This window comes from Castor canadensis, chromosome 14 (genome assembly GCF_047511655.1).
Source record: "Castor canadensis chromosome 14, mCasCan1.hap1v2, whole genome shotgun sequence".
In the NCBI taxonomy this organism is placed as follows: domain Eukaryota; kingdom Metazoa; phylum Chordata; class Mammalia; order Rodentia; family Castoridae; genus Castor; species Castor canadensis.
The window spans coordinates 62,105,981-62,250,159 of record NC_133399.1 but is presented as its reverse complement, the minus strand read 5'-3'; positions in this window follow the sequence as shown (position 1 = coordinate 62,250,159).

Sequence of the window (144,179 nt, the reverse complement as noted above, 5' to 3'; positions counted from 1 at the left end):
TTCTAATGAACCAGTATTGTGTTAAACATCCACAGCATCACCAGAATCCAGGGCTATTTAATTAAAAATACACACACAAGATAATGAGAGGGAAAAAGAGACTCTGCATGTATGTGGGCACCTAGTTCCTGAAAGTAAGCTACCTCTGTTGTATTACTGTTAACTAAATATTGCATCAAAAGTCTTGCACTGATCACAAAAGAAAAGAAGCAGTTAAACACATTATTTAATTTATGACTTCTTTGTGTGTGTGTTAACGTGCGTTAAGCTTAAATAGTTTAGGAGTTACAGCAGTGAAAATATAACACTGGAGATAGTTCAGTTCCTTGGAAAGTGATGTTGTATTGAGGAGAAAAACTTGCTTTAGGATAAGAGGAAAGAGCATGAAAAATAAAAGCTTTCTTAAAACTATGCTATGAAACTAAACTGGGAAGCTTAAATAATCACTCCTGAACAAAGGCAGCTGCATGGCAAGATGCCTGCCAGAAGTTGAGTACTCATTTAAAGGGAATTCTTAAAGGCTATATCTGCCAAGGAAAGTTAGGTTGAAAGATGACAAGTTTTCTTTTCCCTTTTATAGGCTATAATTTACACTTTGAGGGCTATTTTCTTTTTCTCTCTCTGCCACAGATTTACTAGCTTGAGTTGTTTAAGAAGTGCAATGATTTGGCAAACTGAGAGAGAAGGATGCACCTTGAGAAATTTTAGTATCCTTGGGCTCCACAGAGTTTGCTGAGCCTTTCATCTGCTCCTTGTTAGCTTGAGCTAAAAACTCCTTTTGCTCTTTTCAAAGGTCAGGGTCAGTAGATATTTTTGTAAGGGGCACATTTGAACTGAAGAAATGAGCAAGTGCACTGACAGCAAGGAGCTTCTGAAAAAAGTTGATGAGAAAGAAAGGAAAGGTCATTGTCCTGGAATCCTTCCTCAGGACAAAGGGACAGAGCCCAGGCTGAAGATGGGACAACAAGATAGCTGACACTGGCATGGGACTGTTCACTTATTTGAGCATTGTGGGGAAAGGCTATTGCTAAGGGAAAGGGGAGATGATGAAAAGAAATGTATGAGTTAGGTTTAATGATCCCTCCTTCTTTCCTATGAACAGGTGGTTATTGGCTTGTTCTTAAGGGCTCCGAAATCCTCCTTTCAAGAATGGTATTAAATATGCATTGGAAAAAGTAGCAATGACACACAGGTTTATTCAGGAAGCATGAAACATCAAAACAGTATAGGAAATGTCCTGATGTGGACTGTGCTTTCAATGTCAAACATACAAAAATCACAGCCTTTATTTCTTAACTGGTTTCTTTATCTGAAATTAAGGCACAAAGCAACCAGCCTAAGAATGCATTTCCTTGTCAGAACAGTCATGTTTTTTATGTATTGTGATAAGCAAATCAAAAGAGAACATAAGAGGGCTGGGAATGGAGCTCAGTAACAGAGTGCTTGCCTAGCATCACGAGTGAGGCATCCCTGCAAACAAATGTGAGTAGAAAGACAGAGAGAGAGAACAAGCTACTTTTGCACTTTCATTTAAACTTAAAAAAAGAAAATCTCACCTCCCCAGAGGAGATATGGAGATGACAATGTGAAAAGGCACTCCACATCATATGTCATCAGGGGGATGCAAAATAAAACAGCAATGGAATACTCTTATATGCCTATTACAGCAACCAAAATGCACAATACTGACAACACCAAATACTGGCCATGATGTAGAACAAAAGAACCTTCTATTCATTGAGAGAGGGGATGAAAATGGCACAGACACTTTAGAAGACACCTGGGAGGTTTCTTATAACATGCTCTGACCATATGACCTGGTAGTCAAGCTCCGTGATATTTACTCAAAGGTGTTGAGAAGTTATGCTTGCACAAAAATCTGCAGGAAAATGTCTATAGTAGCTTTTCATAATTGCCCAAAGATAGAAATAGCCAAGATGCCCAGAAGTAGTTAAATGGATAAACTGTGGCACATCAAAACAGTAGAATATTATTGAACATAATATTAAAATAAATGTGATATGAAACCATGATAAGACATAGAGGAACCTTAAGTACTTAAATACTGAATGAAAGAAATGACCAGAAACATATTGTATGAGTCCATTTGGAGAAGACAAAACAACAGAGATCGGTGGTTGTCAAGGGATGGGGGTTGGGGACAGAGTACAGAGCATTTTTAGGACAGTGAAAAGGCTCTGTATGACACGATAGTCATTGTGTGTAGATACACGTCAATATATATTTCTCTAAACTCATAGAATGAACACCAAGAGTGAACCTTAATATGAATTGTGGACTCTGAGTGGTCACAATGTGTCATTGTAGGGTATCAGTGCTAACAAAAGGACCACTCTGGTGGGAGCTGTTGATAAATTGAGAGATTATGCATGTGTGGAGCAGGAGATATATGGATTTCTCTCTACTTTCCTCTTAATTTTGTTGTAGGCCTAAAAGTTCTCTTTTAAATGCCTGAAATAAAAAAGAAATAAAATGAAACAGCTATCTCAAATCCTAGAAGAATATGTAACATCAATGAGTAGATTTTAAAAGACCATATTTTTAAAATAGTATAAAAGTATATTAAGCTAGGTATGGTGGCTCACAGCTATAATCCCAGTACTCAGGAGGCCCAGGCAGGAGGATTGTGAGATCTAGGGCAGCTTGGGCTGCATAGTGAGACCCTGTGGGTTTTTTTTTTTTTTTACTATATTATATTGACTATATCTACTACCTTCTTAATTATATATAAATTAGAATAAAGTTTAATCAAATGTGTTTACCTCAGAATATTAATATCTGTGTTTAATTGTTTAAATCACTATTTCATCTAATAACAACTACCTTCTTGGCTTAAACTGGCTGTAATCTTCAAATTTGCTTTGAGTCTTCTCACTGTATTTTCAGATTCTTCACTTCTTCTGCCTACTACTCAAAATCTGCTGTTTATTTCCTGTGATAATTTTTTTCTTGGCCATATTGGGATATGAACTCTGTGCTTTGCACTTGCTCTGCAGTCACTCTGCTGCTTTGAGCCACACCTCCAGCCCTTCTTGCAGGTTATTTTGGAGACAGAGTCTCACTTTATGCCCAGGCCTACCTGTACCATCATCTTCCTATGTATGCTTCATGCCAGCCTTTCTGTTGAAATAGGGTCTCACAAGGTTTTCACATGGGCTTTTTGCCTGAAACTATAATCCTTCTGAGCTAAGCCTTTGTGTAACTGGCACAACAGGTATGTACCACCGCACCTAGATATTGGTTGAGATGGGATTTCATGAATGTTTTGCCCAGGGTTGGCCTTGAAGCGTGACTCTTCCAATTTCTGCCTCCTGTGTAGCAAGGATTACAGAGGTCAGTCACAAGCATTAGGCTGTGATAGATTTTTATTGTACCTTAATCTTAACCTTAACAAGACAGGCCTGCCATACTCTAAAGTAGAAAGGATTCCACTAACTTCATTTTCTTGTTCTTTAGCATATTTTATTCCTCCAGTGAAGATATAGTGGTAAAATAAAATTACCATTGGGGAGAGCTGATTAGAGGATATTGATCTAGGTTGTTTTACTCTTTCTTCTATCAAAGAGCTTTTAAACTTTGTTTTTCCCTGAAGATACTTACTCTGCATTTATATATCTTCCTCTAAAAACTGCATATACCTCAATAATTTATAACCTGAAACCAAGGTCTTAATCTACAATGAAATTTCTTCCTTTTAAAATTACATTTATGTGCGAGGCGCTGGTGGCTCACATCTGTGTTCTCAGCCACTTGGGATTCTAAGATCAGGAGGATTGTGGTTCCAGGCCAGCCCAGGCAAATAGTTTGTGAAACTCCCCATCTCTAAAATAACCAGAGCATAATGGACTGGAGGTATGGGTCAAACAGCAGAGCTCCTTCGTTGCAAGTGCAGGGGCCTAAGTGCATTTATTCTATATCTCTTTAAAATAAGCTTTCTATGCCTTTCTTGCTTATAACAGTTTAACAAAAGAGAAATATGTAGTATTTTCTTCAAAGAGTAACATTAAGTCCTTGGAGCAATAAGTAGATTATGGTGAAATTAAAATGATCAATAAGAAGTCTGGATATCTTACAGTTGTTTATGAAGCTAAGAGAGTTTGGGCGAAGGGCAGATATTGATTGATAATAACATGATGCAGATTTATATGGACTGGTTAATTTAAGACTTAGAAAGAAGAAGTAGTTAGATTTTGTATATGAAGTCTATATGTGTTCTTTACATTAATGTTTTCTTTCATATAGAACAGATTTATTTAGTTACTGCTGCTTCTGTATTTCATGGTTATCTTGATTTCATTTTTCTTCCAGGTAAATAAATATCTCACAATAGACTCTTCTCTCTTCATCTTTCTTCCTTTTATTGATGTTTCATTTGATGAGATTTTGTCCTTATAAATTACCTTTTCTTTCCAAGTAAACAAAATGCTTGCAACCTTGCCTAAAAAAGAAAAAGCAATATACAAAACAACAACCACCATGAAAATACTGAACAAAACCAAAAATATTTTCTGCTTTCCAAAGCTATAGAACCTTAGTTCTGGAATATGTAAGGGATCCATTAATGAGAATTAGCCTTTTGGAAGAATGATTATTTTTATAGTTATCTTAATCCACTTCTTAGGTACATTCTCTTTTATCTACTTCTTTATCACAATAAATTTGTGACATTTATCTACTGGTGAATATTGATAAGCATCTGGCCAACACAGAGAAGTCTATAGCTGGACTTCTCTGGAGTTTGCAATTTCTTGGTTTGCATTTTAACTGGTTCCTATGAACTTATATTTGCTATAAATCCTTCCTTATTAACTACATAATGTTAGCTATCCAGGAGTAATCAATTTCTATCACACTAAGCCCTCAATACAGATCCTTGAATTACCATTTTACCTTTTCAGTTCTGATGAAGACCACTTGATTCCATGTCCTTTAAGCATCAAGATGATGAAGTCTATTTATACACACTGAATCTAGGAATGAATGATATTATGTAAATGCAGAGAATTATTACTTTATCCTAAATTAAGGAGCATCCAGAATCAATGCTGTGATACATTGTTGAATTTATTGTTCTAGTCCTAATGGCACACACATTATATTGTCAATTTCAAGTTACTGGGCAACTTGTTCTAAAATGCTTCCATTCATCATATTGACGATGATGTTAATCAAATTGACTATCCTTAACAAAAAGCCCTGGTTCACTTGAGTTATATTGTTTTTCTGCCTATGGGGAACATTTACACAATTAACATAAGCAGATCGAATGCTAATAAAGAAAACAAATGAAGATTTATTCATAATCCTCAAAAGAATTGTAATAATTTAATTAAGGTATATGGTACTTTTGGAAGAAAAGTGATAAGATAGGAAAAAGTCCTTTGTGAGAAAAGGAAAGGAGGGGAGAATTCTTTAGATTTTGTAGTTCTCATTGATTTAATTCAAAGAACAATAGACAGGCATCCATTGAAGATAGAAGTTAGCACTTGGGGAGAAGAAAAAAAGGGGGATCAATCAAAATCTGCAGCTTGCCAAATATTTGAGAGATATAGAGACAGCCAGGAGGGAGAACAACACTGTGTGAGGTGGTCTGAGGGAATAAAAGAAATACGTAATGAGATGAAACTAAGGAGCAAAAAAAAAAAAAAAAAATCAGACTGTTAATCAAGTAATGTTTTCTGGCAGTCACAGATTACTCATTCCTAAGCAATGCTAGGCATCCCATGGAGATGTTTTTCTTTAAAGTTTTATTTTCAGTCATTAGGAAAGAAACAAAGCCTACTAAACTGTAATGTGAATGAAACATCAATGTTTGTGAAGATTGTTGGCTCAGCTAAATGAAGAAAAGTATTTTGGGGGCAAGAATACTAATGAAGTAGTAGCATTCAAACCTCAAGTATAGTTTCAAGTTCATCACCTAATTATTAAACCAGGTACTGGAAATTACCATGAGAAGTCACAGACATTCTTTAAAGTCACCATAGGACCAATTCAGTCCTTCAAATTCATATATAATTGAGAAAGAATTATATTTACCATCATACCAGAAAAAGTATGTGTCATGGACTCATTTTATTTTTAAATAGATTAAGTTGTATACAATCTATTTGGGGCCATAAGATTGATAAGTGCAACATAGATGTATCATTAGGTTGAAATATGTAGGATTGACAAAAGGGGAAGTCAATGAATGCTGGATTCTTTACAGAAGTCATTTGTGAGTTGGACTTAGAATAATTAATAAGTTTGCATTTTTGAAAGCAGTAGGAAATTAATTATATGCAAAGGGACATCTATGGGAGGTCACTAAGGAAACAATGAATAATCTGTGATTTCACAGCATGTTTAGTTCCTAAAACATATAGATTGCTTATAAGAAGAGATATTTACATAAAAGGAACCTAAAACAATGTTTTTTCTTGGAAATAAAAAAATTTAAAACACTGTGGTGTATTTATGGGGATAACTATATATAAATGGACCAGTTTGTTCAATATGGTAAGCACCGAACTGAAACCTTTTAGACACAGATGCTAAACAATTCTATTATTATTTAGCATTAGATTTTTGGTAAGGAACTGCACTTCTCTGGACAATAGATTGGCCATTTATAATGGATGGATGGATTAATAAAACAAGTGAATAACATTTCTCCATGTTCAAGTGTTCAAGTTTCCTTTCTGCTTTGCATTTCTAAAATTCTCTCTGAAATGACGAGGAGAAAGGTGTGCAACTATACATGGACTGATAATTTTGAATGTTGGAAAGCTCATTGATTACAAGTTCAGGAAAGGGGAAAAAGGAAGTTCAAAAACCAAATCTATATTCTTTCATTACCTCATTTTTCCCTTGTCAGTCTTCCTTCCAGTGACATGTTAGGTCTCAACCTCAAATCCCGTGAAGACAAATGAAACTAGCATGAAACAGATGCAAGAATACTTAGTCACAGCCTATCCGGTGGAGTAGTTTGGGTATCAGGTTTGGAAAAAGAAGGTTTAATCAAATTGGCTTCATCCCTGAGCTAGGCAGCTTCTTCTGCTTGCTGTTCATCATTTCTGGGGGAAAAAACATCAATATTTTAGATACTGCCAGCAAGTTTCCTATTATATGCTCACAGAGGGATGCAATCCCACAAGGAAAAGTTGGGTAGAATGAGAAGATGGAGTAAGTCAAACAAAAAATGTCTGCCTTTTAGCACATGCTTCTTCTAGAGCGCTTATTGTCATTGATCTATGCTCTGCTATGATGTAAAGAAAAATGAACATACACTTAAGTTACATCATTTTATTACATTTTTATTGGGAGTAAGAAAGACTATTGTGTTACTATGTGCCTATGTTTGTGGGTATTAGGAAATTTGATGGGGTAATTTATTGCTGTACTTTGAAAATATAAATTGAGCAGAAGCTGTTAGAAAGGGCAGGACAGCCCAAATCCATGTCAAAGAAGGCTTCAGATATAAAGCCCTATGTGTTATCATGTTTGCCTTATTTTGCACAATGTTTCTGAATATCAAGATTCTTTGTTGTGGATTGTGGCACTGATTAAGGACTTACAGATGGATATATCTTATAAAAACATTTAAAAACCGAAAGGAAGTCTGGACAGATTTCATGCCAAAACTGGAAACCCGACTAGTAAGTATAATTGACTAGTTAGACAAAGCTTTATCATCCTGAATACCTCTAACTGACCCAATGACAGATTCAGGTTAGAGATGATTTTCCAAATATTTCATTACTTTGTCTTGAGAAGAGACTTAATAACAGGTAGAGAAAAATCCCTGGAATAGGTGTAAAGGGTGTTGAATCTTTTGAGTTTGCTTCTACCATTTATGAGTTAATGTGGTTCCAGGCAAGATCCTTTCACGTGTCATATGCAAATGTCTCTCCTATTACAAAGAAGTACCTATTCCTTCTTACTTATACGGAATTGTGAGATTTGTTTGAAATGATCTCTATGAAATCACAGTGATTAGATAATAATTCAGATACTGGATTCCAAGTTGTTAGCATTATCCTAAGTATTATAATTGAATTTTTTTTTTTTTTTGGCACTACTGGACTCAGGTCTTTGTGCTTGCTAGGCAGGTGCTCTACCACTTGAGCTATACCTTCAGCTCTTTATGTTCTGGTTATTTTGAAGACAGTGTCTTGCTTTTAGCCCAGGCCAACTGGGACTTGGATTTTCCTATTTTATGTTTCCCACTGTTGCTGGTATAACAGGTACACACCACCACACACATGTTCTTTCTGTTGAGATGGAATCTCACGATTTTTTTTTTTACCTGAACTGGCCTGAAACCACCATCCTCCCAATCTCAGCCTCTTATGTAGCTTTGGATGACAGGCATACACCACTGCATCCAGCCATTGGTTGAGATAAGGATATCACAGACTTCATGCTGGGGCTTGCTTCCAATCACATCTTTCCAATCTCAGCCTCCTAAGTAGCTAGGATTACAGGCATAAGCCACCAGTGCCTGGCTCAACTGAATCATTTTTTACCTTTACAAATTACCTGAAGAAATTAGTATTACCTTTTCCATTTTAAAGATGAGAAAACTGCTACTGAAAATGGCTAAAGGGACTTCTTTGAACTTATAAGATGTGGAAGAAGACTTTAAATCAGTTCTTCCTAGTTTTAAGCCTGTACTTGCTGCATTGTACTGTAGTACCCTTGCAAAACAACAGAACACCAAAGGAGAGGCTCTAAATATAAAACACTTTCCACCATGAAGTATTGTTGCTATAAGCAGATATGCATGCTAATTTTCAAATTCCTAATTAGTAATAGTTGCTTCTTTCTTGCATCAATATGACTTCAGGCACTTTTAATATAGTTTTTGTGTTTTCCCAGGCCTCCACACCAGAGCTGTTTAACATAGTAATCATTAATGTCTATTTAAATTAAAATTAATTAAAATAAATAAAATGTTGTTTCTTAGAGTCACACTAGTGACACATGGTGCTATTGGCCACTGTATTTTCAACATAGACATAGGACACTTCCAATGGCACAGAAATTTCTGTTAGCCAGAGCAGCTCTGGGGGTTGTACAGACAGCCTGTGGTAGATATGATCTATTTCCTTCTTTTGATACAAAGTTTTATTGGAGACAGCCACATCCATTATTTTCTTATGTTTTTGGTTGCTTTTTGTACAATGGAAGAATTGAATACTTCCAATTTAGTCCAAATGGCTCACTACATCAAGACAGAATATTTACTACCTGACTCTTTCATGTTTTCTCTTCTTTTCTTCTGTTTTCCTTTCTTTTTTTCTTTTCTTTGAGAAAGAGTGTCTTGCTACTACCATAGTCAGGGTGGCCTTGAACTCACATTCCTCCTTTCTCAGCTTCCTGAGTGCTGGGAGTACAGGTATGAACAACCATGTCTGAAGGACATGGCCTTTCTCAAAAATCATTTGCAGATTCCAACTCTAGATTACAAGCTGTTTGCAGTTTAAAGATCCAAACACATTTCTTATATTTTGTATCCTATCATTAGATTATATAATAAGAATTAATGTTCTTACCAAATGGTAACTGCAAGATGGTAAATGTGCACATTTGCTCAACTCTAATAACTGTTTCACTATGTATATCAAACATAATTTTGGATACTTTAAGTATACATAATTTTTTTTTTCTGGACTTTGAACTCGGGGCCTACACCTTTAGCCACTCCACCAGCCCTGTTTTGTGATGTGTGTTTTTCGAGATAGGGTCTTGTGAACTATTTGCCTGAGCTGGCTTCAAACTGAGTTCCTCTTGCTTATTGCCTCCTGAGTAGCTAGGATTATAGGCATGAGTCACTGGCGCCTGGCTACATAACCATTTTTAAAATTCCATGCCCAGGAAGTGATGAAGCTAAGATTTAAAGTAGTTCCACCTGATTAAAAAAAAAAATGTGATCATTTTGTGCCATTATGCTACCTCCTGATCTTTGGGGATTTTTAGTGCACTGTCAGAAAGAAGGGGTTACCATAAGCCAGGGCCACCAGTCAGTGCCCCTCCACTTAGGCATTGGTTTTCCAAATATGATTTCTACCTTTGGGGGTCCTCATTAGTTTCTTCCTGTTCTTTGCCTTTCTATCCCTGCCCCAGCCACAATGATCCCCCTTCCTCGTGAACCTACTGAGTCTCATGAATTTAGAACTTGGTGGTTGCTGCTCTTTCTGTCTGGCCAAACTGCTGTGTAGGGTTGTTCAGGTGTGCACCATTGCAATCACAACTGTCATGGCCTCCACACTGCCTACAGTTCCCTTCTCCATTATGCCCCATGACACTTTTCTTAATTTTCTTCCAGAATGTGCTTCATGAGGCATCCCCTGGCATTCTCAATCAATCCCCTTTACTTGGCTGGGACTTCCTTAATGATTATATTCTAACATCCTATCTAACTTATTTACTTTATTGTTAATTTACTATCTTACCCCACTAGAAAATAAGTCTCATGGGTAAAGGGTCTTTCTGTTGCTGTTGTCCATTGACATTCTCTAGTGATTTTGAGCTAAATCCTCTAATATCTTCCTCTGCATGTCTGTGTTGGTTGGCTGTCATAGCTTAAAAGGCTAGGAGTGAAGAGTATGGTTAGATTAACAATACCAAACAATAAGCACCTTTGCCCCTGACTTTAGATGAGTTTCTCTTTCTTCTCTAATATAAAAGCTCTTTGTTGTTTTAAAGTCTATATACATATTTCAGTTTACTGTATATATACATTTGAGTGGCTGAACATGTAGAATAATAGAATTTTATCTATAAATTGCGTGTGACTATATATGTGATTGAGGAAAGAGATTGAGAATGGTTGTGTTTATTGGAAAGGATGTGATATATTGGATTAAGCTAAGTATTAATGAAGTCTATATTTATTGGCCACAGCCAAATATGTGGTGGAAAATATGTTTTGAGTAAATGAATTGTCTAATACATGTACCAAGAACTATTGCCACTATTAGTCCTGTATTAGTTTGGGGAATTTCATGGAATCTGAAAGAGATTCTGTTTGTTCCTTCCTGTAAGAGTTCTTTTTCTTCCACCAGCAAAACATAGAGGTTGTCCATAAATCGAACAGAAAAGCACTAAGAAGTGGAATAAGAGAATTTGTTATCCCTCTGGATTTCCCCTACATTATTACTTTCTAAATATATTGAAAGATCAGTTCTAGTCCTTTGAATCATTTTTCTTAACTGAAGGAAACAATATCTCACTGCTATTTCAAATAGTTGATTAATTTTACATAATCTGGACAGATAAGAAAATCAGGTTCAGTGCTGAGGAGCATTAAGAAGAGTACAGTGCAGAGCGTCCCTGATGTTTAATTTCGTGCTGATGCCAATCTTTAACTGCCTTTCAAATGGGACTGAAGAGCTTTGTAATAAAGGTAATACAACAATGAAACTCAGACTTTGTAATGGCTGAAATTGGATAATTAGTTTAGGAATTTTTAACTTGTGTGGAGGGCAGGGCTGATTTTCAACAGCACAAGTTCCTAATTTAATCCATACAAATTGATCTGTATTCACTGATGCTCAGGAAATACTAAGTACTGTTATGCAGAGGTAGACCTGATCTGGATTAGGAAGAAAGAAGGAAAATATATTCAACACAAAACACCTACCCTTGAAAGACAGGAGAACAGTAAGAAGAAAATAGTACACAGTATCTCATACTAATTTAGCATTAATTTTCTGAATGTGGTTAACCACATTTTACCTTTTGTTCTTTCAGAAATATGGGTATGTCTAAAAAGAGACTTTAAAGATAATCCCCCAAACTTTGTTGTTATCTGATTATACTCCTCTTCTGGTCTTTATTTTGCTTTTTGTCCTGTCTATAATTCTTCTAGTAGTTTACCATACCATTGGTAGTAACAAATTTATATCGTCAGTGCAAAAAGATCAAAGTCTTTACTGGATAGCTTTGTTGTCCTGACCACTTTGTTCCATCATCATTAACTGCATGTTTTTGTTTGAATATAATTATTTGACAGGCTTTTGTTTATTTATTTAACATATTTTTCTTTGTAATATTACTGTTGTACTGAGGGTACAATGTAAAATTTGCAAAAGTTCTTACAGTATATCATAGCTGAATTCATGCCCTCCATCATTTCCTTTATCCCCCCACCCTCCATTCCTGGAATAGTTTCAACCTTTTCCATTTTCATACATGTATATATAATATTTTCACTACATTCAGTCTCCTTGACCCTTTCCTTATATCCTCCCCCTTCCACTGATACCAACCCTTCCTGTTCTCCGTTTTTTAAAAAAAGGCATTTTTTTTGTTAACTCAGCTCTATTTTTTACTTTGTTTTTAAAATATATTTTAAGATATTTTAATTGATGCATAATAATTATATATATTTATGGGTACAGTGTGGCATTTCAGTACATGTATGAAACTCATAATGATCAAATCATGGCAATTAGCATATCCATCACCTTAAACATTTATCATTTGCTTGTGCTGGAAACATCAAAACCCTCTCTAGTGGCTATTTTGAATTCTCATTTAAATGTTTTAACCATAGTTACTCTACTGTGCTATAGAACATTAGAAATTAGTTCTATCTAATTGTACCCCTGTGCCTTTAACCATTCTTTCCCCATGCCCTCTTTCTCTCTCCTTCCCAGTCTCTGGTAACCTCTGTTTTGCTGTTGACTTCTATGATATCAACTTTCCTAGCTTCCACATGCAAGTGAGGCATTTGTCTTTCTGTGTCTGATTTATTTCACTTACAATAATGTTCTCTACTTCTATCCATGTTGACACAAGTGATAGGATTTCATTTTATATTGTTGAACAATATTATGTATATATATATTTATAAATTTATATATATTACATTTTTTATCCATTCATCTGACAATGAACACCTAGCTGTTGGGAATGATGCAGCAATACACATGGAAGTACAGATGTCTCTTTAACATGCTGACTTCCTTTCTTTTGGATACATGCCCAGTAGTGGGATTGTTAGATTGTATAAAGCTTCTAGATCTAGGTTTTGAGGGACTACATGTTGTTTTTCCCCTATATTTGATGTACTAATTTACAATCCCACCAACAAGATAAAAGAGGTCTTCTTTCTACACATCTTACCAGCATTTGATTTCTGGTCCTTTTTATAGTAGTCATTTTAACTGGGATGGTATGATATCTTGTTTTAATTTTTATTTGTGTTTCCCTGATAGTTAGTAATGTTGATTATTCTTCTGAGAAATGTCTAGATCATTTGCCTATTTTTAAAGCAATTTTTACTAGTATATATTAAATACTCCCAGGGTTTCATTGTCATAATTCTATAGTTGTGTATAGTGCAAGTTGGAAAAATTCTCCCCTCTGTTATTTCCCCTTAGACTCCACCCTTACCTCCCCTATTCAAACTGCATTTGGATGGTTTCACTACATATCTGTATATGTGTGTGATGTACTTCAACCATTTTCCCTCCCTTAGCACTTCTCCTTTCCATCACCTCCCTCCAGCTGATCCCTCCAACAGTTCCCCTTTACACTCATATCCCATCATCATCATCATCATTATCACCACCATTATTATTTTAGATTTAGATTCCACATGTGAGCAAAAATGTGATATTTGGCTTTTTGAGCTTGGCTTGTCTCACTTAGCATGATGGCATCATGTTTCATCCATTTTCTGGCAAATAACATAATTTCATTCTTCCTTATGGCTGAATAATACTCCATTGTGTGTATAAATACTACATTTCATTTATCCATTCATCAGTTCTTGGGTATCTAGAGTGATTTCCTGGCTTGGCTATTGTGAATAGTGCCACAATAAACACGGGTGTTCAGTTTTCTCTCTTGTATGGATTTATACTCCTTTGGATAATCAAGAGTGGTACAGCAGAATCATAAAGTAGTACTATTTCTAGTTTTTTGAAGAATCTACATACTGATTTCCATATAGTTACACTAGTTTACATTTCCACCCTGTGTGAGTATTCTTTTTCCCCTGCATCCTCACCAACATGGGTTGTTTTCTGTTTTCTTGAGAATGACCATTTTGACTGGGATGAGATGGAATCTCAGTGCAGTTTTGATTTGCATTCCTTTTATAGCTAAGGTTTTTGAACATTTCTTCATGTATTTACTAGCCATTTGCACTTTAGAGAACTCTGTTCAATTCATTTGCCCATATATTAGTTGTATTATTTCTGTTTCAGTGTTTAATTTTTTTTTTGGTCTTTTTACATTCTAGATATTAATCCTTATCCATTGAATAACTGGCAAAGATTTTCTCCCATTCTGTGGATAGTCTATTCATTCTGATTATTGATGTACAGAAGTTTTTAATTTTATGAAATCCCATTTGTCAATTTTTGCTCATCTCTCTTGGGCAACTAGAGTCCTACTCAGAAAATAATTGCCTGTGCCCTTATCAGTGTTTTGTGTTTTTCTGTAGTAGTTTTAAAGTTTCAGATCTTACATTACTGATCTTTGATTTTTTTTTAACAAGGTGAGAGGCAGAGATCTAGTCTCAGTCTTCTCTATACGTAGATAACCAGTTTGTCCAGTATAATTTGTTTAAGAGGCTTTCTTTTCTTCAGCATGTTTTTGGCTCCTTTGTCAAAAATCTGATGGCTGTAGTTGTATGTACTTGTATTATTGTGCATCATTGGACTTTATGTCTGTTTGGGAGTCAGTGCCATGCTGAGTTTGTTACTGTGGCTCTGTAGTATAATTTGAAGTCTGCTATTGTGGTACCTCTTGTGTTGCTCTTTTTGCTCAGGATTACTTTTGCTATTTGTAATCTTTTATGTTTCCATATGAATTTTGCATTGACTTTTCTATTTCTGCTAATAATCTCATTGAGATTTTGATGCATTTGTCTATATTTTGTTTGGATCATCAGACATTTTTCTATTGAGTTGTTTGGGTTTCTAATATATTCTGGATTATAATCCTTTGAGGATGAAGAGTTTGCAAATGTTTCCTCTCTTTGTAGGTTATTTCTTCATTCTCTTGATTGCTTCCTTTGCTGTGCAGTTTTTTTATTTGATATAATTCCATTTGTCAGTTTTTGCTTTGTTGTTGCCTGTACTTTTATGGCTATAAAAAATTCTTTACTCAGACCAATATTCTGAAGTGTATCTCCTACGTTCTCTACTTGTTCCTTCATAGTTTCAGGTCTAATATTTAAGTTTTTGATCCATTTTTAGTTGATTTTTGTACAGTGAGAAATAGCAGTCTTTTTTCATTCTTCTGTCTATGGATACCTGATTTCTCCAGAACTATTTTATGAAAAGGCTATCCTTTCTTCAGCATATGTTTCTGTTTTTATGCCAGTTCTATGCTGTCTTGGTTCATGTTGTATCCTGAAACTTTGCTGAATTTATCAATTCTGACAGATGTTTTTGGTCTTTTCTGGATTTTCCTCTTTATTGAGACCATGTCACTGGGTGCCTTTCTTTCTGTTGCCTAATTACCCTGACTAGAACTTTTTATGTTGAATCAGAGTGGTGAAAGTAAACATCCTTTTCATGTTTCATGTCTTACAGGAAATGTCTTAAACTTTTCATCATTCAGCATGATGCCAGCTGTGGTTTTGTCAGATATGACCTCAAATGTATTGAAGCAAGTTCCTTCTATGCTTAATTTGTTGAGAGTTTTTAACCATGAAGGACTAGCAAATTTTAATGAATGATTTTTTTGCATCTATTGAGATGATCATATAATTTTTATCCTTCGTGTCTTGATATACTGCATCACATTTATCTACTTGTATATATCAAACCACCCTTGTATCCCTGGGATAATTCCCATTTGGTCATGGTGTGTAACCTTTTTTGATGTGCTGTTTGGATTGGTTTGCTAAGATTTTGAGATTCTTTTGCATCTCTTTTCATCAGGAATATTTTGCAATTTTCTTTGTATGTGTGTTCTTATCTTGTTTTAGTATTAGAGTAATGATTTTATAGAATGATTTTGGGAGAATTAACTGCCTTTTAACTTTTTGGAATAGCTTGAGAAGTATTGTTTCTTTAAAACTTCAGAAGTTACCCAGTCTTGATTTTTCTTTGTTGGGAGATACTGTGTTATTGATTCAAAAAATTCATTGCTTTTTATAGGTCTGTTTAGGTATTCATTTCTTTTTTTTAATTCATATTTGCATACAATGTTTGGGTAATTTCTCCCCCTTCCCCCCACCACCGCCATACTCCCCTGTCCCCTCTCTCTCCCCTCCACCCACTCGCTACCTGGCAGAAACTATTTTGCTCTTTCCTCTAACTTTGTTGAAGAGAGAGTATAAGCAATAACAGGAAGGACCAAGGGTTTTTGCTAGTTGAGATAAGGATAGCTATACAGGGAGTTGACTCGCATTGATTTCCTGTGCATGTGTGTTACTTTCTAGGTTAATTCTTCTTGAACTAAACTTTTCTCTAGTTCCTGGTCCCCTTCTCCTATTGGCCTCAGTTGCTTTAAGGTATCTGCTTTAGTTTCTCTGCCTTGAGGGCAACAAATGCTATCTAGTTTTTTAGGTGTCTTACCAATCCTCATACCTCCCTTGTGTGCTCTTGCTTTATCATATGATCAAAGTCCAATATCCTTGTTGTGTTTGCCCTTAATCTAATGTCCACATATGAGGGAAAACATAAGATTTTTGGTCTTTTGGGCCAAGCTAACCTCACTCAGAATGATGTTCTCCAACTCCATCCATTTACCAGCGAATGATAACATTTCATTCCTCATGGGTGCATAAAATTCCATTGTGTATAAATACCACATTTTCTTAATGCATTCGTCAGTAGTGGGACATCTTGGCTGTTTCCATAACTTGGCTATTGTGAATAGTGCCGCAATAAACATGGGTGTGCAGGTGCCTCTGGAGTAACCTGTGTTGCAGTCTTTTTGGTATATCCCCAGGAGTGGGATTGCTGGATCATATGGTAGATCAATGTTTAGCTTTTTAAGTAGCCTCCAATTTTTTTTCCAGAGTGGTTGTACTAGTTTACATTCCTACCAGGAGTGTAAGATGGTTCCTTTTTCCCTGCATCCTTGCCAACACCTGTTGTTAGTGGTGTTGCTAATGATGGCTATTCTAACAGGGGTGAGGTGGAATCTTAGTGTGGTTTTAATTTGCATTTCCTTTATTGCTAGAGATGGTGAGCATTTTTTCATGTGTTTTTTGGCCATTTGAATTTCTTCTTTTGAGAAAGTTCTGTTTAGTTCACTTGCCCATTTCTTTATTGGTTCATTAGTTTTGGAAGAATTTAGTTTTTTGAGTTCCCTATATATTCTGGTTATCAGTCCTTTGTCTGATGTGTAGCTGGCAAATATTTTCTCCCACTCTGTGGGTGTTCTCTTCAGTTTAGAGACCATTTCTTTTGTTGAGCAGAAGCTTTTTAGTTTTATGAAGTCCCATTTATCTATGCTCTCTTGGTTGCTGTGCTGCTGGGGTTCCATTGAGAAAGTTCTTGCCTATACCTATTAATTCCACAGTATTTCCTATTCTTTCCTGTACCAACTTTAGAGTTTGTGGTCTGATATTAAGATCCTTGATCCATCTTGAGTTAATGTTGGTATAGGGTGATATATATCGATCTAGTTTGAGTTTTTTCCAGACTGCTAACCAGTTTTCCCAGCAGTTTTTGAAGAGGCTGCTTTTTCTCCATCGCATATTTTTAGTGCCTTTGTCAATGACAATTTGGTTATAGTGTGTGGCTTCATATCTGGGTCCTCTATTCTGTTCCATGGTCTTCATGTCTGTTTTTGTGCCAGTACCATGCTGTTTTTATTGTTATTGCTTTGTAATATAGTTTGAATTCGGTTATCGTGATACCTCCAGCATTGTTCTTTTGACTGAGTATTGTGTTGGCTATTCGTAGCCTCTTGTGTTTACATATAAATTTAATGGGAGATTTTTCAATATCTTTAATGAATGTCATTGGAATTTTGATGGGAATTGCATTAAACATGTAGATTACTTTTGGTAGTATAGACATTTTAATATGTTGATCCTACCAATCCATGAGCATGGGAGATCTCTCCACTTTCGATAGTCTTCCTCAATTTCTGTCTTCAGAAGTTTATAGTTTTTCTTGTAGAGGTTGTTCACAACCTTTGTTAGGTTTACACCTAGGTATTTGACTTTTTTGAAGCTATTGTAACTGGAATTGTTTTCTTATAGTCTTTCTCAGTTTGTTCATTATTAGTGTATAGAAATGCTAATGATTTTTCTATGTTGATTTTATATCCTGCTACCTTGCTGTAGTTATTGATGGTGTCTAGGAGCTTTTGAGTAGAGTTTTTTGGGTCTTTGATCATGTCATCTGCAAATAGGGATATTTTGACAGTTTGTTTACCTATTTGTATTCCTTTTATTCCTTCTTCTTGCCTAATTGTTCTGGCTAGGAATTCCAGGACTATGTTGAATAGGAGTGGAGATAGTGGGCATCCTTGTCTATTTTCTGATTTTAGAGGGAATGGTTTCAGTTTTTCTCCATTAAGTATAATGCTGGCTGTAGGTTTGTCATATATAGCTTTTATAATGTTGAGGTACTTTCCTTCTATTCCTAGTTTTCTTAGAGCTTTTATCATGAAATGGTGTTGGATCTTATCAAAAGCTTTTTCTGCATCTATTGAGATGAACAAGTGGTTTTTGTTTTTGCTTCTGTTAATGTGGTTTATTACGTTTATTGATTTTCATATGTTGAACTACCCCTGCATCCCTGGGATAAAGCCTACTTGGTCATGGTGAATGATCTTTTTGATGTGTTGTTGAATTTGGTTTGCCATTATTTTACTGAGGATTTTTGCATCAATGTTCATTAAGGAGATTGGCCTGTAGTTCTCCTTTTTGGAGGTGTCTTTGCTTGGTTTTGGGGTAAGTGTAATACTGGCTTCATGAAATGTGTTAGGCAGTTTTCCTTTCCTTTCTATTTCATGGAACAGTTTAAAGAGGGTTGGTATCAGGTCTTCTTTAAAGGTCTGATAGAATTCAGCAGAAAACCCGTCAGGTCCAGGACTTTTCTTTTTGGGGAGACTCTTGATTGCTGCTTCAATTTCATTTTGTGTTATAGATCTATTCAGTTTATTAATATCCTCTTGGTTCAGTTTTGGATGATCATATGTATCTAGAAATCTGTCCATTTCTTTAAAATTTCTGAATTTATTTCAATATAGGTTCTCAAAGTAGTCACTAATGATTTCCTGGTCTTCCATGGTGTTTGTTATCTCCCCTTTTGCATTCCTGATTCTACTAATTTGGGTTTTGTCTCTCCTCATTTTAGTCAGGTTTGCCAGGGTTCTGTTGATCTTGTTTATTTTTTCAAAGAACCAACTTTTTGTTTCATTAATTCTTTGCGTGGTTTTTTTGGATTCTATTTCATTGATTTCAGCTCTTATTTGTATTATTTCTCTCCTTCTATTTGTTTTGGGATTTGCTTGTTCTTGTTTTTCTAGGAGTTTGAGATGTATCATTAGGTCATTGATTTGGGATCTTTCAGTCTTTTAAATATATGTACTCATGGCTATAAACTTTCCTCTCAGGACTGTCTTTGCTGTGTTCCATAGGTTCCGGTGGGTTGTGTTTTCATTTTCATTGACTTCCAGGACCTTTTTAATTTCCTCTTTTATTTCATCAATGACCCACTGTTCATTAAGCAATGAGTTATTCAGTTTCCAGCTGTTTGCTTGTTTTTTATCTTTACTTTGTTGTTGAGTTCTAGTTTTATTGCATTGTGATCAGACAAAATGCATGGTATAATTTCTATTTTCTTATATTTGCTGAGTCTTGCTTTGTGACCTAGGATATGATCTATTTTGGAGAAGATTCCATGGGCTGCTGAGCAGAATGTATATTGTATAGAAGTTGGTGAAATGTTCTGTAGACATCAAGTAGGTCCATTTGATCTATTGTATATTTTAGATCTAGGATTTCTTTATTGATTTTTTGTTTGGATGACCTATCTATTGATGATAATGGGGTGTTAAAGTCTCCCACAACCACTGTGTTGGCATTAATATATTCTTTTAGGTCCTTCAGGGTATGTTTGATGAAATTGGTTGCATTGACATTGGGTGCATATAGGTTGATAATTGTTATTTCCTTTTGGTCTATTTCCCCTTTTGTTAGTATGGAATGTCCTTCTTTACCTCGTATGATCAATGTAGGTTTGAAGTCTACTTTGTCAGAGATAAGTATTGCTACTCCTGCCTGTTTTTGAGGGCCATTGGTTTGGTAAATCTTCTTCCAGCATTTCATCCTAAGCCTATGCTTATTTCTGTCGGTGAGATGGGTCTCCGGTAAGCAACAAATTGTTGGATCTTCCTTTTTAATCCATTTTGTCAAATGGTGCCTTTTGATGGGGGAATTAAGTCCATTAACATTAAGTGTTAGTACTGATAGGTATGTGGTGATTCCTGTCATTTAGTTGTCTTAGTTGGTTGAAGGTTTGATTGTGTGTACCTAAGTTGAGGTTACTCTCTACTTTCTTGCTTTTTCTTTTCCTGTGGTTTGGTGCTGCCTGCCCTTTCATGGTTATGTTGGGTTTCACTTTCTGTGTACAGAATCCCTTGAAGAATCTTTTGCAGTGGTGGCTTTGTAGTCACATATTGTTTTAATTGCTGCTTATCATGGAAGACTTTTATTGTTCCACCTATTTTGAATGGTAATTTTGCTGGGTAGAGTATCCTGGGGTTGAAGTTATTTTCATTCAGTGCCCAGAAGATCTCACCCCAAGCTCTTCTTGCTTTTAACGTTTCTGCTGAGAAGTCTGCTGTGATTTTGATGGGTTTACCTTTGTATGTTATTTGTTTTTTCTCTCTTACAGCATTCAGTATTCTCTCTCGGGTCTCTGTATTTGTTGTTTTAATGATAATATGCTGTGGGGTAGATTTATTTTGATCTGGTCTGTTTGTTGTTCTGGAGGCCTCTTGCATCTGTATGGGAATAGATTTCTCTAGATTTGGGAAGTCTCCTTTATTATTTTGTTGAATATATTTTTCATTCCCTTTTCTTGTACCTTTTCTCCTTCTTCAATGCCCATGATTCTCAGGTTTGGTCTTTTGATGGAGTCAGTGAGTTCTTACATTTTCTTTTTGCACATCTTGAGTTGTTTAACTAATAGTTCTTTGGTTGTTCCTTTAATTACCATTTGATCTTTGAGTTCTTCTGTTTGTTCTATTCTGTTGGATTTGCCTTCCATTTTGTTTTGCAATTATGTTTCATTCCTTTTTGTGAGGTTTTCCATATCCTGAGTTGTTTCCTCTTTAATGTTGTCTATTTTTGTCCTGAATTCATTTATCTCTTTATTATTAATCGTGTTGTTTGTTTCACTTTGGTATTTATACAGTGCTTCTGTGGTTTCTTTCACTTCTTGTGCTTTTTCAAATTTTCTATTTTTGTTGTCTTGGAATTTCTTGAGTGTCTCCTGTACATTTTGGTTGACCACATCCAGTATCATCTCTATAAAATTCTCATTGATTACCTGTAGTATTTCTTCTTTTAGATAATTTTTGTGGGCTTCATTGGGTTCTTTGGCATAGTTTATCTTCATTTTGTTGGAGTCTGGATCTGAGCATCTGTTTTCTTCATTTCCCTCTGGTTCCTGTACTAATTTTTTGCTGTGGGGAAACTGGTTTCCCTGTTTTTTCTGTCTTCCCGTCATTGCCCTTGGTGTTGTTATTGTCCCTGTACTGTGTGCAATTAAGTATTTTCTAGCTTGTAATAATAACAATGGTGACATTTAGATTGGAAAAGTGAGAGGAGATTGAAAGCAAAGAAGTTAAAGAAAAAGGGAAAAACAAATAAACAAACAAGTAGAAAAAGCAAAACAAAGAAACAAACAAAAAATTTCAAAGATATAAACAGGGAGAGATAGTGTAGAAATCAACAGTAAGCTGAACAGGCACTAGAGAGACAGCAAGAGGATTGAAAAAAAAATATATAAGAAATAATAAATAAATAAATGAAAAAAAATCCCCATGTTCAAATGCAATAAAGTTTCAGTCTTAATAATTTTGGTGTTAGTCCCTCAGCCTCCAATCCTGGAGATGGTGTCTCAGAAGTAGTTCTGTTGTTGTATCATCAAAGGGGAAAAAATTCCAAACAAAAGAAAACAACACAACACACACACACAAAAAAAAACCACCACAAAATGTCCCAAGTTCAAATGCAATACAGTCTCAGAAAGTTTTTCAGCATGCAGGCATAGTTCAGTTGTCTCATCAATGGAAGAGAGAAAAAAAAGAGTCTGGAGACAGTTTTGTGAATGGCTATCTGTGGCTGTGGCTCACCTGCCCGCTGCTGTCAGCCTGCTGTTGTTGGAGGCTTTACTTATGCAGATCTCAAGAGTGAGGTAAACACTCACCTAGCCCCGCAGGCTTTGTTTGCTTAGAGTTCTCCTGGGCACCATCACCACTGCTACAATCTTTCCCCTTTCCAAGCACACTGGGGAAGGTGACACTGCACCTGGTTTCTCAGGCCTGCATGTTTATTTACAGTTCATGTGGGAAGTGGGCCTTCACTCTTCTCCTGTGGAGTTTTCCTCCCACTGCCATTTTTACAAGCTTTCCTACTCCTAATTGCTGGGCATGTGCCGCTGCTCCTGCCTTCTCCAGCTGGTTTGTTGTGAGGGATTTCCCCTTCCCCGCTCTTAGGCACTCATGGCACCCTGCCCTCTTTGCTATGTGTCTTTTTTGTTGTTGTTTATTCAGTTTTTTTTCTTTTTTCCCTGGGTGGGGGTTGGTCTGTCCAGGGGGCTATGCTGATCTGGCCCAGGGTTGTCTGTGGGAGTACTGCGCACCACTTAGCTCACCTTGTGGTCTGTGTCTTCCCAAGCCATCTGAGCACTGTCATCTGGTGGTGGTGCGGGAACCCTCCTGGTTTCTCCATTTAACATGAAGTGGAGATGCTATGTGCAGGCTGAAGGTGTGGAGGAGTCACAGTTTTGACTCTTCTCAGTGGTTTTTCCTGTAAGGGTATTTCCAGAGTCTCTCCAAGATTTTACTTTAGGAGGCACACTTCCTGCTTCCTCCCTCCAGCTGCCATCTTGGAATCTCTGGTATTCATTTCTATATGTTTCAGTTTTGTTAGTTTATATACATTTAGAAATTTAACCATTTCCTTTCTGCTTTCTAATTTGTTGATTATACACTAACAAATAGTTCATAATAGTCCCTGACAATTCTTTGTGTTTCTTTAGTATCAGTTATAATGTCTCCTTTTTAAAATCTTTGGAATTTATTTGGGTCATCCCTCTATTTACTTGGTTAATCTACCTAAAGGTTTATCAGTTTTATTTATATTGTCAGAAACCCGACTTTTCATTTCATTGATTCTTAATCTATTTTTTTTTAATTTCTGATTTGATCTCTGTTATCTGTTTCCTTCTACTAACTTGGAGTTTGGTTTGTTTTTCATTTTCTGTTTCTTTAAGTGTATCATTAGGTTATTTATTTGAAATTACTTTTTAAAAACTGTAATACTTACTCCTATAAGCTTCCCTCTTATAGGAGTATTCCGTATATTTTAGTATGTTGTGTTTCTATTCTTTTTGTCATTATTGTTTCAAGAAAAATTTAAACTTCCTTTTAATTTCTTTATAGATCCATTTGTTGTTCAGGAGAATGCTGTTTGATTTCCATGTATTTATGTGATTTCCATGCTTCTTATTGTTGATTTTAGTTTTATCTTCTTGTGACCAGAGTAGATACATGTCATGATTTTACTTTCTCTAATTTGAAAACATGGTCTGCCCTGGGGAATGTGCTATGTGCTGATGAGAAGAATGTGTGTGCTACAGCTTTTGTATGAAATGTTCTGTAAATGTCTGTTAGGTCCATTCAGTCTATAGCATAGTTTGACTCATAAGTTTCTTCATATATTTTCTGTGTAGATAATTTGTTCATTGATGAAGACAAGGAGGTTGAAATTCCAACAATTTCTCTGTTGGAGTCTATCACTCCTTTAGTTCTATCTAATGGTATTTGCTTTAGATATTTGGGCAGTCTGGTGTTGGGTGCTTATATATTTACAATTATTATATTCGCTTGCTGAATTGATCTTTATATCATTATGTAATGACCTTCTTGTCTCTTTTTAAGCTTTTTTTTATACTTAAAGTCTCTTTTACCTGTATGGATATAGCTGTTTCTGCTTGTTTTTTGTTATTGTTTTGTGTGGAATATATTCTGCTATCCCTTCACTTTCACTCTATGTGTATTAGAGGGAAGACATTTTTACATTGCTAGTTTGAAAGTTACAGACAGGGTCATGGGATCCAAAGCATATCACTCCAGAGATATTTTTAAGTACATAAAATCAGAGACAGTTGAGTAATATTTTCCATATAATGAATTTAGTAAACTAGTTTTGTTATTAAAGCTTACAATGAGAGATAGTAGGTCACTCCTCATCTCAGATAAATGGTACATAGCACTACAGTGATGAGATTTCAGGTAAGTGATCCTTTACTTGACCTGTCCAGTGGAACCAGTTGTTTGAGACAAATTTTGATATCATTAAGGTCAGAAAGGAAATTATTTATGCTGGAAAAGATTTTCAAAATAGAGAATATCAGCTGGACAGTTAAAAATATTTGTCAGTAAATATGTACAAAACCTACAAAATGATTTAGATTGGTTTCTAATAAAATTATCCAAACCTAAGCCTATCTAAATTTTGAGCCTTTTTTCCTTTGAAATTTCTCTTCTAGAATTACCTCAGAGTAACAAACACACTTTTCTGTTAATTATTTAAAGCTAAACAGAAAATCCTCACCTTTTTTGCCATGTAATTTCTTTTTTAGAAACAGCCCCCCAAAATTTTATCACTTCTAAAAATGTAATAATTGATCAGGATAGATAAGAAATTTAATTTAAAAAATTGATGAATATTTAGTATTGAATTGGATTTCACAAAGGCAAATTCAAAACTTTGTTTGAATTATGATTGGATTAAAGGATATTTGTGTCAGGAGTTGTAGATTTACTCCATTTTCTTCTCTTTGAAAGTTTTTTTTGTTTGTTTGTTTGTTTCTATGAGGGAAGAATCTGAGAGAAGGGAGACAGTATTACAGAGGCCATTTTTCATGTTAAACTCTTTGGCCAGTTACCTTGGGGAGCTCACCACTCACTAGGCCAGTTTAGCAACATAAGGTTTAAAGCATAACCATGGAAATTAATGTCATTTTTTCTCTGAGCTATGTCATGTTTGAGATTAAGAGCTTCCCACTAAGAAAGATTATTATTCCACTTGAAACCTTTGAGCATGTACAAATAAAAACAATGAGAAATAAAGAACTTAAATTTTACTTTTTGTCAGTGGGAGGCTGCTTCTTTGCTGACAACATATTGGTCAGTACTCTGAGTTAATATTTTTCCCATGACTTGGAAGAAGAACATATTGTCTTCATACACAATAGCTACTAGATTTAATATTAATTTGTAGGAATAAATCTAGTTTTTTCTTTAATATGATGTCTTCTTATGTAGGTTTGATTGGGAGTTAATATAACAAACTGATTTGCCTTGACAAGGAAAACATTTGTCATAAATTTGGTTCTAGACTTGGTCTCTCAAATGGGAGAGAGTAGTTTTATTTTACAGAAAAAACCAGTTTCATGGTCATGCATGGGAGCATGAAAGGCAATAGGTGGGAGAGAGATGAGAAAAAAAGAAAGAAAAGAGGGGAGAGGAGAAAAAGAAATTTAACTTTTCATTTTGGAGGTTACAAAAAATCCAATTGACCTTTTTAAAAACATCTAATTGTCATGCACCCAGGTACTTTCCGGGCTCAAACTGGCAGTAAAATATCACAAGAAAGGTTATTCATGTTATTTTAAAACCTACATGAACCAAGAAGTATTGCACATCCTTGGAGAAATTCCAATTAAGCTAATCATGGTCTTCTAATTAATTAATTAATTACTTAATGCTTGTCAAGTGTCTTGAAGATGCTAAATGGAATGTATGTTCTAATTAGTATTATTTACAAAAAAGTAAATACGACATTAATTCTTTCCATTTACACACAGGTATGTCATTTTAGCTGGCCAAGTTTTAGGAACTCAAGAAGTAGTTGCCTTTTTATAATTCTGTAAGATGCACAATACAAAGAAAATGGTGTGTAAACTCAATGGCACAACTGATATGAGCAAGATAATACATTTTTCTCTCTATCTCTTAATCTAGCCTATATACTCCAATTTTATCAGTGATAAGTTGCATGTGTAGAATAAAATAGAAGCAATGTGTAAATGTCTAGTGGTGTTTTACAGTGTTCTTTGCATTATTTAAGTAAACTTTAGAATTGTATGAGAACTTTGAATGTTGGCATGAACTTAAAAGGGGATTTAAGGTAGTCCAGAATAGGAGATTATTCTCCCATGATACTCTTCACCGAAATTTTTAATAGAGTCGCTCTTTCACTACTCTATATCTTCCATTTTTACACTATTAAAGATAAAAGGAAAGTTCAGTCTATTTGAGGTCAATTACATTCTGAATCTCACTGAGATATATAGTGCTTATTAATATAGAATCAAAGGAAAATACTGGTGTGACTTACAGCACACATATAACAGTGTAGGAAGTGAAGGTGACTGTGACAGCTAACAACTTTTTGGGTTTTCCCTAAACCATATCCCTCATTGATCACCAAATGTTTCAGCATCAAGAGGCACTAGAATATGCCAGAAGAACAGCTCAGTAGCAATTTTTGAGAACTTGAAACATGTAATCTTTGTTATCAAACCTAGCGTAGCTGCAAATCATGTTTTAAATGTAAAATTGCAGAAGGTTTTGCAACCTTTAAATCTTTTCTTGTCATTTTATGTTTCTGGTGTTAAATTTTGCTGTGTTAATGTCATCTTCACTTGGTAATATTTACAGCACCTAAATCAATGTAGAGGACATACAGTATATTGAAGGATCAACTCTACTTATTCCAAATACACTTTAATATTTTGACTGCTAGACCAGAGTTCGAGAAATAACTTCAGTAGAATGATAATAAGAAGTTTAACAGTTTTATGATGGTTGAAGCTGACTTTATGAAAGTTGATAAATTTCATCTTGTAGGTTTCAATTTCTCATTCCCTACCGAGAGATGGGGAGAATACATTGATACTGCATTTCAAATTGGCTAGATCAGAAGGAACAGCAGCTAAAATCCATTACAACCCAATTACATCCATCAGCTGAAGCTGTGTGCATTCACTCGTGAACATCAGCATTTAATCCATAAAGAGGAACTAATGAGAAATTTGAAAATGGAATCCACGCATCAGTAAGTTTGGAAAGATTTTTCTGGGATTAATGATCTGCCAGAGAATCTTCAACATGCAAGAAAGCTATTCTCTCTAGGTTTGTTTACTGACCAAGAGAAAAAAAGAAGATTTCCTTCTGTCTACTCATCACATATTTGAAAGAATTTACTCATCCTAGTCCTTGAAAATGGGATGCAGTGAGCTTTGGAAGTAAGGTATGTGTTTGCGGACACTGCTGTCATTGAATGGGAAAAATTAAATTACTAGGCGGAAAGTACCCACCTAGAGATTAGTAGCAAGTTCCTTAAATTCCTTCACCTTTGTGGATACTCAGAAAGCTGTGTCATTTTTACCTGAAACCTGGGAGCGTGTTTACACTTACATATAATATCAATAATTCAATGAAATTAAAAAACAAGATTTTTTGGTGATTGCACAGATAGAAATAATTATTTCACTTGTTGAATGACAATTACTTAAAGAAGACCAGGGTGTTTTATGGTGTGTCATAAGTTTATTCATAATTATATAACTTTATATGTAAAATTTCTGATTTAATGAATATATATTTTGTGAAAACTTAACACTGTACAAAATTTAAGAATGCCTTAGAATTTCTTTTCATCTGTGGAAAATGGTTTATGTCAAGATACAATTGAAGAATGTTATTCTATCTGAGGGCTGGATAGTCATTAGAAGAAATAATGTAAATGTTTTGTGTGTAGGAGATGACTCTTATGATGGAAAAGGATTAGGTTCAATTTGCTTGACTCTGGATGCAAGGAAAATGTATAGATTCCATTTGCAAATCACATTGGATAGTAGGATTTGTTCCTCTGTGTCTGCAGTTGCTGCAGGGTGCTCTCCAAGCAGCTGTGAGTAAGTATAGTACTTGGGATGTCAAGGGCTTTAGTGGAGGTTACAATGGTATGAAATTAGAGTTCTATTTTCTTCTACTTATTCAAAATTTCAGGAGAAGTTTAGCTCCTTTCTATCTGTAGGGCAGAAAATAGCAAAGGACATACAAAAAACATTTGGACTTTGTCTTTCTGGAGATTGGAAGCCCTGGATGGGCTTTCACAAGAGGGATACTGTACACATTTTAGAAGAGTTACTCTAACAAGAGTGAAACCTGGCTTGGAGTGAGGAGGATGCAGAGACAACAGTGAGGCTTTTGCTGTATGCTAAGTAAGAGGCACTGGTGGTAGAAACAGTTTTGGAAGAAGAGACATGTAGAGGGATAGATGAGAAGTAGAGCTGCAGAACTTGACTGAAATGCCAGGATTTTGTCTAGAGCAGCTGGGTTGGTGATGGTTCCATTGAGAGGGGTGCAGAGAAAAAGGAGATTACTGCCCTTTATCCATTGACTGTGATCGTTGCAAAAGTCTTTTGGAATACTGTCCATGAGACAAGACTCCTGGAGTAAACGGTGTGTACTCATACTTTCAAGGGACTGACGACAGCTTAGGAGCAGCTGACCAGACTTCACAGTCTGGCTTCTCCTTTCTTATTAGTGAAGAAAAAATCAGCTGTAAGACTTTTAAATAAGAAATTAAATACTAAGTTTCTCTGTGAATACCAAAACATGCCCTCACAAACTTTTAATAAAATTTGAGTTTTTCTTAAAGTCATTGACATTTATATGTGTTCATTGATCCAACTCTGCCCAAGAAAGGGGTCAATAAATTTGGACCATTTCAAAGCTGGAGTAGGTCACCCTGATGTTAGGGGGAAAATCCCTCATTACTAATTTCCTTTCCTCAAGATTTCTGTGGTCTCACAAACAGTGAGATACAGTTATATTTTCTAACCTTTTTCTTGTGTATTTGATCTGACCCTATTGATTCAAGAAGGACTAAGAAACTGAAGTCTTTATTTGTGTCTAAGGAAGGGGTATAAAGTTAGGAAGCAGGATTAAAATTTTATCCATGTTGGAGGAAATGGACACAGATCTGAGTAGATACATCAATTACCTGGGCTTTCTTTTTAACATTTGCTCACAGTTTTCAATGACATGGAGTATTGTAAATATAAAGTGTCAGGATTGCAATACCTAAAAGGGGTAACATTACAGAATTTTGAGATTGCGTTGCACACGTTATATTCTTGAAGATTTTGTAACTAAGTAAAAGTAATATTAGAGCTAATTATGTAAAACCAATATATTATAATAATAGATATGAATGACTTACTAATATTTACCTTCTCCATCCTTATTAAGTAGCTTCTATTTGTTTTCTTTATATTATTTCATGATTGCTATGTTTTTGCTCATTTTCCTTAACTTTTTTATTTAGCAAGGAATTAAGAAAATAAGCATAGATACTACATTTTGTTGCAGATATTGATATAGCTTCTTTAATAATTAAAGCAAGATGTATTTGCTTGAAGCTACTTCTCCATTCTATTCCTCTATCCTTGTAACATCCAAATTTAAATTTAGTGACACATTATAAATTTTGATAAGATAGGTTAAGGTCTATTCAGTTAAACACAAATAAACTTAGATTTTCTTTTAATTTCTTTAATTTTTCAATTTTGAAAATTTTAATCTATAGATTTTAATTAAATTATAAATTACAATATAGGTTATAATTTTTAGATTTATAGGAAATTGAAAAGGCATTTCAGAGGAGTACCAAGTACCTTTCACCAAGTTTCCCCAAGGGGTATCATCTATATATCTGTAGTACAATGTCAAAACTAGAAATAGTCCTATGTAATTTATGCCATTTTATCACATGTACCTTTCTGTAACCACCAGGTCAATTAGGGCATGGGACTGGCAAGCATGCTTCCAGTTTGAGTGGTCTAAATATTTCCAATTCTTTGAATTCCTTTACCCTCTTTTTTGTACAGTATGATGATCAGAGTTCCTTTACAAATATTAATATACACAACAAATGTCATCATTCTTTGATTTAATGATCAATATATTATAGAAAACTCAGGAAGGGAAGGAAAATGTATTGAGCTTACCACCATGATTGCCTTTTCTATTTTTTCTTCCTTCTTGAATGTTCCAATAATGTTTTATCATTTTTTTCTGTTTCTATTACTTCTTGATTCTTTTTAAAACAAGTCTACTCACAACAAATTGTTTTTGTGTCTCTTTATTTGAGAATACTTGGCTTTCCCTTCTTTCCTAAAAGATGTTTTTATTGAGTGTAGGGTTATGTGTTGCCTTGTTTTAGCAATCAAAAAACAAACAAACAAACAGCATTGTGTCAATTCCTTTTTGCCCCTTTCATTTCCTATGAGAAATCTGCTCTTATTAAAATTGTTTTTCACTTATAGGTTCTGCCATTTTCTTCACTGAGACCTTCAAGATTTTTTATTTGTCATTATTTTCTGAAGTTTATGATGCATGTTGGTATATATTTCTTTGAGTTTATCTTATTTGGAATTTGGTAAACTCCTTAAATCTTAAGAACTATAGGAAATTGTCAGCCATTATTTCTTTGCCCCACTCTCTTTCTCTTCCTTTCAGGGACTCCAGTGACACATATTAGGTCTTTTGTTATAGTCCCACATGTTCCTGAGGTTCTTTCCATTTTTTTTTTCTAGACTATCATCTCTGTTGTTCATACTGGGTAATTTCTAATACTCTGACTTCAAGTTCACTGATCTTTTGCTCTGTTCTTTGAGAACCTCTGTTGACTTGAATTTTCAGTTATTGTATTTTTTAGTTCTAAACTTTCAGCTTTGTTCTTCTTTGTTTCTTTCTTTGCTGAAAACTTTAAATTTTATTTCATTTGTTTCAGGCATGCTTGCTATTAATTTATTGTTAGAATCCTGTTGTGATGGTTACATTAAAATTCTCATTAGATAATTTTAACTTCTGCATCAACTTGGTGTTTTTCATTTGTTGCTTTTTTCCCTTTAAGTTGACATTATTCTGGTTCTTGGGGGATAAATGATATTTTTTATTATATCTTTGACATTGGGTATTACAAGATTCTAGGTATTATTTAAACCTTCTATTTTGGCAGCCCTCCTCAGACACCATTCTGGTGAAGCAAGGAGAGGTGCTACATTATCAGTGCCACATAGAGCTGAAAGTACAAATTCATCACTGTAGTTCCTTAACATAGGGGGCAAGAGGTTTCCTTATCCTTCTTGGGTGGGATTTCAGGATCTCCACTAGCCTAATGTCTTCCTGGGTGGGAAAAGTATGGTTGCCTCATTACTGTTCCCCACACAGGCTTAACTGATAATGTGAGTTGGGGCTCGCTTTCCATTTGACTTCCTCTGATAGTACCATATTGAGGGGACCGGGTGTTCCTTGTTGTAGCTGGGTTTGTTAAGCATATTTCTGTCACTATAACAAATAAATAAACTTCTAAAGAGAAAAAAAGTTTTGGGCTCATGTTTCTGAGGGTTTCATTCTACAAGCAATTGCTTCTGTTTTGTGCACATTTTGAGGCAACATATCTTGGTGGGGATGCATGATAGAGCAAAACTCTTCTCTTCATGGACAGAATCCAAAAGCAAAGAAGAGGAGGGGTGGGGGTCATACAATTCCCTTGAAGGGCACATACCCAGTCACCTAAGGTCATCCCACTAGGCCTCACCTCTTGAAGTGGGATATCCCAATAGGGCCCACTTCCAAATAATATCACACTGGGGACCAAGGTTTAGCTGCATGGACCTTTGGGGTGACATTTAAGATCCAAACTATAGCACTGGGAAAGAGTGGAGGTCCATGATTCCCATAAGACCACATTATTCCTGGGTGGGTATGAAAGTTCTGGTTCCTCACTTGCCCCTATCTCACACCCCCCAGTGTAGAGGCTAGGACATCTCTTTGTAGACTGATGCAGGTAGAAGTCCAAGCTTTCCACTTGATCTTTGCTGGAGGATAGGGGTAGGGCTTCTTTTCTCTGATGATCATCTGAAGTAGAGTGGGTATTGTTTTCTGACTTGTTAGGTTTCTCATTTTCTGTTTCTCTATGTTGTTCCTTTCCTGTAATCGGTGAGAAGGCTTTTATATGGGGCATTTTTTGTCTGCTATTAGTGGTGTTTCTAGGTTGCTGAGTTCTCTAGAACAGTCTGGGAAATGTGGTGCAAAAAAAAATATCAAGAAGTACACATCATGTAATTCCTTGGGACTCAAGGGTGTTAATAGATGCTTCCTTTGTCTACCTTCTAGAGTCCTTTTTAAATTGTTTTATACACACTGCCCATGGATTTTTGTTGAACTTGGAAGAAATGCATCTACTCTGCCTTGGTATGGAACTGCAAGTAGCTAGAGTTTCCAAAGATAGAACTACCTCTAATAGACAAGAACAAAGGGGGAAAATGACTAATATAAAAAGTAAAGTTCTGTTACTGCCTGAAATATTGGTTCTTATAATTTAGACATGAGATTATTTTATCTTTAAGTCTCACTTTCCCAGATTTCTAACATTATGACAAATAATGACCTATAAATTCTGTTTCAAAAACAAAGTAAACATCTATAACCTGTTCGTTAGAAATAAGAATTCCTTTACTCTTATTTAAGATTAGGAGTGATTGCATTTAACATTAGAAAAAAATATTTAATTTTTTGATAACATCCAAATATGGTTAGCATTTTATTAAAAAATCAAAACATATTAGAGTAGAATTTAATATAAATTTAGTACAAAATGAAATAGTTAAATGAGCATGGAAAGTAACGTGGATTGACTTGGCAGAAATCCAAATCAGAGCATAAAACCATTTGTTGAAAATTTTTTTTATACCTATATATTTTTTCTAATTGAAGATCAATTCTATAACTATTTATGTATGAATTTTTTTTTAAATATACTCACATGTATACTCATAAAACATGTAATTTGCTGAGAGAGAGAGAGAGAGAGAGAGAGAGAGAGAGAGAAAGAGAGAGAGAATGAGAATATAAGAAAAAGGTTTTTCATTTTTTAATTGTAGAGGAAGGTAGATGCTCCAGGAGGGGGCATGGTTCAGCTCCTTGAAGCTTTTAGATAAATTTTCTTTTCTTTTGCAGGGATGATTTATTGGCATCATAGTCTGGTGGCCCAGTCAAATAAAAGGAAAAAGAGAAATGGATACAACCCTATACTTTCAGGTAAGTCATATGAAATTGCAAAAAAAAAAAAATTTCCATACAGATTCCTTTTGGTGAGAACTTCTCTCCCACGTAGACATCACTGTCCACATCCCCAAGAATACTGCCAAAAACTCTATTCAGCTACAATACATGACTCTAGCCAAGAATCTCTGGGTGACCTTTAATAATTTTCATATAGTTTAGATTTGACTTCCTGTTAGCAGATAACCTGGAAGCAAAAATAACATTAACTGTCCCTCCTCCCCAGCCCTACTCAGTATGCCACATGTATTTGCATTGAAATCTCCCAAATGAATAAAGGGAAGAATCAGAGGCTCGAAATGTTCACAGTTCTATAACAACAAAGAAACTGTTGGCAAAAAATGGTGGAAAACTCATTTCTTGATAGTGGTGGTATACATTCCTTGGTCAAATGCTGGCTCTGCTTTCTGGGAAGAAGGCCTTTCCATTATCCCCATCCCTACTGATTTTGCCTGCTTGGAGATTGTTACTTGTCCATTTTTACCCATGGCTATGTCTGAAGTGGGGACTGGAAAAAAACGCTTTTCTTGGAGACCACATAACATTCACAGCCTACTTACTGTGGGCACCATTTGCTTTATCTTTTGTAGGAAAGGCAAGTGATTTTATTGATACAGTACTTTTCTCAAAACTTAGTAAGATTAATGCTGGTGAAGTGGCTCAAGTTGTACAGTGGCTGTCTAGCAAGCACAAGGCCCTGAGTTTAATCCCCTGTACTGCCCAAAAGCAACAACAACTTGTTTTACTTACCTATAGATGCTTTCATATGAACATTAAAATAGCAATTATTTTGACTGGTCATAATTCTTATCACACCTACTAGCTGTTCTCTGTGGTTTTTTTTTTACATTTTATTAGCACGTATTAGTTGTACAGGGGCTTCCATTTTCACATTTCCAAATGTATTTACAATGTACCTTGGTTAGATTCATCCTCTCCATCATTCTTTTCACCTCCTCTCTTCCCTACTAAAATAATCTCAGCACGTTTTATTGTTCTATTTTTTGTACAAGTATATAAAGTATGTCACCTTATTCCTTTCTTCACTCTCTCCATTTACCTTCCCCACTTCCAACAGCACCCACCATCCAACAGAACCTGTTCTCCATTCCAGTCTTTAATTTTTCAAGTGGATTCCTTCTTTAAAGTTGTTTCAGCATGGTATTTCACCCGTGAATGCAGTGTACGTTAACCTGATTAACCCCGTTGCTCTCCCTTATCCTCCCCCCCCAACACCTAACAGTCAGCAGTTTTCAGTGTGCTTCATTGTGCCATCTTCCTACACAGATGAAATGCATTTCAATATTACCCCTTATCTGTTATTGATTTCGTCTCCTTTCTCTCACTAGTCCCCTCAAACAGTCCCACTATTAGAGAAGACAATTTCCCTCCCTCTAAAATGTGTATGTGTATGTACAGTGCGTGTGATCATGTTTGTATATGTGTATATATTTGGCTTTTGGATCTATCATCCACATAGGACAGAAAATGTGTGGCCTTTGTCTTACTTGGCTTTTCTGGCTTACTTTACTTAACATGATGATCTCCTGCTCCATCCATTTACTGGCAAGTGACGTGATTTCATTTTTCTTTATGGCTGAATAAAATTCCATTGTGCATATATACCACATTGTCTTAATCCATTAATCAGTTGTAAAACCTCTGTACCTTGGCTATGGAGTCAGTGCTCCAATAAACATGAGTGTGTAAGTGTCTATATTGTAATCTGACTTACATTCTTTCAGATAAATGCTCAGGGGTGGTATTGCCGGATCTTATAGTAGATATATTTTTAGTTTTTGAAGGACCTCCATACAACTTTCCACAGTAGTTGTACTAACTTACATTCCCACCAATTGTGTATAAGGGTTCCATACCCCGCCCCACATCCTCACCAACATTTGTTGTTTGTATTCTTGAAGAATGCTACTCTGACTGGAGTATTGTGAAATCTCAGTGTCATTTTGATTTGCATTTCTTTTATAGCTTACGATACTCAACATGTCTTCTTTACTCATTGGTCATTTGTACTTCTTCTTTTGAGAATTGTCTGCTAAATTTACTTGTTCCTTTATTCAAAGAGTTGTTGATTCTTTGTGGGGTCAGTTTTTTTTGAGCTCCTTGTATATTCTGGTTATTAATCCACTGTCATATGCAGCTGGAAAAGATTTTCTCCCATTCTATAGGCAGTCTCATCAGTCCAGTGAAAAATTTCTTTTTTGTACAGACGATTTTTAATTTGATATCAATCCTTTCTATTTTGCTGCATTCTTTTCTGGAAGTTATTGCCTATGGCTATTGGTTTCATTGTTTTCCTTAGTCTTTCTTGTAGTGATTTTAGAGTTTCATGTCTTATATTGAGATCTTTGATTCACTTTAATTGCTACTAGTACAAGATGAGAGTCTGGGATCTAGTTTTAGTTTTCTTTATGAGGCTGGATATCCAGTTTTCCCAGTACCATTTATTTAAGAAGCTGTTTTTTTTCCAATATATGTTTTGGGCTCTTTTGTAAAAAACTAAATGGCTGAAGCTATAAGGATTTTTTTTTTTTTCATTTTTCTTTTATTATTCATATGTGCATACAAGGATTGGTTCATTTCTCCCCCCTGCCCCCACCCCCTCCCTTACCACCCACTCCACCCCCTCCCGCTCCCCCCCTCAATACCCAGCAGAAACTATTTTGCCCTTATCTCTAATTTTGTTGTAGAGAGAGTATAAGCAATAATAGGAAGGAACAAGGGGTTTTGCTGGTTGAGATAAGGATAGCTATACAGGGCATTGACTCACATTGATTTCCTGTGTGTGGGTGTTACCTTCTAGGTTAATTCTTTTTGATCTAACCTTTTCTCTAGTTTCTGGTCCCCTTTTCCTATTGGCCTCAGTTGCTTTAAGGTATCTGCTTTAGTTTCTCTGCGTTAAGGGCAACAAATGCTAGCTAGTTTTTTAGGTGTCTTACCTATCCTCACCCCTCCCTTGTGTGCTCTCGCTTTTATCATGTGCTCATAGTCCAATCCCCTTGTTGTGTTTGCCCTTGATCTAATGTCCACATATGAGGGAGAACATACGATTTTTGGTCTTTTGAGCCAGGCTAACCTCACTCAGAATGATGTTCTCCAATTCCATCCATTTACCAGCGAATGATAACATTTCGTTCTTCTTCATGGCTGCATAAAATTCCATTGTGTATAGATACCACATTTTCTTAATCCATTTGTCAGTGCTGGGACATCTTGGCTGTTTCCATAACTTGGCTATTGTGAATAGTGCCGCAATAAACATGGATGTGCTATAAGGATTTATCTTTGGGACTTCTGTTCCGTTCCATTGATCTTCCTGTCTATTTTTGTGCCAATACCATGCTAAATAGCATGGTTATGGCTCTGTAATATAGTTTGAAATCAAGTATTGTGATATGTCTAATTTTGCTTTTTTGCTCAGGATTACTTAGGCTATTTGAGATTTTTGTGTTTCCATGTGAACTTTAGGATTGACTTTTCATCTCTGTGAAGAATGTCACTGGAATTTTGATGGGAATTTCATTGAACATGTAGATTGCTTTAGGTAGTATAGCTATTTTCACAACATTGTAGCTATTTTCACAATCCTTAAGCATGGGAGAATGTTCTATCTTCTGGTGTCTTCTTTATTTTCTTTCTTCAGTGATTTATAGTTTTTATTGCAAAGGTCTTTCAATTCCTTTATTAAATTTGTTCTTAGATATTCTATTTTTTAAACTTATTGCTAATGATATTGTTTTCCTGAAATCTTTCTCAGTGTGTTCATTGTTGGTGTTTAAAAAGCTACTAATTTTAGTATAATGATTTTGTATCCTGCTAATTTGCTGAAAGTGTTCATGTAGTCTAAGAGTTTTTTAATGGAGTTTTTAGGGTATTTTAGGTATAAGATCATACTATCTGTAAATAGGGATAATTTGATTTCTTTCTTCCTATTTGAATCTTTTTTATTTCTTTCACCTGTCTTATTGTTCTGGCTAGGAATTCCAAAAACTATATTGAATAATAGCAGCAAAAATGGACACTCTTGTATCATTCCTGACTTTAGAGGAAATGGTATCATTTTTCCCCCTTTAATGTGATGATGGGTATATGCTTGTCATATACAGTATTAATTATGTTGGGGAATATACCTTCTATTCCTAGTTTCATCAGAGTTTTATCACAACAGGATGTTGAATTTTGTCAAAGGCCCTTTCTGCATCTATTGAGATGATCATGTGATTTTTGTCTTTGATTCTGTTGATGGGCTCTGTTATACTTACTGATTTGCAAATGTTGAAACACCTTTGCATTTCTGGAATGAAACTTAGTCATGTTGTATGATTTTTTTGATGAGTTGTTGAATTCACTTTGCAAGTATTTTACTAAGAATATTTCTAAATTCATTAAAGAGATTGATCTGTAATTCTCATTTTTTGTATTGTCCTTGTCTGGTTTTGGAGTGAGCATAATACTGGCTTCACAGAATGAGTTTGGTAATGTTCTTTCCCTTTCTAGCTCATAGGAAAGTTTGAAGACTATTGGTATTAGCTCTTCTTTAATGGTGTGCTAGAATTTTGCCGTAAGTCCATCTGGTCCTGGGCTTTTATTTTTTGGGACACTATTACTACTTCAATCTTATTGCTTGTTGTAAATCTATTTAGGTGGTTCATATCTTCTTAGATCAGTTTTGGTTATTCAAATAGTCTATAAATTCATCCATTTCTTCTAGAATTTCCAGTTTATTTGAATAAAGATTTTCAAAGGACTCTTTCATAATCGTCTGGATTTCATTGGTATTTGTTGTGATACTCTTTTTTCATCTCTAATTTTTAAAAATTTCCTTCTCCCTTTAGTGAGATTTGCTAAGGTTATATCAATCTTGTTCATCTTTTTGATGAATCAACTTATTGTTTCAGTGAGTCTTTGCATAGTTTTTTGGTTTCAGTTTCATTGATTTTGACCCTAATTTTTATTATTTCTTCTCATCTGCTAATTTTGGGTTTATCATGCTCTTGTTTTTCAAAAAGCTTGAGGTACATCATTAGATTGTTTACTTGAGATCCCTCTATTGTTTTAAATAAGGACTCAAAGCTATAAACTTTCCTTTTAGCACTGTCTTTGCTGTATCCCAGAGGTTCTGATAGATAATGTATTCATTTTCATTAGATTCTAGGAACTTTTTGATCTCCCCCACCCCCTTCAGCTTCTTCAATATCCAACTTGTCATTCAACAATGAGTTTTTCCATTCCCATGCATTTGAAAATTTTCTGTAGTTACTTTTACTGTTGTGTTATAGTTTTATTCCATTGTGCTCTGATAGAATACAGGGAGTTATTTCAACTTTCTTATACTTGCTAAGACTTGCTTTGTTTTCTAAAATATCTATTTTGGAAATGTTCTATGGGTTGATAAGAAGAATATGTATCGTGCAACAGCTGGATGAAATATTCTGTAGATATCTTTTAAGTCCATTTGGTCACTTATTGGTCACATTAATTGACACTGTGTCAATTAATTCTGAGGTTTCTTTGTTGATTTTTTTGTCTGGATGATCTATCTGTGTGAGTGGAGCACTGAAATCCCTCACTATTATTCTGTTGGCATTTATCTATGGTCTGAAATCCAGTATTTTGTTTTCAATGTAGATGGCTGCACTGATGTTTGGTGCATATATGTTAAGAAATGCTATTTATTCTTGATGGAGTGTTCCCTTTATTAATATGTAGTGACCTTCATTGTCTCTTCTGACTAATCTTGGTCTGAAATCTACTTTTATCAGATATGGGTATAGCTACTCCTGCCTATCTTCAGAGTTCATTTACTTGAAAGATTTTTCTACCCTTTCACTCTAAGCCAATGTTTGTCTTTTCAGTAAAATACATTTCTTATAAACAGCAAATGTTTGGGTGTTGCTTTTTAATCCAATTCACAATTCTAGTGTTCTGATTGGGAAATTAAGGCAATTCATAATCAGTGTTAATATTGAAAGGTATGAAGTAATTTCAGTCATTTTGTTATTTTTCTGCTGTTTACTCCCCCCACCCTCATTCTTTGTTTTACTGATCTATTTGGTTACTGGGGGTTCACTTCTTTCTTGAATTTTCCTGGTTGCATCTATATTCTTCTGTGCATAGGACTCCTTTAAGTATTGTCTTAGTGCTGGTTTGGTGGTCACAAATTTGTTTAGTTTTTCCTTATTATGGTATAGTTTTGTTTCACCTTTGATTATGGAGGATAGTTTTGCTGGACAGACTAGTGTAGAATGACGGTTGTTTTCTTTCAGGGTTTGAAATATATCATTACATGCCTTCTTTGTGTTTAGAGATTGAAAAATCTTCAGTTATTCTGATGGGCTTGCCTGTATGTGACTTGTCACTTCTCTTTTGTAACTTTCAAATTCTTCTTTTGTTCTGTATATTTAGTGTTTTGATTATAACATGTCTGGTTGTGTTTTTTTCTGATCCTACTTGTTTGGTGTTCTGAAAGCTTCCTGTACCTGAATGTCATTCCCTTTCTTGAGTTTGGGGGAATTTTCAGCTATTATGTTTTGAATAAGCTACCTATGATTTTAATTAGTATCTCTTCTCCTTCTTTTGTAACCATGATTCATAGGTTTAATCTTTTTTAGAGTGTTCCAGAGGTCTTGCATATTTCATTCATATTTTCTTAGTAATTTTTCATTGTCTTTGATAGATGGATCTAATTTCTCTACTTTCTCTTCCAGCCTCACTGCTCTATTTTCAACCTGTTCCATTCTGTTAGCCAGACTTTCAGTTGAGGTTTTCATCTGGTATATTGAGCTTTTTATTCCCAAGATATCAATTTGATTTTTTTAACTCCTTTTTTAATTTTATTTTTATTTATTTATTTATTTATTTATTCATATGTGCATACAATGCTTGGGTCATTTCTCCCCCCTGCCCTCACTCCCTCCCTTACAACCCACCCCACACCCTCCCTCTCCCCCCCACCCCCTCGATACCCTGCAGAAACTATTTTGCCCTTATCTCTAATTTTGTTGAAGAGAGAGTATAAGGAATAATAGGAAGGAATGAGGGTTTTTGCTAGTTGAGGTAAGGATAGCTATACAGGGAGTTGACTCACATTTCAATTTGATTTTTTTTAAGGATTTCTATGTCTTTATTGAATTCCTGTTTCATACCCTGAATTATCTTTTTTTTTCATTCATCTGTTTATTTGGATTCTCTTTGAGATCTGTTAGTTGTTTATTTGTATCCTATCTGAATTCATTCATTTGCTTATATAACTCTGAATTAATTCATCATCTTTACCATTGGTTTTTTAATTCATTGGTTGATATTTATTCTTCATTATTATTTGAGACTTTTATTGTGGAGTGATTGGGTTTTGTGGGAAATTTTTGCCTTGTTGCTTCATGCTACTACATTGGGATTTATGAATCTATGGTCCATTTTGGTTGGATGTACTAATCCCATGTGTTTTTTAGTTGGGGCTTCCTCAAAGATTACCTAGGAATGGGTAGTTGTTGGGTCAAAGTGTGTTTAATTTGTATCTAGACTGGGGGTGTATGGCTCCATAGTCAAACATTCAGCTTCTGTTCTTAAGCTGCTGGATGCCACCCCCACTCCACACAGGGAGAGAAATGTTAGTTGGTGAAGTTATCACAGTTGACAAAACACACCCTTGAGATTGCAGCAATCCCTAAAGAAGATCAATCACTGATTCTGCTCCAGTACATTTAGAGGCATATTGAAGCAAAGATGAATCTTCATAATAGGCTAGTATTAAAATATGGGTGTTGTCTTTTGTTAGGTGTCTTCTTTGCTGGCATGCTAATGCGGTGTTATGAGAGATGCAGGGAAGCAGCTCCCAACAAAGACATCCTCTGCTGCACTTTCTTAGATGGGGCTTCTGTCTGGCAGCACTGTTCTGTTCATCCTAAGAGTTCTATTTTTTGTCACTATGGGGATGGTTCTGTTGGCTTTTGTTTCTTACTGGTTGCTCTGCCTCTTTGCAATCCCACTAGTGTGCCATGTGGAAGTACATGTGGGAACTTCTGGGCCCCTGGTAGAGTTCCTTTAAAGAGTGCATAGGGTGGAGTTTCTGGGTATAGTGGACGGTATGCATGGTAGTCAGGGTCTCAGAGGGACTGTGGGAAGAACATGCCTGGTGTAGATTTTTGTGCACTGGTGAAAGCTTCTGGGTACAGAGGAAGACATAAGTTGGGCACCTCTGGTCTTGGCAGAAGAACACACCATGTGTGGTCCTTTGTGGTTGGTTAGGAATTTCTGCATGCAGCCAGTGGGGAATGCCTGCCAAGAGCGAGCACCTGTCCTCAGTAGGACCGTGGGATCAGGACATCTACCATCTGCTGAGGTTTAGCTCATCTGGGCTGAGTTCAGTTGAATGACTCAACTGTAAACTACAAATTGAATGCATGCCTCTCTCATTGTCTTTGGATGATCATGTTGCCTGAAGTTTTTCTTATGAATTACAGAGGTACAAAAGGGCCTCTGCAATAGCAGATATTTGCTATCTCTCTCAAAGTCTGTCTGTCCTTAGATGTGGCCCAAATTTTATTGGCTAGTTAAGCTTGACAGGAAGGAATAGGATGATATACCCACTTTTAGTAAGAGGAATGTCAAGTCATATGACAATGGAAGTGGATACAAAGAGGATAAAAAACTGAATCTACAAAACCAATCTACCACCAGAAACACTACCAGTTACCTGGGTTTTATCCCTGACAAGAACAGTCAATGGGATGATTTCTTATCTCCTGTTGTTTGTCTTTTCCAAATTTCTAAGCCCTGAAATTTCTATCCTCTTGAGTCAATTTTGATTGCAAGAAAAGAGACTCCTTTAAGTCAGCTGAATTTCCTCCATTGCTGTTTATACAGTTACACTTTCCTGACTTTTTCTTTCTCTCTCAATCTCTCATATACTTTGTTTAATGTAGCAAGGAGAAAGTAATACATACCAATGTTCCAATCATTTATTATACCAGTGTTACAAAATTTATGCTTTATTTTAACCCCAGTTTACTTCCTTTCACTTCTGGTACAAAATACTCTTTTGTTAATTTCAGTGAAGAAAAGAAAAGTTATTACAGGTTTTTTTTTTCAGAAGAAAGAACTTATTACAGGGAATTTAATGCTTATAAAAGGCCTAGAAGAACAAGTTAGGGCCCTCCACTGCCTAAAAGAGCTCAAAGTCAACATCATAGCTGCAACCCAGAATCCAGATGGCTGCAGCTGTTGTCACTACTGCCTGTATGTCTGTCTCTCCAATGGGCAAAGGTAGAGGGTAAGACACTTGCTGAATACTTCACAAGTAATGACAAACATCACCTTGACCTTGCTCGCTTGAAGAAAAATATAACAAGAAATTTTCTTTGCTGTTTTTTCCTACATAGTATCTGCAACAACACATTGGCTGAAACCCATGTCCATCTGAAATCCTAGCTAAAGCATACTTTTGAAGCATACTTTTTTATAGTTCAGGAAGTAAGGAAGGGGATTAGGATGGCATTCTTATGCCAATTGACAATTTCTGACACAAATACCAAAGGATGCCACTTTCTATCTCACATCTCAAACATGGTCCTGTTATTGCACATCATAGATGTACGTATTTTTTCTTCTATTTAATATGTCTGTTGTCAGTTCATTTCCTCAAACCTCAGAGGTTGATGGGAAAGCCTTTCCTTTTGCCCCTATGCCAAATTTTGCCAATCTCATTTTTAAAAACCCCCATATTGTATCTTTAAGTTTTAATTTGCATTTCTATGTTACAGTGAGCTTGGATTTTTTTTTCACATTTTTATCACTTTTAATCTCTTGTTTCAGAAATGGCAAATTATAATTTACCATTTGAATTTGGGGGCTTTCATTCTTATTAATTTCTTTAAATTATTATACATATGTGCCTATGTCCATAACTTCTGCATACAGAGCAAGTTTCTTGTCATATTTTCTGTTTTTTTTTAAACTTCAGTTTGTTTTACAGAGATCTAAAATATTTCTGTGCTTACAATTTCAAATATTCATTTTGCTTAAAATATGCTATTCTGAACAAGAATTATAAATAACTCTTCTCTGTTTCATTCAAGTGTCTGAGTAATGAGCATTTTAATAAATTATTTTAGGTATAATTTACATACAAAAAGATACACATTTTAAATGTATGTTCACTGAAATTCAACATACACATATGATTATCCAACCAACTTCCTAATCATGGTAGAATCTATGCCATTGGCATCTGATTGCAGGGTATTGCTTCTTGTCCCTTGCTCAGACAACTATTCAGCAGATTTTTGTGAGGAAAGGTTTACTTATTCAAGAATGTTATATAAACAGAATCAAGTAGTATGTACTATTTTACATCTACCTTCTTTCATCGTATAGATTTTCAAATTATCTATCCATACCACTATAAATATCAACATTTCTTTTTGTTTCTGAGTGTTGTACTAGTGCATGAATGTAGCTGTGTGATCACGCATTTGTCTTGTAATAAACACTAAATTGATACTCATTTTTGACTAATATGAGTAAAGCTGGTATGAACATTTATACTTGAATGTTTCTGTGGACATATGTCTTCCTTTGTCTTTGGTAAATACCTAGAAATGGGACTGCAGAGGTATATGGTAGGTAGATGTTCAATTTTGTAAGTAATTGGTAAGCTTTTTCAAAATGGTTGTGTTATTTTACACATCCATCAGAAATAAATGGACTCCAGTTGCTGCAATTTCTTGTCATCACTTGGTGTTGTCGCATCTGCTTTGTGTCATTCTTATACATGTGAAATGATTTTAATTTGCACTTCATTGATAATAGAATTTAACATCTTTTATGTGCTAATTGGAAATTCATATATATATATATTCGCTACTAAAGTGTCCATTATTATTAAGTTACAAATATATCATTTATTCTATATATAAATCTTTTGATGAACAACACAAATATTTTTTCCAGGTCTGTGGCTTACCTTTATATTTTCTAAACTGTGTTTTTACTTAAAATTTTTTAACAGGGTTGGAATGTGAATTTAGGGTCTCAATCTTGATAAACTGACATGCCCCCAATCTTTGCTTTTGTGTTTTTAGATAATGTCTTGTGCTTTTTCCTAGGCTGGCCTTGGACTCTTACCTTGCACCTTCCAAGTAGGAGGGATTACAGGTATGTGTCATCATGCCTGACACTTTTTGTGATAAGCATTAAACAATAATTCCATTTTCTCATTCCATTCAGTCCCAAGTACTCTCTAATCTACTTTCTGTGTTTATGAATTTGTCTGTTCTACATATATCTTCTGAATAGAGTCATACATTATTTGTCCTTCTGTTTCTGGCTTCTTCAAGTAGCATGATGGTTTCAAAACTCATCCAGATTGTAGCAATGATTCAGCATGTCATTTCTTTTTATGTCTGAATAATATTCCATTGTGTATACATACTACACTTTCTTCATTTGTGTACTTGGGCTGTTTCCACATATTTTTCCTTTAATTTGAATTTGTTTGATGCTTAATTTATTCCCATGTCATAAGTTTTTGTTTCTTCAGTTTCTTCTGGGATATCTTTTTCTTCTGTGCAACCTCCTCTTCTGGTGTAGGAACAATCTGCTCCTTTTCAGTGAGGATCATCTCAATGTGGCAGTGAGAGCTCATATAAGGGTTGATCCTGCCATGAGCTCAGTAAGTATGGAGGCACATTTTCGGTGCTTTGTTTACCTGGATATGTTCAATGACCAGAGAATCTACATCTAAACCCTTAAGTTCAGTGTTACTCTTGCATTTTTAAGCATGTGCAGCAAAAACTCAGTACTCTTTTTGGGTCACAGACCCTGTGTCCAGCCCCACTGTTTGGCCTGGGCACACCTACTAACTCCACCATTGTAAGGCCAGAATGGCACGCACTGCTTCTTCAAGGTGACATCTTTCAAATACTTGGTGACTTTTCGAATATGCATACCCTTGATGGCCTGGGAAGTTTCTTGAGTGTTCTTAAAGTGAACGCGAAGATTTGCTCCTCTTGACTTGCATGATTTTGTAGGGTTTTCTGGGTCAAGAGAGTAGTGAACTGTTTTCACAGGTTACCTCTGGCCACTTACAGAAAGAACTGATTTCACATTTTGGCTACCATGATTAATGCTGCAATGAACAATTGGTATTTGAGTATATGTTTGAGTCCATGTTTTCATTTCTTCTAGTTAGGAATCTAGGAGTGGAACTTTTGAGTCATATAGTACTTCTGTGTTTTATTTTTTGAGGTGCTAAACTGTCTTCCACAGTGCTATACCACTTCACATCCGCACCTGCATTGTATGTGAATTCTTATTCCTTTTTGATAGTAATCATCCCAGTAAGTATGAAGTGGTATATAATTGTGCTTTGGGGATTGCAGTTTCTTAATTACTAATGATACTGAGTGTCTTTTCTTATGCTTATTATCCATTAGCATATCTTCATTGGAGAAATGTCTATTCAGGTCTTTGCTTATTTTAAATTGGGTTGTTTATCTTTTTTATTGCATTATAGTAGCTCTTACATTTTCTGGACAGTAAACCCTTTTCAGCTATGTAAGTTACAAATATTTTCTTCCATTCTGTAGGTTGTTTTAAAATTCTTAATAATGTACTTTGATGCACAAACATTTTAATGTTGATGAATTAACCATTTTATCTTTATTGTCTGTAATTTTGGTGTCATGTCTAAATGTTTTATGCTATGTTTTCTTCCAGGACTTTTATGGTTTTAGCTCTTATAGTTAAGTCAGTGGTTCATTTTGAATTGGTCTTTGAACACTTTGGTATGTGAGGTAGGAAGTCTACTTCATTCACTTGCATGCTGAAATCAACTGTCCTATCAGTGTCTGTTAAAGACACTGTTCATTCTACATTGAATGAACTTAGCACTGTTCTCAAAAAATTTGGAACTATAGATGTATAAGTTTGATGTTGTTGTTAGGGAAGCAGAATATTTAATGTTGTTGTATGCCAATTTATTATGTTTTTCTTTTTTTGGTTAGTGCTATTTTTTTAAATTTAGTTCAAAAAATTTTTCCTATACAAAATTAACAAAAGTTACTCTTGTTTTAATTACATTCTTATGTGTGATGTGAGGTTGGCTGAAGTTTCATTTTCTTTCATATAGATATCTGCTCTTCAAACATCATTTATTTAAAAAGATTATTTGAAGATTATTAAAAAGATGATTCAGTTATGATGATTTCTTTGTTAAAATCAATTGTGTTTGTGCAAGTGTATCTGATTCTACCTTTTTCCCCATTGGCTTACATGTCTATCTTTATACCAATACCATATTGTTAGTTCTATACTGTTATTAACCATTTTAAAGTCAGATAATTAATAAAAGTACTCTAAGCTTGGTCTTCTTTATTAAATTCTTTTGACTCTCCTATGATTTTATCGACTTGTTAGTATTTAATGAAAATATTACTGGGATTTGGATATGTTTAATCAATGTATCAATTTCAAGAAAACATTTTCTTACAATTCATGAAAATGACACTTTCTTTCATTTATTTAAATACTTTGTAATTTCTTCTGTTGATCTTTATAGTTTTCAGTGCAGAGATGTATAATTTTATTAAATTCATTCATAAGCATTTTTTATTTTTCAGAGCTCTTCAAAATATAATTTTAAAACTTTATTTCCAATTATTTGTTGCTAACATGCAAATATATTATCTTTTATGTATTGTCCTGTGACATTGCTAAACACATTTATTACGTCCAGTAGGTTATTCTTAGAAACACTTAGATTTTCCACATTGGCAATTATGTCAAACGCAAACAAAATGTTTTCTTTCTTTCTACTCTTCCTTCATCCCTTCCTTCCTTCTTTCTCATATTTCATGATTTATTTGTTTTTCTGCTTTATTGTTCCAAGTTAGACCTTTAGTACAATACTTAACAAAAGTGGTGAGAGTGAATACTCTTACCTTGTTACTAGTCAATGACTCACTTGTTAGCTGTAGCTTTTATATATGCTATTATCATGTTGAAGAAATTTTCTTCTTATCATAGTGGGTGTGGTTTTTTCCAAATAAATCTTTTATAGTTTATTAACACCCTTGTTTTGTAAGAATTAAGAAAATTATGCTAATTTCTCCTAATTCAGTTGCATTCCATTAGTCTTCTGTTGTATGGCCTGTGAGTTGATATATATTTAGATGCTGTAATACATGAGGCCCAAATATTTAAAAAGCTTTTATCTTTATTATGGAATATATTCTTTCTCAGTACAAGAAAATATTTTCATACTGTTTATTTTTAAATTTAAACTCTAACATGTATGGTATTAATATTATATATTGCCTCTTTCCTTTCTCTCTCTGTAGCCCATCTTCTTATTCTTTTTAATTCAACATTCCTTGTAGACTGTAGACATTTTATTCTGAGAGTTTTTAAAAAATATGGTTTAGGTTTAATGTTAAAATGTATGCACACAATATGCATAATACAATAAATACATCAAAGAAAGAAAGAAATTTGATGCTGAAGAAAAGGAAGAAAATACAGCTTTTTCAAGATGAACTAGGAGATATATAGACAAGAATTATGCCTTAAGAAAAATTCCAATTTATCCCAAAGCAAAAATATAATGAAGACCACACTCTCTTAAAATAATGCAATAGAACTAGAAGTTTAAAATGTGTATGTAGGTAAGACTTCAAACATGTTCTACATAAACTGTGACTAAAAGGAAAGCTCTGAACTGAAATTTGCAATCACCTTGATGGTGAAGTACACTGAGGACAGCACATATCAAAGGGCATAGTATCTGGCTAAAGTGGTGCAAAGTTGAAAAGCTATAGCTTAAAATTGCATGTACTTTGGAAAATATTTTAAATGAATAAACTATGCATACAAAGTAAGAAGCTAGAAAAGGAAAAAATGGAGAAATAAAAATAATTAATACAGATGAAAGTAGAAAACCAGGGCTCTGGGACATAGCTACAAAGCACTTGACTAGTACAAGGCATTGAGATTGATCCCCAACACAAAAAGACAAAAAAGTAGAAAGAAAACAAAAATAGAAAGTAGAAGTGATCGATAAAATTAAGAATAATCTCTTTAAAAGTGTTTAAAAACTTCACAAAGTTTTACAAATTTCACTAATTAGAAGCAAACAAGTAAGAGTAGGAATAAGAACATGTACTAGTAAGGCAATTACCTTAATAAAAATAATTAAACAAAACCAATACAAATGAACAAAGCTGACCCAAGGAATGACAGAAAATGTTGATAGGATGGGAAAATACCCAAAGTTTCTTTGCCATGTTAAGAGGAAATCATGTTCAGAGCATTTTATAGATAAGGTTAACTATGCCTCCAATGAAATACAGAAACAGAATTCTTCTCAAAGCCTTCTATGGGTATAATATAACTCTGATATCAAAATTAAATAAAGATAGTACATAAAAGAAAACTCATGAACACAAATATGAAAATCCTAGCTGAACTATTTACAAATTAATTTGAGAAATGTGTTAGAAGACTAATACATTATGCCAAAAAGATGTATACTGGGAATGCCAAGCATTCCAGGTTATGAAACATGTGCATTAATTTAATTAGTACATTAACAAATTAAAGGACAAAGTGTTAGTACATTAACAAATTAAAGGACAAAGTGAATAAACATCTCAGTATGGGTGCATAAATCATTTAATTCATTACAATATTTGTTACTGACTTAGACAAAAATCTCTTAGTAAGCTAAATATAGAAAAAAATTTTAAAAGAAGGCTTAAAAACTACTGAAAACCTTAAGAAAACTTCACAAACAATAGTGAAATACATTAAGGGTGGTAGGCTGAGTAATGTTCTTGCCCCCAGAGATGTCCTTATCCCCGGGAACTGTAAATACATTGACTTATTTAGTAGTAGGAACTTTATAGATATGGTTAAGGATCTTGAGATGGGAAGAATATCCTGGATTATCTGGGCAACAGGACTTTAGATAGAGGTGAACATCTTGTGATGATGGAAGCAAGAAGTTGGAGGGCTGTAAGAAGGAGCTCTGAGCCAAGGAATGCTGACCTAAATGAAGCTGGTAGAGCAGGCACAGATTCTTCCTTGGAGCCCTCAGAAGGATCCAACTCTTCTGACACTTCTCCTATCCCTATAAGACTCATTCGGAAGATAGTGAGAACTGTAAGATAACACATTTGTAATGTTTTAAATTACCCAGTTTGTGGTAATTTTTTATAATGGTACCAAGAAAGTGAATGCAAAAAAATCTTTAGTAAGAAATAAGAGGAGGATCCTAGTTTTTATGTAAATGTTGATTTTTATTTAATTATGTATTTATTTTATTGTGCTGGGTGGGGGTACATTGTGACATTTATAAAAGTTCTTACAATATATCAAATATATCATACATAAGTTCACCCTCTCTACCATTCTCCTTTATCCCTCTCTCTTCCCTTTCCTGGAATAGTTTCAGCAGATATCGTTTTTCCATTTACATACATGTATACATAGTATTTACACCATATTAACCCTCCTATGTCCTTTCCCCATCTCCTTCCCCCTCCCACTGGTACCAGCACCCCCAGGCAAGATCTGTTCTGCTTTCTTGTTCCCTAGTTTTGTGTAAGAAAAGAAAAGAAAATGAAAAAAAGATATTCTTGCTTGTTTAAGAGCTATACAAGGAGTTTCCTTATGGCACATCCATGTATACACGTATACATAGCCTGATTTGGTTCATCCCCTCTATTTTTCTTCTTTTTACCTTAGTCTCTTTCTTATGGTGGTTTCAACCAGTTTAAAAATTCTACATTCATTCTGGTTGATCTTTGCTGGATAAACTACACCATGTAACAAAGTAGAAGTACATACACATAAACACACATATGAATAAGACAAACTGATTGTCAAAAAAGGAAAAATCAGCAAAAATCAATGGAAAGACTATCAGAATTCATAAAAGTCCAGGAAAGCTGCCAGATTAAAAAATCAATATTGAAAAATCAATAGTTTTCTTATATACAAGCAATGACCAATTTAATGTGTAATAGAAAAATGGGTCCCATTTAGAACGGCCACAAAGCTCATTAAATACTTATGATTAGGTGCAACAAGAAACTTGTAAAAACCTATTTAAGAAGCTATAGAAGTTTGTTGAAGGTCATAAAGCAAGACCTGAAAAGAAGGAGAATGTTGGATAATATACTCCTGGTTAGAAAGATTCACTGTTTGAAAGACACAAACTTTCCCCAAATTATTTTATGTATTAAGATTGATTTGAAAATTAAAACAGAAATATCATTTTTAAGGAATTTATAAATTATTTAAAATTTATTATGGAGAAAAGCATGCACAAAAAAATCTAAAACAATACTTGAAAGGAGGACTAGCCCCACACTATATCAAAACATATTATAGAATCACAGCAATTTAAACAGTATGGTTATTGCAGGAAACAATAAGTTGGAGGTACAGAATGTACAATTCAGAAATAGTCATGCATTTATGAGGATTCAACCTAGCAAAGAATTTGATGTAAAAAATAAGGAAGACGATATGGACAACATTACAGTGATACTTTGGCACACAATTATCCATTTGTAAAGTTTTATTTAGCTCTCTCTATAACATCATTAAATAATATATTACTGTAGGTAGATTAAACAGCTGAAGAATGAATTGGTCTCTACAGGAAACATTAAAAAATCTTACAACTGACAATGCCTTTCTAATTATAATACAGACCTTGAGGTAATAAGGGGCATAATCTATAAATCTGCCACACATGACATAAATTATATATTGCTAAACAGACAGAAAATTTTTCCATCTATGAAAAATAAATCGCTAATCATTAAGTGTGTATTAGAAATCCTACAAAAAGTTTAAATAAATAGGCAAATAAAAAAACTGAGCAAAGGACTGAAACAATTTTTACACATACAAAAATATAGATGTCAATACTGCTCGTATTCAAATTAGGTTGGCAAAATAATACCTAAGTGAATGGTTTATGATCATTGTGTTCTAGTTGCTGCTCACTGTATAACAAATTACCCCTACATCTTCAGCTTAAAACAGCAAATGTTTATTACCGCATTTTTTTCTATGGTCAGAAATCTGCAAGGTGCTTGGCTGAATATTTGTGACTCCAGGGCTGTCTTGGGTTGCAATCAATTTGTTGATTGGAGCTGAAGTCATCTCAGAATATTACCTAGGAGTGGAGAATCTACTTCCCAGACCACTCACATGGTAATGGTCAGGCTTTAGCACCTTCTGAACTATTGAACTGGCCATCTTCCTTCCTTGCCATGCCACATGGGCTTCTGCATAGGACAGCTCACAATTTGGCACCTTGTTTCCCTCATCATGGTGAGGGAGATGGTTGGGATAGGGGGAAAGAAGGGAGAGAGGTCCAGAAAGAGTCACAGTCTATTTCTATATATAATATCCCATAACTGAGATATTTTGTTTGTTAAAGCAAGTCAGTAAGTTCAGCCCACATTCAAGTGGACATGATTATACAAGTGTGTAGATACTAGGAAGCAGAGATCAAGAGCCATCCTAGAGGCTCTCATAACTTTAGTTGGAAAGTAGACTAGTGGAGGATTCTGGAGAACATTTTGGTATTATCAACCAAAATTCCAAAATTCCTCTTTACGAATCTCTTCTGCAAACATATTTGCATAAGTGTTCAAACATATAAATTATAAGAATGTTTACTGAAGCCTACATTAGAAAAAGTTGGAAGCAGCCTCAATTCTAAAGTATGGTCAAGCAATTTGGTCTTGTGTGTTTAGAAATTTGATGTAGTAAGTAGTTAGAAAGTAGTTTCTAAGTAGTTAGAAAGAATGAGAAGGATTTATGTATTGACAAAGTGAGTCTTTTAGTTATGTTATTTCTAAAATTAAATGTATCCTTTGTTTATCTTTTACTGAGATATAACTGATGTACAAAATATTCTAGACCTTTACCACATATATTTTGATGCGTTTGAATGTACGCACACATCAGGGATTGCCATCACCACATCCAAGGTACTGAACAAGTTCATCTTCAGCTGTCATTTCCTTTTTTTTTTTTTTTTTTTTTTTGGTGGTACTGGGGATTGAACTCAGGGACTTGTAATTGTTAGGCAAGCATAGCTTTTTGTTTGTTTCTTTTTGTTTTTTGAAACAGAGTGGCACCATGTAGCCTAGGCTGGTCTGGAACTAGTGATTCCCCTGCTCCACCTTACCCAGTGCTGGCATTATAGGCATGAACATTGAGACCTAGATCCTTATATTCTTTCATGATTTTTTTAATATGAATACAATGTGAGATATTATTAACATATTTTAAGGTGCACAACATTGTAATGTTAAACATAAGTACTATTCTGTACAGAAAATCTCTTTACTTCCAGTACTGGAAAAAATGTGTTCTAAGCAGTTGTAGATATACCAGGTCAAGTCATGCTTTTATGACAGTCTCTACAGGATGACAAAATGGCAGAGCATTAAGCATAGAAGGAGCACTCAATGGATTTTCTTTTTGATTGAAAAATATGATAATAAAGAAGTAAGCCAGCTAAGTTGATGTTCATGATATGTTCACAGTTGTATACTGTTTCCTCTTTCTTTTTTAAAAATTACATTTACTCTTTGAGTTTCTGCTTTGTAGTAATATAATATTCTAGAAAAAATAATGTTCAAATTAAATGTTCAAATATATACACAAAAATTCCACAAATTGTAGGCATATAGTTTGATGCAATTTCTCATAGTAAGTGCTTCCTATAATTTCCAATGAAAAGTGAGTGGCCATCACCAGCATTCAGGAAATCATTCATGTACCCTGCCAGACACTAACTTCTGCAAAACATCAGTACAAGAAACAAAATCAGATAAAGAGGCTGTACTTCCATGATTTTACTATTTTTCACTTTCCTTGGATATTCTTCATTGTAATTAGAAACTTTCACCTAAGAAATGAAAAATTAAAATATAATAATTATAAAAAGAAGTTAAATCAGAATCTGTTAGGAATTCTTTTTTTTTCAGCTTGTTAAATTACTTTTTTTATTGTTTTATTATTCATATGTGCATACAAGGCTTGGTTCATTTCTCCCCCCTGCCCCCACCCCCTCCCTCACCACCCACTCTGCCCCCTCCCTCCCCCACCTCAATACCCAGCAGAAACTATTTTGCCCTTATCTCTAATTTTGTTGTAGAGAGAGTATAAGCAATAATAGGAAGGAACAAGGGTTTTTGCTGGTTGAGATAGGATAGCTATACAGGGAGTTGACTCACATTAATTTCCTGTGCGTGGGTGTTACCTTCTAGGTTAATTCTTTTTGAGCTCACCTTTTCTCTAGTTCCTGGTCCCCTTTTCCTATTGGCCTCAGTTGCTTTTAAGGTATCTGCTTTAGCTTCTCTGTGTTAAGGGCAACAAATGCTAGCTAGTTTTTTAGGTGTTTTACCTATCCTCACCCCTCCCTTGTGTGCTCTCGCTTTTATCATGTGCTCAAAGTCCAATCCCCTTGTTGTGTTTGCCCTTGATCTAATGTCCATGTATGAGGGAGAACATACGATTTTTGGTCTTTTGGGCCAGGCTAACCTCACTCAGAATGATGTTCTCCAATTCCATCCATTTACCAGAGAATGATAACATTTCATTCCTCTTCATGGCTGCATAAAATTATTGTGTATAGATACTACATTTTCTTAATCCATTCGTGAGTGGTGGGGCATCTTGGCTGTTTCCATAACTTGGCTATTGTGAATAGTGCTGCAATAAACATGGGTGTGCAGGTGCCTCTGGAGTAACCTGTGTCACAGTCTTTTGGGTATATCCCCAAGAGTGGTATTGCTGGATCAAATGGTAGATCAATGTTTAGCTTTTTAAGTAGCCTCCAAATTTTTTTCCAGAGTGGTTGTACTAGTTTACATTCCCCCCAACAGTGTAAGAGGGTTCCTTTTCCCCTGCATCCTCGCCAACACCTGTTGTTGGTGATGTTGCTAATGATGGCTATTCTAACAGGGGTGAGGTGGAATCTTAGTGTGGTTTTAATTTGCATTTCCTTTATTGCTAGAGATGGTGAGCATTTTTTCCTGTGTTTTTTGGCCATTTGAATTTCTCTGTTAGGAATTCTTGATGAATCCTGTTATTTCTAAGATCGTAATGAGATATGGAAGTATAGAACTATTGTTAGGTGTGAACATGAGAAGATGAATATTTGTTATTTTTAAGAACAATCCTGTACTGTTTGAATGTGTTCATTCTTTTGTAATTAGTTTTGAATAGCCTGTCACAATTGTACTCATTAAAGAAAATGTATTTGTATCCAACTCTATATTTAATTGTGCTAAGTAGAGCTGCTTCAGTATCTGAAATAGTATACATTAGGTCCCCATGACTTTTCTGGTCACTCTAGGCAAAAATCTTTTGGTCACAAGTTTACAAACAGCTCAATTCATAAGTTAGTTTTCCCAGTCCCAAAGAAAGCTCAGACTGAACCTGACCTCACATTCTAGCTTCCTTTTTCTTTGTTAGAGTCCTGCTGTGGGTTATACCATTCCTTTGAGTGTGTCTATGTGTTTTTCCTCCCTTTCTCCTCACAGTGTTTCTCCTTTGCCTTGCTTACTGAGTGGTTTAGGACCCCATCAGATAAGAGTTTGGAGAAGGAAAGGAGATAAATAGCACAAGAATTCATTTTGTCTTGACTTGTGTTATGGTTCAAAGTTTTGGCATTCTGAAGCTGTTTCAGACTCTCTCATGGACGCTTTCACAGGTTTTTCAGAGGCTCTATTAGAAACATTAAACTTAATGTCCTTAACACGACACTGCATTTTCTTCCAGCTGACTGCAACTGCCTTAGGCCAGGATTTCTCCTTCCCTTCCTTCCCTTCCCTTCCCCTTCCCTTCCCTTCCCTTGATAATTCTCTCCAAACATCTACTCTTAGAGTACCATTCCTCAGAAAAATAACTACAATTTCTTGCCTTTGCATTTTTGTCAGGTTTGTGCATAGTTCACTGTAACCCACTTTCAAACCTTAAGATTGTATTTCAACTTCTGTGAATAACCCCTTTGAAGATGCTTTCTTTTTACTTCAGAGAGGGCTAGTGCTACCCCTCCTCTTACTTTCTCACTGCATAGAGAAGACAGAACTCTCAGCAGAGTTCCCTCTAAAAGTCCCTCTCATGAACTCCTGCAATTTTCAATGACTTTTATTCATTTGATGTTCTTGAGTTGCACTCCTAATTCTGATAATCTACTTTGAGGTTTTTGCATTATAGATGCTCTCACAATATGCTAGAGTTATCAGACATTATTTATAATATTTATATTTTGGCTCATGAGTTCAAACTGCAAAATATTTTATTCATTCATACATTTATCCTTTCACTTTTGCATGCATACATTCAATAAATATCAATTACTCAATATAAACTCAACACTATCTGATACTATGACTAATGTAAAGAAAAGAAAAAGACCAAAATTCTTACCCTCTTTCAAGAAAGAAGATATAAACAGAAAAATTATAAATAAATAAGTAATTTTGTATATTAGGAGCTAATAAGTACATGCAAAAAAGTGAAATAAGGAAAAGAAATGAAAGATGGATATGGATATCATTTTCTATAGGGTGGTCAAGGAGAACCTCACTGAGTGGTATGATCTGAGAGAACACTGATATGTAGATTGCTTCAGACAGTTGGAACAGCAAGTGCACAGGCTCAGGTGGGGGCATCCTGGCCCTCTGAGGTTGCAATAGCACAGCACACAGGAAGTGTAGTAGAAAATGAAAACTTAAAACAATTGAGGAACTACAGTATAGAACATTGTCCATTGTACTCCTTTCCTCAACCAATTACAAAGGAAAGCACTAGAAGGGTACGGATAGTGGAGTAGCTGTTGACTAAAGTTGTAAATGAATAAAAATCTGGAGATGAATGTGAAAGAAGAGATCTAATTAGAAAATGATTGCAATATTCCAGGCAAGGGATGACTGATGAAGTAGACCAAGAAAATAAAAGGAAAGCTGGTAAAATAGGTCAGGTTAGGGATGTATTTTTATAGTAGATGCAATAGAATTTGCTGACAGGTTTGAGATGAAATGTAAAAGAAAGGAGATAATGGCAATTTTGTCTTAAAAACTAGAATTATGAATTGTAACTTAAACACATGAAAGGAGAAGTAGGTTGGAGGGGCTGTGAAAAGCTAGTAAACAAGGTCAGGAGTTCATTTTAATTTTTGCACATGTCTAGGTTAATTTACTTAATAGATATCCTACGGAGGTGTTGAGTAGGCTGTTACATCTGGAGTTCAGGTTTAAGAGAGAGGTCCAGGCTTAAGATATTAATTAGAAAGTCATCAGAGTATGCATGACAGAATCAGACCACCAAGAGAAGGAATTTTAAGAGAGAAGTAAAGCAGAAATTTAATGATTGGGCCAAGGTTATGCAGAGTCCAAATCATGAGGAGACCAGCAAACTCACTGTAGAAGGGCCCAACAAGATAAGAGGAAAATGAGAAAAATGTAGACTAGGAAGCTAACAGAAAATTTTGAAGAATGAAGGAATGATCAACTGAGTCAGTATTTGAATACATGCCACAAGGGATCAGAGAATTAAATTTTAATTACTAAATTCAACAACTCTGAGGTCACTGATGACTGACAAGAGCACATTCAGCTAGGTGGTGCAAGTTTATTTTATTAAATCAGGAGAAAACAGGGAATACTCAATCTACATTTTTCTATAAATGGGATAACAAATGAAAAGGTAACTGGATAAAGAAAGGAGTTTTAGAAAGATCAATTGTTTGTATGCTGATGGCAAAGAAGGAAATATTGTTCAGGGAAGTAAGAAGGGACTTTTGCTGAAGTCATATCTTTATGTAGAAGACACAGGTTGTAATATAACTCCTAAAAGGAGAAGTTGCCTGAAGGCAAACCCATGAACGAGAAAGATTTCAAGAAGTTGAAGCTAAGATATAGGAGGAAACATCTAAATGGACATTGAAATTCCTATAAGACCAGAGCCAGAACTGAAACAATGAGGGTGAGCACCCCTATGGCTAGTACATGGTTGAAACAAGGAAGGACAGAAACCAAAGGAAAAGGGCTGGATCTGTAGTTTTACTACTTCAGAGGGCTTGCCTTCAAGGGAGGATCATTCTTCTTTTAGAGTAAGGAAAGGAAAAGAACATATAGAGAATTAAGAATGCAGTTTTTCCTGGTAGTGGTCATGTGTTCTAGAGGACACGGTGGAAGGGTATCAAGAATGAGGAAGAATTGAAGACAGGAACAAATGTAGGATGTATAGAGTACTAGATTATTAGAAAATTTAGGATAAGGGAGATGAACAGAGACTTGGGATTCCTACAGTCTAAACTACATTTAAGAGCAGAGGGAGATTAATCCTAGAAACCCAAGGCAGAGAGAGAAACTGACACTTATTGGGGGTAAGGAAGTGAGGTACCCAAGTGTAATCCTCACTTTGAGCTCAAGACTTCCTAAAGATTCCTACTAGTAGAGATAAGTGTTACCGAATACTCTCTGGATTTTTTTTGTGTGTGTGTTATATTGACTTATAGACTGTTTTTAGAGTGTATGTGCTAAAAACAGCACATAATATTTTGACTTTTATTCAGTTTGGTTATTGTGATTGTTTAATTAGTTTAATAATTATTGTCATAAAAATTCTTTATTTTTCAACTTCATTAAATAATAGAGTGAATATGTTTAACACACAATACAGACAGTCCTTAGAAAATGTAAAATATGGGGAAAGGATGCTTGTTATCTAGTGTGTTACTGGTTTTGATTATAATGTCCTAATTACGGTAGGGATTGATAAAGGAAAATGAATCATTTTGACTCAAACCAAGGAAAGTTCTAAAGAAGGGTTGCAGTGGTACTCTAGATACTATTTGAGTTCTGGAAAACCTTTGACAATATTTCTTTAAACAACAATCAGTCAGGGTCCCATGGTTTGATATTAAATGTAGCTTTTATTCTAGCTTTGATTTAGATTTGAGCTTGAGAGAAGGCTGACTTCATTGAGCACATTGTTAGCATTTTTCTTCAGTGTTTCCTTTCAGACATCAGCAAAGGTGTCCAAACAGACAGGTCTGACAGGTGGTTCCTCAGAGGGTCCTCTTCTCTTTGTTTCTCCTTTAGTAGAAGCGACAGTCAGAGATGGGATATAAGAGCCTGACAAAACAAGAGATAGATAAAATTCATGAAGTGTCAATAATGGAAGATGTCAGGGTCAAGAAGAGAGTTGGGAAAAATTCTATGAGATGTATTGGGGATGCATGTGGGCAGTCTGTTTTGTTGGTGTCTTTCTTCACTATGAAATTCAACATCAGGAAATGAAGAACCAGCATTCTTGGGTATATAGCAATTCTCAGTTACTAAAGAATTAAGTTCTGATAGAGAAATAAGATCTGTCTGACACTTGTCTCCCTTGAGCTCTTCCTCAACTTGCTCTGGCAACTTAACACACATGCACACAAACACTTGCACACATCTTTGCTGTTCTTTGTCTCCCATATTTCAATCACTGCCAACAGCTGTACAATCTGATTTATATGTGCCTCCACTGCTGACTTCTTAATATATTCAAGAAATATTTATGAAATATCTTTTAAGCTCAGCACTATTCTAGGTACTGGTGAGTTAGCAGTTAACTATATGTTAAAATTTCTCATCTTTAGATCCATTCTAATGTTCTTGATGGTGGGGTAGAAACAATAAATATGTAAGCAAATAATAGGCAAACTTGGAATATTATGAAGAGGAAATCCAAATTTTAGTATTTTTTGTTCATAAATCATACATAATCATGTACCTGTCCCCAAAATATATTTTATCACACAGCTCAGAGGAATCTTAAAGACATGTGACATAAATTATTGCCCTCATCTCATTAAACAAAAATTTGAGACAGTGATGGCGATCATAAATTTTATAAAGGCAAACTGGAGTAGAGAGCTTGACAATTACTATTAAGTCAAATCAATATTTAATTTCAATTTAAAGGGCAGTTTATTTCTCACTAGTAGTCAAAAACCTTGACAAACCCCTCCAGTTACTCAACTACTTAAACTATGCAAAGTCTCTAATCATATGTGTCAACATTGTTTCTTTTTCACTTAGTTGTTGGCCATCCTTTGATTCTAACAACTCCTGCCTTCATACTTATTTTTTTTCATTTTATTTCTTTTTTTTATTGTGCTGGGTGGGGTTACATTGTAGCATTTACAAAGGTTCTTACAGTGTATCAAATATATCATACTTGAATTCCACCCTTCCACTCCCCTCCCCACCCCCAACCCTCTCTCTGGATTCCTGGAACACTTTCCACAGGTGTCATTTTTGCATTTACATACATGTGTGTACATTGTTTGCAGCATATTCATCCTCCTACTCCTTTCCCCACCACTTTGAGAAACATGACGTTTTTGGTAGTTTGAGATGAAGACAGCTACACAGGGAGTTTCTTTGTGTTGTTTCCATGCATATGTATATTATAGTTCCGGTTGATTCCTCTCCCAGTCCTCTTCACTCCTCCCTAGTCAACTTCCTATGGTGGCCCCGGCCAGTTTAAAATTTCTATATTCACTCCTGTACAGTAAGCACATCAACCTTATTCAAGTTTCAGGTTCCTTCTGTTTCCCTATTCTTCCCTTGTACAGCCTCCCCTTAGTGTGACCTGTGTCCCATAATATTGCTACATTTATTTTAGGTCTACAATCCACATATGCAAGGAAACAAGCAGATTTTGAGCTTCTGAAATTGGCTAACTTCACTTCAGATGATGTTATCCAGTTCCATCCATTTATCTGCAAATGACAAAATTTCATTTTTCTTCATGGCTGAGTAAAACTCCATTGTGTATAAATACCACATTTTCTTAATCCATTCATCAGTAGTGGGGCACCTTGGCTGTTTCCAAAGCTTGGCTATTGTGAGTAGTGCTGCAATAAACATGCTACCTTCATATTTAAAGATTTCACACTCTTGGATTTACTATTTCACTACACGTTGGTCGTACATAGGTCAAGTCTGAATTTCATGACAGCTTTGATGTCTTTCAAAAAAGTGACAGAAATCTGAAAGTTGCTCAGATTGAGAATTAGATTTGGGATACAGTGACTTGTAATAGTCTATGAGAAATGTTTTGTGATCAGACCAGAATCTAAAGATTCTTATAAGATCATTGTTTCTTGTATTTTTCAACAGCCAAGAGCTTTCACCATGTTGTTCTAAGATACTCAGATTGAGATCACAGTAGTGGACAGCAGATTTCTAATAATCACTCTTCCTCCTGTCAACTAATTCTGTCTCCCAGTCCCTCCAGCACTCAAGGGCATGCATATTGTTGTCTAAATCTCCCCTAATACAGTATACTCCCAAGTTCTTGCCTCTACTTCTACTTTTTGAATAATGTATTTGCCAAACAGAACAGTTTTCTTCTAGGAGTTTTAGCATTTCTCTGGTCAAAGTGTCAAGGCAAAGTAGACTGTAGCCCATTCTCTGCAGTATTAACTCTTCACTAATATATGGGGTTGCAATCTCTGAAATCAATTCCTTCTCTGAAATCAATTCCTTTTGTTTAAAATGGCTTTCGGAAGCTCAATCACACTGCTGATTTTTCTCATAATATTCTATGTGCATGTTCAGATGGGATGGAACTAAAAAAAGAGGTCAAGTTCACATACATTGTATAGTGTAGATACAGACCATGTTTTCAGAACAATTTATTTCTCCTTTAGCATTTTTAGAATTAACTCCTTTCCTTGAGTATAGAGCTTCTCATTAGTTGTAATTACTTTTCAAATATCTAGAGCAAACCAATGGGAAAATAACAACAGTATTTAAACACATTTAGAAACATAGACACACAAACAAACGGGTCTGCTCACACTTTCAGAAGATTATTTCTAATTTCTTCTAGTATTTTATGTAGTCTTTTAAAATGAAATCATAAGAAATGCAGGACTAAATCTTATTTAATTAACTCTGGATTAAGATCTCTCATTTCTTCTTAAAAGTACATTTTTTCCAATGAATTTCTGAATTTCCTGTGTTTTCTTAAGAAAAATATGCCATTAGCAAATTACAATATTCTCACATTCACCTTAGTCACCACTCAGGTCCACTGACTAAAATTGCATGTAAAAGGATATAAAATAAAAAGACATCCAGAGGTAGAAGATGAAAGAGGAAAACAATCATCCAAAAAACAACTGCAAGGATATAAAGTAAAGGCAGGAAATATCTACTAGAACTGTCTTCACTACAGGTGGAATATAAGTTTGACTCCAATCATTTTTTCAATTCTATATAAGTCTTCTGTGTGCTTTAAACCATTCATGGGCCTTGTCTTCTTCCCTGTCAAAAGATCTGCCCCTCTATGCCTTTGTAAACCCATTGTCAGCCTTGCAATAAAGTCCTTTATTTTTACCATGAAAAGTCTTCTGTAATACAGTTTATAATGGTTAACAAAATGCAAACCAAGAGAATAACAATTATTAATACTTAAGATAGAAACTTCTTTAGAGATTAATCATAATTAAGATTAAAAAGCTCCCTTTTAGCATATTGAATGTAGATGCAAAAAGTAGACCAACAAGCTATTTCTTTTAAAGGCCTACAATGTAGGACAAGGGTGTCACTTTGCTCTGCAGCACCATAGGGGCAAAGAATTGGGGATCCAAAAAGAACAGTTCTCAAACTTTAACAAGGATCAGAATCAGCTAAATAGCTCATTGTTATACAGATATGCAGCCCCTACTACCCCAGATGTTCTTACTCAGTAGCCCTAGAATAGATTTCTGGAATGTGCATTTTAACAAGCCCCACATGTGCTTTTGATAAGGGACATATTTAATAGCATGTAAGTAACAGTTTCAGTTTTTTGATATGATTGGTAAGTCTTTCCTAGAAGGTTCATTGCTAAAGATGCATGTATGGTAGGGTTTAGAAATTCCCAAGCTTTCTCTTCTGGTTGAAAAAAGCATTTCAGAATACAAATTAGCTGGAATGATGTTAGAGGAACAACTCTATAGCTGACCTAATTATTTCTTTTAAATAAATCATTTGCAAATTTCACTCTTTTAACTTCTCTTACTAAAAATATATCTTCAAGTATGTTTTACAATTGACGGTAACCATTATGTCACCAACATATACATTACCTGGAGAGACACGTGAAGACTACGTATCTTTCAGACAATGCTTGACAAATATCATTTATTTCACTTTTCAAAAATAGATATGGGTTGAAACTAAGACTAAACTACCTGCTGGATATCTAGAATGTAGCCATTCTACATTGCTCATTAAATCCAAACAATATGTTTTCAGAGAAGCCAAGCTAGGTGAGATATTTACATTGTGAAAATATAGGGACTTAAGATGTGTCCTGGGTGAGGGGGCCTTGCTATTTACACTTTTCAATTCAATGTTCTCCTTAAAATGTGTTTTCAATCCTTATACATAAATAGGTTCAACTAAAGTAATATATCAACAAAAAAGGATAAGATTGATAAATTCTCCAAAGAAAACTTAGGTTTGAAAAATGATATTTACTGATGTTTCTTACAAATAAAATTGTTCTATCAATGAGTTCCAAACAGAAGAACTTGCTTGAAAGCGTTAGTTTTCAAAGAGTAGTCTCCAGACAAGATGCTGTTGCCTTAGTTGGGGCCTTGCCATCAATCCAAATTCTTGAGTCTGACCTATTCTGGGAGTGGGTGAAAGAGTCTTTCTGAACAGGTTCTCCAGGCAATTCTGATTCATAATAAAGTTTGAGAATGATTACTCCTAGTACATTAAGATTTGGTGGAAACTGGGACTATCAACCTAACATACTAAGGCTAGTTTAGAAAAAATAATTTCTAGTTCCTCTTTCTGGTAACAAAGAAGCCTTGAGTCCATATGTGTAAGTGTGTACACAATAGCTTTCATTTTACAAAATATTTCCATTTCATTTTCTTAAAAATATTCTAATTTTAGTGTACTCTGTTCTTTATTACAGTTTGCAAAATGGTGGCTGGCAGGAAGATTTAACTTTTTGGTCAATTCAGTGCTTAGAAAAATAAATTTCATTACAATGATCTGAAATTGCCCTGTATTAGTTCCTTATAGGTTGTCACACTCTGGATTTTTGCCTTATTCAAGATTTTTGTCCTTGTCTTGTCCATGAATGTCTTCTGTCCTTCAAATCAAAAGGACATTAATTTAAATGATACTGTTTTTTAGCCCTATACTTTCTTATACACCCTTGTTCCAGTGATTGTTCTTATGTTTTACCAAATGCCTCTTGTTCTTTTGCACATTTTTTGTCTTTGAATGTTATATTGTCCTTTTTTGGAATGTACTTTTCATTCAAAAGCACTTTCATATCAAAAACACTCTCCAGGAATTGCTGGAGTCACATTTTATATCCAGTCCAATACACTCTTTTCTGTCTACTTTTTGACTACCTATGGTCAGGAAAGGTCGTCTATATGGATAACATCTACCCAAGGAAGTGTTAACTTTCTTCAAATACAGGAGTCACATCTTCTTTTGAATATACAGAGTTCAGTAGAGGGTCTTGTCCTCCACAGGTGCCATACATACTTTTCAATTAACTTTCATATTTGCTCAATCTACTGAATAGATTTAAAACCACAATGCATATTAGCCATCAACTGCCTTTCAATGAAAGTTTACTCAGTACTCAAGAGCCAATTCTGTTCTTGCATTGAAATGAGCTTTGCTGGAGAAGTAGAGTCCATGATCCACAAACTACATATGTGTGGTGGCACATGCCTGTAACCCTAGCTACTCAGGACACAGACACAGGAAGATTGTGAGTTTGAGGCAAAAGTTAGGAAGACCCTATCTCAGAAACAAAAGACAAAACGAAAGGTCCGGGGGTGTGGTTTAAGAGGTAGAGCGTTTGCCTTGTATGCTCATGGCCTTGGGTTCAATTTCCAGTACCAAAAAACCAACCAAACAAAAAAACCGCTGTTAACAGACTATAGCAAAAGAGACCAGGGATTCTCTGAGTAGCAATGTAAACCTACATGTACTAGAAGGAAGACAGAATGACATCTGTGGGGACTGACTACACCCTTTAACAGATAGGAACTCTTCTTCTGGTGACCCCAAACCAGTCTGATCAAAGAAAGAGTGAATTCAATGTGGGCAACCTAGTTCTAGCTACCCTTTGGAGTCATTGAACTTACTGGTAAGCTGTGCCTCCGAAGATCTAAAAAACTGAAGTGCCAATTGACTTATACAATGGTTTCAGTCTGTTTTTTCTTTATTTAGCTCTCACAATCAGTAAACATGTGTTACATCTATGTTATGTATAAGAAATTGTCCAAGCTACTGGACTAGTGAAGAAAAGAGATAAAATTCCTGTCATTAAGAAACTTAGGCTACAGCTTACGTCTATATGCAGAGAGCCAAACAATGATTCTTTAATAGCACTTCTTTTATTTGTAATACTGAATCATCTGACCAATTAGTGTTATTCTACATCTGGAGACCACACACATTTTAGGAGAAGTTTCCAATAATGGTAACTACTTTCATTTCCAGGTGGGTAATAATATTCATTTAAGTGGGCAATGATATGCACTTTAACCTTGGAAGCCCATATTAACTTCTGTCTTTTCTGACTCTGATTGATCTAATTATAACAAAATGATCCATCATCTCACCAGCCAATACTTTAGTGAATTATGTAATTGCTATTAATACATAAAGAAATTTGTATGGTTTTATATGTCTAAAAATATCCTTTACTTGTATAGTAATATCTCTTGGATTAAATGCTCCCTCATATATTATCTCATTTAATTAGAGGGACTCTGATATGAGGCACATATTATTTCCCTTGCATAGTTGGCAAAACGCTAAGAAAATCTGAGCAACTTGGCCCCCTATGACTTCCAAGTCCATTCTGTTTGCAGTCCCAAGGGCTATCTGTACTTTTGCTGAATTGCTAATGATTCCCCTTAGTTCACCATGGCAGGCTGCTGGCAAGTACACCCACAAATCATTTTGAACTATGCTTGCTCCTTAAGTCTTCAGATTGATTTAAAAACAAGTAAATCAAGGTCATTACTCTATTTGGTTGAAAAGTTTTTAAAATCTCAAGAAATGTACAAATTTTGTCCGTAATTATATCAGTAAAAAATCAATGGAAACTCAAAGACATCTTTACTATTTTGCTACAGAAACCACATGATAAAAATGAGTCTTTGTTGATAACTTAGTTGCTATATGAGAGGCAGACAGTAGTGATATGTGTAGAGTTCACAAAAGGAACTCTGGGAAGTGTTAAATTCAACATTGAGAAATCAGCCACTCTACAGCTACCTGCACTTGGGATGCTAAACTCATTTTCACATGTTTGTAACCTAATTAGGTCTTCAGAGATGGTCTCCTGAGGCTCAGGACTAACAATGTGCCAACTGATTGCTTTCTTCACACTTAAAAAAGAGCTTTCAAAAAAAGAAAAACACAAAAGAAAAAAAATAAAATCAAAACAAAAATAAAAAACAGCTTTCAATCCTTCAGGAACAAGTTTTATCAAAGCTAGAAAATTCCAGGGAAAACCCATCCGGTTGCAAAGAATTTACATCCTTCTTTTTATAAATGATCCTCCCAGCTTTCTCTTTTTTAATCTTCCTTAAAGTTGGTTGGTTTTTTATCTTCTTAAAATTGCCACTTCCTTTCCTTTGTCCCATTTTTGCCCAAGCATAGTCATTTTGATATATTTGCCACAGCCAAGAACCCATTGCTGAAGACGTATGTTCTAAATATTTTCATCGGATTCCATGTAGCTATGTAACGTGTAAGGACATTTTTCAGCCATGCTGGGTACTATCTTGGGGATTCAAAAGTACCCCTTGAGGCACAAAATTCTCTGTGTTAAACCTAAAATAGTAATGTTCATTTCAATCATCGAGATTATAGCTGTAGAAATGTCCTACGGGTTAGATTTTTATCACCAACGACATTTCTATATCTATGCTTGCTTGAAGTTTAAGCCTTCTTAATGTGTTTTTCTTTAGCAAGCAACTAGTCTAACTCACCTGCTGTTTCTATGAAATAGAGCAAAAATGTGGCTTGATGAAACTTAATAGCTGATCCTTGTTTAGATGTAATCTTCTCAATCAAGTTATTCCAGCGGTGCACCTGGTTTAGTCTATAACTGCTTCTGGAGAGTGGAAAGAAACAGATGAATAACATGGCAGAAGCAGAGGACAGCTGATGCCTCAGACTGGGTTAAGGTGGGTCCTGATGGATGTTCTGTGCCTCATGATGGAGAGAAGTAACAGATACAGCCTTTGACACAGTGCTCCATATCCCCTGGATTAAACTGGCTGATTAACCAAATAGTCTCTCTTTTCTCAGAAAAGATAAACAGAGCTCAAATCAAATAGCTTGAAATGAAGAAGTGAAGTCATTGTAAACAATTACCACCAGAAGCAAACACTGCGTAAATTACATATTTTTGCATGTATTACCTCCAATAAAGGCTTGAGTTTATTGTCATGCTAAAATGTATTCTAACAAGAGTCCTATGGAACTAAGCCTTTTCAATGACAATAATTCTTAAGACCATAGTGGTGAACTATAACTCTAAATCCTTTCTTTTTCTTGTGCCTTCATATTTTAAACACTGTTTTATGGACTTTTTTATCTTTACTATATCAATTATTTTATGACCACACTTAGTAAAATAACTAGGTGCTTTTCTAGAAGACACAGCTTAAGGCTGATGAATTGACACCTCTGTGAAATATAAATGAAGGGTCACCTGTGGTTCAGGTGACATAAAATGGGAGACACACAAAGTTTATTTTGTTAGAATGTACCTTGGGGCTGCCTCTATATCACTCTGGTATTCCTTCCGACTATTTATTCTCAAGGATGCTTTAGGTCTATGAATAGCATCTACTGGTCAAAAGCAACTTATTTGTCGAAACACCCATGTAGTTGGGTTTCATGCAATGTGTACTGTTTTCTCATCAAAACCATAGTCTTGTCATGAAAACCTTCATAAATCATACTCCAAGAACAGCTCCTTAACTGCCTACTGTTTTCATTTCAAATACCTATTGTTAATCTTCCTGACATTTCTGACAGTCGTGTGCCTGCAGGTTTAAATTCCACATGTTGTTAGCAGCTTAAAACTTCAAGCCAAAGAAAAAAGAATATACATCCAAGGTAGAGACCCTACTTTCTCATGTGCAGTGTTTTACATGGGCAGAACAGAATATGGGGGCTTTTTAAGGATCTGGAATTACTTCCTTATCCATGAGATACAAATAATGTCTACTATCAATGATACTATTAGCAGAATCTATCATTTGTTTGTGGTTAGCCATTTGTGCATGCATCTTCTTTAATACTTGGAATAGTTGTATAAGGTAAACACTAGCTAAGGAATAGCAGATGATGGACCTGGTATTCAAGAAGGGATATCCAGGGAGTTAGAGAACAAAGAGTCCAGCCAATATTAAATTTTATCCTGTTTCTATTTGCCAATCTGAGCTTCATTCAATTTGACTTTTCTGACTTGAAGGAAATGTTTCCCTTAGTTTGCTCTCATTATTTAATGGGAACAATCAGCAACACAGTATCAATCAGAAAATTTCCAGAGTGGTTCTGTTATATACCATAGTTGAAGTTTAGTTCACTCACAGATGCTGGCTTCCCATGTCTCTTTAGTCTCTGCCTAGGTGCTTGCAGAGTTAATTGTCAATGGTGGCTCTGAGCTCTGTGTGGTAGGTTGATATTACTCACACAGGTCTTGGTGTGGGCCCAGAAATTGCTCCCTTTTTTCTTACCTTATAATTTGACATAAAAAAAGAGGAGAAAGAGGCTTGAGGGTTCACATTGAGCTACAGTGGACAAACCAAGAAGATGCACCAGGGGTTGCAGCTGTTGTCTATTCTCCCTTCTAAGTTTAAGGCCAGGCCAGGGTAAGTTTTACTTTAACTTTTCCCGTATTTAGAAAATAGAGTGCTAGAGTTTGAAGGAAACAGCAGCATTTCCATCCGCCTTGACTAAGAGGGCTTCCTGTGTACCAGCCATCCAAGCTCCCAAGGTAGTGTTATAAAGTAGGATTAGGGATCCTGAGTGGGTTTACGCCTGAGTGGCAAGGGCTTTGAAAATATGAGATGTTAGCATCATAAAGGACCCTGTGAGTTTATCATTTTCTCTTTTCATGAATGGACCAAATCCCAGAAAAAGCGACAAATGTTGGGTCAAGTCCTCAGGATGGGTGATGTCTTTAGCCAACACTATGCAGTCTGGACTACTCTCCTACTCTCTCCTCACTCTGCCTCAAACCCACTCCCTCCTGAACACAACTAGCATGTTCACATTTACCCTGATACACTTCTCCAAGACACATCACAATTTCTTAGGTGAAATACCTCTTCCTTTGGAATGCTCTCATTGACTGGCATCTCTAGAATAGTGACCTCCTTTGACACCTTGTTCTGCTTTCATTTCCTTTATAGCACTTGTTTCTTTCTTATTGCATATTGATATTTTTGTTCATCTGCTTGTCTGCCTTTTTCTATGAGCCTCATGATTACAGGGCCCTGTCTTCACTTTTAATTTTTTTTGATGAACACATAGTGTTTGTACATATTTATGAGATACGATGTAATGTTTTATTTCATGCATATACTGGGTACTGAGCAACTCAGAATCATTAATGTAGTCACGAAGTTTAATTTCTATCATTTTTTTTAGTATCTTTTAAAAATCTACTTTTTTTTGAAGGTTTCTATTAGTATATGAGAGTTATACAGGTGGTTTCATTGTGACATTTCCACATATTCATATATTGTACCCCAGTTTGACTCATCCCCTGCATTATTCTCCCTTTCCCCCATTCCCCTTCCTGAAATGACTTTGACAGGTTTCAGTGTTTCATATTCACACATGTATAGAAAGTACCTCAACCATATTCACCCTCCTTATTCTCCTCATTAAATGCTATATGCCTAGCAAGTGTGTCATCCAATAATAAATAAAGATTTAAACAAGTAAGTAAGTGAATGCCATGTTTCATACTTTGTTCTGTTTTGCACATTTTGTTCCCATACACCAGAGGACTTCATCTTCATTTGGCAAGGTACCCCTCATTTTTGTTTCCATATCACCTCTATCTCAACATTTATCAAAATATATTAGTTACCCTTTATCAAAAATCTCCACTTGGGTTTCTGTGAAAGCAGTCCTCGAGACAGAGGCATGGGTACAGGTGACCTGTTGGGTAGGTGATTCTTGGGAGCGGAAATAAGGGGCTGAGGAGAGTGAGGGCTGAGGAATGAGGGCAGGGAAGTGGAAATTCCAATGTCAGGATATGATTTAAAGCTGCCTACTGTGGACAGTGAGGGCTCTATTCTTTGGGGGTATCCTGAGAAGCCCACAGAATGTCTTCCAGAACTGTCTGCTGTTCATCCACTGGCTTCTGCCCTATGGCTATTGAGGGGTGTCCTGCAGAGCAACTCCCATATACTTCTGAGCTGTGTCAGAGAAATTATGGTGCATGTTTGAAGGGATCCACTGTGGACACACAGTGAGTCAGGAATTGGGCTCAACTGAAACTTTCTACCCAGACATGACGGGGGTCAGACGAGGTCACAGAGACACAAACAGGGACCCCACGGGTATGTGAAATACCATGCCTTATTCATTTTCTTGTCTCTAGAACTTAGAAGTACAGTGATTGGCAGAGTAGAATTTCGACTAACATTTATGAATCAATAACTGAAAGGGAGACTGAGGTAAACATGGACTGTAGAAATAAGCTTGTATTCACATCCAAGTTCTGTTCTGAAACCTCAAAAAAATTACATGACTTGTTTAGGACTTGGTTCTTTTATCTGAAAAATGGAATAATATTAGTTATCCTTTTAAATGAGAAAATTGGCACAGCATTCACAGGGCTTGGCAAATAGAATGAACTGATGTCATTATTTATTATTATACTCAGGGAAATTAACATTGATTTAGCTCATTGAAACTGGCAATCACTGTGAATGCCACAGTTATCTACATGATTTGGATGTGGCCTAAGCTTCCCAACTCCCTGTCTAGTGCTCTTCTCCTTCCTCACATTTCCCCCAGTGCTAACATGACCTGAAAACATTCCCTAGGTTCCGCTGTGATAAAGTGACCTCATCTCTTTCTAGGTTCTTATGCCTGCAGAGTTTCCATAAAGAGATCAGCATGTTTCTGTTGGAGGTGACCACAACACTTAACTCTTTTCTTTCCTCAGAGCCCCTTAAAATTATATTGGTCCAAAACCAAATGTAAATCTGTAATAATAAAAATAGATAAGAAGTTGCAATGCATTCACAAGAATAAGTCATCAAGGCATGATTTTTTAAGAACACTTCTGAATTTGTGTTCCTGGAAAAGGGGTAGCAAATGACAAACCTTCATTTCTAGAATGAGGGACTAAAGGAGTGGATGAGAAGATATATTATTCAGAGGTATATAGGTAAGCATTAGGAAAGAGACAAAAACAGAAAACAGAAAAATTTCTTTCCATAAGCAGGACTCAGAATAGGAAAAGATAGTGTACACAGATTATTGATTTTTATTATAAGTTCACCTTTGTTGTTAATTTATTTTCAACATGTATATGTATACTTGAAAAACACAAAAGTTATTTTTAAAAAGAGTTTTTGGGGGGAGGGCAGTTAGTACTGCAAATTGAATTTAGGGTCTCTCACTTGAAAATGTGCTATCAGTTGAGCTATGCTTCAGTCCTTTTGCTGTTAGTTCATTTTTCATTTAAGATCTGGCACTTTTCTCCAGACCAGCCTTGGACTGTGATCCTTCTACCTCTACCTCCTGAGTAGCTGAGGTTACATGCATGAACCATCATACTCGGCCCCCAAAAACTTTTCAAGGAGAGATGTTTGAAAGGTGATAAAACTCTGAGCTTTTTGCACTTCTGTTCAGGGAATATTCTTGAACATATAGACTGAGATCTATATTATCTGATAGGCTTTCGATATATCTGGTGCCACCAGTGTGTGTACATTGGGCAGAGATTATCTGTAAATAAAATTGCAGAAAATCAAAAAGTAATATGTAATTCTGGTACATTTATTTGGGGAAATGGACTATTTTTAAGCAGTGGTGATTTATTATAACTAACTAAGGAGAAAAAAGAAGAGATTGCTTACCTGCCTTGAACATTTAATAAAATATTTGTGGAATTAAGGATGCAATGAACCCCACTGGTTCTCTAAACTTTTTTCTTTTGTTAAGTCAGGAAAATTTCATTTTATGTGGAAGAATTTTCTATAAGGGACTGCATGTCTTTTCTACCAAATTAGATCAATATATTGACTGGTATAATGGGAGGTCTATTTACCCAAATCAATATAGAGTAATTATTATATTCACGCCATGTTTGAGAGTTAGATGAAGTATATTGATCAGTTTACCTTGTTTGCTGAGTAGGTGGTGGGTGTTAGGAGGAAGCAGATGTACAAGTTTTGTCATCAGGAGTCCAGGCTGTGTTTATGTGGGCAGAGTGATGGAGAATACAAGGAGGGACAGTGGAAGGGCCCAGGAGGTTGGCTATGCTCTTAAATATCACAGGAAGCCTGCTGCGTTTCCTAACCAGAAACCTGATTTAAGAAGGGGTTGTGTCAAGGGTCTCTGGTCATTTCATCCATGGAATGTGAAAATGCAAATGCTAACTCCCTACCCCACTTACCCTATCATCTGAAGCCGATGCTCGGGGTGGGGTTAGGGGTGGACTGAAACATGCATATTTAAATTTTTCTGATTTTATTGAATCTTCTCTGATTTATAACTCCCAGAAACCTATTATTATCATCATTTGCTTACAAAATGCACATGCACTCTGTTTTCCCCACAAACATTTTGGATAAACACAACTAAACTGCCAGAAGGCTTTATTCCCCAAAGTTATCCTTGCATGCAAAATGAGCCTCTCTCCCAGTTCCATTTGTTAAGGTCTCCTTCAGTTGTGCCACTCTCTTTCTAACCTATAATCTGTTTTCACTGGAAGCAGGAAGCTGATGGGACTTGTGGGCTCAACAATCGGAATAGTGTCCCCTCATTTTCTCCTCCCTTCTCTAAGTTTGTGAAATGCCCACTGACAGACATAAGCTGGCAGTCAAATAAAAATAAAAGTCCTATTCAATATTCCAAGCATTGTCGTACATATGCAGTATTGGCATTTTGCATGTTAATATCTGACACTGTTTCTTAATTTGTTCTAAACTGCCAGCTCATTTGCATCATCTCTCTGTGATCTCCCACCTGTGCAGCAATTTAGGGGGAAACATAACCATTTTTGTTCTTACTAAAACTTGACTCAGTAACAGAACCTGATCCAAGGAAAGCTCATTAATTTTCTAAATGCTCTGCTCCTCCCTTAATTTTTGAACTGTATTCTTAATCCACATATACAGAGCAGGGTTCCTTATTTTTGCAAGTCTAGTGAAAAGTTCACATTCTTGGGCTAAGTTGAGCAGTTTAATGGTGCTCATGGTGTGGCTTGTAGATTTGCTCATTGTCAGGCTCAACCTATCTCAATGTTAAAGTCAGGAACTTGAATAATAGGGTGAGGGGACAAAGCTTTATGCTCAGGGCTAAGTTTTTCATAGGAAAGTTGAGAAAAGGAAACATGGATACCATAAATACAGAGACCACAAAGCATGTGTGTTTCAACAATGCTGACAACTGGGATGTACCATAAGTTATGGAATTTATGGAGTTGCTTTTCAACAAATTGTTTTATGAGTTCTTATAATTTAGGGAGAAGAATAGTGTTCCAGTTCCTTTTCTATATTATCAAGTGAATATCTTGAAGAATCAACTTTGCCTTAATCATCACTAAATCCACTGAACCTAGAATGCAGGGTTTGGTATAAAAGGGTCCTGGTTTCAAAATAAATATCATTAAAATATTATTGCTTCTTGTTTAAACCTGTATACCTGTAATATAAGGTCTATTTACTAATTTGTTGTATTTATTGTTTATTACCTACTGTAGTTTGAATATGAAATGTCTCCCACAGGCTCATGTTGTGAATGCTTGGCCCCCAGCTGCTGACACTATTTTGGGATGTTGTGGAAGCTTTTAGAGGCAGGGCCTAGCTAGAAGAAGTATGTTACTGGGGGCAGGGGTAACTTTGAATGTTATATCAGGTCCCTTGTCCCCTCCTCTTTCTTTATTTCCTGTCTGTTCGGAGGTGAAGAAGATCCTCTGCCACACATTCCAGTCATCATGAAATTCTGGCCAACTGTGTGGGGCCCAGTGACCACAGAGTGAACCCTCTGAAATCATGAGCCAAAATAAACTTCTCTACCCTTAAGTTATTTCTGTCAGGTACTTAGTTACAGTGAGGAAAAAGTAACTAATATATTGTTTATCTCTTGTCTTAGTAATTAAGATTCACGATATCAGGGACTTTAATATGGCATTTTGCTTACTGATGGATCTTAACTGTCTAGAGTAGTTCCTGGCACATAGTAGAAGTTCAGTAAGTATTTATTAAAGAGTATGTGAATGAAAGTCTCTGCTCCTTTTATGAGTCTAAATAAACCAATAATCTTCCAGGAAAGTGGTTCTTAACCTTTTGAATTTCGTGAACTAAACACATTTTAAAAAATTGGTAGCAAAGCTTGAAACAGTACTGTGTATTATAATTGCTAAATATGGACTTGTCAAAAATTTACAATAAAATCCAAATGTATTTCATCAGATTTTTAGTAAGAGAAAGTATCAATGAAAAAATAAAAAAGAAAGAAAAACTCTAAAGATTAGTAATCCTTATCAATGAGTGATGCTGACTTAAGTCCTTCACCAGTCCACCTGCCCACAAATTTTCAAGCATTCCTGCCTTAGAGAACCACAGCTACCAGCTCTGCTTGAACTGAAGCAGTTTCTAAAAAGACAGCCAAGCCTAAGGACATTCTGGTCTCCAGACTAACTCAGTGACTTCAGAAGCACAGCCATAGAGAGAATTTGAGAAATCATCTGGTCCAGTCTCTTCAGGTGAGTAAAATCCTAAATCATACAGTTTTGTTGGGTGGCTTGCTATTGAGTTTATCTCTCTCGATTGCTCTGATGTTTCCAGTGCATAGAGGAATCATTCTAACTGGCCTTGTGGAAATGTCTATCTCCAAACTCTTCCCCTATGGAAGTCTGATACCTAAGGAACAAAATGCAGAGATCAGCTCCTGATCTTGGATCTTTCTCATTGTTGACTTCTTCTCAGCAAATATTTGTTTTATAAATTGGGTAGGTAATTTTAGCAACAATCCAGCAGTAATTTATGAGCATATAAACACATTGCTAAAATCCAGATATGTGAATATATATATGTGAATATAGTAAGCCCACCTCATATGTGAACTTATTGCACATGGTTTTGACCACGCATGGTCAAAATAAATAAGCAGATTTTTAAAATCAAAAGAAAATTCCCTTGCATGCATTATGCAGCTCAGTTGTGTTTCTCTGCCCTTAATTTTGTGAAAATTTGCTCCCTAAAAAGGAAATGGTGCCTCCAAAGAAAAGTAAAAGTTATGGCAGTCTTTCCAGGCCAAAAGGGACATGTAAAGTAGTTAACTGAAATGAAAAAGTGGCACTTTTAGACTTGTTGAAAGTTGGCATGTCTTTAGCAGAGGATGGGAGGAATTATGGGAAGAGTGAATTAAGGTGTGCACTTAACTACACATCCTGAGCATGCATGCTTGTTCCTCAACAATGGTCTACTTGGAGCCAGATACCCGTGGATATCAAGGGTCTGCTCTGTGTGCATGTGTGTTGTATGCGTGTTGTATGAATGTTGTGTGTGTATTCAGGCTGGGACAGAGCCTCTTTCCAAATGTGTGGGTCCCCTAGTCTCTGTACCCTTCATCTTCCTCACAGCAAGGGTTTTAGGTTGCCACCAGCAGTAAGCTTAGTGCTCAACTTGCTGACCTTATTCCAAAATCATGGCTGCGTCCTTCCATTCAAGCTCTAGTTTCCCTCCCTGTCAGCCTCATCTACTACCATGCAGTTCAGAAATAGGTAACAAGCACCAGGCTAATATGAATAATTGAGTTTGTTTGCTGGTAACTTGCCTGGTTGCTCAGTATTCTGTTTCTTACTTCCTAACACTTCTCATGAGTGCCCTGACCATGCACTGGAGACCTTTTCTGATCCTTTTCTGTGCTTGGCTGCTTGCTGACTGACAGTGATAATAATAATTTTGTATTTCTTTTCTATAACCAATCAAATAATACATCAACATGAGGCAAATTTTGGGAATGACTTCCTTTTCTGGATTCTTCATGAGAGCAGGTGGTAAGAGAACAGTGAGAGGCAACAGAGGACAGAAATCTTTTAAGTGGCATATTGCTAAACTTTCTAGAATGAGAAGGCAATTTTGCAAGGTTTTCCTTCTTGTGTCTATGGATTTTTCTGTAGTGATTTTACAAAAGAAAAAAATGTGTCCATTTTGTAATCAATCATTTTATTTCCTTTTCCTTTTGCAAGTACTAGACTTTTTAAAAAAGGTTTTTGGTGGCTATTTTCAGAATGATGATTTCTTCTCTCTAGCTTGGGGTACAAAGAAAAGTGAAGGTTAGTGGCAGACACTTGTGATGGAAACCTTCAGCATTGCCCAGGAGAGTTATATTGTTGTCAGTAAAGCACATAACAAGACCAACCTATGCAGTGCAGTTTGTTATAAAGAATTATTTCCTGATTGCCAAATGTTTTCCTTATTCTTACTAGTGAACACTATGGCATGGAAATAGCACCATTGGAACAAAATCATGGTTATGATTACAGCATGGAAAAATGCTACTTTATGGATTTTAATTTCTAAATACATCTTATTACTTCTTTAAGAATTGTTTGTAAAGTGGCACAATGCTTATTAAGATGGTTGCTCTAAAATACTTATAATGGCATCACTTTTCTTTTTGGATCCAGTGTTTATATTCATGTGACAGATAAAAAAGCGAAAGATTTCTTACTTTTTCCTGATGAACCTCAAACTGGAGAAAAAAAAAAAAAGAAAACAAAAAACCCAACACAGCATGTTTGCTTACCAGATTTTATTTTTATAGAATGCAAAATCATTTAAATATTCTCAGGGCTTAAAGAAGAATACTGACATTTCATTGAAAGAGTTGACAGGAGGCAGAGTTTATCAACATATTACAATGAGGAAACATCCAGAAAGTTTTTTCCCTTGTTGGCTTTTCCCCTCAGGCAGTATCTGAACACCATGTAAACCATCTCTGAGTTTTAAAAACAAAACATCCAAACACATTTTTTTGCTTTCCCACAATTATTTAATTGTCTTCTTAATTAATTCCACAGTCTGAAATAAATTATTGACTTACCAGACTCTCTGGTTTTCTGTGACAGCTTCAGCAGTAAATAGGCCATTAACAATTCATAATGAGCAGGACATGTTTGTTTTTTCCATGTACTAATTTGGTACCCCATTAGAGAGAGATTTTGACTCTTCTAAGAGGGGGACAGACTGCTGGATCCTATATGTTTGAACAAAGAGGCACTTTAAACAAAAAATAAAGTTCTGTTATGTTATGTCCAACTACTTATGCAGAAGTACTTCATTGGAACTTTTCTTTTGTCTTTTTTCCCACACTTTGTAGAGTAACATCAGTATTTCACACGTAGCTTGATGAATTCTTGATCCAGGCTTCTTATCAATAGCTAGTGAGTATTCCTAGCTAAGGTTCAAACTGATTCTCTATGAAAGGAGTCTAGTGTATGCATAAAAATGGACCAGACTGTTTCTAGTAAAATATGTCTTGTGAATGCAGCTATGAAAGACAGATAGGGCTTTGCTAGAGGATGCATTCCTAAGGAAAGAAAGAAAATGGGCAAAGAGAAAGTCAGGAGAAGCCCTGATGGGATGGTGCATAGTGTAGGGTAAAATAAATCCTTATGGATTAGGTTCCGTTTGGAGCCTAAGGACAAGAGAGATTGGTAGGTAGGTGATGCCCTCTTTTGTGAAGGAATCAAAATGCCTTGTTAAGTTTAGAATTGAAGCACAGAGGATAGTGAATCATTCCTGGATTGAATTCAGGGGAAGTAACCATCACAAATAGTACTTCTCTAATATCAGTCTGTGAATTGTTATGTGTGGATTCAGAGAGGGAAAGGCAAAGAGAAGACAAGTAGATGATATTGCTCAAACTTTGATGTGAGTAAATTTGATGTGGTCAAGAGTAAAAAGGAGGCTGCTTCTTCTTCTACTGAAGAAGTTGCTTTGAAAATTGACAGATTTGAATTCAAATTTAGATTTGGGTCTCAGTTTTCTTATCTATATAATTATGATAGCAATTATAGAGATATATGTTACTAAATGAGAAAATGAAGCTGGGACCTTAGCTTACTGATAGAACACTTGACTAGCACACACAAGGCCTTGGGGTTCATCCCCAGCATCACAAAAAATTTAAAAAATTAAGAGAGAGAGAGAGAAATGTAATTTAATGTAGGGATCAGTATACAGTAATTATTTAATAAGTTATAGTGAGTATTTAAGTATAATTTTCTATATGAGATTATGCTGTAAGAAGCATTGCAGTTAAAGACTTTCAAATATTTGCAGACTGAACATTTGACTTAATTTCTTCAGAGAGAGAATGATGGATCTATGATAAGAAGTTAAGACTGCAGTAGGCAATTTCAAGGAGAGACTGATACTAGCATTCTGAGTCCATAGTATTCTCTTTGCACTTCTTTTTCAACAACTCTGTTTGAGCACAGAAAAGAATGGTACCTTAGTTAAACCAGTACATGAAACCTAGGATATATGTACATTTCTGATCAGAAGCTGTCTTCAGCCATTAATGACCACAATTCTTATATCCTCTCTGCATCTCATACCTTTTAAAACCTGACTTTGTGGCTCCTATAGTCAAGAAGTAGCTATGCAGGATACAAAATAAACACACAAAAACCAGCAGCATTTCTGTACATAGACAATAAACAGTCTGAGAAAGAAATCAGAAAAACAATACCATTCAAAATAGCATCAGAAAATTAAAATACCTAAGAATAAATTTGATGAAGGAAGTGAAAGAATTATACAACAAAAGCTATAAATCAATGAAGATAGAAATCAATGATGACATTAGGTGATTAATGAAGATATCCCATGCTCATGGATCAACAGAATCAATGTTGTGAGAATGGCTATAGTACTGAAAGCAATGTATACATTCAGTCCAATCCCTATCAAAATTCCAACGACATTCTTCACAGAGATAGAAGAACCAATCCTAAAGTTCACATGGAAATACAAAAGACCTCAAATAGTCAAAGCAATTCTGAGCAAAAGAGCAATATTTGACCTAAAACTATACTACAGAACCATACATAGTAATATAGACAGTGTGGTACTGACACAAAAACAGACATGAAGACCAATGGAACAAAATAGAGACCCAAACTCACACAGATAGAACTATTTGATTTTCAACAAAGGCACTCAATACATGTGTTGGAGAAAAGATAGCCTCTTCAACAAGTGGTGCTGGGAAAACTAGATATCCACCTAAAGACGATATAAATGAGATCCTGGTCTCTCACCTTGTACTAGTATCAATTTAAAGTGGATCAAAGATCTTAATGTAAGATCTGAAGCTAGGAAACTACTATAGGAAAGAATAGGGAATAAACTGGAACATATAGGAATAGGTAATAACTTTTAGAATTCCAATAGCTTAACAAGTAAGAGAAAGGATTGACAATGGAACTGCATCAAAGTACAAAGTTTCTGCATGGCAAAGTAAAACAGTCACCAGACTTATGAGATAGGCCAAGAGATGCCAAGAAAAGTCTTTGCCAGCTATACATCTGACAGGGGATTAATAACCAGAGTATTCAGGAGGCTCAAACAAACTAATCCCACAAAGAATCAACAACCCATTGAACAAATGAGCAAATGAACTGAACAGACTATTTTCAGAAGAAAAAGTACAAATGGTTAGTAAATACATGAAGAAAGGGTCATAAAAGAAATGCAAATCAAAATGACATTGAGATTTCACCTCAGTCCAGTCAAAATGGCTATCTTCAATGACACAAACAACAACAATGCTGGTGAGTATGCTGAAGTGTGGTGGGGAAAGGAATCCTAATCCACTGTTGAAGGAAATGCAAATTAGTGCAAATAATATGGAAAGCATTATGGAGGTTCCTCAAAAGAAAACCTAAAAAGAGACCTACCATAGGATCTTGCAATCCTGAGATACCACACCTAGGCATATATCAAAAGGAATGTGTTCCAGGATATGATAGAGCCATTTGCACACCCATGTTTATTGCAGCACTATTCACAACAGTCAATCTTTGGAAACAGCTCAGATGCCCTACAACTGATGAGTGGATTAAGAAAACGTGGTATGTATACACAATAGAGTATTATTCAGCTATACAGAAGAATAAAATTATATTGTTTACAGGTAAATGGGTTGACTGGAGAACATCAAGTTAAGTGAAGTAAATCAGGCTCAGATGGACAGAGGTTGCACGTATTTCCTCATATGTGGAAGCTAGACCTGAAAGATAAATGTATATACAAATACATATAAGATCTTATATACATATATATGTATATAAAAGAGAGAGATGGAGAGAGAGAGAGAAAGAGAGAGAATATAATTGCATTAGTTGGTTTGTCTGAGGGAACCACGATGAAGCTGGAGAGGAAAAAAAATGATAGTGAATAATATAGAGACAAAATGCAACTGTGTATAAAGACAGTATTATGTAATGTACTATACATAATAAGAGATAGAAAAAAGAGAAAGGCAGTAGAGAGCGTAACTAATAGAGGGGGTTAATCTGATTAAAGTACAATATATACATGTGTGAAATACCAAGGGAACCCTCCCTTAACAATCAATGTACACATTAAAAAAATGAAGGACAGGAAGGTAAAACAGTGGGCGGTGGGAGGATAAATGGGGAAGGTGAGGGAGGGCAAATATGGTGGATGTACTTGGTACACATGTATGAAAATAAAACAATTAAATTCTGCTGACATAGTTCTAAGAAGGGTGGGGGGGATGAGGGAGAATGACTGTAGGAGGGGTAAATCTAATTAAGATATTTTATAAGCACATGTGTAAATATTACAATGTATCCTCCTGTGCAACTGCTATATGCTAATAAAAAGGAAGTAGCTATGATCAAAGCACATTATTACATATATGAAAATAACCTAATGAAACCCATTGTTGTGTACAATTAATACATATGTAAAAAAGAGGGAAAAAAAAGGAAAAACAAGGAAGTAGAGTTTTTCCCCACCTTTTGACTCTGAAATGTGCCTTTTTTTTTTTTTATTTTGCATATTTTATTTATTTAATTTTTTTTTCTCATTTTTCTTCTATTACTCACATGTGCACACAAGGCCTGGTTCACCTCTCCCCCGTGCACCCACCCCCTCCCCCACCACCCACTCCACCCCCTCCCGCTCCCCCACTCAATACCCAGCAGAAACTATCCTGCCCTTATCTCCAATCCTGTTGTAGAGAGAGTACAAGCAATAACAGGAAGGAACAAGGGGTTTTGCTGGTTGAGACAAGGATAGCTATACAGGGCATCGACTCACACTGATTTCCTGTGCGTGGGTGCTACCCTCCAGGCTAATTCTTTCTAATCTAACCTTTTCTCTAGTTCCTGGTCCCCTTTTCCTATTGGCCTCAGTTGCTTTAAGGTATCTGCTTTAGTTTCTCTGCATCAAGGGCAACAAATGCCAGCTAGTTTTTTAGGTGTCTTACCTATCCTCACCCCTCCCTTGTGTGCTCTCGCCCCCATCATGTGCTCATAGTCCAATCCCCTTGTTGTGTTTGCCCTTGATCTAATGTCCACATATGAGGGAGAACATACGATTTTTGGTCTTTTGAGCCAGGCTAACCTCACTCAGAATGATGTTCTCCAATTCCATCCATTTACCAGCGAATGATAACATTTCGTTCTTCTTCATGGCTGCATAAAATTCCATTGTGTATAGATACCACATTTTCTTAATCCATTCGTCAGTGCTGGGGCATCTTGGCTGTTTCCATAACTTGGCTATTGTGAATAGTGCCGCAATAAACATGGATGTGCAGGTGCCTCTGGAGTAACAGTCTTTTGGGTATATCCCCAAGAGTGGTATTGCTGGATCAAATGGTAGATCGATGTCCATCTTTTTAAGTAGCCTCCAAATTTTTTTCCAGAGTGGTTGTACTAGTCTACATTCCCACCAACAGTGTAAGAGGGTTCCTTTTTCCCCGCATCCTCGCCAACACCTGTTGTTGGTGGTGTTGCTGATGATGGCTATTCTAACAGGGGTGAGGTGGAATCTTAGTGTGGTTTTAATTTGCATTTTCTTTATTGCTAGAGATGGTGAGCATTTTTTCATGTGTTTTCTGGCCATTTGAATTTCTTCTTTTGAGAAAGTTCTGTTTAGTTCACATGCCCATTTCTTTATTGGTTCATTAGTTTTGGGAGAATTTAGTTTTTTAAGTTCCCTGTATATTCTGGTTATCAGTCCTTTGTCTGATGTATAATTGGCAAATATTTTCTCCCACTCTGTGGGTGTTCTCTTCAGTTTAGAGACCATTTCTTTTGATGAACAGAAGCTTTTTAGTTTTATGAGGTCCCATTTATCTATGCTATCTCTTAGTTGCTGTGCTGCTGGGGTTTCATTGAGAAAGTTCTTACCTATACCTACTAACTCCAGAGTATTTCCTACTCTTTCTTGTATCAACTTAAGAGTTTGGGGTCTGATATTAAGATCCTTGATCCATTTTGAGTTAATCTTGGTATAGGGTGATATACATGGATCTAGTTTCAGTTTTTTGCAGACTGCTAACCAGTTTTCCCAGCAGTTTTTGTTGAAGAGGCTGCTATTTCTCCATCGTATATTTTTAGCTCCTTTGTCAAAGATAAGTTGCTTATAGTTGTGTGGCTTCATATCTGGATCCTCTATTCTGTTCCACTGGTCTTCATGTCTGTTTTTGTGCCAGTACCATGCTGTTTTTATTGTTATTGCTTTGTAATATAGTTTGAAGTCAGGTATTGTGATACCTCCTGCATTGTTCTTTTGACTGAGTATTGCCTTGGCTATTCGTGGCCTCTTGTGTTTCCATATAAATTTAACAGTAGATTTTTCAATCTCTTTGATGAATGTCATTGGAATTTTGATGGGAATTGCATTAAATATGTAGATTACTTTTGGGAGTATAGACATTTTTACTATGTTGATTCTACCAATCCATGAGCATGGGAGATCTCTCCACTTTCTATAGTCTTCCTCAATCTCTTTCTTCAGAAGTGTATAGTTTTCCTTGTAGAGGTCTTTCACATCTTTTGTTAGGTTTACACCTAGGTATTTGATTTTTTTTGAGGCTATTGTAAATGGAATTGTTTTCATACATTCTTTTTCAGTTTGCTCATTGTTAGTGTATAGAAATGCTAATGATTTTTCTATGTTGATTTTATATCCTGCTACCTTGCTATAGCTATTGATGATGTCTAGAAGCTTCTGAGTAGAGTTTTTTGGGTCTTTAAGGTATAGGATCATGTCATCTGCAAATAGGGATATTTTGACAGTTTGTTTACCTATTTGTATTCCTTTTATTCCTTCTTCTTGCCTAATTGCTCTGGCTAGGAATTCCAGTACTATGTTGAATAAGAGTGGAGATAGTGGGCATCCTTGTCTGGTTCCTGATTTTAGAGGGAATGGTTTTAATTTTTCTCCGTTAAGTATAATGCTGGCTGTAGGTTTGTCATATATAGCTTTTATAATGTTGAGGAACTTTCCTTCTATTCCTAGTTTTCTTAGAGCTTTTATCATGAAATGATGTTGGATCTTATCAAAGGCTTTTTCTGCATCTATTGAGATGATCAAGTGGTTTTTGTCTTTGCTTCTGTTAATGTGGTTTATTACGTTTATTGATTTTCGTATGTTGAACCACCCCTGCATCCCTGGGATGAAGCCTACCTGGTCGTGGTGAATAATCTTTTAGATGTGTTGCTGAATTCGATTTGCCATTATTTTGTTGAGGATTTTTGCATCAATGTTCATTAAGGAGATTGGCCTATAGTTCTCCTTTTTGGAGGTGTCTTTGCCTGGTTTTGGGATAAGTGTAATAGTGGCTTCATAAAATGTGTTTGGCAGTTTTCCTTCCCTTTCTATTTCATGGAACAGTTTAAGGAGGGTTGGTATCAGTTCTTCTTTAAAGGTCTGATAGAATACAGCAGAGAATCCATCAGGTCCTGGACTTTTCTTTTGGGGGAGACTCTTGATTGCTGCTTCAATTTCACTTTGTGTTATAGGTCTATTCAGGTGATTAATTTCCTCTTGGTTCAGTTTTGGATGATCATATGTATCTAGAAATCTGTCCATTTCTTTTAGATTTTCAAATTTAGTTGAATATAGGTTCTCAAAGTAGTCTCTGATGATTTCCTGGACTTCCATGGTGTTTGTTGTTATCTCCCCTTTTGCATTCCTGATTCTACTAATTTGGGTTTTTTCTCTCCTCATTTTAGTCAGGTTTGCCAGGGGTCTATCGATCTTGTTTATTTTTTCAAAGAACCAACTTTTTGTTTCATTAATTCTTTGTATGGTTTTTTTGGTTTCTATTTCGTTGATTTCAGCTCTTATTTTTATTATTTCTCTCCTTCTATTTGTTTTGGGATTTGCTTGTTCTTGTTTTTCTAGGAGTTTGAGATGTATCATTAGGTCATTGATTTGGGATCTTTCAATCTTTTTAATATATGCACTCATGGCTATAAACTTTCCTCTCAAGACTGCCTTAGCTGTGTCCCATAGGTTCTGGTAGGTTGTGTTTTCATTTTCATTGACTTCTAGGAACTTTTTAATTTCCTCTTTTATTGCCTCGATGATCCATTCTTCATTAAGTAATGAGTTATTTAGTTTCCAGCTGTTTGCATGTTTTTTGTCTTTACTTTTGTTGTTGAGTTCTACTTTTACTGCATTGTGGTCAGATAGTATGCATGGTATTATTTCTATTTTCTTATATTTGCTGAGGCTTGCTTTGTGCCCTAGGATATGATCTATTTTGGAGAAGGTTCCATGGGCTGCTGAGAAGAATGTATATTGTGTAGAGGTTGGATGAAATGTTCTGTAGACATCTACTAGGTCCACTTGATCTATTGCATATTTTAGATCTTGGATTTCTTTATTGAGTTTTTGTTTGGATGACCTATCTATTGATGATAATGGAGTGTTAAAGTCTCCCACAACCACTGTGTTGGCGTTTATATATGCTTTTAGGTCTTTCAGGGTATGTTTGATGAAATTGGGTGCGTTGACATTGGGTGTGTACAGATTGATGATTATTATTTCCTTTTGGTCTATTTCCCCTTTTATTAGTATGGAATGTCCTTCTTTATCTCGTTTGATCAATGTAGGTTTGAAGTCTACTTTGTCAGAGATAAGTATTGCTACTCCTGCTTGTTTTCGGGGGCCATTGGCTTGGTAAATCTTCTTCCAGCCTTTCATCCTAAGCATATGCTTATTTCTGTCGGTGAGATGAGTCTCCTGTAAGCAACAAATTGTTGGATCTTCTTTTTTAATCCATTTTGTCAAACGGTGTCTTTTGATGGGTGAATTAAGTCCATTAACATTAAGTGTTAGTACTGATAGGTATGTGGTGATTCCTGCCATTTAGTTATCTTAGTTGTTTGAAGGTTTGATTGTGTGTACCTAACTTGATGTTACTCTCTACTGTCTTGCTTTTTCTTATCCTGTGGTTTGGTGCTGCCTGCCTTTTCATGGTTAAGTTGGGTGTCACTTTCTGTGTGCAGGATCCCTTGCAGAATCTTTTGTAATGGTGGCTTTGTGGTCACATATTGTTTTAGTTTCTGCTTATCATGGAAGACTTTTATTGCTCCATCTATTTTGAATGATAGCTTTGCTGGGTAGAGTATCCTGGGGTTGAAGTTATTTTCATTCAGTGCCCGGAAGATCTCACCCCACGCTCTTCTTGCTTTTAATGTTTCTGTTGAGAAGTCTGCTGTGATTTTGATGGGTTTACCTTTGTATGTTACTTGTTTTTTCTCTCTTGCAGCCTTCAATATTCTTTCCTTAGTTTCTGAACTTGTTGTTTTAATGATGATATGTCGTGGAGTAGTTCTATTTTGATCTGGTCTGTTTGGTGTCCTGGAGGCCTCTTGCATTTGTATGGGAATATCTTTCTCTAGATTTGGGAAATTTTCCGTTATTATTTTGTTGAATATATTACGCATTCCCTTCGCTTGCACCTCTTCTCCTTCTTCGATGCCCATGATTCTCAAGTTTGGTCTTTTGATGGAGTCGGTGAGTTCTTGCATTTTCTTTTCACAGGTCTTGAGTTGTTTAATTAGTAGTTCTTCAGTTTTTCCTTTAATTACCATTTCATCTTCAAGTTCTGAGATTCTGTCTTCTGTTTGTTCTATTCTGCTGGATTGGCCTTCCATTTTGTTTTGCAGTTCTGTTTCGTTCTTTTTTCTGAGGTTTTCCATATCCTGGCTGTTTTCTTCTTTATTGTTGTCTATTTTTGTCCTGAGTTCATTTATCCATTTATTCATTGTGTTCTCTCTTTCACTTTGGTGTTTATACAGTGCTTCTATGGTTTCCTTTATTTCTTCTTTTGCTTTTTCAAATTGTCTATTTTTATTGTCTTGGAATTTCTTGAGTGTCTCCTGTACATTTTGGTTGACCCTATCCAGTATCATCTCTATAAAATTCTCATTGAGTACTTGTAGTATGTCTTCTTTTAAATTATTCTTGTAGGCTTCATTGGGTCCTTTGGCATAGTTTATCTTCATTTTGTTGGAGTCTGGCTCTGAGTTTCTGTTCTCTTCATTCCCCTCTGGTTCCTGTACTAATTTTTTGCTGTGGGGAAACTGGTTTCCTTGTTTTTTCTGTCTTCCTGTCATTGTCCTTGGTGTTGTTACTGTCCCTGTACTGTGTGTAATTAAGTATTTTCTAGCTTGTAATAATAACAATGGTAATATTGAGAATGGAAGAGTGAGCTGAGATGGAAAGCAAGAAGTTAAAGAAAAGGGGAAAACAAATATACAGACAAGAGGGAGAAAGCAGAACAAGGTATCAGACAAGAGAGTTTCAAAGGTATAAACAGGGAGTGTTAGTGTACTAATCGACAGTAAGCTGAACAGACAATAGAGTGACAGAGAGAGGATTGAAAATCAAAGATAAAAAAAATAAAAAATAAGTATATGAAAGTAATATCTATTTATAAAAATGAATTAAAATAAAATGGAAAATAGAAAATTAAAAAAACAAAAAAAACCAAAAAACCAAAAAACTTCCAAGTTTATATGCAATGCAATTTCAGTCTTAATAATTTGGATGTCCGTCTCAATCTCCAGTCCTGGAGTTGGTGCCTCAGATGTTGTTCTGTAGTTTTCTCATCAAAGGGGATGCATAAAGTAGAACAAAACTACACTCACACACACACAGAAGAAAAAAAAAAAGCCCCACCAAGTGTCCCCAGTTCAAATGCAATACAGTTTCAGTAAGTTTTTCGGCTTGCAGGTGTAATTCGGTTGTTCTCTCATCAAAGGTAGGGAGAAAAAGAAAAAAAAGCGTCTGGAGGCAGTTCTGAGAGTGGTATCTGCAACTGTGGCATGCCTGCCTGCTGCTCTCAGCCTGTAGCTGGCGGCGTTATTTATGCAGATCTCTGGGGTGAGCTTAGCACTCACCTCGTCCCACAGGCTTTGTTTGCTCAGAGTTCTCCTGTGCGGCGGCCTCTGCCACAGGCTTTTCCCTTTCCAAGCACTGGGAAAGGCGACACTGCCCCGCGTTGTCAGGCCTGCGTGTTTATTTACAGTTCACGTGGGAAGTGGGTCTTCCCTCCTCTCACAAGCGTCCCCGCTCCTGGTTGCTGGGCGCCCCGCTCCCACCAGAGCCTCTCCGGCCTGCCCGGCTCGTTTATTTACAGTCCCGGGAAGGATTCCCTTCCCCCAATCTTCAGCGCTCAGGGCGCCCCACCCTCTTTCCAGCGTCTTAACTGTTCTTATTGCTTAGTACTCAGTTTCTCTTTTTTTCCCCGGGTGGAGGTCAGTCTGTCCAGGGGGCTATGCTGCTCTGGCCCAGGCTTGTCTGTGGGGCTACCGCGGTACCGTGAAGCTCACCTGGTCCGCGTCTTCCCACGCCGTATGGGCGCCGGCCACTGGCGGCCCGGGGGCCTCCTCGGTTCTCCGTTTAACGTGAAGTGGAGATTCTCTGCACCGGCTGGAGATGTGGAGTGGTCAAAGTTATGCCTTTTCTCGGTGATTATGCCTGCAAAGTGTGTCTCCAGCGTCTCTCCAAGATTTCACTATAGGAGGGTCGCTTTCTGCTTCCTACCTCTAGCCGCCATCTTGGAATTCCCCTGAAATGTGCCTTGTTTCTAGAATGTTGATAGGTGCAGTGTGAGCTGGGGACTGACAAAGAGCTTTCACATTTCCACTTCTGTTCCTGCCTTAGCCATGAAAACATAGCAGGCCAGCTTGCCAGAAGATGAAATAGGTGCAGAGTGAGTCGAGACAACCTAGACATCCTACATGAGGTCATCCCATGCTGACTGACTCACAGCTAACTTCCAAATATGTGAGGGTGCCCTGTAGAGCCTTGCTGATTCACAGAGATGGGAGCTAAGAAACTGGTCATTATGTTAAGCTGCCGAGTGTTAGAGAGCTTTCTGGTGCTAGATAGCTGATATGCTCCCAAGATGGACAAATACAGTGCTAAAGAAGAAATGTGAAAATAAGTATCTTTTCATTGTGAGACACATGGCTGAATTCACTGACAATAAACACTGGCTGCTTGGGGTTAGATTTAAGTCTGTATCTTACTATTGGAGCTTTACTCCCCACTTCCCCGCCTCAGTATGACTATGACTACTCCTCTAGCCCTCACTAGAATCAACTTAACTAGAAATCTTAGAATCAACAAATAACTAGAAAGAAGAGGATGGTGTATGTTAGGGAAAAAGGACAGAGAAATGTAATCATATGGCAATTTAATTAGAGGACAGCACAAAGCAAGGAAATAGTAATGATGATGAAATTTGCTTCCCTATTTGGTTTTTACTGTGTGGCTGTTGTTGTTTGTTTGAGATGGAGTCTTGCTGTGTAACTATGTAGTTCAGGTTGGCCTTGAACTCTAGATCCTCCCAACAGTCTTCTGAGAGCCAGGATGACAGACATACACCACCATGCCTGGCACATTTTCATATCTGGATCACACTTGCAGCATTTATTAGATATACAATGTTAGAAAGTTTATTCTCATTCTGTGTACCTTCTCTTTCTCTCTCTGTCTCTGTCTTGTAATAAGTTAGATTAGAAGGACAATTGGAGCAGAGTACAGTGAACTCCATAGGCAATGGCTGCCTTTGTTCTGTGACCCCACTGCATTGTTTCCCCTCTGCTCAATCACTTATCTTAACCTTGATCATGGGTCAGTCTCTTTCACAGATCACTTCATGAGGGGGAGCCCAACATCTGTCTTTTATCTCCCAACCTCCAGGAGTCAGCATAGAACCCTACTGGGGATTAAACATCTATAATGTCTATTAAATGAACAAATAAGTTGATGAACCAAGGAGTAAACATAAGCAGTAATATAGGTAGTTGCCACTGATGCATTGTCTTCAGGTTTCCATTGTTGTTTTAAAAAGCTTGAAAAAGGTTTCCTTATTTAAAATAACCATACCATTTCCTATCTACATTACAAGGCTGGAACAGAGGTTTGTGGAGGTAATGTTGATTATCTGAGAAACTGGGAGATAAAAACAGGATAGCAAGAAAAGGCTGATTCATTTCCCACCTATTATGCAGCTCTGAAGTGAAGCCTCTCTGTGTGGCAGAAGAATGGTTAAACCTTTGCATCCATGAGAGATATCTCAATATATAACCATCAGAAACAGCAGCTTTGAGAAGAAGAAAAGTTTTAATTGTAAGGACTCGTGTTATCAGTGCAGTCAGGTGGAGGGGCAATGAGTTGCTGCATAAAGTAAGTGAAATATCATGTAAATTGATCTGAAAATTACTGATAGTTCACTGTCTCCAATGAAATGATTTCTGTTAATTCAGGGAAACATTTCTTTCCTCCACGAAAAGCTTTAATGCTCTGGGTAGCAGGAAAGCTGTGGAAGCTGGAGGAGCAGGACAGGATTTGTACACTCACCTGCTCCTAGAAAGAGTTCATAGGTGGCTAAAGACTTTAGCTTGCCACAGAGAAATGAATCCTGTTGAGCCCTGGGCAGGTCTTCTGTCTCCCCCCTTCCTCCTCCTCTTCATATCCAGCCTGCCTTATAACACCTGGAAAACAGACTTATGGAATCTTTCTCTTGTCCTAGAGATCAATGCATAGCTTTACAGCCACTTACTTTCTTAAATAAATCAGAAGCTAGTTGGAAGTCTATATTTATGAGATGATAAACTTAAGTGCTCCTTTGCTTTTAATGAATTTCTGCATGAATATGTTCATAATGTGTGTGCATATGTTATTGTGGTACTTGCAATAAAAGATTTATTTTTCTCTTCTTCATAACACTCATTATCTACTTAACATATTCTGTTCCACCTAAAACTGGATTGGCACCGGCTACTCAGCTAACAGAAAACAGATGAACACAGATGTGTTACACTATCTCATTTTTTTCATGAAAAATTTGTTTAAGTCTGACAAAGTATTAAAGTACAGAGCTTCCTCCTACTTCATCACACATTTTGAACAAATCATCCCTCTCTGAATCTTAGTTTTGCTACCTGTATATGGGGAATCAAATTTAGAGATACCCAGAATTGAGCAGAGGTCTGCAAATAAAAAACAACCACATGAAAACAGCATCACCACTTACAGTCTTATTTTTTATTCATATCACTTTATTTGATTTATTCTAGGAATTTGAATAATCATACTCTTAAATCATTTCTAAAACTGTCAGTAATTTGCATTGCAGTTGGACCAGCTCACAAAATTGAATATTCATATAAGTGCAAATCACTTTGTTTTGGCTCCTCTATAGATCCAGAGCAAAGGAACTTTAGTTTAAATTTTCATCAGCACAGATACTTAGTAACTGCCTTTGCTCATTTGCAGAATATCCACCTACCATACCGCATTTCAATTTATAGTCTGAGATAAGCTTAATGCTTTTATAAAATATTTCTGAATGTTTTCCTAAGATCCCTTTATGTGATTTATAGTTTTTCCTAGAAGATTGTACAACCAGTTAACTTGCATTTATTAAGACCTGTTTCAGGTCTAGTACTGGGTTTGATACTTGGAAGATTATTAAAGAAATATTAGAGAATTCATGCTGTCTGTGAGCGTGAATGCTCAACATTCACATCTTAGTTTTGTGATCCCAAGAGGCCTGCGTTTCACTGTACCTGTGTTAATTGATAACTTGGAAGAAGAATAGAGTATGCATTGGCGTTTCAAAGAGAAAACTATAAAAATGCTGGCAGAACTGGTAAGGGATGATGGACAGAAACAGCTAGAAAGATCATGCAGATTCACAAAAAATTGTACAGGCTGCATGCTGGTTACCTTTTGAGAGCATCATTCACAAAGTAAACAGTGTTACCTAGAGTTGTGCAATATCCAACCTGACTAACTGCATATTGTGTCTTTGTTAAAGAATATAGCTAAAAGAAACTGAGAGGCAGTTACAGCAGTGGTTAAGTGCTTGGGTGGTGGGTTCATAAGACTCATTTTCTGCTATTTTGCAGCCATGGGAACTTGTAAAAAAATTACTTCTTTTATCTAAATCTTAGTTTTGTCACCAGAAAAGTCAAGTTTATAAAACAGTTTCTCATTCACATGATTGATGTGACTATCAAAAAGGATAATGATAGTTCATATTAAGTACACTAGGGGTCACAATGCTAAATTCTAGTTTTTAGTCATTACTATATTTTTTTTTTGTTAAAAGCTTGGGAGAGTCACTTTGCTTTCTAAACTTTCATAATAAAAAGCTTGAAAGTCACCACTCCTTCTTAAAATTGGAGAGACAGACAAGCAAATACAAACAATTACAACTTACTGATTTACAACTTACTTACCAGCAATCCCAGTGGGAACCCTTGCTGGAGATTCACTGTAGACAAGTCTAAGAATTAAAACCCCAGAGAACCCAGTTGCTGTGCTGGCCCCACTCACTTGTGGGTTCTACAACAGGAATTCACCAGGTTCTCATGCCAAATTCGGCAGAAAAATCTCATGTTTCCAGCAGGGGAAGGGGAAAAGGAATCATGATGGAAAACGTTAAAATATTCTGTTCTTATTAGGTCTGCCCTAAGGAGAAACTACCACTAATGACCTATCTATAACAGTTCCCCTTATGCAGTACATCATGTCAAGCTTTCAAGAAAAAAATCACAAAGACATATGTAAAGGCAAAAGCACAGTTTGAAGAAACAGAGCAAACATCAAAAAGACTCAGATCTAGAAGAGATTTAAAATCACTATGATTAATATGCTAAGGGTCTTAATGGATGAAGTAGACAGATGGGCAATGTAACCAGGAAGATGGAAATTCTAAGAAAGAAACAAAAAGATATGCCAGAGATGAAAGACACGGAAAGGCAAATGAAGAGTACCTTTGATGGGCTTATTGGTAGACTGGCCATGGCTGGGGAAACAATCTCTGACCTTGAGGGTGTCTCAATAGGAACCTGCAAAACCAAAAGACAAAGAGAAAAACTGAAAAACCCACAACAAACGGAATATTCAAGAAGCATAGGACAGCTACAGAAGGTATACATGCACATTACAGGACTAGCAGGAACATAAAAAAGAGAGGAAAGACACATAAGAAATATTTGAAATAATAATGACTGAGAGTTTTTCCCAAATTAATGTCAGATACCAAACCATAAATCCAATAATCGCAGGAAACACCAAACAGGACAAATGGCAGACAAATGACACCTAAGCATATCATTTTCAAGCTACAGAAAAATGAAAAATAAAGAAATGATCCTGAAATAAGCCAGAGAGAAAATAACACCTTACCTAGAGAGGAGCAAAGCTAAGAATTACATCTGAATTCTCAAAACTCATGCAAGCAACAGTCTAGATTCTGTACTCTGTGAAATTATCCTTCAAAGGTGAAGAAGAAATAAAGATTTTCTCAAATGAACAAAAATTGAGAGAATTTATTGCTGGTAGTATTTCCTTGCATAAAATATTTTAAAAGAAGTTCTTTAGAGTAAAGGAAAATGATATACATCAGAAAATCAGATCTTTGAAGAAAGAGCATTGGAAAAGGGATAAATGAACAAAGCCTTTTATTTTTCTTATTCTTAAATGATATAGCAGATGAGCCTACTCATATAATATTGAGAACAAAGCATACATCTATTTATTTGAGCATGCTTATGCATAAGTGAAGTGAATGACAGCAATGATACAGGGATGAGAGGGTGGAATTAGGATTATTTTATTATAAGGGAACCACATTGCCCATGAAATAGTGTATTTTGCTTAAAAGTGGACTTGGATTCATTGTTCATATATATCACAAACTCTAGGACAACCACAACAAAACTGAAAATAAGAGGTACAACCAGTATGCTGAGGAGAGAAAGTAGAACCATATAAAATGTTTTATTTAAACCACATGCATGGGATGGCAGAGTGGTTCCAGTGGTAAAAGAGTCTGCTTAGCAAGCATGAGACCCTGTGTTCAAACCCCAGTGCTGCCCAAAAAAAAAAAAAATCCATGGAAAACCACATGCAGCTGGGTGTGGTGATGTATACCTGCAATCCTAGCAACTTGGGAGGGAAAGATAGGAGAATGATTGTTCAGAGCAAGCCCAGGGAAAAAATATAGTGATACCTATCTCAAAACCAAGTCAGTTACTCAGGAAGCAAAGGCAGAGGCAGTAAGAACTCAAATTATAGCAGGCAAAGGTAGTGGCAAAAAAAAAAAAAATCTCAGCATGGTGATATATGCCTGTAATCTAAGGTATACAGGAGGTAACAGTATAGGGATTGTGGTTCAAGACTAGGCCCTGGCAAAAGCTTGAAACCCTAACTGAAAAGAAAAACAAAACCAAAAAGGATCAGGGACATGGCTCAACTGGTAGAGTTTCTGCTTAGCAAGCATAGGACTCTGAGTTTACTCCCCAGTACCAATAAACAAATAATAAAAATTGCCACATGCACACACACACACACACACACACACACACACACACACACACAAAACAAGAAGCATACAAGAAAAAAGAGCAGAAGACAATAGGAAAAAAAGGACAAAGTCAACAAATGAAAACAGTAATGAATGTGATAGCTGTGAATCCAACTATATCAATATTTACTTTGAATCTAAATTGTTCTAAATGTACCAATTAAAAGACAGATATTGTTGGAGTGAATAAAAGTTAGCTATACACCATCCATAACAAATGCATGGCAAATATGAAGATGCACATCAATTCAAAGTAAAGGCTTGAAGAAAGATACACAACACTAACATTAATCAAAAGAAAGGAGAAGTAGCTATATTAGTTTCAGAAAGAGAAAACTGTAGAGTGAGCAAATTTATCCCAGAATAAAAAAGGGATATTACAAAATAATGAGTACATCATTTTCCCAGGAAGACATAGCAATCCTTAATGTGTATGTGCTTAATAACAGAATATCAAAATGTGTGAAGTGAAAACTGATAGAAAAGCAAGGAGAAATAAGCGAATCTACTATTATAGTTGGAGACTTCAGCACCCCTGTATGGGAAATAGACCAATCTAACAGGCAGAAAATCAGTAAAGGCATAGTTAAACACCATCAATTAACTAGATATAATGGACATCGATAGAGTGCTTCATCCACTACAGTGGAATACACAGCCTTCTCAAACTCATGAGGAAAATTTGCCAATATAGATCATATTCTAGACCAGAAAATACATTTGAATAAATATAAGAGAAAAGAAATTACATAATGACTTCACTTTAAACCACAGTGGAATTACATTAGAAATCTGTAAGAGGAAGGTAACTGGACTATCCCAAAAGTGATAGGAGATTAAACAACACAGTTTTACACAACATATGGGTTGAAGAAGAAATATCAAGAGATATTAGCATCTAAATTTAATCACCTATGTTTCTAACATAGGAGTACAGCAAAAGAAGAGTAAATTAACTCTAAAGTCATAAGATGAAAATAAATAATGAAAATAGCAAATCGATAGAGAAAAATTAATGACAAGAAGACCTAGTTCTTTGGAAAAGTCAACAAAGTTGATAACCCTTAAGACAAGCTAGCCTGCCATTTGCTTCCTGGCTGGACACTTGCAGTTTATTGAAGAGCTCCAGTAGCTACACGTTGTGTGGAGGAATACAACTGACAGCCTCTTCTAGCTTGCCAATTTAAGCATTAGATATTGAAAAGGGGTTATAACCCACCTGGAGTTACAATCCAACCCATCCTGGTTATCGTTAGCACCATGCCAAAGGATAAAGAGCATGCACAGTTAATCCAAATGTTGGAAAATAGATTAGAAGCAATGCATTTTGATGGTGTAAAGAGGTAATGCCATATCAGAGGAAAACTGAGAAAAAAAGTTTGGATAAATACCTCAGATATTATATTGGTTGGTCTACAAGACTATTAGGATAAAAAGGCTGATGTAATTTTGAAGTTAATGGAGATGAAGCTAGAAGCCTGAAAGCATACACAGAGCTTTTAGACATGCTAAAATCAATGAAATGGACACATTTGGTCCAGGAGATGGTGATGAAGACACTGATGATGGAAGTATATGGTATATGACCCTCACAAATGTTTTGTGTATTTTATTTATAAATTATATTACTTACCTAGAAGAAAATCACCTTTTCCCTAAAAACTTTCTTTAGCCTAAGAGTGCTGAATACTTAAATTTAGGCTGTTTTTGGACTTGAATATTCAGTATTTAAATATTTAGTACTAGCCAGAAACAAGCTATAATCTGATTTATAATCCCTTGGGATATTTCTTTCTTTCAAAATCAGGATTAGTTTTTGCAGAAGCTATACCATAATCTTAGCTTATTTCAGTAAGAATATATAAAGAAGTAGTTATTAAGTATTTTAGCAGTTTTGAATATATACCTTTTCTGAAACAAAACATTAGTGTTAAAAGACTTGTTTGATCAACTTACAAAAATCAATAGTCTTTCTATGCACCAAGAATAAGCTTAACAAACAATGTAAATGACCTCTACAAGAAGAGCTACAAACTACTGAAGAAAGAAATTGAAGAAGACTACAGAAAGTGGAAAGATCTCCCATGCTCATGGATTGGCAGAATCAACATAGTAAAAATAGCAATACTACCAAAAGTAATCTACATGTCCAATGCAATTCTCATCAAAATCCCAATGACATTCATCACAGAGGTTGAAAAATCTACCCTAAAGTTCATTTCGAAGTACAAAAGACTACTAATAGCCAAGGCAATACTGAACAAAAAGAGCTATGCTGGGGGTATCACAATACCTGACTTCAAACTATACTACAGAGCCATAGCAATAAAAATAGCATGGTACTGGCACAAAAACAAACATGAAGACCAGCAGAAAAAAACAGAGGACCCAGATATGAATCCACGCAGCTACAATTACCTACTTTTTGACAAATGTGCCAAAAATATACAATGGAGAAAAGACAGCCTCTTCAACAAATGTTGCTGGGGAAACTGGCTATCTGCTTGCCGAAAACTGAAACTAGATCTTTGCCTGTCACCCTGTACTAGAATCAACTCAAAGTACATTAAGAACCTTAATATCAGACCAGAAACCTTGAAGCTAGTGTATGAAAGAGCAGTTAATACAGTGAAGCAATAGGCATAGGTAAGGACTTCCTCAGTAGAACTCAAGCAGCTAAGAGAAAGGATTGACAAATGGGACTACATGAAATTAAAAAGCTTCTGCACAACAACAGAAATGGTCTCTAAATTGAAGAGGCCACCCACAGAGTGGGAGAAAATATTTGCAATCTATATATCAGACAAGGGACTGATAACCAGAATATACAGGGAGCTCAAAAAACCAAACTCCCCCAAAATCAATGACCTCATAAAGAAATGGGCAACTGAACTGAACAGAATTTTCTCTAAGGAAGAAGTCCAAATGGCTAAAAAACACATGAAAAATGCTCACCATCCCTGACCATAAAGGAAATGCAAATCAAAACTACACTAAGCTTCCATCTCACTCCTGTTAGATTGGCTACCATCAAGAACACCACCAACAACAAGTGTTGGCAAGGATGTGGGGAAAAAGGAACCCTCATACACTGCTGGTGGGAATGTAAACTAGTTCAACCACTATGGAAAACAATATGGAGTCTTCTTTAAAAACTAAAAATAGATCTGCCATATGATCCAGCAATACAACTGCTAGTCAGACTCATAAGGCCAAAAATCACACGTTCTCCCTCATATACAGATTATAGATCTAAAACAAATGCAGTAATGTTATTGGACATGGGCCACACTAAGGGGATACCACGCACAGGATGGATATGGCAAGGGAAGGAAACCAAAAACTTGACTGTGGTTGATGTGCTCACTGCATAGGAACAAATATAGTAATCTTAAACTGGCCAAGGTCACTATGGAAAGGGACTAGGGAATAGTGATAAGTTCTGGTAGAGATGAACCAATTTGAATTGTAATACATATATGCATGGAAACAACACAAGGAATCTCCCCATATAGCTATCTGTATCTCAACTAGCAAAAAATGCCATGCTTTTCTCATTATCTTTTGTTATTTCTTCTACAAAATGGGAGAACTAGAGGGTGGAACAGGTTCTTCCTAGAGGTGAGTGGGGAGGAGGTGGTCCAAATAATGTATACACATATAAGCAAATGCAAAAATGATACCTGTTGAGACTGTTCTGGAAATTGGGGGAGGATGAATAAAAGAGAGCAGCTGAGGATATGAATTCAAATGTGATATATTTCATACACTGAAAGAACTTTTGCAAATACTCCAAGAGACCCCCACCAAGCACAACAATAATAAAAATGATTATAATAACAATAAAATGACAGGCTAGCCTAGAAAAGGAAAGGATGCCAATAGACAAGTAGAATTATTTCCATTTGAAATTGAATCAATAATTAATCACATTATAAAACAGAAAGCACCAGGCCTAAATGGAGTCCCTGGTGAATTCTACCAAAAATTTAAGGAAGAAATTATACCAATTCTCTACAATCTCAATCCAAAGATAAAAGAAAGTATTTTCCCAATGGATTATATAAAGGAAGCATTACTCTAATACCAAAATCAAAAAAATTATACACAAAGAAAACTACAGACCAATATCTGTTATGAAAAGAGATGCAAAAATCCTCAACAAAGTGTTAACAGATCTAACAAACAATGTATAAAAAGCATTATACAACATGACCAGGTAAGATTTACCCTATGTGTACAAGACATATTTAAAATTCAATATCAGTTACAGGCTGGGAATGTAGTTCAATGGCAGAGTTCTTAACTAGTATGTGTGATGCCTTAGGTTTAATCAGAGCAATTATTTCAATTTCATCACAAGGCTAAAACAGGAAAAACTTATAATAATATCAATAAATACAGAAAGATCATTTGACAATATCCAATACCCATTCATAATAAAATATCTCAGGAAACTAGAAACAAATAGGAAATTCCTCAACTTGATAAGGAATATCTACAAAAAACTTCAACTATTATTATAAGTGAAAAACTACTAAAATAAGAGCAAAGAAAGGATGGTCCCCTTCTCACCACTTCTATTCAATATTGTGTTAGAGGTCCTAGCTAATGGAATAAGGCAGCGTAAGAAAGGAAATGTGTACAGATTAGGAAAGTAAAATAATAATGTCTTTGTTCAAAGATGACATGATTATCCATGTATAAAATATGACAAAACCACTTGTGTAATTAATAAGTGATTACAGCATGCTTTTGAGATACAAGGTTATGATTCAAAGAGGAGCTGTGTCCCATTTGACAACAATGAAAAAGTGGAATTTAAAATTAAAAACACAGGGGCATTTATAATAACATTCTAAAAATGAGGCAGGTGTGTATAAAAATATGCTCAAGATTTATTTGAGGAAAACTATAAAACTCTGACGAACAAAACCAAAGACCTAAATACATGCCACATGCAAGTAGCAATAAATTTACTTTTTGTTTCCAATGCGTATACATTTCATTTCTTTTTCTTGCCTTATTGCTCTTGCTTCTAGTATCACATTGAATAGAAGTGGTGAGAGTGGGCATCCTTACCTTGTACTGAAACTTAAAAGAAAAGCTTTCAGCTTTTACACAGTGATTATGATGGTAGTTGTAGACTATTCCTGGAATAGTTTTAACAGGTCTCATTTTTCCATTTGTATACACGAGAACAAAATATTTTTACTATATTCAGTTGTGAACTTTTCATATGGCTTGCATTTTGTTGGGTGTAATGTTTTCTAAGTTGTTGACATTTTTATTAAGAAAGGATGTAAGCTCTCTATAATACTACAATAGTAGACAAAAGTCATTACAAATTTGTCCAAATCCATAGCATGTATCAAACCAGCAGTGAATCATAATGTAAACTCTGCCTGTTGCCTTGACATTGGACTTCCCAGCCCCCAGAACTGTGAGAAATTAATTTCTATTGCATATAAACAACTCAGTCTTTGACATTTTGTTCCAGTAGCCCAAAGCACACAAAGACATAAACAAATGACAGTCTTCAAGTAATAATGATGTGTCAATAATTGTGTTGACAATTACACCAACTATACCTCTTCGCTGGGGGATGTTAACAGTAGAGGTGTTCATAGGGGATATATGGCAACTCGGTATCTTTTGCTTAATTTGCCTATGAACCCAAAAGAGCTCCAAAAATATTCTACTAAAAATAAAAGCCAAGGAGAGCGTCCATAGCCTCCCCTAGTCATTCAGAAAGTCGTTCAAGTTTCTTCAGGAAAGTTTAAATGTGGAGTTTGCAAGTGTGTGCATATGCACACGCATGTGTTTGTGGGGTGGTATTGTGGTTTGAATGTTTGTGTCCCCTCCAAAATTCATGTTGTAAGGTAATCCCTACAGTGATGGTATTGAGAAGTACAACCTTGGGGAACTGATTTTGAAGGCCCTGCTCTTGTGAATAGTTTAGCGCTTTAAAAAATGAACTGGGGCTTAGGCCTTATTTGGCCTTCTGCCATGTGAAGACACAGTACATCCCTTCTGTAGGACACAGAACAAGGCACCAGCATGGAAGCAGAAATCAGCCCTCATTACATTCCCACCTGCTAGTGCTGTGATTTTTGAACTTCCCAGCCTTCAGAAATGAGGAACAGATTTCTATTATTTGTAAATTACCCAGTCTCTATCATGACAAAAGTTAGGCAGGTAGTATGGCATCTTCCATGCCAAAGATTTAAAAAGGCAATTGGTCACAATTCTGGGAGATTTAAACAACTTTAAAAACAATAGATTAGATACTCATAATCTCATAATCAATTTCATGCTTTATGGTAGATTATTCAGAATCTGCTGGTAAGAAAATGCCTGGGATAATCCTATCCTTCTATTTATTTGGGCATGTATACGTATATAGACAGTGCTGCTGCAGAAGGATATAATGCTGGATTTTGTCAGGAAATGTGATAAATAATTGTTCTCTGAGAAAAGGAATGTGGGAGAATAAGATCTACCAACCTGATGTTAATCTGCTAGAAATTCACACAATCATTGGAAAAGTTCATGAATGCCTGCAGTACCTGTCTTCTTTATTGAAGAACTATAGTGTATATACTAATTCTTATCTTACTTTTTCATTAATGATGCCAGTGTTTTTCACATTACTAAATCATTTTCACTACCACTTATTTAAATAATTAAAGTCTTATTTAAGACTGAATATAACATCTATTACATCATCACTCTACTATTGTCCATTGACTGTACATTTCACTACTATACATGGTCACCTTACTGCATAACGTCTTCCTCACATACCATTTTCTTTTCTTTTGAGATTTGCAGAATGAAATTGCCGGATAGGGCCTATGAATATGTACATGATTAAATGCATTTCATGGGGCTGATTTCTTGAAAAGAAATAAATGGTTATGTTTTGCTAATATACACTTCTGAATTCCCACTTTCTGGTCCCCAGATCTTATCACCAATACTCTATCCAAATGCTGTAGTACATCACTACTGATGCAGAAGTTCACAGACTCTCTTTAGTCCCTATGGCCAGCATAATTCCAGCAGACGACAGAATCATCCTGCTTCTTAAGTAGTAGAGCCAAAATTAACACCTAAAGCTAAACATGTTCAGAGCTTTATCTCCCCTGCTTCCAGATGTAGAGATATACATTTGCCTTCTGTATGAGACCTACAGTAGTTTAGCAGCTCAGCATAGATTGGTGTTGGGGAGGAAGTGGGAATTGCAACCACCTTGTCTATTTCTAGAGTAGTGAAGAGAGGCCCAGCACTGAACCAAAGAGATGTATGGACAATGGATGAAATATTAAGCATCTACTTTCTGCCATTCTGGTCTGAGTGGGTAAAGAAAATACATGAATAAAAATTAAGTCAAAGAAAAGGGATAAAAATAAAATCACATGAAATGAATGAAACTTTGAATAAAAATACAATTATATGTCTTTGGGAGAAATCTGCAGCTGGTTTTCGGCAATACCCACCTGACTTGCTCATTGAATTGTGAAATGAGAGAATATAAATCAGAGTTGACAACGAGGCCTTATTTCCCCTTTAGAGGTTTAACTGAATAATAAATCATACTGATCCAGCATTATGGACTTCTTAGAATTCAGTTCCATTCTCTTTGTTGGTGTTTACAAACGATAATTCCTACTATGTGATACAGGTAGAGAGCAAACCTCCTTCAGACTGCTGTCACCTCCTGTTCTAATTAAGCAGACCAATAGGGATGATGAAAAGATATTCTTGTACTAGCTGTCAGGAAGAGAACTGGCTACTCATCTGAAAAAGATCCTGGTTTTAGCCTTCCAAATGCTACTATCAAATAATTTTTTAAAACAATTTTCTTTAAATATTGCATGCAATATGTAGGTAGCTGTCTGTTAAAAGTCCAGACACTCAGATACAAATGGAACAATGTTATTGTTTTAACTCATTCTCCCTTCAAGTCACCCCAACTGTTACAGAATTAACTTCATTAATATAATCATTCATATAAGCATTCTGTGTCTATATTTCCATAGCTTTCCAATGTTTACATATACGTGTAAGTATATGGGTATATGTGTTCAAAAACATATATATGTAGTTTAGCTTTTAAATAAATAGTATCATTATACACAATATATACATTGTTTTGTGATAGTATGATATGGAATATTTCTCTGTCACTATATATGCATAATTATGTATGTAAGTATGTATAGCTCTCTCATTATATTTAAATGCTGCAAGCATACTTTTTATAGGTGTATAATAATTTGCTTAAAACTTTATTGTCAAAAAACCCTTAAATGGTGTCCAGATTTTAACTTTAAGAAGCAATGTTTTGGTAAAAATGTAAATTTATTTGTAGACATACAGTGTTCAATAGGTTTGAAGAAGTAAAATAGCCATGAAAATTAGATTTGAGCATTTAAAATTTTGATAAACCTTGCCAAATTATTCTTTCATAGTCTAGAGGAATAGCAATTCCCTCCTCATTTGTCAAAGTGGATTTTATAAATATATTTTTTAAATTATGGTTAGAAAAAAGTTGTCCTTTGTTATTTATGTTGTCTCCCAATACTAGTGAAATTGAATATTTTTCTTGATGAAATTGTATTTCTTTTTCTGTGGATTTCTGTTCATATTCCTTTCTAATTTTTTCCCTTTTCTCTTAGGTTGTTTGTGTCCTTTGTTGATTTTTAGAAAGTATATTTGGAAGTTTCTTTCTCTTTGGTCATAATTAATGTCCTTCTTAGCAAAAAGGACAGATCTTTTTTCCTCATTATGTAGCAAAAGGTTATGAGGTTATTGTTTACTATGATGTACTAGATAGAAGGGCATGAGAGGGGGTGGGGGAAAACACAGAATGCTGATTTATTTTATTATCTTTTTTATCAGTGTTAGTCTATAGATTTGGCTCTCATTTCAGATAAAAAATAGAGAAATTTGATACTTAAGAAAAATTGTGAACTATAAATTTTAATAATTACATGAATACATATGTGAAACCACTGACATTTGTTATGTTCTCAATTATATGTTTTAGATTATATTTTAATCCAGCATTTAAATGCAAGTTTCTAGCTGAATCCACTGGGTGTTATTAATGTTGGACTAAATACTTGGTATTACATTTTAAAATCTGACTCTTGGTATAATTATCCATCATCACACTTCTTAGCAAAAAGGACAGATCTTTTTTCCTCATTATGTAGCAAAAGGAATTCTGATAAAAAGCTAACACAGTTGCCTCTCTGACTCTTGCAGAGAAATAAAGTTTGTAGCACAGATGCAAGAGTGGTTTGTTGTACTACTTTGCAGTTGAAGTCTAGAATGGGCTGCAGAAGAATAAGTTCCTGAAGTATCTAGAGTAGAAACCACAAACAACAAAACTCTTGGGTTTCAGGACATGGTATATTGATTGGATTCCTTCTCTCTTGCCCTTCATCTGGAGTGTAATCAGAGTATCAATTGAACACTCTTCTAAATGTCCTTAGACTGCTCTGTTTCCACTTCAATGACTGTTTTAAACCTTTTCTGAGGAATTCAATCTCTGACCTGAATCTTACTTGGTCTTGGCAGATAATTATTACTTTTACATTACCAAGATCAGGTTTCTTTGAGATTCACTCAACTTCCTCTCTGTGTCAGAATCTTCCATTGTCTTACTATAATCTTCTTGCTTTCCCTCATTTTGTTTCTGCAAAGCTGAACACCTTTTTCCATGTCTCTACCCATTCCTTCCAGCTTGCTTTCTTACTTAATGTATGCATTTTCTTTAATTCTGAGCAACTCATTCTTCAAATACCCCTTCCACCAATAAATACCACTTGCTCCTAGTCTTCAAAGCAAATAATAAACAATGCAACCAACTAACCAACAAACATCAGAATAAGGCTCTTAATTTGTTGCCTGTTTGAACTATCCTAGGTTGGGATGTCTATTGTCAGGTCATCAGAGATACTGATTAGGGAACTATAATTTGGAGGACACAAGCATTTAAGAACAGGTTTTCAAAGAAAATGAAATATAAAGACTCTCTTTTCAACCAAAGTCCTCCACTTCTTCTGTAGCTTCCACATGACCCTAGGGTCAGTCCCTTTCCAGTGGATTTAGATGACATAAAAATTATATCATGGATGGATAGCCTTCTGGCTTAGTCCATTTCTTTCATTAAAATCCAGTGGTATGAAAGCAAGTCTCCTTCCTTTCCTCCTTTCTATAGTTTGGAACTATTTTTCTGTCTGTCTTTTGTTTCAATAATGAGCAGATAGTTTTTTACCCACTGCTGTCTTTTTAATCCCTTGTAATCTGGCTCCTCTGTGTTATGCTAAAACCACCTTCTTAAAGGTCATTTATGGCCCTATACTTACTCAAATTAATTTTTAACCCAGGTCTTATATATCCGACTTCTTATAATATTTGAAAAGTTGTTCATCCTTTGAAACTCATCTGCCATCTTTTGACAACACTGAGCATTCTTGTTTTTCATTTCTGTCGCTGGTATCTATTCATACTTCAGCTTATTCTTTTGGAAAGATCTCCTTTGATGATATCGTTCTATTTTTTGTAGCTTTGGCTGTGATACTCAAATAGATTATCTTCACTTTAACTTCCTTTCCAAGTGTCCCATGGAAATCCTTAAATGGAAGTCTGCTTCCAATCTAAACCAAACTGTTCATTGTGTTGACTCTATCTGTTCTTATCTAAGATTTCATTTTTCCCCTGGACTTTCTAGTTGTTCTGTATCTTTCTATACCCACAGGTGGTGTCAAATATCACTCTCTTAGATGTACTTCCTCCTTTTGACTTCCACTTTCACTACCATAGCTTTTCTTAGGCTCTTTTGGACTCTTTCCTGCATTATGTGATTAAACGCTGGTATTTGGGCCACCAATCATTGATTGATGCTCTCTCTCTCTTTTGTTTTTACAAATTCTAGCCAGGTTAATATTATTCTCCTGTTCAAAACCTTCAACTTTTTGAGATATATTAAGCAGATTGTTTTCCTATTCTGGTATTGCACCACATGTTATGTTCATTATGGGCATGTTTCAAATGTATTTTAGTTATTTCCTTATATGTTCTCCACTATTTTATTAGCATCTTGATGACAAGAAGCATTTTTCCTTCTGTTTCTTTGATGCCTATAATAATTTCTGAAATATAGAAGGTTTTTCAACAAACATTAGTTTTGTTTATTTGAAAACTCGATAGTTCTCCATTGCTCACAAAATAAAGTTAATTTTAAGTTAAGTGCACCTATGGCTTAATCCAGCCACTTTTAAATCTCCAAACTGCCCAAATGTTAGAAATCACCATGCCATTGATAATTCAGTTCATCCACCAGCAGTAGCTGATTCTTTTCGCTTCCTTGTCTCACATCTTCACTGTTCTAAAAGGCCAGTGTGGTACAACAGAAGGAGAATAGGTAGTGGAGTTCAGTTTTAGATTTGAATCTAACTTTTTTAGTCCTGTGAGGTTGGTGAAGTCTTTCCCTATTTTACACTTACAATTAAAATTCTATCATTCTATTTCTGTTATAGAGTTATGCTGAAATAAATTTTATAATACTGTGAATGCTTTAATGTTTTTAAAATTATATGCTATAATGCAAATATCTGGCCCAGCTTTCTATAGTTTCCATCACGATTTCTATAATTCCTTGCTGAATTTCTTTTTTCCTTCTTGCTGAATTTGACTTTTTTCCTTCTTAAACTTTTCTGAAGTTAATAGGATTAGAGGTACAAAGTATTACTTTAAAATACAGAAACTTAGTTGTGTGTCATAGTTCTTTGTGGTCTATAAGTTATTTCATCTTATTTTTATTTATTTATTTACTTGGTGGCACTGGGGACTGAACTCAGATCTTCAAACTTGCAAAGCAGGCGCTCTACTACTGGAGCCACACCTCCAGTCCTATTTTTATTTTTATTATCATATTGTTGCTGGGGATACACTGTGATGTTTATAAAGGTGCTCACAATATATCTTAGTTAAATTCATCCTCTCCATCATTCTCCTCTATTCACCTTCCTTCTATTTTTAAAAGTTTCAATAGGTCTCCTTTTTCCATGTTCATATCCGAGTGCATAATATCTCCACCATATTCACCCTCTTGTACCCTTTCCTTATATCCTCCCACCTCCCACTGGTACCAACCCCAGACATGTACTGCTTATCTTTGAATGGCCACAGCATCTATGAAAATAATTTGCATTCAGTAGTGGTATGTAGGAGATCTGATGATAAGATCCTACTGCTAGTGTAACTTTAATCTTATAATAAACTATGTTCCTTCCATATAGCAAAAAAGATGAGAAAACACTCTGATGCTCTTCTATAAGTTTAGTTGTGATTAAGTGTTGATTATTTTTATTTCATTTTTTATTGTTATGCTTGGTGGGGTACATTGTTGCATTTACAAGGGTTCTTATGTGTATCAAATATATCACACTTGAATTCCCCTCCTCCAACTACACTTTATCCCCTCCCCTTACCCCCCCAGCTCCCTGATTCCTGGAAGTTTCAACAGATGTATCATTTATGCATTTACATACATGTGTATACATTGTTTGTACCATATTCATCTTCCCACCCCTTTCCCTGACCCCTTCCCTGCCCCCCTTCCCCACCCCACCCCAGGTGCCAACCACCCCCCCACACCCAGGCAGAACCTTTTCTGCCTTCCTATTCTCAGATTTTGTAGAGGTAAAAACACAAAAGATTAAATGAGAAACAGGACTTTTTTGTTAGTTCGAGATAAAGATAACCACACAGGGAGTTTCCTTGTGTTGTTTCCATGCATATATTTGTTACTGCTCCAATTGATTCACCTTTTCCAGTCCTCTTCTCTCCTCCCTAGTCCTCTTCCCATGGTGGCCCAGACCAGTTTAAAATTTCTATATTCATTCCTATACAGTAAGCACATCAACCTCATTCAAGTTTGGGTTTCCTTCCCTTGTCCTATCCCTCCCTTGCACAGCCTCCCCTTAGTGTAAACCATGTCCCATAATATTGTTGCATTTGTTTTAGGTCTACAATTCGCATATGAGACAGAACATGAAATTTTTGACCTTCTGAGCTAGGCTAACTTCACTTAAGATAATATTCTCCAATTCTACCCATTTACCGGCAAATGACAAAATTTCTTTTTTTTTTTTTTGTGGCTAAGTAAATTTCCATTGTGTATAAATGCCACATTTTCTTAATCCATTTGTCAGTAGTGGGCATCTTGGCTATTTCTATAGCTTGGCTATTGTGAATGGTGCTTCAATAAACATAGGTATGCAGGTGCCTTTGTAGTAACCTGACTCACATTCCTTTGGATATATCCCTAGGAGTGGTATTGCTGGATCATACAGTAGAACTATTTCCAGTTTTTTAAGAAGCCTCCATACTGTTTTTCAATAGTGGTCGTACTAATTTGCATTCCCACCAGCAGTGTACAAGGGTTTCTTTTTCCCCATATCCTCACCAACATTTATTGTTGGTGGTATTCTTGATGGTAGCCATTCTAACAGGAGTGAGATGGAATCTTACTGTAGTTTTGTTTTGCATTTCCTTTATGGTCAAGGATGGTGAGCATTTTTCATGTCTTTTTTAACCATTTGGACTTCTTCCTTTGAAAAGTTCTAAGGGCAAACACAACAAGGGGATTGGACTTTGAGCACATGATAAAAGCAAGAGCACACAAGGGAGGGGTGAGGATAGGTAAGACACCTAAAAAAATTAGCTAGCATTTGTTGCCCTTAGTGCAGAGAAACTAAAGCAGATACCTTAAAAGCAACTGAGGCCAATAGGAAAAGAGGACTAGGAACTAGAGAAAAGGTTAGATCAAAAAGAATTAACCTAGAAGGTCACACACACGCACAGGAAATTAATGTGAGTCAACTCCCTGTATAGCAATCCTTACCTCAACCAGCAAAAACCTTGTTCCTTTCTATTATTGCTTATACTCTCTCTACAACAAAATTAGAAATAAGGGCAAAATAGTTTCTGCTGGGTATTGAGGGGGTGGGGGGAAGAGGGAGGGTGCAGAGTGGGTGGTAAGGGAAGGGGTGGGGGCAGGGGGGAGAAATGACCCAAGCCTTATATGCACATATGAATAATAAAATAAAAAAAAAAGGAAAAGAAAAAGTTCTATTTAGTTCAGTTGCCCATTTCTTTATTGGGTCATTGACTTTGGGGGAGTTTAGTTTTTCAGCTCCCTGTATATTCTGGTTATCAGTCCCTTGTCTGATGTATATATAGCAAAGACTTTCTCCCATTCTCTGGGTAGACTCTAATTTAGAGACCATTTCTCTTATTGTGCAGAAGCTTTTAAATTTCATGTAGTCCCATTTGTCAATCCTTTCTCTTAGTTGCTAAGCTGCTTGAGTTCTACTGAGGAAGATCTTACCTATGCCTATTGCTTCAGTGTATTAACTGCTCTTTCATACACTAGCTTCAAGGTTTCAAGTCTGATATTAAGGTTCTTAATGTACTTTGAGTTGGTTCTAGTTAGTACAAGGTGACAGGCAAGGATCTAGTTCCAGTTTTCTGCAAGCAGATAGCCAGTTTCCCCAGCAACATTTATTGAAGAGGCTGTCTTTTTGGCATCTTTGTCAAAAATTAGGTAAGCATAGCTGCATGGATTCAAATCTGGGTCCTCTATTCTGTTCTACTGGTCTTCATATCTGTTTTTGTGGCAGTTCCATGTCGTTTTTATTGCTATGGCTCTGTAGTATAGTTTGAAATCAGGTACTGTGATACCTCCAGCATAGCTCTTTTTGCTCAGAATTGCCTTGGCTCTTCATGGTTTTTTTGTGCTTCCAAATGAACTTTAGGGTAGATTTTTCAATCTCTGTGATGAATGTCATTGGGATTTTGATGGGAATTGAGTTGAACAGGTAAGTTGATTTTGGTAATATAGCCATTTTTACTATGCTGATTCTGCCAATCCATGAGCATGGGAGATCGTTCTATCTTCTGTAATCTTCTTCAATTTCTTTCTCCAGTGATTTGTAGTTTTCCTTGTAGAGGTCATTTACATCCTTTGTTAAAGTTATTCCTAAGTATTTGATTTTCTTGAGACTATTATAAATGGAATTTTTTTCCTATATTCTTTCTCAATCTACTCATTGTTGGTGTATAGAAATGCTACTAATTTTTGTAAGTTGATTTTGTATTCTTGATGAAAGTGTTTGTGGTATCTTGGAGTTTTTTGGTGGAGTTTTTCAGATCTTTTAGGTATATGATTATGTCATCTAACAGGGATATTTTAACTTCTTCTTTACTTATTTGTATTCCTTTTATTTCTTCATCCTGCCTTATTGCTCTGGCTAGAAATTCTAAGACTATGTTGAATAGGATTGGAGAGAGTGGATGCCCTTGCCTTGTTCCTGATTTTAAAGGAAGTGGTTTCAGTTTTTCCCCATGAAGTATGATGCTGGCTATAGGTTTGTCATATATGGCCTTTATTATGTTGAGGTACATTCCTTCTATTCCTAATTTCATCAGAGGTTTTATAATGCAATGGTGTTCAATTTTATTGAAGGCTTTTTCTGCATTTATTGAGATGATCAGGTGGGTTTTGTATTTGCTTCTGTAATTACGATGTACTACATTTAATGATTTATGTATGTTGAACCAGCCCTGCATCCCTGGGATGAAGCTGACTTGGTCATGGTGAATGATCTTTCTGATATGTTGTTGAATCCAGTTTGCCATTATTTTATTGAGGATTTTTGCATTGATACACATTAAGGAGATTGACCTGTAATTCTCCTTTTTGGGTGTGTCATTGTCCAGTTTTGGGATGAGTGTAATACTAGCATCATAGAATAAGTTAGTTAGTGTTCCTTCCCTTTCTATTTCATGAAAAAGTTTAAGGAGTACTGGTATTAGTTCTTCTTTAAAGGTCCGGTAAATTCAGTGGCGAATCCATCAGGTCCTGGACTTTTCTTTTTAGGGAGACTCTTTATTGCTGCTTCAACTTTTTGTGTTTTATAGATCTGGTTAGGTGATTACTATCCTCTTGGTTCAGTTTTGGATGGTCGTATGTATCTAGAATTTTTTCTGTTTCTTCTAGATTTTCAATTTATTTGAATATATGTTCTCAAGTTAGTCTCTGGATTTCCTTGGTGTTTGTTGTTATCTCTCCTTTTTTGTTTCTAATTTTATTAATTTAAGTCTTTTCCCGCCTCATTTTAGTCAGATTTGCCAGGGGTTTGTCCATCTTGTTAATTTTTTCAAAGAACCAACTTTTTGTTTCATTGACTTTTTGTATTTTTTTGGGGGGGTCTCTATTTCATTAAGTTTGGCCCTTATTTTTATTATTTCTCTCTGTTTGTTTCTTTCTCTCTATTTTCTTTGTGTGTGGTACTGGGGCATGAGGTCAGGGTCTGAACCTTGAGCCACTTTACCAGCCATTTTTGGCAAAGGGTTTTTTCAAGATGGGCTCTCACAGAACTATTTGCCTGGGCTGGCTTCAAATTGTAATGATCCTGATCTCTGCCTCCTTAGTAGCTAGGATTACATGTGCGAGCCATGGGTTCCTGGTTTTCTACTTGTTTTAGGATTAGCTTGTTCTTGTTTTTCTAGGTTGTTTATTTGAGATCTTTTTGTGTTTTTAATACATGCACTCATGGCTATAAACTTTCCTCTTATGACTGCCTTTGCTGTATCCCATAGATTCTGATAGGTTGTGTTTTCATTTTTGTTAAATTCTAGGGACTTTTTGATTTCCTCTCTTATTTCTTCTATGATCCACTGATTGTTGAGCAATGTGTTGTTCAGCCTCCAATTTTTTGAGTATTTTCTGCTGCTGCTTTTGTTGTTCAGCTCTAGTTTTATTGCATTGTAATCAGATATTATTCTGGAGGTTATTTAAACTTTCTTATATTTGTTGAGAATTTCTTCATGCCCTTAAGATATGATTTATTTTGGGGAAAGTTCCATGGGTTGTTGAGAAGAATTTATATTGTACTGCTGGAGGTCTGAGGAATACTCTGTAGACATCTGTCAGTTCTGTTAGATCTATGATGTCATTTAGTTCTAGCATTTCTTTGTTGATTTTATGTCTGGATGACCTATCTATTGTTGATAGAGGAGTATTGAAGTCTCCCACTACCACTGTGTTGGATCTGTATCTGGTTTTAAGTCCTTTAGTGTGTTTAATGAAGTTGGGTGTACTGACATTGGGTGTATATAAGTTGATAATTCTTATTCCCTCTCAAAGTATTGCTCCTTTTATTAGTATGAAGTAACCTTCTTTATCTCTTTTGACTAATTTAAGTTTGAAGTCCACTTTGTTACTCCTGTCTGTTTTGGGGGGCCATTAGCTTGGCAAATAATCTTCCAGCCTTTCACCCTAAGCCTGTGTTTGCTTCCATCAATAAGATAGGTCTCTTGTAAACAACAGATTGTCAGGTTTTCCTTTTTAATCCAGTTTGCTAAACAGTGTCTTTTGATGGGGGAGTTCTGTCCACTATTCTGTCCATAATACTATTCAGTGTTAGTATTGAGAGTTAAGTGATGATTCCTGCTATTTAGTTGTTTTTGCTGTTTAAGGATTTGAGTGTGTACAGCTGATTCAGTGCTACTCTCTGAATTCTTGTCTGTCCTTTTTGTGAGGTTTAATACTTCCTGTCTTTTTGTGGTTGTTTGTTTTAGTTCTCTGTGTGTAGGATTCCTTTCAGAATCTTCTGTAGTGGTGTCCTGGTGGTCATGTATTGTTTTCATTTCTGTTTCTCGTGTAACACTTTTATTCCTCCTTCAGTTTTGACTGATAGTTTTTCTGGGTAGAGTATCTTAGGACTGAAATTGTTTTCTTTCGGTGTTTGAAATACCTCTCTCCATGCCCTTCTTGCTTTTAAGTTTTCAGTTGGGAATTCTGCTGTTATTTTGATGGATTTACCTTTATATGTTATTTGTTTTTTTCTCTCTTACAGTCTTCAATATTCTTTCTCTGTTCTCTGTGCTAGTTGTTTTAACAATAATATGCTGTGGAGAGGTTCTATTTCAGTCAAGCCTGTGTGGTGTCCTGGAGTCTTCCTGTACCTGAATGGACAACTCTTTCTCTAGATTTGGGAAATTTTCTGCTATTATTTTCTTGAATATGTTGTGTATCCCTTTGGCTTGCACCTCTTCTCCTTCATGGATGCCCAATTAGCAAGCATGAGGCCCAGAGTTCAAACCCTAGTGCCATAAATAAAATGGTAAAAGTGTTGATTATTTTGGAGGAAGAATTTTTTATTGTTGTACTGGGATTACATTGTGATATTTACAAAAGTTCTCACAATATATCATAGTTGAATTCACCCCCTCCACAATTCTCCTTCTTCCTCTCTTCTTCCATTCCAGGAATAGTTTCAACAGCTGTCATTTTTTCATTTTCGTAGATGAGCACACATTATTCCCACTATATTCACCCTTGGAGGAAGAACTAAAAGTAATGGAACCATTCTATGCTTCTCATGGAAAAGGTGAGTGATTATTTTGAGAGATTTAAAAACCACTGTTTTGCTTCTCTCCTTTGACTTTTTAAAAGCCAGGATATGAGTGGCTTAATTATTTCCAGAGCTTAATTTTTAAGGTTTGCTTGTATCTAAAATAATTTTTAAAATTTTTGAACTCCTGGAAATATGGAATTTATGAGAATTTCTATTGATTTAACAAAAAAAAATATAGAAACTGTTTCTCTCAGGAGTTATGCCTTGACTGCTATCTCCTGATGTCACCTTTGCAGGTTGTAGCTCCTGGTTTCTCATATAGTTGATGAGTCATTCCCAGAATTATGTCATTTGCTTCCTCCAATCCTCTGCATGAAAGACTAGCTTGTACATCACAGAAGTATGAACACATATTTATTCTTTTGACTTCCATGGATCTTGAGGTCTTTCCAAGATTTCAATTTACCTCTGAAAAAGACTAGCTCCAGAACCTTGTAATATATAATTATTTGCATATAATTGTGGAATATTCAAAATCAAAGTTGTGTGATTAAAATATGAATAAGTTCTAATTTTATCAACATAATACAAAATTATGCAAATACCCCAAATTGAATTTTTTCAAGAATTTTAGAATTTCAAAGTTGGCAGGCTGAAAGAGCTGTAGTTACAGTGACTGCCACATGGCAGTGCCACTTCAGCTGGTAAACAGAGATATCTGCCATCATTTGATCAGATGGTTTTTACAAATCCATATTTCAAATTACTTGTGGCCTTCAGCACTCCATCCCTTAAATAAATTTCACCATTTTGTGAGTTAATGATTAAAAGTCTTTACAATGAAGTTCTGCATAATTGTTAAAAGCAAGAAATGTATATGGATGGATAAGAAGAATGACTGGAACAAAAGTCAGAATCCAGAAATAGTTGGCAGTGGAGGGATAAAAGAAGGTTGGATAGAGGCAATAGAACAGAATGAGCAGAGGAAAGACTAATGTGCAGAGCACCTGTGAGTGCAGTAGGGGGAGGAAGGAGCTCAGTGGGGATCTGTGTTGCCCAACAGGGAGTGAAACTCAGGGCAGTAGTGAACTTCAGATCATTATCATGTACTCCACATGGCTCCCATTGGGAGTCAAGAAAGACTAGAAATGGTGAAAAGAGAGGGTCTGCTCAGGGCTTCAGCTCAACTTCACCACCTTTTGAGCACAACCTGGGGACCACGATATCCAATTGGTTCCTGTGTTAACTGAAGTCTTTCTCCTTTGTTAAGTGAGACTCATTGCTGGCTCTGATCTTGACTTCTGTATCCTTCTTTGTTTTGTACTAGGTCTCATTCATTACTTCTTGGATAGAGCTGTAGGCTTATTCATTCTGAAAACATAGTGAGCTTGCTACTTCTTAGTGAGTACGGTCCTTCCTTAGTATTGGCGAGAAACTGATTGTAAGATTCCCCACACTCTCACTGATAATAAAATTTTCACATGCTCAAGTCCCTTATATAGAATGGTTCTTCCAATCATTCTGTTCTGAGTGCCTCCCTCCTGCCTTTCCTTATCCCTGCCATTGCTATCAATTTCTGGATTCTGACTTTTCTTCCAGTCATAATTTTTATCCACCCATATCCATTTCTTGCTTTTTTGCTTATTACCAGTTATGCAGAACTTCTGTATAGTTATGTAAAATGGCCATATATTTTCACATAACCTATATACTTTAAATCCTTTCTAGATTACTTGTAATGCCTAATACAACACAAATGGTGTGTAAATAGATGTTACATCATGTTGTTTAAGGAATTATAACAAGAAAAAATTTGTACATATTCAGAACTGATGTAATTTTTTTTCTGAATATTTTCTCTTCGGTTGCTTGAATCTGATGATGCAGACCCTGTTACACTGAGGGCCAACTTTATGTTATACAGACTTTGCCTCAAGCACTTCATCTAACAATATAAGACAGCTAGCTCCTCCTCTGGAGGACTACCATCTTTATGACTCACTTTTTATATAACATGTACATTGAGTTTTGCTATGTAAACACAGTGTTTTGCCTGTGAGTAGGGGCGCACCTACTGTTTGTGGTTGCCATCAGGCAATTCAAGGCTTCCATTATGTTTTTATTGTAAACACAAGGTGGTGTATTAGCGCTCTAATTATTGTGTTTTGTAACCCAAGGTCTTGACCAAAAGTTTAGTGTTTAATCTAAAAGTATACTGTGATTTTATGCAAAAATAGCTTCCCAACACTTTGTGTTACTTCCTTTACACATTAATTTGCACAGTTTGTAAACAACTGTGAAATGGCAAGTGCTGATATTACAGCTGCCCCCAAGTTCCTGGCTGGTTAAAGAGTTTTATACTTTATTTTTAAAGTATAGAAAATATATATGTACACTTTATTTTAAAGCATATTTTTAGTTTTATATTTTATTAGTATAATAATAGATTTTATAGTTAACTGAAATATGTAATTATAAATGCATATTATCAATATTACCAGTTTGATTCTTGGGCTTAGATTTCCATTGATTGAAACACTGCAGTTTTAAAATTAATTAGGAAGAGAGTTAATGGTCACTTAAGTTTTCCCACATGAAGGAAAGTATTAAAATAAAGTATGCGTTGGTAGGGAGTGATAATATATAATATTGTAAATGCTTTAATAGAAGAGAGGACAAGATTTATTAACATGAGGGCTGTCTCTTGAACACTTCTGCTTGCATAAAATTTACAAGATAAAATGATAAATGTAGTTAAAGATAAAATGTGTTTTATAAAAAGAAAGGATAAGCTTGTGGTCTGGGTATTGAGATTTTTGTTTGTTTTGTTTTTAATTGGGAATTGGATGAGTGGTCTTGCTGCAGCTTTGTGGAGCAAGAGATTAAGGTTGCATAAAATAAAGGCCTTGGAGGATTGTGAATTATTAATTGGATCTGTTTTTTGCATTCTCTATAATTCACAAATGAAAAAATGAATTTTGTTTTTAATTACTTTTGGTTACTGGACAAGTCTTTCTTAAATGATATTCTATTCAGAGATTGAATCATGTAGGGTCCCAGGAAGTGTTCAGATAATATAGACACACAGTATGATTGGGGATGGTTATGTTATGTGTTCCCCAAATTTCATAAATCCCTAATGGGATTAAGTTGCATTAGCAACTATTGTGAGAAGTGGGGTTTGGGAGGAGATGCTTAGGTCATGAGGATTCTGCCCTCATAAGTAGAAAGTGCTATTATAAAAGAACTTGAGAGATATTTTAAGAGTAAGATATTTTAAGATATTTTAGGAGTAAGATAAGTAAAAGTACAAGATACTTTAAGAGTAAGACTTCTGGATCTAGGCTGTCTGAGTGCCCATTGTGCCTCTAGTATCTACTTATCATGTGATTAATTGCTTAATATCTATAGGCTTAATCTCCTACTGTGCAAAGAAGGAGCAAATGAAATTACTTGCTTTATAGTATGTTGTAAAAATTTATGAATCATTATGCATTTGTCACATAGTAGTATATTATAAATGTTACCACTATTATAGACTACAACAAAGAAAAGAATACAATATATATAGTAGTTCTCCCATATCTGTGGCTTTTCCTTTTGTGGTTTTACTTACTGTTACTACTTACTTACTTTAGTCAGAAAATATTAAATGGAAAATTCCAGAATTAATCATCTATAGTTTCAAGTTGTGAACTGCCCTGAATTCTGAGTAGCATCATGAAGTCTTGCACTCACTCTCTATTCAGCCTTGCATGTGAATCATCCCTTTGTTTTCAGTATCCACACCGTATATGCTATCTGCCCATTAGTAACATAGCGGAGGTCCTGGTTATCAGATACCCTGTTGCAGTATCACAGTGCTCCTGTTCAAATAATCTGTATTTTACTTAATGGTCCCAAAGGGCAAGAGTAGTGCAGTTCAGACACACCAAAGGGAAACTGTAAAGTTCTTCTTTTAAGTGAAAGGTAAAAGCTATTGGTTTAATAAGGAAAGAACAAAAGTGTGCTGAAGTTGCTAAGATCTACAGCAAGAACAAATAGGAAATAACAGAACATATAGAGTTAGATTTTACTGATGGTTTAAAGCATTTCACTAGGACTCTCATAATATGTATCCCTATGGATAAAGTGGGTCTTTTATATAGAGAAACAACAGAATGTTTTATGTGCTTGGAATGTGAAGTGTGGGTGGGTATGGAGGCCAGACAGACAGAAAGGGACACAGCACAAAAGCTTTGCATTCAGGTTAAGGAATTTGGATTTTATCTTAAACACAGTGGGAGCCATTGAACCACTGATATATTTTCACTGCTAGGAGGTATTGGACTGTAGTCAATAATAAAGATTTGTTGAAATTCTAGCCCCTAGTTACTCACAATAATGTGACCTTATTTGGACAATGCATCATTGTAGATATAATTTGCTATGATAAGATCAGTTCGAAGAGGGCGTGTCTCTGCTTAAGCACAACTGATGCCCTCATAAGAAGAGAGCTGCATAAAGACACAAAGGCTCAGAAACAACCCAGTGCCAAGTGAACATGGAAGGAGATTGAAGGGATAAACCTATAAGCTAAGAATGACAAGGATTTCCAGCTGTCCCCAGAAGCCAGAAGGGAAGCACTGGGCAAGTGCTTTCTCATAGCCCTGAGAAGGCACTAACCCTGTTAACATCTTGATTTCAGGCTTCTAGTTTCCATAACTGTGAGAGAATAAATTTCTATGGTTTTAAGCCAACCAACTTGCCAACTGTGCCATTTTGTTGCAGAAGCTTTAGCAAGCTAATACGGTGCTAGAGGGTAGGAAAATGGGATCCTGCTTTAGCTTTTTAAAAGATAACTACAATTTTCATGTGGGAAATGGAATACTGGGGAAAAAGACTGAAAGTGGGGAGGCCAGTCAGGAGCAAGTCAAAGCTTCACCTGTCATCTTAACCCAACCTCTTCTTCCTGTCTCCCAGTTGGGGTTTATCAATTGTCATGGATGGCTCTCCCTGGGAATGCCTCCACTGCCTTTCCTAGGTCCCAAAGTTGATGCTGTCACCTTCAGCAACTAAACGCTGCTGAGTTTGTTCTCTGGAATCCAGTACTTTCTCAGTGATGGTAAACTATAGCAAACTTGAACTTTAGGACTGGGAGGACACGTAAAAGGAAAATAACTATTTTAGGATCCATTAGACCTCAGGAAGCAAATAGATCAAGTTGTCCTATGAATCTGATTGTAATGAATTAACATAATTAAGGTAGAAGAAAAAAATTTTGCTGTAGAGCTGTTTTCTTTCTTTTACATTTTAAATGATTGTAAATTTTATCAAGAAAACTATCATTAGTGTACTTTTGCAGTTTTCACATATTTATAGGCCATCAACAATTTTTTTGGCTAATCTCTTTTTCTAACATACAGCATTCTTATGTTAAAGATTTTGCTGTGTAGAGCTGTTGCAGAGATAAGCACTGGTAAGAGTCTAGTTTTGTTTTATCTAAGATTTTCTTTAGTGTTGGATCCTTATACCATCAGGTGATATAGTCCTGGGAAAATATGGGTAAGATTATGCTTTACCTCTAAAGGAGGTAATAGGGCAAGAGAAGAGACTAAAGAGACTGATCTGCCAATATACTGGGCTGTTTGAACCTATAGTTAATGAACTCAGGATAGGAATGGTGTATCTTATTGGGTTGAAAGAGCAGGCAGCTAGCTTTTGGGGTAGTCATGGTTTGGGCTGTTTAGTTGCCCTTTCATGGACAGTGAATATAAATCTCAAGCAAAATGTAAATTAAATCAAAATCATGTAAACTGTAAAATGAAGTCCCTTGTGAAGTTACTGGTGTTGTGACAGGGATGTAATTTTCTCACACATTTTGCTTTGTTATTCAATATTAATTTTCAAATATAGCATAGTAGGCAAAATTACCAAAGAGGTTCTGCCTGGGGTCAAGGAGTTGGTGGTGGGGTGTGTGGGGGGGGATGGCACAAACAAGGTATACACATATAAGTAAATGTAAAAATGATAAAATAAAAGGAGAAAAAAAATTAATTGCTTTTGGAAAATAGCTGTTAGTCCCTCCTGGGACACAAATACTATATTGAATATAGCCTGGCATATATGATATGAAGCCATAAATCTTAGTTTTCAAAGGCATTTCTAGCTCATTCCTCTGCTTCCTTTTTTTTTTTTTTTTTGAGGCAGAGTTTCACTATGTAACTCAGGCTGGCTTTGAACTTGCTGTACTCCTGCTTCAGCCTTCCCAGTGCTTAGATTACAGGTGTGAACCACCATGTTCATCCCCTGTGGTCCTTAAATGAGACTAGGATTTGAGAGATGTTCTAGTCTAAATGGCCTTCAGAGTAATCAGGTTACTTCTTGTCATAGTGGACTTGCTTACACAAAGGCCATTGCTTCTATATTCCATGTAATTAACAAAAGTCAAATTCCCACCTGCATAAAAATGTCATCTCTCAAAGCCACTGAAGCCTGAACATCTAAAGATTTATTTTATGTTTGTCATAAGGAAACATATTCGGAAAGAGTGCTCTATTAAAAATAAAACCAAGACTCACAAAGGGTAGTCCTAAATCTTAGGGGTGGGATTAATTGGAGACATTTACACATTAGACAGTAGAATATGAAAACTCAGGAAAAAGACATAAAGATAAGGAACCCTGTCTGACCAAATTTTGCAGCTTTATTTATTTGCACTCGTGAAGCTCAGGATTTAACATCTTTCGATACCGGATGTTTGACAGAGCATCTCTGTCATTCCCCTTCACATTTCTCTTTGTAGTTTCAGCTCCAACAGGTGCAGATTTGCCAAAGTGAATGTTAATTGCCTATTTACTGTCTTCCAGCTTGTTCAATTTACTCACAGATCATTTCCTATTCAGAACCCGGCAGCAGTTTGCTCTCATTTACTCCTCTAATTGGTTCAGGTTCTAAGAATACCACATTTAAAAAAAACCTAGCCTTCCATAACTTTACCTTCATCCACAAAACCCCCTACACTACCCAGAGCTGAGTCAGTCTTGAGGCAAACAGCAAGAAGCCAAAGGAAGAAAAAGATCCCTGGACTGAATTTCCCTTAGTGTATATCACTAAGAAACAGGGAATAAATGTTTTGAAGATATCTCTTTCTGAAGGCTTTATTTGGCCTTAATTTCTCATCTACTCAAGGATTTTCCTGAAGTTCATCCCTACTGCTTAACAGCTCAGTAGTATATTTTAGCTTCATTTCACTAACTTCATTATTCTGAATCTTTTATTCCATTTGTTCCGATGGTTAAGCAAAGGAAGAAAGAAAGCAAATACTGAGGCTCATCGTGAGAGACTGCTTAAAAGGTCTGATCAGCTGGATCTAGGGGAGGAGAAAGTGGTGTAAGGGACACAAGCATGCTTGAAATATTCATTCCTACATCACCAGACTATTTTTTTTTTTTTTGCAGGGAGGCCAGATTTAAGACTTTAAGACTTCAGTTTTCCTTTTGAGACATAAAATTCAAACAAATATGTGTGTGTATATATATATGTTTCTCATCAGTTATGTGAAATAATGAGTCAGGGACCACGCAATTTGGCAACACGTATATTAGTAAACCAATCTGGAAAATTGAAGAAAGATACCATAGTTCTGAGAATTTCTATTTCAAACATAAAGGCTCTATGTGTAAAGCCAAAGCATACTTAGATACTGGCCTCATGAAGACTACTTAAGACAGAGGGAATCATGCTCTAACACATGCCTGCCTCACAGGACTGCAGGCAAGTGAGACTAGAGAAAGGCCATCCCCATGGAACTGGCCTTGATTGAAGCTTTCTATCTGGGACCACTTTGGCTTAGATCAGGGAAGCAATGGCCTATGTGATAAATACAAAGTCACAGCTTCCAGTTGTGCTACCCAACATGGTAGCTATTGGCCACAAGCAATTATTTAAATTTAGTTTTAAACTGATTAAACTTAAATAAAATAAAAGTTAGTCCCTGAATATTTAGGATGCTCCATTGCTGCAAGTGACTGTTGGTTAGTATATTGGGCAATGCAGGTATAGACTACCCCTTCATAGAAAGTTTATTGAACACACTGATGGACATTCAGTGCTCTAAAATAGCTCTGTCTCCAGACTAGATATTCTGGTCTTTACATCATATAAGCATTCATATCAGAAGAAATACTAGGTAGAGACCTCCCTTGCTACTATCTTAAGAAGTGCCAAATCTTCCCATTGAAGTGAAGGTGAAGTTTTTGTAGTAGGGGGGTGGTTCATATTATTCCCAGGAATGGAAAGACACAGACAAAAGAAAGCTATACTCTGGATAAACACAGATGCAAAAGATTTTAATGAAATAGTAGCAAACCAAATTCAATACCACATTAAAGGAATCTTATGCCTGATCAAGTGGGATTTATCCTTGGGATTCAAGGATGGTTCACCATACAAAAATCACTATGATATATCACATTAGCAGAAATGAAGGAAAAAGCTACATGACCAACCCTGTAAATTTAAAAAGACATTTGACAAAATCAACATCTTTTCATAACAAAACTCTCAATAAAGTAGGTATAGAAAAAACTTGCCTCATCATAATAAATCTATAAATAAAAATTCATAGCTAACATCACACTCAACAGCAAAAAACCAAGAGCTTTCCCTCTAAGATCAGAAATAAGAAAATAATGAATACTTTTGACATTTCTATTCAGCATAGTACTGCAAGCCATAGCCCGAGTAACTAGTTAAGAAATGAAATAAAAGGCATCCAAATAGGAAACACCTATTTACAGATGACATTAACTTATAGTAAACCTTAAAAGACTTTAAAAAAACCTGTTAGAAATTCAGGGAAGTAGCAGAATATAAAATAAAAATGCAAAAATCAGTTGTATTTCTCTACTAATAACAAATTATTCAAAAGAAAGAAGACCACATTTACTATAGCATTAAAATATATAAAATTTACTTACAATTTAAAAACTGATATACTTTAAAACTTGAAAAATCATACAATTATAAATATAGTAAGAATAAGCTTAATCAAAGGATTGCATGCTGATAACTATAAAATATTGATGAAATAAATTAAATAAAGTACAAATAAATGGAATGACATCTTGTGCTCCTAGAATAGAGGAAATTAACATAATTAAATGTCCACGTTACCCAAAATGAGCCACAGATTCCATGAAATTCTTGTCCGCAAAAGATGCAGAATAGCCAAAGCAATTCTTAAAAAGAAGAAAGATGGAGGCATTACACTTTCTGATTTTGAGTATATTAAAAAGTTGCATTAATTAAAATGGTAGAATACTGGCATAAAGACAGACATATAAACAAATGTATCACATTAGAGAATCATGAATGAATAATCAAGAATGCCAAGAATACAGAAGGGAGAAATGATGGTTGCTCCAACAAACGATGGTGGGAAAATTGGATATTCACATACAAAAGAATTAAATTGAACCTTTCTCTTATACCAGGCACAAAAATCAACTCTAAATGTATTAAAGACTTAAATATAAGACTTGCAACTGAAAACTTCTTGGTCAGATATTTGGAGAAAACTTTCTTGGACATTGGTCTTTGTAATGATTTCTTAAACATGACACCAAAAGTACTGCTTATGCAATCAAAGCAAAAACTGAATTAAGTAAGACTACATAAAACTAAAAAGCTCTGCACAGCAAAGGAAACAATCAACAGAATGAACATGTAACCTATAGAACGGGAGGAATATTTACAAAACATGTGTCTGTTAAGAGGTTAACATCCAAACTATACAAGACACGTCTACAACTCAATAGTAAATACCAAACAATCCAATTAAAAACAAATTGGCAAAGAACCTGAAGAGACACTTCCCCAAACAAGATGCATTCATGGTCAGAAGTTATGTGAAAAGATACTCAACACCAACAAAATAGAACTATCTTATTATCCAACAATCCTACTTCTGGGTATATTGCCAAAATAATTGAAATCAGGATCTTGAAGAGATATCCACACTCCTATGTTCATTTTGTTATTTATAATGTCTATTTTAAAGAAATAACCCAAATATTGTAGCATGTTTTGCACTTAAAATATACAGATGTTAAAATAATCATCTTCCATGTCTTCTCCTTTTTTTTTATGTTGTATATTTATTTGTGATACTGGAGTTTGAACTTAGAGCCTTGGATTTACTAGGCAAGTACTCTACCACTTGAGCAATATCTCTAGCTCTCTTCACTTTAGTTATTTTTCAGATAAGGTCTATCTAGAGCTTTTTTGCCCAGGCTGGCCTTGGACTATGATCCTACCTTCATCTCCAAAGTATCTGGGATTACAAGCAAAAGTCACCACACCTGATGTCAGAATAGCCTATACAACACTTGTACAAATGATAGTTTAACCCATCACCTCTCTCTCCAAGGGCTGTCATTTAGGAATCTTTTAAAAACTTCTCATCCTCTGTGCATCTATTTGTTCTCAATCATTCTATCTACATGTTAGGCTTTGGCATTGGCTATTTATGCTTACAAAAAGCAAATCAAAACCAATTACATAAAACCAAAACACACACACACACACAAACAAAAAACACGTTAAGCTTCTTGAAAGAGGCTATCAGTTCTTTTGAGTACCAAAAAGCACTGAGATCAGACTATGTAGATATAGTACGTGTTAAAATGTTCACTTAAAATGAAAGTGAGGAAAATATTATCCATACAATGATCTCAGTATTTTTTTAAAAAAGGAATAAAAAGGTTTGAAAAAAATAAACCACAGTATTAATAATGGTTATTTCTAGGTACAAGAATTACAGGTCATCTAAATTTTCTCCTTTATTCTATTTTGCATTAATACACTATTTTATTTTTAAAAAGTCATTTAAAACAGCATCTCTGAGTCTTTGTGCTATAGCAATTATTTTCATTTTTGTTCCTTTCTCATATATAAACATATTTATATAATTCTGCATAGTTATATCTTTGGTCTACATATACTTTTACTTGCATTTTTTTCTCAAAAAAATGGATGAGTACATTTTCAGTGGGAAACATGATCTGCATGTCAAAAATTTTAAAATGTGTATCTTGGTCTAGAGACCTTAAAGTCCAGAGAGCAAATGTGGATATGTAAAACATAAGCAGGACTCATCCTGGTAAATGTTAGATTAGAAAGACAAAGAGGCAACAAAATTGGACAATACAGAAGAATGTTCATGAAAAAATGACATTTGAATTGGCTCAAGATTCTACATCATTATCCTGATTAAATTTTAACAGCGTCATTATATTCCTACTGATTGATATGTCAGATCTTCATTAACCTGCCTAATTGTAACTAAAATAATGGTCACTTCTTGGTTACTTTCATACTCAGTAACCAAGTAATTAGGTAATGCTACTGTGGATCAACCCTAATTCAAAAATGGAGGCAGTCCTCTAGGAATTCAGCTAAAATGAATTGTTTAAATGGAGAAAAAAAGCTATATGTACACTGGTTATAAATATTTTCATGACTGTTAGGATACTCTACCAAATTTACCTCTATTGTAGTTCTGTAAATTTTTAATGTCTGTATTCACTTTGAACCTTTGATATTTTTGTTCTTTCATCTTTTTTTGGACCTCAGTTCTTTCTTTTTCTCTATGTTTTAGATCTACCATGTGTTCTATTTTTGTGGGTACTTTTATATAAAACAATTACTTGAATCAGCAATTTCATCTGGGTTTTTAAGTGAGCTAGTCTGAGTGGTTCATAATCTCTGTAATGGTTAGTTAGGCTTGAATTACATTTCAAGTAAAAAAAAAAACTAGTTACATGTGTCAACTATTTCTGTGTTGTGAAAACCATCCTAAAGTTAGGAATCAAATGAATTAAAAACATCACGCTTCTCTTTTTATCTTTTATGTTTTTTATTCTACAAAATTTGAGGAGGGTGGAATGGTACTGCAGGGTGGGGGATGTTGGTACCTGTGGGAGTGGGGAGGTGGTGGGAAAAGGGGTAGGAGAATTAATAAGGTGCAAACAATGTATACACATGTATGTCACTACAAAGATATTACCTGTTGAAACTGTTCCAGGAATGGCGACGGGTGGGGGTGGGGGGTGGTAGATGAAGGAGAGCAACGGAGGGGGTGAATTCAAGTATATATGTTTTATACATTGTAAGAAACTTTGTAACTACTACAGTGTACCTCCACCCAGCACAACAACAACAAAAAGTACTATTTTCCTAACTGCTGTAACAAACGATCACATCTAGTGGTCATACCTTTGCTTCTGTAGGTCAGAAGTCTAAAATCAAGGTATCAGCAGGGCTCGCTTCCTTCTGGAGTCATCAGGGAAGTTTCCTTGCTCTCTTCAAGGTTGGAGGCCACTTGGTATCTTTGGCTTGTGTCTCTTACAATGACTCACTCCAATCCCCGGCTTCCATCATTTACTCCCACTAGCTCTGATCCTCTGGACTTCTTTTTCTTAGGATCCTTCCTCATTGTGTCTACTTGTGGGAGACCAGTAACTAAATAGACTGAGAAGAAACCTTGACATGAGCAAGGCCATGTCAAAGTCTTTTGGGCTGAGAAGGCAAGGCCCCAGCACGAAGGAAGTGAGCAAGGTTCAGCAAGGCTGCCTTGTAAGAGGGGAGGCTGAGGTGATAGAAGTGGCCTGGGCATGAGCACGGCTCTGTCAAACGACCTCTTGGCTGATATGCACGCACCCAGCCAGAGGGAGGCAAAGTTCAGCAAGGCTGCCTTGCAAGAAAAACAGGACACTCTCACCTAGCCAGGATCGTCTGTACTAGATAACAACATACTGCATCTGTGCTGTTCCTGCCACCTACATGACTGGACCCATGAGAACTCGACCTGCATTTCAACCCGCCTTCCCATACATGCTGTATAAATAAATGCGCTTGGAGACAGAGAGGGTCACCGGCGTCTCCCATCACGAGTGTTTGACCCATCTGATCCCACCTTCCCTATATGTCTGTCTTTGTGTCATTTTTCTCAATCCCCAATCACTCCCAGTCAGGTCAAGAGACCTGCTTATGCTGGCCATGAGACCACTCTGATAATCCAGGATAATTTTGTCGTCTCATAGTCCTTAACTTGATCCCATCTGTAAAGATCTTTTTCCATGTAAGGCAAAATTCACAAGTTCTAGGGCTTAGGATACTAAAATCTTTGAGAATCACTATTCAACAAACTGCTTAGAAAACAGACATCAACATGAATGTGCAAACACAGCATATGTGTGGGTGCATGAACAAAGGTTTGTGGAGTTTATCAATTTATTAACAGTTATCTCTAGGGAAAAAGCATAGGGTTGGAAGCTGGAAAGAACTTCACTTTCTAGTTTGTGCTATTTTAGCATTTTAAAATAAATTAATGAATTTCAATATTTAATCAACATGCGACTAAGCATGTTAAAGTTAGTTAGTTTTGATCTAAATCAACTAATTGAATACTACTGTAAATTTCATATTCTGCACATTTTTACTGAAAATTGTGTTTATAATTCAGTATAAATAAAAATGATTAATTATAGTTATATGAACTATTGTGGTAACTTGGCCACCTCTGTCTTCTGAAAAGATGTTTTGGCATTATAAACTTAGAGTAGGTATAAAGAATTTAATGCATTGTATAAGATATAGTTTTCTTTCAGAGTTCAATGATGGGTATAAATTCTTCTCCAGAAAAATTTACTTGAAATTATTACATGATTATCATATAATTTTACATGTTCCTGAAACCCACTGATTTCAGTCTAAGAATGCTCTGTAATAAAGGTGATTGCAGAAAAATTCTTCTTAGAAATTTATTTATGAAAATGATTTATCCATAGTGAGGCTGCCCTGTTTGATCTAAATTCTATTCTAGAACTACACTATACCATACTGCAACCACTAAACACATGTGTAAGAATTGAATTTAAATTTAAGTTAATTAATCACACACATTCATAGATTGGAAGACTTGATATTGCTAAAATCCGTACAGTCTAAAGCAATGCACAGATTCAATGTAATCCCTATCAAAGTCTTCATGTTTTTTTCTATAGAAATAGAAAAAAAATCCTAAAATTCATATAGAACCACAAATACTCTGAATAGCCAAAGCAGCCTGGAGAGAGAACAAAACTGAAGCATCAAAATTCATAATTTCAAATTATAATGGAATTTATAGTAATCAAAACAATATTGCACTTGTGTAAAAATATACAGAAAGATCAATGGAACAGAATAGGGACCTAGAATCAGACTGATGTATATACAGTTCACTAATCTTCAATAAGGGTGCCAAGAATACACAAGAGGAAAAAGAGTCTTAAATAAATTATGTTCAGGAAACTGAATATCTATATTCAGGAAAATGAAATCAGACCCTACTTCTCTTACACTGTACATAAAATACCAATTCAAAATGTATTAAAGACTTAAATAGAAGGCTCAAAACTGGAAAACTTCTAGAAGATAATGTAGGGGAAAAACTCCTTAACATGATCTTAGCCAGGGTTTTATTTTTTGGCTATAACCTCAGAAGGACAGGAAAAAAATGAACAAAATGATAATAATAATAGCAATAATAATAAAAAGGTGAGGACAAGAAAGTTTGGCAGGTATAATATGTTTATGGTGGTGATGGTTTCACAGATTATACTTTGATGAGATCTATTGAATGTGAGCAGCTCATTGTACGTCAATCACAGCTGACTAAATTTTTTTTAATCCAATTAACTTAAAGAATTCAGTTCTTTAATCACACTCTCCACTTTTGGCCTACTGAGTAAGCACACACAGCTAGGGGCTACCATACCTAACAGCACAAATGTAGAATATTTCCATCACTGCAGAAGAGCCTGGTTCCAGCTCATGCACCCACCCCAGGCTTCAAATTGAATGACAATAAAACTCAGATTAAATGATTCTAAATAATAAATCTTTTAGAAAGAAGTAATATTTCTCAGACTGTAGGCACTGTCTTATGGGCTATCTTATTTATTCACCATTTTAATTGTGTGAGGATGATATTTTCTTTAATTTAAAAATGAACACACCATATATTGTTTTAATTTCTGCTTCTCATGGAAGATGTTTATTGCTCCACCTATTTCAAATGATAGTTTTCCTGGGTAAAGTATCCTAGGGTTGAAGTTATTTTCATTTAGTGCTTGGAAGTTCTCACCCCATGCTCTTCTTGCTTTTAATGTTTCTGTTGAGAAGTCTGCTGTGATTTTGATTGGTTTACCTTTGTATGTTATTTGTTTTTTCTCTCTTACAGGCGTCAATATTCTTTCCCTAGTCTCTGTACTTGTTGTTTTAATGATAACATGTCATAGGGTAGCTCTATTTTGGTCAGGTCTGTTTGGTGTTCTGGAGGTTTCCTGTACCTGAATGGGCATAGTTTTCTCTAGATTTGGGAAATTTTCTGTTATTATTTTGTTGAATATATTATGCATTCCTTTTGCTTGCACCTCTTCTCCTTCTTTGATGCCCATGATTCTCAGGTTGGTCTTCTGATGGAGTCAGTGAGTTCTTGCATTTTCTTTTCATAGATCTTGAGTTATTTAACTAATAGTTCTTTAGTTTTTCCTTTAATTGACATTTCATCTTCAAGTCATACAAACAAAAAATCCATAAAAAACCTAGCAATAAATCACACCATAGATCAAATGGACCTAGCTGATATCTATAGAATATTTCATCCAACTTCTGCACAATACACATTCTTCTCACAGCCCATGGAACCTTCTCAAAATTGATCATATCTTAGGGCACAAAGCAAGCCTCAGCAAATATAAGAAAATAGAAATAATCCCATGCATTCTATCTGACCACAATGCATTAAAGCTAGAAATCAACAACAAAAACAGCAGTAAAAAACATGCAAATAATTGGAAGCTGAACAACACATTGCTCAGTGATGAATGGGTCATCGATGAAATAAAAGAGGAAATTAAAAGGTTCCTGGAAGTTAATGAAAATGAAAACAAGACCTACCAGAATCTATGGGACACAGCAAAGGCAGTCCTAAGAGGAAAGTTTGTAGCTATGAGTGCATATATTAAAAGGACAGAAAGACCTCAAATCAATGATCTAACACTACATCTGAAACTTGTAGAAAAACAAGAGCAAGCAAATCCCAAAACACGCAGAAGGAAAGAAATAATTAAAATAAGGGCTGAAATCAATGAAATAGAAACAAACAAACAAAAAAACCCATACAAAGAATCAATGAAACAAAAAACTGGTTCTTTGAAAAAAATAACTGAGATTGACAGACCCCTGGCAAACCTGACTAAAATGAGGAGAGAAAAAACCCAAATCAGTAAAATCAGAAATACAAAAGGAAAGCTAACAACAAACACAATGGAAATCCAGGAAATCATCAGAGCCTATGCTCTAACAAATTTGAAAATCTTGAAGAAATGGACAGATTTCTAGAAACTTACAACCACCCAAAACTGAACCAAGAAGATATTAATCATCTGAATAGATCTATAACACAAAAAGAAATTGAAGCAGCAATCAAGAGTCTCCCAAAAAGAAAAGTCCAGGACCTGAAGAATTCACTGCTGAATTTTATCAGACGTTTAAAGAAGAGCTAATACCAACTCTTCTTAAACTGTTCCATGAAATAGAAATGGAAGGAACACTGCCTAACTCATTTTATAAAGCCAATATTACTGTCATCCCAAAACCAGACAAAGACACTTCCAAAAAGGAGAATTATAGGCCAGTCTCCCTAAAGAATATCAATGCAAAAATCCTCAACAAAATAATGGCAAACTGAATCCAACAACAAGTCAGAAAAATCATACACCATGACCAAGTCGGCTTCATCCCAGGGATGGAGGGGTGGTTCAACATATGCAAATCTCTAAATGTAATACAGCTCATCAATAGAAGCAAAGCAAAAACCGATCATCTCAAAAGATGCAGAAAAAGCCTTTGGCAAGATCCAGCACCACTTAATGATAAAAGCTCTAAGAAAACCAGGAATAGAAAGAATGTACCTAAACATTGTAAAGGCTATTTATGACAAACCTACAGCCAACATCATACTTAACTATATGGAGGCTTCTTAAAAATCTAAACATAGATCTGCCATATGATCCAGCAAGCCCACTCCTGGGGATATACCCAAAGGAATGCAACACAGGTCACTCCAAAGGCACCTGCACACCCATGTTTATTGCAACACTATTCACAATAGCCAAGTTATGGAAACAACCAAGATGCCCCACTACTGATGAATGGATCAAGAAAATGTGGCACTTGTACACAATGGAATTTTACTCAGCCATGAAGAAGAATAAAATCTTATCAATTGCAGGTAAATGGATGGAACTAGAGAACATTATTCTGAGCGAGGTCAGGCAAGCTCAGAAGACCAAAAATCATATGTTCTCCCTCATATGTGGACTTTAGATCTAGGGCAAATGTAACAATGTGGTTGGACTGGGACCACATGGCAAAGGGAGAGCACATATGGGTGATATAGAAATAGGTAGAAAACCCAACACAAAGAAAGTGTTTAATGTCCCCACTCCAGAGGAACTAATACAGAAACCTTAAAGCAACAGAGGTTGTCATGAGAAGGGGATCAGTAACCAGTGTAAAGATCAGTTAGAGATGAATCAACATGGGTCATAACACGTGTACACAAAAGCAATGCTAGGAATATTTCTGTAGAGCTATCCTCAACTCAACTAGCAAAAACACTTTGTCTTCCTTAATAGGCTTGTCTTTTTTCTTCAACAAAACTAGTGATAAAGGCAGAACAGGACCTCCCTGGAACTGAGGGAGGATGGTGTGGGGGTAGATAGGATGGGGGAAGGGGGACAAGGGGATAAATGACCCAAGCAATGTATGCACATGTGAATAAATGAATAATCAAAGATATAAATAATTTTTTAAAAAATGAGTGCAAAAGGAAAAAATAAAAATAAAAGGATAAATTAGTATATTTCTGAATAAAAAAATGAACACACCAAGGCACAGACAGGTTGAACTCAAATGGTTAATTTTGATATAACTTTTGTTTCATACTTGGACATTCATCACACCTAGTACATGCTCTCATCTACTCTAAGCTGCCTTTCCTATTCTAAGACTTCAGCTTACACCCCTGGAAAATACAATTTTTAAAGCTTCCACTATTGAAGGTGTTATAGTCATTTTTTATGCATAAAGTAACCTTTTCTGACTAGTGTACTCATATGTTTGTATCTACAGTAATGGAACATCTTGCCTAAAGCCTTGCCTAAGATATTCAATATTGGACAATTTCACAAATCATTTTATGAAGCAGGATTAGTACCAGGAAATTTATTTCTCTCATCCTTCCTGCTTGCCATTAGGCCCTCATTGTTTCAGCCTCTTGACCAAACCCTTGTTTGTAATTCCAAATGATACCATTGAGGATACTTCAAGGGAAAAAATGATATACAAAAGCCTTTCTTACAATCTTTAAGAGGCATAAAAATAGATTTAAAGTATTGCCTATGCTTGGAATTCTCTTAAAAGTGAGACTTTCAATAGGCCTTTGAATAAATATAAACCCTTTTTTTTTTGTTTCTTAATTAGAGTTGGCACTAAAGACAGTAACATTGTGCAGCTTCTAAGCATAGTCATGCAAGGTGTTCATTAAACCAAGGTCATAGCCTTATTGAGAGGCATGCTGAAACACAGCCATGGCTTAGCCCACACTAAATACGTCTGGATTTGCTCAAAGAAAGGTTGGGTTTTCCCAATCTGCCAAGACATGTTTCCATGGAATCTTATCCAGCCACGGGAGTAGGGGAAGACATTTGATTCACTTGATGATACCATGCATACAAATGTAAAAGTATTTGAATGATGTTCTTGATTCCCCGTCCCAATTACTTCCTTAAAGAACATACAATAGGAAATCATAGAATTTAAGTGGCACACAGTGTAGTATTAAAGAAAAAAGGTCATTGGATGCTAAAGCCTTAACTGATGAAAAGCGGAATAAATTCCAGAGACGAGAAACTCATCTGTTTATTCAATAATTCATCTTGAAGAAAAGCCACTGTCTGATAATGCAGTTCTTTCCAAGCTGTAATCAGAGCTCTTTAGGGGTCACTGAAGTGGAGTTGAGGCTGGGAGAGGGTGGGGCCATGCAAATTTCATGGACTCCAGTTCCACTGCAAACTCAGCAGCTCAAAGCTAATCCATTTTATATAAGGGGCTTCCAACAGTGAAGAAACTTTCACAGCGAAACTGAATTTGGAAACAACTGTCTTAGAAACTGATTATGGCCGTACTCATTGGCATTTACCATCTAACTGATATTCACAGGTATCAATTTAACCTTTACAACAGCCTATGTAGACTTACTATTGCCCTCTATCCATGATATAGGCTTAGAAAGGTTAAGTGACTTCCTTACTATCACCCAGTTGGTAAATGGCAAGGCTAAAATTTCAATGAGGTCTAACTTCCTTCAAAAGTGTTAATATCAACTAATTTTTTACATGACTTAAGCTTGATTGCAACAAAAATATACTAAAAGTATCTTTTAAAATATAAATAGTTGGGATATAGCTCAATGGTACAGTGTTTGCTAGCATGTGTGAAACCCTTTGATTCCTAGCACAAAACAAAACAAAATCTGCCATCTATCTCTCTATCTAAAATAAAATAAAGATTCTACTAAAAACAGTTATAAACACCTATATTGAGATTAATATAATCTCAGTTATTTTTGTTATAGGAGCTTTGTTTACAGTGTTATGTGATGGCTACTGATCCAAATTTGTCTAGCCATGTCTTCTGCCATGCTATCTATGAACCTGACCTTCTGTTTCCATAGAAAAGATTGATCATTGTGAAATAATAATTTCTTTTCACAAATGCACATTTTTTTATTTCTTCCTATATTTTCTCTCATCTTAATATCTTCTATTCATCTTTAAAGATCTAACTCCCTTACATTTCCTGACATCCCTGCCCCATTTTTCAGCATCTGTCTTGATAGCATGTTAAATTTAAAATATTCATTATATAAGTATATGCAAAAGAACATAATAAAACAATCTCTTTTTGTAGGGCAAAAGTTATATATGGTCCATACTTATGTACTTCAATGTATATCTAAATGGTTTCTAATCCTGGCCCATTCTTCTGTTTACCAGTAGGTAATGTCCCAGGAGATGATTGAAGGTTAATCTAATTCTCTCTATCTGGTCCATTCTGTAGCTGGTACCTCCCTCCATTCTTTGGGCTTCAGCATCAGGAAGGTTTTTGCCCCTAGATGCATGGAATATTTTCCCTCGTAGAATCACCGTTACTTCCTGCAGCTCTAACGGGAATACTAACTCAAAGGAAGCATTTGAACTTGCCAGAGACATTTGATATCTTTTTCCTTTCCCAATGATATTCACTCCTTTCCATAACTTATATTGCTCGACTTTTGTGTCTAACCTGCCATGTACTGAGCTTCTTTAGGGATGGAGACAAATAACCATCCATTTGCCTTACTTTTTTTTTTCTTTTATTATTCATATGTGCATACAAGGCTTGGGTCATTTCTCCCCCCTGCCCCCACCCCCTCCCTTACCACCCACTCCACCCCCTCCCTCTCCCCCCTACCCCCTCAATACCCAGCAGAAACTATTTTGCCCTTATTTCTAATTTTGTTGTAGAGAGAGTATAAACAATAATAGGAAGGAACAAGGGTTTTTGCTGGTTGAGATAAGGATAGCTATACAGGGCATTGACGCCCATTGATTTTCTGTGCGTGTGTGTTACCTTCTAGGTTAATTCTTTTTGATCTAACCTTTTCTCGAGTTCCTGGTCCCCTTTTCCTATTGGCCTCAGTTGCTTTTAAGGTATCTGCTTTAGTTTCTCTGCTTTAAGAGCAACAAATGCTAGCTAATTTTTTAGGTGTCTTACCTATCCTCACCTCTCCCTTGTGTGCTCTCGCTTTTATCATGTGCTCAAAGTCCAATCCCATTGTTGTGTTTGCCCTTGATCTAATGTCCACATATGAGGGAGAACATACGATTTTTGGTCTTTTGGGCCAGGCTAACTTCACTCAGAATGATGTTCTCCAATTCTATCCATTTACCAGTGAATGATAATATATCGTTCTTCATGGCTGCATAAAATTCCATTGTGTATAGATACCACATTTTCTTAATCCATTCGTCAGTGGTGGGGCATCTTGGCTGTTTCCATAACTTGGCTATTGTGAATAGTGCTGCAATAAACATGGGTGTGCAGGTGCTTCTGGAGTAACCTGTGTCGCATCCTTTGGGTATATCCCCAAGAGTGGTATTGCTGGATTATATGGTAGATCGATGTTTAGATTTTTAAGTAGCCTCCAAATTTTTTTCCAGAGTGGTTGTACTAGAATGTACACCAGCAGTGTAAGAGGGTTCCTTTTCCCCACATCCTCGCCAACACCTTGACCAGTCTTTCATGTTTTACTCTACTTTTTCCTATTTCTGAAGATCAAGTATTTGTTTTCCATGAGGTTACTTAATGTCTCAGGCTCTCCCAGGGTTCTTCGTGAAATATGAATCTGTCCATGAGTCCATTTAAAGAACAAAACAAGATTAATAATCTCAGGTTAATTGGAAACTCACCTTGTAATTAGACTGCATATGGACTGATTTTGAATTTAAGCAATCAATATATTTAGATAATGTTTATAAATCAATATAATTAACACTAAAGATGTAAGCAGAGATTCTTATTTTTATTTCTCCCTTCCCTAGATACTATCTGTTGCCATTTTTATTAAATATGACTAATATGCTATTAAATATAAATAGTAAATTTTGAATTAGGGACCAAACAATACCCAAAGGGTATTAGTTGTAATAAGGGGCTAATGGAGTTGGGAAAGTTTAATGTTAAATCCCCAAAATGAATTCTGTGTGGCTTTGGTATGATAAAGGAGGTATGAAATAATATTTTATCCCACAAATAGCTAGCTCGATTACCATATATGTATAATTGACTCTAACTTACTCAACTTCTTGCAACTTTTAAATGAAAATTACAACTGTATGTCTTTGATGGTTTGTGTATATAACTGTTTAAGTAAGTGGATTACATAAAATTATTTTTAGAGAGCTTCTTAAAAGTATAATTCTATGCCCATTTATACATTTTGCTTAGCAGATTTTAAAATGTGAATAAATCCAGCTTGGAGAATGAAAAGATGAGAGATATTTCATCAACAGCACTCTAAGTTTGTGTTTCAATAGGTTTGTAACATGTAGTAAGCACTTTGGAGTATCACAGTACAAGTGATATAGTATCATTAGGATTTATAGAAATCATTGAGATTATTAAAGAAGCCCTGTGTCATGCTTAATAACGAGGGTCTTAATAAATTGTTATTACTGTAAATGTTCCATTCGGTTAAGTTACCCACTACTTTCATTGCATCTGCTCAACTACTTTCATTGCATCTGCTCAAATAACCTGAAATAAGAAGCTGTACCAAGGTCACCTAAATGAAGGGTACCACAAGTGCAAATACTTCATAGGAAAAGCAAGAGTTGAGTCATAATGGGATTTCCCACATGCATAAACCCTTCTCCTGAACCCATTTGGGTGTCAACACATCATGAAAAAGCCATTAGCAATATAAACGCTTTATTACCTCTGAGTTCTTTGGAATAGAACAAAGTTCCTAGAAAGGATTTTTCTTTCATACCTGTTTTCTAAAGCACGAGAGGCACATATACAAATGGTCAAGATGTTCTGAAGGTTTTGGATAACTAAGTTGGGGTTCCTTGTGAATATGTACTCACTCTGATTTACTTCCCTTTCAACAGAGGGACAAATCTATTTCCCCAAATGAGTTTGTGGCTGCATCTATCGTCTCACTTTCATAGTTCATTTGATAATTCCATTGTTCATTTGTTTATTTATTCATTCATTTGGTCCAGATTGAGAATATATTATATCAGGCATGAAACCAGGCACTGAACAACACAGAACCAGGGAGACCCAAGGAAGTATTAATGATCTTCTGTAGAGAATCATCAAGAATTCATAGTCTTCATGAATCATCATTACGGACAATTTTGAGCCTAAAAAAATCATAATGGTAGAGAACTGAGAGCCTGTAGGGAATTTTCAAGGGAAGTTTTATAGAAGTTTGTGAAGTTCCTATACCTATAAAATATGTTTGTTGAATACTCAACCCCATGATCAGAAGGCAGAAGGGTAATATAATTTGGATTCTGATAGATATGTCTCCTTTTCTAGTTTCCCATAGCATACAAAGCAAGCTTAAGTTTAGAAAGAAATTTTCTGAGGATTTTTCCCCCTTTGTTCCTCTGCAATTCAGTCCCATGGGATGGATATAAATTATTAATAGTACATTCTTGCTACTAGATTCATATTATGGATCACTGGTGCCCAAACCACTAAAAGCCACTTCCCCTACACTTGTACTCCGTTAATAGTTCCCCAGTTTGTAGTTGTAATTCTGTGCCACAGGCACTAACCAGCATCTTTGAATCAGGAGCTGACAGTATGAGAAAGGTAGAAACAAAACCTAAAACCTCATCCGGAGGAACAACAGGGTCATTAGAACAAAGTAATAGTCCTCACCAACAATAAATAACATTTATTAAAAACAAAATCTATACAAAGCTCTTAGCTGGACACTCTTTCATACATTATTTCACTAAATGCTTTCTCTCACCTTATAATGTGGAAGTTATTTTTCCTATTTTATACATGAGAAAACCAGGCACAAATAGAGTAGTTTGTTTTATGTCACACAACTAGTAAGTGGATTTAAATGGAGATTTGTTAGATCTCAAACCTGAGTTCTTACTGCCTCACTTGAGTCTAAACCAACTGGTGGCCAAGCATGGAGCCACATGCACTGGCATTATAAATCAGAGCACAGAGAATACAAAATGGCAGATAGGAGAAGCTCTAGATTCCTCGAGAAGAAATTCAAATCCTGTCCATAGCATTTACTTCTTGTATTAGCTTAGAAGGTCTTCTGAGCTATGGTTTTCTTATTTATATACTGAGGTCCACAGTTGTACATAAATGCTTCTGGGATTCTTGTAAGATTAAAAGGAGGTAATACATATTGCATATGTTTCCTATTGGTTCTATAACAAATCACAAACTTAAGACTTAAAGAAACCCAAATAATTATCTTGTGATTCTGTAGTTCAGAAATCTGAAATGGGTCTTGCTGGCTAAAATCAAGATGTCTTCAGGGCTACATGTCTTCCAGAGGCTCTAAGGTAAAGTCTGATTTCGTGTCTTCTCTACTTTCTGGAAAATTTCTACATTCCCTTTCTCTTCCAAGCCAGCAATGATCTGTTGAATCTTCCCCCACATCTCATCACTCTAACCTTGACCCTTATTTTGCCTCCTACTTCTGCTTTTGTGGTTTCATTGTGATTTCATTGGACTCAACCAAATATTCTGTAAAACTCTCCCTATTTTAAAGTCACCTGACTAGCAGCATAATTCTTCTTTGCCATGTAACATAGCACATTCAGATTCTGGTCATTAGAGCATAGACATGTTTGAGGGAGAGAGAGAAGTGTTGTTCTGCCTACCTCAAATAAAAGTGTCTTGTCATTTTTAATAGCAATGTGTAATTTTGGATGTAATTATTACATTTTACTTTGTAGATAATATATGATAATCTGCCCAGATAATCTATACTCCTTGTGAAACTTAAATGATTCAAAACTTAAATAATTCAAACATACATGATATAAATATACATGTTTACTTATACCCATATATATATATATATATATACTTATAGTCATAAATTCTGCTTTTACCATATGTAGCTAAAAAATTTGTATGAATATTGAAAAGGAGATGTTGGGGGAGTAGGGACAAGAAAGAATAATGTGGGGTAAATATGATTTAAGTGTACATCATATGTATGTGTGAAAATATTCTAACAACACCCTTCACTGTATATTTAATATATGTCAATAAAAAAAAATAAAGAGTTTAGCATGTAGGAGAGTTTTATAATTTATTTTAAATCTACAAATATCAATTCATAAATATATTTTAAACTAAAATGGCAACATCCCATATATAAGTAATAATATATTACTTATATTCTTATATTGTTTTATAACTTGCACTTGTCAAATAGTTATTTCTCTCAATAAGTGTATCAGTACTTTATTCCTTCTCTATATTGTTTTTCTTTTTTATTTTAAAAAATTTATTAGTGTATAATATTTGTATAGGGGTATACATTGTGATATTTACATATGTGCTTATAATATATCTTAGATTTACTGCCTCCATTGATCTCCTCTTCCCCCTCCCCCATTTCTTAGAACAATTTCAGCAGGTTTTATTCTTCTATTTTTATATGTGAATACAAAGTACATCCGCCATATTCATTCTCATTTACCTTTTCCTTATGCTTAACCACCTCCCACTGATACCTGCCTCAGGAAAAGACCTATTTTACACTCCTGCTCTTCTTCATCTTTTTAAGTGTGTATTGACAGCCTAAGGGGGTTTCACCTTGGTACTTCAGGCCTGTATATATCATGCTTTTATCAAATTACCCCCCATTACTTACATAGTCTCTATCACCATGCTCCCCTAACATTCAACAGCTTATAGTACAGTAAATCAAACTATATTTATATATAGAAAGGTTGTTTCAATATTCTTCATTCCCTAACCTTTTCTTTCCCTCTTCTGTCTCCTGTAGTCCCCTCAGACAGACTTTCTAATGCAATTTTATGTATATATATATAGTGAGAGAACAAAATTGCATTTTATATATAGATAGATAGACAGATTGATAGATTGATAGTCAACCATGATTTTTTCTTTCTCATTGAGGTTTTGATATCTTATCTTCATTAAGGAGGTCTCTTATGCACTTAGATTGTGTTGCTTTATAATTGATCAGACAATTTTAGTTTTCTTATTTCTTACAGTACTTTCTTGAACTTATTTTGCACATGACATAAAATAAAGATGCAAATATATTTTGTATTATTGTGTAGTCACTTGTACAAACTGTAAACATTGTAGTATGAAGCCACTAGACCAAATCTTTGTCATATATTAAATTTTAACATGTACTTGGAACATCTGAATTTTCTATTCTGCTCTACTGATAAACTTTTCTATGTCTTTATCAAAGCTATATTTATATAGTAATGGCATTATCATATGTCTCTTTTTTGTGGTAGTGAGGCTTGAACTTTGGGACTTGAGATTGTGAGGCAGGCATTCTACCACTTGCACCATACCCTAGACCTTTTTACTTCAGTAAGTCTTCAAAAAGGGACTTCTGTTCATGCCTGGGCCTGTCTGGACCACCATCATTCTATTTATGCTTCCCAGGAATCTGGGAAGAGAGATGAACACCACCCACAGGTTTCATTCATTCAAATGGGGTTGTGTGAACTTTTCTTCCAGGCTGGCCTTAAATCTAAATCTTCTTGACCTCACCTACCAAGTAGCTAGGATTACAGGTGTCAGCAATCACTCTTAGGTAGTGTGCTTGATATCTGATAAAATGAGTTCATTCTCTTTCTTTCTGATACAATCCTTAACTAATCTTGAACATTCATTCTTCTACAAAGTCTTTGAGATTATTTTTGTCCAATTCAAAATAAGCCAAACAAAGCAAAAAAGAGGCAAGACAAGTAAATAATATACCAATATCCTGGAGAGTATCTACATGTAAGTGCATTAAATTGGTATATTTACTTTAGGGAAGGTATTTATTTCCCTCCTTTTTCTTTGTAATATAACCCTCAAATCTGAGGTGGGTGCACGGATACCTGGCATACAGCCTATATTTAATAACCTTTTTTTTTGGCCAATGATGAACTGTGTGCCAAGGTCTCACAATGTTCCCATTTCCCTTTGCTAGCATCTTGACTAGATAGGGTGAAGTGAGTGGTGAAAAAAAAAGCAGCTATGATTTTTAACTGAAACACTGTGACTGGCTCTGGAAATAAGGACCTTTATATATATATGTTCATTAATTGCCTCTTTTCCCTTTTTTCTCCTAATAGTTATTTAAAGAACTTAATAGTAGACCTTAGTCCAAATTTATGTCACTCTGTGATGATGCAGAAGCTGTTGGGAATTTATTTACACCCTCCAAATAATGAAGACATTTGTTACCTGCACAGGGGACAAAGATGCTTAAGTACACACATTGTGGGTTGTGTTAAATATGTCTTCTCTGCCCCTCCATATTCCACTGCATATTTTCCTTTCCAACAGCTGCTATGGGAGGCTGACAAGTTTGTAATGTACAAATAAACCTCTTTGACCTCTGATTTCCTGTTTGGTTCACTCTGCCGTGGACACTAACAGGAGACTGGGGAGAGAGAATATAACTGTGTTTATGTTCTTTAGATTCTCTCCATAATAGTTTGCCTTACATTAGGTACATCCTTCCACTGAAGTAAACATCTCCTGCCAGATAGCTCTTTCTACTCTCAAGTTCCAGGATCTTTTCTCTGTCCTTGCTAACATCAGTAAAGACTCCCTGCAGTTGCTAATCCTGGAAAGCCTTCCTATCCCTGTATGCGTTCCTAGTATCCATATATTTTACCTGGCCATTTTATCAAACCCTCTTTAATTATTCAGTTTCAATGTGCTATTTTTATTGCCATGTTCGTGACAATGTGCCCAATCTACCACACTGAACATTCACCTTCACCTGACCTTGATGTCTCCACATACAAGTTCCTGTATCTCAACCAAGTCCTGTTCTGGTGAGTGTAAGTTTTATGTGACCGAGTAACAAAGGAACAGAATCATTGCAAGAGAGTTCTCCAGGTGGCCTTGGACTAATACATTTCTCCTGTTTTTCTTGCTTTAAGTTCTTAAGAGTAACTGTAGAATGTGCTGGATATGTAACATCTTGAGTAAGGAGGGCCTGGCTGGAACAGCCTGGGATCTGCACTTATCCCCCAAACCTTAGAATCAGGATGTTCACCAATGGTGTAGCCCTGCAAGTCCTGTGACCCCAGAGTCCAAACATAAGGTAGTTTGCTCTTCCATGTTTCTTAACTATGGTACAAGAGGGGCATATATAGATGATATCTATCCTAGATAAGATATCCTGAATCTTAGATGCAGTGAGAGCCTTGACATCTATTGTTCTTTGCTACCTACCTGTAAGTAAGAAACCTGCACCATGTAACTTGAATATGTGTTTGCATGATTTTGGGGGGAGGGGTATTCTGTCTCACCAGATCAGGTAAGTTATTAATTACAGTGCACAGTGAATCTGCCTTTAGGAAAGCCAACACCTTAGCTGTCTTCTGCCTGTATCTCCATGCCTAGTGTCTCTCTGTTCTAATTTTTTCTAGAAAATCAGCCCCCCGTTTCCTATGAAGGTAATGCAGGCATGGCTGCCTAACTGCTCCAAGTAGTGTGGGCAAGCTGAATTTTTGCCTATTCTTTAGGATTTTTTTCTTTAATAAAAAAACTGATCTACCTGTTTGTTGCCCCCTCCAATGTTCCCAGTGTCCCTTGTTTCTCAGATTTTGAGACATTGTGTGAGAAAAACTTGTGCTTATTTATGTTCCAACTTATGATTATCTGCCCTGGTAACTTGTTTACTATCCCCTGCTCATAGATTTCTACTTCTTTTATTTTTCTTTAGAGTTACAGATGGGCCTTCGTTCTCTGAATGTTTTTGCTTCTGTGTCTACTGTGATTGTTGTTGGAGGATCAGAGGTATTCATGTAGAAAGAGGACATACATGTTTTTATTCTACCATGAAAACCAAAGGTCAGTGTTATGATAGATGGTTACTATCTATGCAGTCATGATAGATTGTTACTATCTATGGCATGGTATCTATGCAGGGAATCTGGGTTCTTATTTATAAAAGGAAAACTTAAATCCAGTATTTCTGAAGGAATAAGAGAGTTAGTGTGGTGCACAAGGACTAGTGAACCAGAATTTTCATAGATTACTTGTGCTCATTTGACAAGTGACCTGACGATTGCATTGCATAAAATCACCCAGGTATATCAATGAAAGCCCTTAGAGGTGCTGGAATGGAGATAAGATAGGTTTCTACCTCCAGATAATTCATGTCAGCAATAGATCTGCTAGCAGCATTTGTTTGGTCTAAAGCTACCTTTTTATTTAAACTTAAACTAATAAATACAAGAACCCAGCGACTTGAGTAAGATGCACAAACTAAATGGTATTTTGGGGCAAGAATTCCCATTAAGATGGCAAAAATGGGCTGAAATTTTTTGATAGTCTAATATAAATATATTATTAAGAAGCCAGTCTTTCATCATTGATAAAATGATGAAACATTTCTATTTATTGAAGATTATTTGAGTTTTTGGCTATGACATGTGGGAGATATTTAGGTGAGAAAGACACAGTAGACCTCAAGGAGATCACAGGGGCACTATTAACCAGACTACATAGGTTATCCTTTATTTTTAGTGTAAAGGTGGAGAAAATTGTGGTGAGGTTTTGAACTGAGCACTCTGGGTATCAAACCTGGCTGCATATTAAAAAATGGGGATCAAATACACTTGCATGCATGTTTGCAAGTGTGTAAGCACACATCAATGCCTCAAATCACCGCAGGACAATACAAGTAGACCTTGTGGGGAAATAAGCCTACACTCTGAAATTTTTTAGAATGTGTACACTAAAATTAGAGGTAACTTCAGAGGAATATATAGATCAGAGGAAAAATAGTTCTTTTTTATCTTTGTATTGATGATCATTTCATAAATTGTAGGAAAGCCATTGAGAAAACCCTCTACCCTTTGTCTAGGGATGAGGGTCATATGTGATTGATTTCTTGTCACAAAATCTCAGTATCCCACATAGAAAACCAAGTTTCCCACTTAAGAGCAAAGGTGCAGTCAATTATTATTGGAAAAATGTTCTCTGTGTCCAAAGGTAGAGTTTTCTTCCAACTTTAATCAAACCACCAATTGACATTCTCTCAGTTTAATCACAGGTTTCTATTTGAAGAAACCACTGCCAAGAATTAGTCTCCATGGCCATCGAACCCTTGTGAATGCCTCACCTCTAATGACACAGAAAGTGCTCATTCTCAATTCAAAGGCTTGTCTGCTCAGATCTCAGCTGCAAACCTAGGATGCAGTCTACCTGCAAAACATTGCTTAGAAAGGAAGTTATGAGGGCTCAACTAGCTCCTGTGAAGGTATTGAATTCAGTTCTTATTTTTAATCATATTTAAAGATGAAATCCTCTTTTTTTTATTCCTTATAATAAAATCCGTCTTTCATTCTCAAAGGCAAACTAAGGCAAGAACAAAACAGAATGTCATCAATTCCATTGACAGGGTACATGTAATACAAGTGTATTTCAGAATAATGGATATGAAAATGAACATACTTTTTTTTATTAGTGTGAATTGATTCTAAGAAAAATTCCCCTCATCTATTACCAGGGATACAAAGTTAGTTTAAATGATTCCATCTTACTCAGAAGTAGCTTCTGTCTGTCATTGTTCTTTTTCCTGACACAAACAGGCTTAATCTGTTTGTTATAACCATGGTAGACTCCAGTAGTTGGGCATAAACTGATCTAGTTCCTTTCTCTTTCACAAACCAGTGAACAAAGCCTTCTTCCTGATAAATTATTGCAAACTCTTCATTACCTATGACAATGAAGGAAACTAGAAGGACCAGATGGAGTTCTGGATCTCAAATGGGTTTTTCAGCATCAGATAAGGCAGGAGTAAAAAAAAAGGCAACTATGTTTGACTTGCAAATTTGTTATGAAATAAATATGAAATGCTTCAATGTTGGTTTAACCAGCCTGCCTTCCCTGAAATAACATTCCAAATTTATTTAGCTTCTTTCCTTCTTGAAGATTCTCAGAATTCTGTAAGTTATGGATAGAGATAATCCCTAGAGAAATAGGGAAAAGACAGCAAAAAGGGACTGTAAACATTGTCAGTTCTTCAGTGATGTTAGACACTATTTGAATTGTGGGATAATGACAGCACATTTTCCTCCAATATACCACTGAGACAATTTCCCAGGTTTTATGGCTGAATATTTGGCAAATGTCCTTATAAAAAAGGAAAGAAAAAGAGTCTCTAAAAACCATTTACTTCTGCAAATACTTTCTTTTAAAGTGATTACTAATTAAAGTTTTAAATTTTAATAAAGGGCTTTGAAAACATTTTGCACATTCTTGTTTTTCAATATGGCTAGAAGAATGCCTTTCTGGTAGTAGGCACATTCTAGCAGAGTCCCCACCAAGATAAAGAGTGGCCTTCTTGTTTTTCTCTTTTATTCTTTAGGAAGCTAAGAGAAAAATGCATCTTAAGTCTCTATTGATCCAAATTTACACCCAGTCTATGGGATTCAGGACTGAGTTTTGTGCTTTGCTCAAGTTGTATTGCAATGAGTTTTTTCTATAATAAGTTGCACCCTTATTTTCTTCCTTTCTTGTACTTGAAGATATTGGTCTGGATCCTTGGATCATTCTTCTTTTCTGATGCTCTGGGACACTCTAGGTAGAATTTCAGCAACTCCATCAATGCCAGTACTCTGTGACAGCATAGAGTTAATTTAGTTTTTTTTTTTACATTAAGTGTAATATTTACTTTATTGAAAATTTTGTATATGATATTGGTTTGTAATGCAATTTCATTTTTAATTTTTTTATAGTTTATACATTTATTCACATGTGTATACATTGTTTGGACCACCTGTCCTCCCTGTCCTGCTTCCCCTCCCCTCCACCTCCCTCACTTCTAGGCAGAACCTGTTCGGTCCTCTTCTCCAATTTTGTTGAAGAGAAGACATAAGCAATAATAAGAAAGACATAGCATTTTTGCTAGCTTGAGATGAATATAGCTATACAGAGAGATTCCTAGCATTGTTTCCATGCACATGCGTATTGCAACCCACATTGGTTCATCTCTACCTGACCTCTTCACTACTTCCCGGTCATCTTCCCATAGCGGCCTCTGTCAGTTTAAGATTGCTATATTAGCTCCTCTACAGTGGCTACATCAAACACTTTCAAGTTTTAGGTTTCCTTCCCTTTCCCTATTCCTCCTGTATGTGATCTTCCCTTAGTGTGTGCATTGCATGTGCAATACACATGCAAT